The following is a 144,179-nucleotide window of genomic DNA, read 5'->3' as shown; positions in this document are numbered from 1 at the left end:
TCAAGTTCTGTGAAAGATTCTGGTGGTATTTTGATAGAGACGGCATTAAATCCATACATTGCAGGGGCATCTGGATGGCTCAGTTGTTTGAGTGTCCAACTTTGGTTCAGGTGATGACCTCGTGGTTCATGAGTTCGAACCCCACATTGGGCTCACTAGTGTCAGCATGTCAACACAAAGCCTGCTTCAGATCCTCTGTCCCCCTCTCTCTGCCCCTCCCCTGCTTTCACTCTCCCAAATAAATACATAAATAAATACCTGTACATTGCTTTGGGCAGTATGGACATTTTAACAACATTGATTCTTCCGATCCATGAGTATGGAATATCTTTGTTGTCTTCAGGTATTTTTTATCAATGTTTTATAGTTTTCAGAATACAGGTGTTTAACCTCCTTGGTTAAGCTTATTCTTAGCTATTTTTTAAATGTTTATGTGTTTGTTTTGAGAGAGAGAGCACAAGTATGGGAGGGACACAGAGAGAGATAGAGACACAGAATCCAAAATGGGCTCCAGGCTTCAAACTGTCAGCACAGAACCCAACATGAGGCTCAAACTCACAAGCCATGAGATCATGACCTGAGCCGAAGTTGGACACTTAACCGACTGAGCCACCCAGGCACCCCAGCTATTTTCTTATTTTTGGTACAAATGTAAATGTGATTATTTTCTTAATTTCTCTTTCTGATACTTCATTATTAGTGTATAGAAATTCAGTGGATTTCTTTATGTTAATTTTGTATCCTGCAAACTTAATGAATTTATTTATTAGTTCTAGTAGTTTTTGGTGGAGTCTGGTTTTTCCACATTCATGTCATCTGCAAATAGTGAAAGCTTTACTTCTTTCTTACCTACTTGGATGCCTTTTATAACTTTTTCTTGTCTGATTGCTGTGGCTAGGACTTCCAGTACTATGTTGAATAAATGTAGTGAGAGTGGACATTCTTGTCTTGTTCCTGATCTTGGGGGAGAAGCTCTGTTTTTTCACCATTAAGTATGATGCTAGCTGTGGATTTTTCATTTAAGGCCTTTATTATGTTGAGGTATGTTTCCTTCAAACCTACTTTTTCAGTGTTTTTAACATGAATGGATGTTGTATGTTGTCAAATGCTTTTTCTGCATCTTTTGAAAATATATGGCTTTTACTATTTGTCTTGCTGATGTGATGTATCATATTGGTGAGAATGAAAGAATTCTCAAAATGGAGAATTTTGAAACACCCTTGATCATAGGAATAAATTCCACTTGATCGTGGTGAATTCTTTTTTAAATGTATTGTTATATTCAGTTTGCTAGTATTTTCTTGAGAATTTTTGCATCTGTGTTCATCAGGGATATTGGACTGTAATTCCCCCTCCCCCCCTTTTTTTGTAATGTCTTTATCTAGTTTTTGTATCAGGGTAATCCTGACCTCATAGGATGAATTTGGAAGCTTTTCTTCCTCTTTTATTTTTTGAAATAGTTTGAGAATAGATATTAACTCTTCTTTAAATGTTTGGTAGAATTTTACCAGTGAAGCCATCTAGTCCTGGACTTTTGTTTGTTGGGAATTTTGTTTATGTTTATTTATTTTTGAGAGAGAGAGAGACAGAGTCTGAAGCAGGCTTCAGGCACTGAGCTGTCAGCATGGAGCCCGATGCAGGGCTCAAACTCACAAACCATGAGATCATGACCTGACCTTAACTGACTGAGCCACCCAGGCACCCTGGGAAATTTTTTGATTACTGATTGAATTTCATTGCTAGTAATCAGTCTGTACAAATTTTCTATTTATTTCTGATTCATTTTTAGATTATATGTTTCTAGGAATATATATATTTCTCCTTGTCTAATTTGTTAGCATATACTTTTTAATATTCTCTTATATTCCTTTGTATTTCTGTGGTGTCAATTGTTATTTTTCCTCTGTCATTTATGATTTTGAGTCCTCTCTCTCTCTCTCGCTTTGATGCATCCCGCTAAAGGTTTATCAAATTTGTTAATCTTTTCAAAGAACCAGCTCCTGGTTTCTTTGATCTATTCTATTTTTTTGTTTCTATTTCATTTATTTTTGCTCTGATCTTTATTACTTCCCTCCTTCCACTGGTTTTGGGTTTTGTCCTTTTTTATTGTTCTTTTTTTTTTTTTAACCTCCTTTAGATGTAAGGTTAGGCTATTTATTTTAGATTTTTCTTGCTTCTTGAGGTAAGCCTGTATCACTATAAACTTTCCCCTTAGAACAGTTTTTCCTGCATCTTGAAGATCTTGGATCATTGGGTTTTCATTTTCACTTGTCTCCATGTATTTTTTACTTCCTCTTTGATTTCTTGGTTGACCCATTCATTGTTTATTAACATGTTATTTAACTTCCATGTATTTGTTCTCTTTCCAGATATTTTCTTGTGGTTGATTTCTAGTTCCATAGTGCTGTGCTCAGAAAAGATGCATGATAGTATGACCAGTCTTTTTGAATTTGTAGAGATTTTTTTGTGGCCTATTATATGATATATTCTGGAGAATGTTCCATGAATGTGTGTATTCTGCTCTTTTTGGATGAATGTCCTGAATGTATCTATTAAATCCATCTGGTCCAATGTGTTATTCAAAGCCATTGTTTCTTTATTGATTTTTTTGTTTGGGCGATCTATCCATTGATGTAAGTTGGGTGTTAAAGTCCCCTACTATTATTGTATTACTATTAATTACTTCCTTGATGTGTGTTATTAACTGATTTATGCATTTGGGTGTTTTCTTGTTGGGTGCATAAATATTTACAATTGTTATATCTTGTTGGATTGTCCACTTTATTTTTATATAGTGTCCTTCTTTGTCTCTTGCTACAGTCTTTGTTTTAAGGTCTATTTTGTGCAATATAAGTATAGCTACAAGGGCTTTCTTTTCACTTCCATTTGCATGATAAATGCTTTCTATCCCCTCACTTTCAATCTGCTTGTGTCCTTAGGTCTAAAATGAGTGTCTTGTAGCAGCTTATAGATGGGTTTGCCCTTTTCTCTATTTGGTCATCCTATGTCTTTTTTTTTTTTTTTTTTTTGGAACATTTTTCCATTTACATTCACAATAATTATTGATAGGTATGTACTTATTGGCTTTTTTACTTGCTTTACACTTGCTTTTGTAGGGTTTTGGGTTTTTTTTTTTTTGTTTTTTTTTTTTTTGTAGTTTTGTAGTTCTCTGTTCCTTTCTTCTCTTGCTCTCTCTTCTCATGATTTGCTTGCTTTCTTTAGACTTATACTTGGATTTCTTTCTTTTTAGTTTTTACATATTTGTTACTAGTGTTTGATTTGTGGTTACCATTAGGTTTATATACATCATCTAATGCCTAGATAAGTCTGTATTAAGTTGATTGTTCCTTAAGTTTACCAATTCTTTATTCCCTCCCACTGAAGGTGGGAGGTTTTAGGTATAAGGTGTCATACTTCATTTTATTTTGTGAATCCCTTGACTGATGTTTATAGATACATTTAATTTTATTGTTTTTGTGCTTCCTACAACTTTCTATTTATGGTCTTTCATTTCCACTCAAAATATCCCCTTTAACATTACTTGTAGGGTTGGTTTAGTGCTCATTAGTTCCTTTAACTTTTGTTTATCTGAGAAACTCTTTATCTTTCCTTTTATTCTCAAAGATAACCTTGCTGGATAGAGTATTCTTGGTTGCAGTGTTTTTTCTTTCATTACTTTCAATATTGTACCACTCCCTTGTGGCCTGCAATGTTTCTGCTGAAAACATCAACCGAGAGCCTTATGGGGTTTGCCTTATAGGTGATTTCTTTTTTTCTTGCTGCTTTGCAATTCTCTCTTTATCACCATTCTTTGCCCTTTTAATTACTATGTGTCGTAGTGTGGACCTCCTTGGGTTTATTTTATTGTGGGCTCTGTGCTTTCTAGATCTGGATTTCTGTTTCCTTCCCCAGATTTGGGAAGTTTCCAGCTATTATTTCTTTAAGTACATTTTATCCCCTCTTTTCTCTGTCTTCTCCTTCTGGGATCTCTATAATGCAAATGTCATTGACTTGCTGTCACTGAGTCCCCTAAGTCTATTTTCATTTTTTTTATTATTATTTTTCCTATCTCCTGTTCATCTTGATTGCTTTACATTACCCTGTCCTACAGGTTATTTATCTTTGTTTTGCTTCCTCTAGTCTACCATATATTCTCTCTAGTGTATTTTTAATTTAATTATTGAATTCTTCATCTCTGATTGGTTCCTTTTATGTTTTCTCTCTGTTGAGGGTCTCACTGAGGTCTTCTACTCTTTTCTCAAGTCTGGTGAGTGTTTTTATTACTTTACTAAATATCATATCATAGTATCTATCATTACTTTAAATATTCTATCAGTCATAGTGCATATCTGTGTTTTAGCTCTCTTGCTGTGGTTTTGTCCTATTCTTTCCTTTGAGACATGTTCCTCTGTGTCCTCGTTTTTTGTAATCTCTGTGTCTTTTTCTATGTGTTAGGAAAGTCAGCTATGTCTCCTGCTCTTAAAAGTAGTGGTCTCATGAAGAAGAGTTCCTGCAGTGCCCTGAAGTGTAATGTTCTCTGTTCACTAGAACATGGTGTTTGAGGGATGTCTCTTCTGTGTATTGTGTTCACTCTACTGTGGTAGCTGAGCTGTGTTTACTTTTTGTCCAGTCATCTTCTATGGCTCTCTTTGCCTGTTGTGGCAGGATTTTATCCCTGTGTTGTTAATGGCCAGACTGAGGCTACCCTGGGCTTGAATTGAATCAGATCAGGCATTTGTCAGAGATACAATAGCACTGAACTACAGGGCACTTTCCCAGGTTTGTCCCCTGAGAAGATTTCATTGGTGGACAGGACCTGTAGTCAGACCAGGTGTCTGGTCCAAGCCCACTGCTGGCATCACAGTTGGACTGGTATGTGTTATTATCTTTCCCTCTCCCCAGAAGTGGTGTGGACTCCTATCAGGGCTGCTTGCACACTGCCAAATTTGTGGCTCCATTTGGATGGGCTCTGGCCAAGGACATATTAGAGAGGGAAGTCTGCAGGAGAATGTTGAAATGGAGTACGTGTGTTATTAAGGTTTTGCAGGTCTGTTGTGGGAAGAGACCTGGAGCTGCTTTAGAAAACTGCAGTGAGGCTGAAGGGGGTTGATCTGCAGAAGATGGGGGAGGAGCGCGGGGGGTGTTCACAAAGTTTACAGGAGTCGGCTGTAGGAGGACACCTGGAACTGAAGCTGGCTGGAGGAGGCATGTCCACAAGAGAATGTGAGGGCAACGTGCACTGTTAGCAAGTTAGGTGGAGAAAGTTGGCTATGTACTGCTTCCTACAAGTGTCAGTGTGTCTAGGCTGGGAGACAGGGGAGGGAAATGGAGCCTTCCAGCTCCCTTATTCTTGGAGAAGTCTCCTAAGGATTTCTGCCTATCCAGTACATGATCTGAGATTAGTAAGTAAGTCTCCTTTCCCTATACCCCAGGTGTTTTCCAAACCTATTTCTATTCTGTATCTCTGTGGGATGGGTTTGTTGTACTGTCTCTTTAAGGACAAGGACTCAGTTTCCTCTCACATTTTGGCTCTCCCTGAGCTGAGCCTGCTGATTTCTAAAGTTCCAGGTGGTAAGCCCCAGTGATTATAAGTACTCATGAAATTAGGCCCCTCTGGTTTTCACAGCCACATGTTATGGGGATTTGTCTTCCCCATGCAGGTTCCCCTTGCCTGGGGTGCTAGGTTTGAGGGTCTATTTCTCTCCCTTCTATGTGCCTGTGGCATCCCTCCCTCCTATGGACAGTCCCATGGATCTTTTTAGCTCCCATCCATGTCTCTGATCTTCCTACCCTCTTTGATATGGCCTCTTCCCTATGCTTAGCTGTGACGAATCTGTTCTGCCAGGCTTTGAGTCATTTTCTGGGTTATTCACAGTGATAAGTGTGTTATCTAGGTGTATTTACAGTATGAGGTAAGCTTAGAACCCTCATACTGTGCCATCTTCCCAGGAAGTCCCCAGTGAATGATTTTTTCAATGTATTGTTTAATTTGGTTTGCTAATACTTTGTTGAGGATTTTTGTATCTTTGTTGATCAGAAATATTGGCCTATAGTTTTCTTTTCTTTCTTTCTTTTTTTGTAATGTATTCTTGTGGTTTTGGTATTAGAATAATACTCATAGAATATATTTGGAAGTTTTCCTTTCATTATATTTTTTACAATAGTTTTAAGAGAATAGGTATTAACTCTTCTTTAAATATTTGTTAGAATGCACCTGTGAAGCTGTCTGGTCCTGGACTTTTGTTTGTTGGAAGGTTTATTATTATTATTATTATTACTGATTCAGTTACATTACTAATAATAGGTCTGTTCTAATTTTCTACTTATTCCTGATTCAGATTTGGGAGATTATGTTTCTAGGAATTTATCGACTTCTCTGTTGTCCAGTTTGTTGGCATATACTTTTTCATAATATTCTCTTATAATCCTTAATATTTCTGTGGTGTCAGTTATTATTCTTCCTTGTCATTTCTGATTTTACTTTAGCTCTTCTTGTTTTCTTGGTGAGTCTGGCTAAAGATTTATCCATTTTGTTTATCTTTTCAAACAAGCAGCTCATGGTTTCATTGACCTTTTCTATTATGTTTTAGTCTCCATTTTATTTTTTGTGCTGCAATCTTTTTTATTTATTTTCTTCTAGCTTTGTGAATTGTTTCTTTTTTCTTTGTTGTTTTGTTTTTATCACCTGTAAGTGTAAGTTTAGGTTGTCTGAGATTTTTCTGGTTTCTTGATATAGGCCTATATCTCTAGAAACTTCCCTCTTAGAACTGACTTTGCTACATCCCAAAGAATTGTACCATTGTGTCTTTATTTTCATTTGTTTCCATGTATTTTTTAAAATTTCTTAATTTTTTGATTGACCCACTGGTTTTTTAGTAGCATGTTTAATCTGCATGTGCTTGTGTTCTTTCCAGATTTTTTCTTGTAATTTATTTCTAATTTTATACCATGTGGTGAGAAAAAAAAATGTTTAACATTATTTCAATCTTCTTAAATTTATTAACACTTGTTTTGTGTCCTGACATGTGATCTATCCAGGAGAATATTCCCTGTGCACTTGAAAAGAATATGTATTCTGCTCTTTTTGGATGGACTGTTCTGTATATAGCTGTTAGGTGCATCTGGTCTAGTATATCATTCAAAGCCACTGTTTCTTTTTTGATTTTCATCTGGATGATCTATCTATTGATGTAAGTGTGGTGTTAAAGTACCCTACTATTATTGTATTATTGTCCATTTCCTCTCTATGTCTGCTAATGTTTACTTTATGTATTTAGATTGTCCTATGTTGGGGGCATAGATATTTATAAGTGTTATATTCTCTTGTTGGATTGATCTCTTTATCGTTATGTAGTGCCCTTCTTTGTTAATTGTCACAGTCTTTGCTTTAAAACCTGTTTTGTCCGATATAAATATTGCTACCTTGACATTTTTTTTTTTTTGCTTCCATTTGCATGGTATGTTTTTCCATCCCTTCACTTTCAATCTATATGTATCTTTAGGCATAAAGTGAGTCTCTTGCAGGCAGTATACAGGTCTTGCTTTTTGATCCATTCAGTCACTGTATTCTTTTGTTTGGAGCATTTAGTTCATTTTTATTTAAAGTAGTTATTTATAGGTATGTACTTATCAGCATTTTGTTCATTGTTTTCTGCTTGTTTTTTTAAAAAACTCTATTTTTTCTTCTCTTGCATTCTTCCATTATCATTTGATAGATTTTTATTTTTAAGTGTTGTGCTTGTATTCCTTCATCTTTATTTTTTGTGCATCCATCATAAGTTTTTCATTTGGGATTACCATTGGGTTCATATATAATATCTTATGGGTATAGCAGTGTATATAGCAAGTTGATGGTTCCTTACATTCAAACACATTCAGTAAATTTTTACTCCCCGTTCCACATTTTATGTAGATGTCATATTTTACACCTTTTTTATTTTGTATGTTTCTTGCCTAATTTTTATAGATATACATGATATTACTTTTGTGTTTTAACCCCCATCCATTACTGACTTTCCAAGTGATTAGTCTACTACTTTTACTATTTGTCTTCTTTTAACTGAATTTTTTTTCAAAATTTTCTTACTTCTAGCTATGACCTTTTTTTTCCCACTTAAATTCACTTTAACCTTTCCTGTAGGCTGGTTTAGTGGTGATGAACTCCTGCTTTTGTTTAGGAAACTTTGTCTCTCCTATTCTCAATGATAATCTTTCTGCGTATTCTTGGTGCTGAGGGGTTTGTTTGTTCGTTTTTTCTTTCAGCACTTGAAATATATCATGCCACTCCCTTCTGGCCTGCAAAATTTATGCTGAAAAATTAGATGATAGCCTTATGGGGTTTCCTTATTGTATGTAGCTGTTTTATTTTCTCCTGCTGCTTTTAAAATTCTGTATTGTTACTTTTTACCACTTTAATTATTATATGTCATGGTGTGAAGCTCCTTTTGATCATCTTGTTAGGGGCTCTCTGTGCTTCCTAGATTGAGATGTCAATTTCCTTTCCCAGTTTAGGGAAGTTTTTATCTATTATTTCTTCAAATAAGTTTTCTACCCTCCTCTCTCTCTCTCTCTCTCTCTCTCTCATTTTCTGGGGCCCTTATAATGTGAATGTATTACACTTGAAAATATCACAGAGTTTTCCTAACTTATTCTCAATTTTTATTCTTTTTTTTTTTTGGTATAAAAAAGTTCATAGCATTAAAAAATCATAACAGTTGTAAAGGTGGTAGAATTTCTTTTGGGAAAACAACTTTTACTATTCTATGTGTTGAGGATTCCAGGGGTGGAGAAAGTTATTCAATCTTGATGGATCAAAGCATCAAATTCCTGTCTACTGTGATTGTTTGCAAGATAAACACACAACCTCAATTTGCCCAGGCAAAGAAATTCTTTCCTCTGGCCATGGTGTTTAGCTCATGAGTTAGCATGTGAATCAAGTTGATCCTATCAGGCTAACTTCTGAGACTTGAATAATTACCAGGAAATGAAGTTCCTTGTCTGAAAAACTGGGATAAGACTATACACTTAGGATGTTAGCAGATAAAATGCAATGATACATGTTAAGTAAAGTTGGCAGTTAGAAGGTCATTAATAGCGACCATTAATCATTTAGTAAGAGAAGTTTCTGTGGAATGTTGGTGGCAGAAGTCAGATTGCAGTTGACTAAAAAAGAATAAGTCATGTGAAATAGTATAAATGACACCTGCAAGTAGTGTGAACATGAAGAGAAGATGAGATTAAATCAGTTAGAAGAAAACATATGATCAAAGAAAGTATATATGTGTGTGTATTTGTGATTATTTTATACAATTTGCATATGTGTATAGGCTGAGACAGAATCCAAAGGCACGATCTAGAGATAGAGAAGAGAGAGTAATTCATAGAGGAGTTTCTAAAAGGGAGGAAGAAGGACATTGAGAGGAATTACTCTTGAATAAGATGGACTCATTTTCTGAGACAGAAGAGAAGGCTATCTGTGATTGTTATGTTGTCAGAGAGAGGTTGAAAATTTTCACTTGACAATTTGAATTTTGATTATTAAATGTTTGGAAGGGGGAGGGGTAGCACAGGATCATTTTTTCCCTCTAATTCAATAAATATTTTATTTAAAAATATCCTTTTGGGGCGCCTGGGTGGCGCAGTCGGTTAGGCGTCCGACTTCAGCCAGGTCGCGATCTCGCGGTCCGGGAGTTCGAGCCCCGCGTCGGGCTCTGGGCTGATGGCTCAGAGCCTGGAGCCTGTTTCCGATTCTGTGTCTCCCTCTCTCTCTGCCCCTCCCCCGTTCATGCTCTGTCTCTCTCTGTCCCAAAAATAAATAAACGTTGAAAAAAAAAAAAATTAAAAAAAAAAAAAAAAATAAAAATATCCTTTTAATTTAAGTTTAAAGTGTAAGTGAAAAAATTGTATGGTATTTAAAGTGTACATTGTGGTAACTTAATATACTTATACATTGTGACAAGATTCACCCCACCTAGTTAATACTTCCATTACCTCATATTTTTCTTTTTTCTTCTTTTCTCCTCTTCTTATACTTCTCCTCCTCCTTCTGGTGAGAACATTTAAGTTCTATTCCCTTTGCAAATTTCTATCATACAATACAATATTGTCAACTAACCATGCTTTATATTAGATCCTCAGACCTTATTCATCTTATAGCTAAAATTTTGTATCATTTACCACTCTCTCTGTCTCTCACACGCGCACACACACACACACACACACACACGTATGCATAGGTGTATCACATCTGTTTTATCGATTCATATGTTGATAGACACTTAGATTGTTTTTGTATTTTGTCTATACTGAATAATGCTGAACATAGGAGTGAAGATACCTCTTCAATACCCTATATTTGTTTTCTCTGGATATATACCCAGAAATTAAATTACAGGATTATATGGGATTTCTATTTTTAATAATTTCAGGAAGCTCCATATTGCTTTCCATAGTGATTGCACCAATTTACATTTCCATCAATAATACACTACTGTGCCCTTTTCTCCACAATCTCATCAACACTTATATCTCTTGTCTTTCTCATGACATCTTAAAAAGGTGAGGTGGTGGGATGCATGGGTGGCTCAGGCAATTGAGTATCCCAATAGGGATAAGGGTTTATCGATTTTGTGTATTTTTCCAAGAACCACCATTTAATTTCATTGATCTATTCTACTGTTACTTTTTTATTTCGGTATCATTTATTTCTGCTCTAATCTTTATTATTTCCCTTCTGCTGGCTTTAGGCTTTATTTGCTGTTCCTTTTCTAGTTTCTTTAGATGTAAGGTTAGGTTGTGTATTTGGAACCTTTCTTGCTTCTTGAGATAGGCCTAAATATATACTTTCCTCTTAGAAAAGCCTTTGCTGTAGCCCAAAGGGTTTGGACCATCATGTTTTCATTTTAATTTGCTTCCATGTATTTTTTAAAATTTCTTCTTTAATTTTCTTGTTAACCCATTCATTATTTACAGGCTGTTACTTAACCTCCATGTATTTGAGGGTTTTCAAATTTTTTCTCGTGGTTGTCTTCAAGTTTCATAGCATTATGATCCAAAAATATGCACGGTATGATCTTGATCTTTTTGTACCTGTTGAGGGCTGATTTGTGACCCAGTATATAATCTATTCTAGAGAATATTCCATGTGCACTCAAGCAGAATGTGTATTCTGCTACATTAGGATGAAATGTTCTGCATGTATCTGTTAAGTCCATCTGGTCCAGTGTATCATTCAAAGCTATTGTTTCCTGGTATATTCTCTGCTTAGATGATCTGCCCATTGTTGTAAGTGGGGTATTAAAGTCCCCTACTATTAAAAACTGAGAACAAACTGAGGGTTGATGGGGGGTGGGAGGGAGGAGAGGGTGGGTGATGGGTATTGAGGAGGGCACCTTTTGGGATGAGCACTGGGTGTTGTATGGAAACCAATTTGACAATAAATTTCATATAATAAAAAAAATAAAAATAAATAAATAAATAAATAAAAAAGAAAACACAAGTCAAAAATAAATAAATAAATAACCACTTTAAAAAAAAATAAAAATAAAAAAAAATAAAGTCCCCTACTATTATGGTATTTTTATCAATGAGTTTCTTTATGTTTGTTATTAATTGATTTATATATTAGTTTCTTTCAACTTGGGGGCATAAATATTTACAATTTTTAGATATTCTTAACGGATAGACTCCTTAATTATGATATAATGCTCTTCATTTCATGTTACAGTCTTTGCTTTAAAATCTAGTTTGTCTGAATAAGTGCAGTTACTTTGGCTTCCTTTTGACATCAATTAGCATGATAGATGGTTCTCCATCCCCTCACTTTCAATCTGCAGGTTTCTTGTATCTAAAATGAGTCTTGCGGTGCCTGGGTGGCTCGGTTGAGCGTCCGAATTCAGCTCAGGGCATGATCTCGTAGTTTATGAGTTTGAGCCCCACATCAGGCTCTGTGTGGACAGCTCAGAGCCTGGAGCCTGCTTCAGATTCTGTGTCTCTGTCTCTCTCTCTACCCCTACCCCCACTCTCTCTCTTTCTCTCTCAAAAATAAAAATAAACATTTAAAAAATTAAATGAGTCTCTTGTAGGCAGCATATCGATGGATCTTGCTTTTTAGGCATTCTGATTCCCTATGTCTTTTGATTGGAGCATTTAGTCTGTTTACATTCAGAGTGATTACTGAAAGATATGAATTTAGTGACTTTGTGTTTTTTGTAAAGTTGGTGTTTCTGGTGATGTTCTCTGGTCCTTTGTAGTCTTTGCTGCTTTGGCCTTCTTTTTTTCCCTCCATTAAAGAGTACCGCTTACATTTTTGCAGGGCTGGCTTAGTGGTCACGAACTCCTTTAGTTTTTATTTCTCTGGGAAACCCTTTATCTCTCCTTCTACTCTGAATGACAGCCTTGCTGGGTAAAGAATTCTTGGCTGCATATTTTCCCATTCAGCACATTGATTGTTTCCTGCCACTCCCTTCTGGCCTACCAAGTTTCAGTGGACAGGTCTGCTGCTAACCTTATGTGTCTACCCTTGTAGGCTAAGGACTTTTGTCCCTAGGCACTTTCAGAATTCTCTCTTTATCTTTGTGTTTTGCAAGTTTCACTATGATATGTTGTAGTGTTGACCTATTTTTGTTCATTTTGAGGGGAGTTCTCTGTGTGTCTTGGACTTGAATGTCTGTTTCTTTCCCCAGATTAGGGAAGTTCTCAGCTTTAATTTGTTCAAATAAACCTTCTGCCCCTTTTTCCCACTCTTCTTCTCTGGGACTCCTATGATACAGATATTGTTTCATTTCACAGAATCACTAAATTCCCTAATAGTTCATGATCTAATAGTTTCCTTTCCCTCCTTTTTCAGCTTCATTATTTTCCATAATTTTATCTTCTATATCACCTATTCTCTCCTCTGCTTCTTCAATCCTTTCTGTGACTGTATCCAGTCAGTTTTACATCTCAATCATGGCATTTTTCATTTCTTCTTGACTGGTTTTTAGGTCTTTGATCTCTGCAGTAAGGGTTTCTGTGGTGTCTTCTATACTTTTTTCAACCCCAGCCAGTAGTCTTATGACTCTTTTTCTAAATTCCTAATCAGATATATTGCTTGTATCTGTTTTGAGCAAGAGTCTGGATGTAATACTTTCTTGACCTTTCTTTTGAGAAGAATCCCTCCATCTTGTCATTTTGGTTCTGTCCTTTGCGTATTTTGTTTCTGTCCTTTGCGTATTTTGAAAGCTTATGTTCCCTGTATCTGAGAGTCATCCTATATTAAAAAGGGGTCATACACTGTCCAGGACCTGGCACTTCAGCAAGTGTTTTTGGTGTATACTGTGTACATTCTGCTGTTGTGGTTTTGGCTGCTCTTTCCCACTGGTCAGTCCTCTGCAGATCTCTTCCTTGCTTGCAGTGGGGGAAAGGGAAGGAAAGTTGACCTTTAACTTGTTGTGTTCTGATTTGTTTGTTAAAGTAACCCTGGAAAAAAGTGGGGGAGGGAACCTGATCCCGAAAAAAGTAAAGGGAACAATAAAAACAGAGAATCAAAAAACAAAGAGCCTGATTCCAAAGGAAAAGAAAGGGAAAAAAGGAAGAAAGAAAGAAAAGTAAAAGAATAAAAAAGGCTGATCCAGAAAGAGAGATATGGAAATGAAAAACAAACAAAAAAACCCAAAACAAACAAAACAAAAAAATAAGAAACTATAAGCTTGATTCCAAAAGAAAAGAAGAAAGAAAGAAAGAAAGAAAGAAAGAAAGAAAGAAAGAAAGAAAGAAAAAGAAAGAAAGAAAGAAAAAGAAAGAAAGAACTTCAGGTGTCATTTTGAAGCACTCAATTTTCAGTGCACTTGGTACATTGGCGTGCTGGCTGTGCTGGTCTTCTGGAGGAGAGGCCTCTTGCATTGGCTCAGAGTCAGTCTTGCTCCAGTAAATAAGCAATTGCCAGGCATGGGGGGGTGGGGTTTGGTGTAAGTGGGTCCTGCCTCCACTGGGGGCCACTGTTTTGTTCTCAGAAATCACACCTTGTTTGTATTCAGGGTGAAATGGGACCACCCAATCTCTCCTCCCTGGACCAGGGATCTCACACCCCTCACTGGTCTCACAGAATAGCAAGGGCAGTCAGCTCACCCTGCACCACAACTCTTCTGAATTTTTTCTTTGGCACACAGTAGGGATTCAAAACCTGAGTCTTAAAACCCAGCACTGCATGGATCTGTTCCCCTCTTCTAGAATATAGCCCTCCATACTGTGTCCTAAAAACAGTTTTACGCCTGCATAGTGGATGGAATCTATCGTGTAGCACCACTAAAATCAGCAAATGTTATAGTCCCTCTGAGTGCAACTTTGTTCCATGCTGATGAAAGGCCTATTGGTGTCACCTGCATGATCTTTTGTCCTTGGGAGGCAATATACCTTCTTCTAAAAACACCAGGAAGGGTAATGTTCTCTCCCAGTGTGCCCCGGGTATCCCTACACCATGCTGTGCACTCTAAAGCCAGCTACTTCCTCCCAAGGAGTGCACACCACAGCTCCACTCCAGGGAAGTCACACACTGCCAAAACCTCAGAGTTTGAACTACAAAAGCAAGCAAACAAAAAACCGATGACAGTATTTCTTGCTCCCAGTCCATGGTCCAGAGAGGTTTTCCTCTTGTGTGAACTCAGTGGCACATCTTTTAACCCCTTCCTCTTTCTCTCCCTTTTGTCTCTCCATGGAAAGGGTTCCCTCCCCTTCACAGCACCACCGTTTTTCTCTCCCCAATTCACTTCCACCCACCGTCTCCCTCTAGCCATGGAGATCCTTCTTCCAGTCTTCAGATCAATTTCCTGGGTATTCCAAGTGATCTGACCTCAATATAGCTGTTTTTGAGGGAGGAGGAAAGCCCAGGGCCGTCTACTTCACCATCTTAACTCCTCTCCTAAAGATTTTATTTTTAAGTAATCTCTACACCCAGTGTAAGGCTGAGACTTACACCCCAAGATCAAGAATCACATGCTCTGCCAACTGAGCCAGCCAGGTGCCCCGTGCACTTTATTCTTTTTGAAGAAGTTGTGAATGGGATAGTTTTCTTAATATCTCTTTCTTATAGTTCATTGTTACTGTTTAGAAGCACAACTGATTTTTGTATATTCATTTTCTATCCTTTATTGAATTTATTATTTCTAACCGGGTTTTTTTTTGTTTTTGTTTTTGGTGGAGGCCTTGGGGTTTTCTCTATATAATGTCATGTCACCTGCAAATAGAAACAGTTTTACTTCTTCCTTTCCAATATGAATGCCTTCTGTTTCTTTTTCTTGCCTAATTGCTTTATCCAGGACTTCTAATATAATGTTGAATAAAACTGGTGAGAGTGGACATCTTTGCTAGTTCCTAATCTTAGAGGGAAAGCTTTCAGCTTTTCACCATTGAGTATTATGTTAACTGTGTGTTTATCATATATGGCCTTGTTATACAGAGGTATGTTCCCTTTATACCCAATTTGTTGAGAGTATATATTATGATTGGATATTAAATTTTGTCAAATGCTTTTTCTGCATATATTGAGATGATATAATTTGTATCCTTTGGTTAATGTGGTGTGTCACATTGGTTGATTTGCAAATGCTGAACCACCCTTCCATCCCTGGAATAAATCCCACTTGATCATGGTGCTTGATTCTTTTAATATATTGTTGAATATCATTTGCTAATATTTTGTTGAAGATTTTTGCATGTATATTCATCAAGGATATTGGCCTGTAATTTTCTTTTCTTGTAGTGTCCTTATCAGGTTTCATTACCAGGTAATGCTGGCCTCATAAAATGAGGTTGGAAGGGATTCTTCATCTTTTATTTTTCAAAAAAGCTTGAAATCCAAACAGAAAACTAGGAGATAGAGGAAAAAAGATACTCCATAGAGGAGTTTCTAAAAGGGCATGAAGAAGAATACGAAGAATTATCCTTAAATAGAATGGATTTCTCTGAGGCTGCAGAGAAGGGCATATGTGATGATACGTAGGCAGGGAATTGAGAATTTTCAGTAACTGATTTCTATTTTGATTACAAAGTTGGGATAGGAAATGGGAGAGGTATCGTAAGATCACTTATTGAGTGAAATAGCACATGTATTAAGGCTGTGTATGCGTATATATATATATATATACATTTATTTATTTATTAAGTGGGGGGCTTGAGTAAAATGTGTTGAGGACAAGGGGAGAAAGAGTTCATCAAGGTCAATTAAAATGACTGATAAGGAGCATTAAGGACCAAAGTGAGTACAGAAAGCTAAAAATTGTGAAGGCTGCAATCTGATAGTTGTAAGCCTGTCTTCATCTTTAAATCCTCAGCCCAGCTGTGTGAATAGAGAAATATGATTATACGACTTCATTAACAGTGTAGGAAAACATACTATTAAACAACGGGTATTTACAGTAAGTTTTGGAGAGACTTGCTATTTGGATTCTGTCTAATATACTCTTTAAAGAATCCCATGTCTCTGAAACAACTGTGTAGTAATGTTTCAAGGAGCTCTCTATCATCATTTTGTATTTAATGTATTCTAGGCCTCTGATGATATTAAGTTATAGATGTTAGATCTTAAAGTCCTATAGAAGTGATTCTTGGTTTTTGGGTTTTTTTGTTTTTTGGTTTTTTTTCCTTAGGCCAATCATGATTTTAGAGATAAAAGCATAAATTCTCAGAGTCATTAAGCTAGTTAAGTGTAGAGCCCATTTTAGGGACTCAATTCTTCCAATCTAGATCAGTATTTTTCCCATGATATTGTAATTGCTTTCTTCTATTTACTGAATCTTTTTAGCGCTTTTTTCTTCCCAGAGATCAAATCTCCAAATAATTAAAAGCATTATTTGTTTTCACAAAGTTTTTAAAACTGAGCAGCATTTCTTATTTTTCCAAGATAGAGTGATGTTTTAGCTTCTTGGCAACTGCATGAGTTAATTATAGTAATTGTATTCATAAGAAAATAGATCTCCTAAATGGTTAAATGATCTATTCAAAGTCAGACTTAAATCAGTGGCAATACTAGCTCACTCTCCAGGATTTTTAAATGTGTATGTATATTTAATATGTATAATATATTAATATAATATGTATTATACACATGTATATACACATATACACACATATAATATATGATATATACACATATATCAAGTTCCAGTTTTAAATCTAAGAATTTTTCCTGATAGAACAAACATTTTGTAGATGGAAAAAAAATACAATTGAAATAAATAAATGTAGTAAATTAGAAGCCACAAAGTCTTCAGTTTATATAAATAGACTTCAGTATAGAATTAAAAGTTTCAATAAATAAGCATTTAGTTAGGAAGTATTTATTTACTTTTAGGTTCAATTAATCATTTTTAATTATATCTTATTTAATCAGTTAAAAAAAAAGAGTTTAGTTTAATACAATTATCTATGGGAAAAAAATGCCCTGCGTTTTTACACTAAGATCCTTCCAGTTTGTCCTTTCTTCCCCATTGATTTTAGAAATTATATGTTCATTTTAAACTCTGTTATTTCAAACAAGTAGTCTTTTTAGGCCTCACAAAATTTTGCTACATCAAATATAAATGTAATGGAACTAACCAATACTTCATAAGAAAAGGTTTAGAATTTGACAAAAGAACTTGCACAGGCTTCTAGGAACAAAAACATTTAGGGGTGCCTGGGTGTCTCAGTAGGTTAAGCGTCCAACTCTTGATTTCAACTCAGGTCATGATCTCACAGTTTGTGAGATTGAGCCCCTCATTGGACTGTGTGCTGACAGCATGGAGCCTGCCTGGGATTCTCTCTCTCTCTCTCTCTCTCTCTCTCTCTCTCTCTCTCCCCCCTCTCTCCCTGTGGCCCTCCCCACTCATGCACACTCTTTCTCTCTCAAAACAAATAAGTAAATAACTTAAAACACACACACACACACACACACACACACACACACAACATTAGATAAATGCACAGAGAAATCCTGTTTTATTTTCAGTATTTTGGTGCATATTTTTGAAACAGGTCAGATTCCTCCATTTAAGAAAAGTACTTTAATAGTAATAAATAGCAGCATGTAAATTGTTTATATAATCATGCTTTTTTTTGAAAAGTTGTTTCAGTTTGAGAAATTAACAGAAATGAAGAGATTTTGTGTATACAAAAGAATTTCTTTTTTTAAACAAAACAGTATATAAGATTTTGAGCTACCAGTGAACAGTTTTAAAAGAGATATAGGGGCGCCTGGGTGGCGCAGTCGGTTAAGCGTCCGACTTCAGCCAGGTCACGATCTCGCGGTCCGTGAGTTCGAGCCCCACGTCAGGCTCTGGGCTGATGGCTCAGAGCCTGGAGCCTGTTTCCGATTCTGTGTCTCCCTCTCTCTCTGCCCCTCCCCCATTCATGCTCTGTCTCTCTCTGTCCCAAAAATAAATAAACGTTGAAAAAAAAAATTAAAAAAAATAAATAAATAAAAGAGATATGTGTTTGTTCTTATTTTAGTAAATATTTGTCCTAACATTTTCATGGATATATCAAGTATTAGACTTGGCATCAGTAAATCATGGTTGTTATGATAATGAAGTTAATTCCACACTGGAAAACATTTTTATACTGAATATAATATTATCTCTTACCTCCATCAAATGGCTGAAAATCATCCATAACCACAGATTTTTTAGTTAATATGTATTATATTCAAATCTTTTTACTACCACAGCACAACCAAAATGTGTGATATGCAGGATGTGGTAAACTTCCTGATGTATCTATAGTTAATAAATGAAGATAAACATATGATAAAAGTAGCAATACACAGAGTACTTAGCCTCAGAGAATGTTAATTGAAATTTATATTAAAAATAAATATATAGGCAATAAAACTTCTGTGATTGACTGATAGGCATTCCCCAAGAGTAATGTGAATAAATTTGAACCCCAAAGTCAGAGCAGGATTTTAGCACTGAATGATTTCCTCTGATAAAATAGGTTTCCTGAGATTTAACTTGAGAATAAATGAAATTTCCAGCAGCTTCATTATAGCAATAAGACAACTTTAAGACAGTGCTTCTTGAAATTATAATCATGTTTGTGAATTTCAAACAAAGCTCATGTTGAAAATGCCTCAAGGTCATGATTATATCTTTTCCTTTAAAGTAATTTTAAAGATTGCATGAAAACCTGAAAGTCTATATTCTGAATGTTGTTTTGATGCCATAATATATATCTTAAAATATACTATCCTCAGAAAAACAGAATGCTGAGTAGGACAACTGCAAAGTTTTCAAATATTTTATAAATCAAATCACTATTAATATCAATTACACACTGTGAGTAGTCAATAATGGTAAGAAATGCAGTTACTGGCCCTGTTTATTGGTTTGAAAAGTATGCAGTAACTAATGGTGAAATGCTTATTACAAACCTGATAGTTATACAGGTATATATTAAGAACTGGCACAAAAATGATAAACTGAAACATAGAAAAGAGATTTTGAAGCAATTACTAATCAGGAAAAGATTCTAATAAATCAATCAGCATTAAGGTTGCTCTTCATCAGCTAGATTCATGGTATTGAAAATTATTTACATTTTTAAATGGCTCACCTGGCTTAGCAATGATATTCAAATAATTTCCATAATATCTCCTGACAAGGACATCTTAGAAAATTGTTTATTTAACTCTAAGATTCTAATGGAACAAGGAGGGTGTGGGGGAAAAATAAAAGAAGGAAAAAAACAACCCCACCAAACCAGATAAGAGGAAAATATAAAGGGAAAAATACCAAATCTACAGGAATAAAATGTTAAGTATCAGCAAATATAGATTCAACCTATCTACACAGAATGTAGGTATAGATGTAGAATTGTGTAATTTATTTATGATAGAATATCTGTAAGTAATTTACATCACTACAGAGTAAACACTGGTAGTCTAAGCCCTTTTTCATACAGTTGGTGCAAACCATATAGTACATAAGCCTATTTGTATTTTTTAGCCTTTTTGATTAGGATATATTTAAGTCTCAAAGAAGAACAATAGAAGTAACAATACATCATTAATATTGCTTTCCAAAAAAACTAGTAATTTTTCTATGTTCTTGAAAAGCCTCTAAGGTATAACTGTGTCTAGCATTGTATAGTAAGTTCTACAGAGCATTCCAATTTTTCCCTGTGGTGGAATTTCATTATATTATACACCTTGCCAGAAATTACTTTCCAAATTACTCTCTGTGCTGAATTGAACAGAGAGTACATAAGCAAAGCAAGATAAGTTCTTCCAAGATAAAAGATCAAAAAGGGGGAAAACTTCTTAAGTGAATACTCATACTATTTTCTTCTGCTGGGCTCTCAGAAGCATGTGAAATTTGACTTAATCCCAACCCCCAGTGGGCACATGATTTGCTTGGACAAGAGGACCAATAGAACAAATAAAAATAAAAATCTCTTCCAACTCTCTGTACATGATCTTATCCACTCCTATTGCTTAAACTGTTATATATAGGGTATGGCCAAAAGACTTCCAGAATAGTATCTATACTCCCGTGCTTCTTATACGCTTTTACAACCTAAGTGGGCATTTCAACAGTTCTTTCAACCAATAAAACCATAATACAAGAGCTAATTCGTTTCCTACTTTTTTCTTAATACAAATAATAGCACAACACACTGGTTGTCAACTCTTCCTTTTCCTTCACATCCTTTCATTTAATTGGTTCCCTAGCCCATCTCTGAAAATATCTTCAAATTCTCTCTACGTACACTGTCAGGGGTCACAGCATAATCTTTGGCTTACAATGTTCTAAGAATTTTCCCAACTGATCTCAATTACTCCATATATATATATATATATATATATATATATATATATATATCACATCTTCCTTGTTCACTCATCTATCCCAGGATACTTATGTTGCTTCCATACCTTGGTTATTATAAATACTGCTTCAGTAAACACAGGGGCACATACACATTTTCAAAATAGTGTTTGCATTTCCTTGAGTAAACACTCAGTAGTAGAATTGCTGAATTATGTATTTCTATGTTTATTTTTTATATATTTCTATGTTTATTTTGGGGGGGAACTTCCTACTGTTTTCCACAGTGGTTGCACCAGTTTACATTCGCATTAATTCACAATAGTTCCTATCTCTCCACATCTTCACCAACACTTGTTATTTCTTGTCTTTTTGATACTATCCATTCTGACAGGTGTAAGATGATATGTCATTGTGGTTTATTTTTTTATTTAAGTTTTTATTTAAATTCTAGTTAATATATATTGTAACATTAGCTTCAGGAGTAGAATTTAGTGATTCATCACTTACATATAACACCCAATGCTCATCACAAGTGTGCACCTTAATATCCATCACCAGTTTAGCCCATCACCACCCCACTCCCCTCCAGCAACCCTCAGTTTGTTCTCTATAGTCAAGAATCTCTTATGGTTTGCCTTTCTCTCTCTCTCTCTCTCTCTTTCCCTCTCTTCTCTCCTTTTTTCCCTTTCCCCTATGATTCATCTGTTTTTTTCCTTAAATTTCACATGTAAGTAAAATCATATGGTATTTGTATTTCTCTGACTCACCTATTTTGCTTAGCATAATACACTCTAGCTCTATCCACATCATTGCAAATGGCAAGATTTCATCCTTTTTGATGGCTGAGTAATATTCCATTATATATATATATATATATATATATATATATATATATAATGTGATACTATATTATGTAATTGTATTATATAGTTATATATATGTGTATATATATATATATATATATGTATCTCACATCTTCTTTATTCATCAGTCAATGGACATTTGGGTTCTTTCCATTATTTGGCTATGACTCATTGTGGTTTTGATTTGCGTTTCCCTGAGGATTAGTGATGTCGAGCATCTTTTCATGTGTCGGCCAACTGTATGTCTTCTATAGAAAAATGTCTATTCAGATCCTCTGCCTATTTTTTAATTGGGTTATTTGGGTTTTTTTGTGTAGAGTTGTATAAATTCTTTATACATTTTCAATATTAATCCCTTATCAGATATATGATTTGCAAATATCTTCTGTATTCATCAGGTTTCCTTTTCATTTTGTTGATGGTTTCCTTTGCTGACCAAAAGCTTTTTATTTTGGTTTAGTGTCAATAGTTTATTTTTGTTTTTATTTCCCTTGCCTAAAGAGACATACTTAGAAAAAATGTTGCTAAGACTGTTGTCAAAGAGATTACTGCCTATGTTTCCCTGAGGAGTTTTATGGCTTCAGATTTCACATTTAGTCTTTAATCCACTTAAAGTGGTCCCAGATTCATTCTTTTGCATGTAGCTGTCCAGTTTTTCCCACACCATTTGTTGAGACTGTATTTTCCCTATTGTATATTCTTGCCTCATTTGTTGTAGAGTAATTGAAATATAAGCATCAGATTATTTCTGGGCTCATTATTCTGTTCAGTTCATCTACATGTCTGTCTTTGTGTCAGTACAATACTGTTTTGATTACTATAGCTTTGTAGTGTATCTTGAATTCGGAGATTATAATACTTCCCACTTTGTTCTTTTCAAGATTGCGTTGGCTGTTTGAGGTCTTTGGTGGTTCCATACAAAATTTAGGGTTATTTTTTCTGGTTTTGCAAAAAATCTTATTGGAATTGTGAAAGGGATTGCATTGAATCTGTATATTGCTTTGGGTGATGTGTTAATTTTAACAATATGAATACTTCCAACCCAAGAGCATGGTGTATCTTTCCATTTGTTAGTGCTGTCTTCAATTTCTTTCATCAGTGTTTTATAGTTTTCAGAGTACAGGTCTTTCACCTTCTTGGTTAAGTTTATTCCTAGACACTTTATTCTCAGTACAATTGTAAATGCAGTTGTTTTCTGAATTTTTCTTTCTGCTACCTTGTTATTAGTGTATAGAAACACAACAGATTTCTGAATATTAATTTTGCATCTGGCAACTGTACTGAATTTATTTATTACTTCCATCAGTTGTTGGGTAGAGTCTTTAGGATTTTCTATGTATATATCATGTCATTTACATATAGTGACAGTTTTATTTCTTTCTTGTAAAGTTCATTATGTTTATTTGTTTTACTTGTCTGACTACTGTGGCTAGGACTTCAAGTACTATGTTGAATAAAAGTGGTGAGAGTTGACATCCTTGTATATTTCCTGACCTTAGAAGAACAGCTCTTAGTTTTTTACCTTTGAAAATGATGTAAGCTGGGTGTTCATCATATATGGACTTCATTATGTTGAGGTGCATTCCCTCTAAAAATATTTGTTGAGAGTTTTTATTACAAATGGATGTTGAATTTTGTGAAATGCTTTTGCTGCATCTATTGAGATGATCATATAATTTTTATCCTTCATATGGGTTAATGTATTATGTTGATTGAATTTGCATCCTTGCATCCTCAGAACAAATTCCACTGGATTGTGGTATTATGGTAAGTGATCCTTTCAATGTATTGTTGAATGCGGTTTAGTAATATTTTGTTGATGATCCCTGCATCTTGTTTATCAGGTATATTGGCCTATGATTTTCTTTTTTTGTGGTATCATTGTCTGGGTTTGGTAGCAGAGTAATTCTGTCCTTTTAGAATATATATGGAAATTTTCCTTCCTCTTCTATATATATTTTTAATAGTTTGGTGACAATAGGTATTAACTCTTCTTCAAATGTTTGTTAGAATTCACCTGTGAATCCATCTGGTCCTGGAATTTTGTTTTTTGGGAATTATTTTTATTACTGATTCAATTTTGTTACTAGTAATTGTTCTGCTCAGATTTTCTATTTATTCCTGATTCAATTTTGGAAAATTATATTTTTCTAGGAATTTATCCATTTCTTCTAGGTTTTCCAATTAGTTGGCATATAATTTTTCATAGTAGTGTCATAATCTTTTGTATTTCTGTGGTGTTGGTTTTTACTTCTCTTTCCTTTCTAATTTAATCTATTTAGTTTCTCTCTCTTTTTTTTTTTTTTCTTGGTACGTCTGGCTAAAGTTTTACCAATTTTGTTTTTTGTTTCATTTTGTTTTGTTTTCAGAGAATGAGACCTTGGTTTCATTAATCTTTTCTACTTTTTTATTCTCTGTGTCATTTTCTGATCTGATATTCGCAATTTCATTCTCCTATTAACTTTGGGTTTTCTTTGTTTTTCTTTTTTTAGTTCCTTTAGGTGTAAGATTATATTATTTAATCAATATTTTTCTTTTTTCTTGATGTAGGCCTATAATGCTATAAATTTCCTTCTTAGAACTGATTTTGCTATGCCCCAATATTTTGGACAACTGTGTTTTTATTTTCATTTGCTTCCATGTATTTTTTTTTCTTTTATTTATTGGTTGGCCCAATGATTGTTTTGTAGCATGTTGTGTAGCTCCATGTGTTTGTATTTTTCCAGTTTTTTTTCTCTTATAATTGATTTTCTAGGTTTATACCATTGTGGTCAGAAAGATACTTGATATGGTTTCTATCTTCTCAAATTTATTGAGACTGACACTGTGGCCTAACATGTGATCTATCCTGGAGAATGTTCTATGTGCACTTGAAAATATGTCTTCTGTTGTTTTTGGATGGAATGTTCTGTATATATATCTTATGTCCATTTGTCCAGTGCATCATCCAAAGACACTGTTTCCTTATTGATTGTTTTTGCCTGGGTGATTTATCCATTCATGTAAGTGGGGTGTTAAAGTACTATCATTGTGTTATTTTCCATTTGTCCCTTTATGTCTGTTAATATTTGCTTTGTGCATTTAGGTGCTTCAATTTTGGGTACATATATATGTACAATTGTTCCATCTTATTGAAGTGATCCCTTTATCATCTTGCAATGCCATTCTTTGTCTCTTATTACAATTCTTATTTATTTGTTTATTTTTATTGTTTTAGAGAATGCATGCATGGGCGGGGGAGAGGGACAGAGAAAAAGAATCCAATGCTTAACACAGAGCCTGATGGAGGGCTAGATCCCACAACCTAGGGATCATGACCTGAGTTGAAATCAAGAGTTGGATGCTCAACCGACTGGGCCACTTAGGTGCTTCATAGCCATGTTTTAAGGTCTCTTTTGTCTGGGGAGGAGTAAAGATGGCAGAGAAGTAAGGGGATCCTGGGCTTTCTTCATCCCTCAAATATAGCTGTATTAATGTCAGATCACTTGGAACACCCAGGAAATTGATCTGAGGACTGGAGAAGGATATCCACAGTTGGAGGGAGACAGAGTGACAGGTGCAAGGTGTGGAAATGAATTGGGGGAGAGAAAAATAGTGGTGAAGCAGAGGCAAGGAAGCTTTTCCATGGAGATATGAAAGGGAGAGTAAGAGGAGTCTAGAGACTGTGGCATCAGGCTTGCACAAGAAGAAAACCTCTCTGGACCATGGACTAGGGAGTGAGAGGTATTGAGTGTCACAGGTTTTTGGCAAACAGCATGTGGAGCTCAAACTCTGAGGTTTTGGAAGTGTACCACTTTCTCCAGAGCTGAGCTATGGCTCCCACTCTTGGGGAGGAGGGCACTGGCCCTGAAGTACATAGTGTAGTGTAGGAATCTCCTGAGTCGCACTGGGAGAGAACATTCCCCTTCTGGAATACATTTGGAAGAGAGTATAATGCCTCTCCAAGGACAAAAGACCCTGCAGGCACCAGCAAAAGGCCTTTCATTGGCAGGGGCAGAGATACAGAGGGCAGAAACCTGGTTGCTCTCTTTTTCAGTACCTCACTATAGATTCCATGAACCTTTCAAGTGTGGGACTGTTTTTCTGGGACAAAGGACATAAGAAACAGCACAGAAAGTCTCTAATATTGGGAGGGGGCAGGTCTGCCAGGTCCACTAAGATTTCAAGGTTTGAATCCTACCAGAGTGCTGAAGATAAAACTTAGGGGAACTGTGGTACAGGGTGGATTGGCAACCCTACTTTTCTGTGAGGGCTTCCAGAACAGCAAGTGGTGTGAGATCCCATTTTCCTCCTCAATACTTACATCGTGGGACTTCAGAAAGCAACACAGAGGCCCCCAGTGGAGGTGGGACCTGCTTACACCAAACACACACGCTGTGCCTGGCAACTGCATATTTACTGGGGCAGGACTGACTGAGCCAGTACAATGGGTGTCTCCTCCAGAAGACCAGAAATGGCAGCACACTGCATGCACCGAGCATACTGATCATAGAATGCTTCAAAGTGTCACATGCAGTTCTGGTGTGAATAGGACTGGGCTTACTTTTATTCTTCTTTCTTCTTCCTCCTTCCTCCTTCCTCATTCCTTTCTCCTCCTCCTCCATCCACTCCTCCTCCTCTTCTTTCTCCTTCTTCTTTTACTTTGGAATAGGATTATAGTTTTTTGTTAGTTTTTACATTTCATTTTCGCTTTTTTTTCTAAAACCAGGTTTCTTTTTTCTTTTCTTTTCTTTTTCTTTTTTTTTTTTTTCCTTTTTCTTCCTTTTTTTTCTTTGGAATAAGGCTTATAGTTGCTTGATTATTTGGGTTTTTGTTGTTGTTCCTTTCCCTTTCCTCTCTCTCTCTCTCACTCTCTTTTGATCAGGTTTTCTTTTTCCTTTATTTCCAGGCATACTTTAAAAACAAATAAAAGCTAACCTAGTTAAAGGCTCAAATATTTCCCACTGCAAGCAAGGAGAAAATCTGCAGAGTACTGATCAGTGAAAAAGAGCAGCCAAAACACAACAGCAGAGTGCACACAGCATGCAGGGATTCTCCTCAAAAGAAAAGTCAAGAAGAAATCATAGCCAGAAACTTGTTCAAAACAGATATAAGCAATATATCTGAATAAAAATTTAGAGCAACAGAATTTCGAACTACTATCTGGGCTTTAAAAAAGTATATAAGAAACCAGAGAACCCCTTGTTGAGGAGATCAAAGACCTAAACCCTAGTCAGGCTGAAATAAAATATCCCATAACTGAAATGCAAAACTGGATACAGTCACAGAAAGGATTGAAGAAGCAGAGGAGAGAATAGGTGATATAGAAAATAAAATTATGGAAAATAATGAAGCTGAAAAAAGGAGGGAAAGGAAACTATTAGATCATGAAAGTAGACTTAGGGAACTCAGCCTTCCATAAAGTGAAACAATGTCCATATCATAGGAGTCCCAGAGAAGAAGAGTGGGAAAAAGGGCAGAAGGTTTATTTGAACAAATTAAAGCTGAGAACTTCCCTAATCTGGGGAAAGAAACAGACATTCAAGTCCAAGACACACAGAGAACTCCCCTCAAAATGAACAAAAATAGGTCAACACTACAACATATCATAGTGAAACTTGCAAAACACAAAGATAAAGAGAGAATTCTGAAAGTGCCTAGGGACAAAAGTCCTTAGCCTACAAGGGTAGACACATAAGGTTAGCAGCAGACCTGTCCACTGAAACTTGGTAGGCCAGAAGGGAGTGGCAGGAAACAATCAATGTGCTGAATGGGAAAATATGCAGCCAAGAATTCTTTACCCAGCAAGGCTGTCATTCAGAGTAGAAGGAGAGATAAAGGGTTTCCCAGAGAAATAAAAACTAAAGGAGTTCGTGACCACTAAGCCAGCCCTGCAAAAATGTAAGCGGTACTCTTTAACGGAGGGAAAAAAAGAAGGCCAAAGCAGCAAAGACTACAAAGGACCAGAGAACATCACCAGAAACACCAACTTTACAAAAAACACAAAGTCACTAAATTCATATCTTTCAGTAATCACTCTGAATGTAAACAGACTAAATGCTCCATCAAAAGACATAGGGAATCAGAATGCCTAAAAAGCAAGATCCATTGATATGCTGCCTACAAGAGATTCATTTTAGACATAAGACACCTGCAGACTGACAGTGAGGGATGGAGAACTATCTATCATGCTAATGGATATCAAAAGAAAGCTGGAGTAGCCACACTTATTTCAGACAAACTAGATTTTACACCAAAGACTGTAACAAGAGATGCAGAACATTATATTATAATTAAGTGGTCTAGTCATTAATAATATCTAACAATTGTAAATACTTATGCCCCCAACTTGAAAGAAACTTATACATCAGTTAATAACAAACATAGAGAAACTCATTGATAAGAATACCATAACAGAGACTTTAATACACCACTTACAACAATGGAAAGATCATCTAAGCAAAAAATCACCAAGGAAACAATGGCTTTGAATGACACAATGGACCAGATGGACTTAACAGATATATGCAGAACACATTATCCTAAGCAGCAGGATATACATTCTTCTTAAGTGCACATGGAACATTCTCCAGAATAGATCGCATACTGGGTCATAAATCAGCCCTCAACAGGTACAAAAAGATCGAGATCATACCGTGCATATTTTTGGATCATAATGCTATGAAACTTGAAGTCAACCACGAGAAAAAATTTGGAAACCCTCAAATACATGGAGGTTAAGCCAGGAAATTAAAGAAGACATTAAAAAAATACATGGAAGCAAATGAAAATAAAAACAGGACAGTCTAAACTCTTTGGAATGCAGCAAAGGCAGTCCTAAGAGGCAAGTATATTGCATCTCAGGCCTATCTGAAGCAGGAAAGGTCCCAAATACACAACCTAATCTTACACCTAAAGGAGCTAGAAAAGGAGCAGTAAAAAAAAGCCTAAAGCTAGCAAAAGGGAAATAATAAAGACTAGAGCAGAAATAAATGATAGGAAAACAAAAACCAAAACGAGTAGAACAGATTAATGAAACTAAGAGCTGGTTCTTTGAAATAATAAACAAAATTGATAAACCCCTAGTCAGACTTCTCAAAAAGAAAAGGGAGAGGACCCAAATAGATAAAATCATGTAGGAAAAAGGAGAGATCACAACCAACACCACAGAAATACAATTATAAGAGAATACTATAAAAAATTCTATGTCAACAAATTGGACAATCTGGAAGAAATGGACAAATTCCTAGAAACTCACGCACTACCAAACTGAAACAGGAATAAATAGAAAATTGGCACAGATCCATGATCACTAAAAAAAAAAAAAAAAAAAAAAAAAAAAAAAAAAAAAATCAGTAATCAAAAGTCTCCCTAGAAACAAGAGTACTGAGCCAGATGGCTTTCCAGAGGAATTCTACCAGACATATAAAGAAGAGTTAATACCTATTCTTCTCAAATTGTTGAAAAAAAAAAAAAAAAAGAAAGAAATGGAAGGAAAATCTCCAAACTCATCTATGAAAACATCATTACCTTGATTCAAAAACCAGACAAGACCCCACTAAAAATGAAAATTATAGGCTAATATCCCTGATGAACATAGATGTAAAAATTCTCAACAAGATACAAACAAATCAAAATCAACACTACATTAAAGAATTATTCACCATGATCAAGCGGGATTTATTCCTGGGCAGCAGGACTGGATTAATATTTGCAAATCAATCAACGTGATACACCACATTAACAAAAGAAAGGATAAGGACTATATGATACTCTTAATAGGTGCAGAAGAAGCATCTGACAAGCATCCATGCTTGATAAAAAACCCTCAACAAGGTAGGGGTAGATGGAACATACCTCAAAATCACAAAGGCCATATAATAAGACTCACAGCAAGTATCATCCACAATTGGGAAAAACTGAGAGCCTTTCCCATATGATCAGAAGCAAGACAAGGATGTCTACTCTCACCACGGCTATTTAACATAGTACTGGAAGTCCTAGCCACAGCAATCAGACAACCAAAAGGAATAAAAGGCATAAATTGTCAAGGAACACGTCAAATTTCCTATTTGCAGATGACATGATACTCTATGTACAAAACTCGAAGACTACACCAAAAAGTTGCTAGAATGAATATGTGAGTTCAGAAAAGTTGCATGATATAGAATTAATGTGCATAAACCTGTTGCATTTCTATACACCAATAATGAAGCAGCAGAAAAAGAAATCAAGGAATCAATTACATTTATTATTGCACCGAAAACGGATACCTAGCAATAAATCTAACCAAAGAGGCAAAAGATCTGTACTCTGAAAACTATAGAACACTTATGAAAGAAATTGAAGAGGACACAAAGAAATGGAAAAGCATTCATGGATTGGAAGAAGAAACATTGCTAAAATGTCTACACTAACCAAAGTAATCTACACATTCAACGCAATCCCTGTCAAAATAATACCAGCATTTTTTCACAAAGCTAGAATAAACAATTCTAACATTTTTATTTAACCACAAAAAAACCCCAAATAGGCAAAGCAATCCTGAAAAAGAAAAAAAAATGGAGGCATCACAATTCTGAATTTCAAGCTGTATTAAAGAGCTGTAGTCATCAAGACAGTATGGTACTGGCACAAAAACAGACACATAGATCATGGAACAGAATAGAAAACCCAGAAACGGACCCACAAGTATATGGCCAACTAATCTTCGACAATGCAGGAAGGAATATCTAATGGCAAAAAGAGTTTCTTCAACAAATGGAGTTGGGGAAATTGGACAATGACATGCAGAAGAATGAACCTGGACCACTTTCTTACACCATACACAAAAATAAATTCAAAATGGATGAAAGACCTAAAGGTGAGACAGGAAACCATCAAAATCCGAGAGGAGAACATGGGCAGCAACCTCTCTGACCTTGGCTGTAGCAAATTCTTACTAGACATGTCGCCTGAGGCAAGGGAAACAAAAGCGACAATAAACTATTGGGACTTCATCAAGATAAAAAGCTTCTGCACAGCAAAGGAAACAATAAACATAACTAAAAGGCAGCATACAGAATGGGAAAATATATTTACAAATGACATATTTGATAAAGGGTTAACATCCAAAATCTATAAAGAACTTATCATACTCAACACCCCAAAACCAAATAATTCAGATAAGAAATGAGAAGTCATGAATAGACATTTTTGCAAAGAAGACCTACAGTGGCTAACAGACACATGAAAAGATGCTCAACATCACTCATCATCAGGAAAATACAAATCAAACCATGATGAGATACCACCTTAAACCTGTCAGAATGGCTAAAATTAACAACACAGGAAACAGATGTTGGTGAGGATGTGGAGAAAGGACACTTCTTGCACTTTTGGTGGGAATGCAAACTGGTGCAGCCACTCTGGAAAACAGTAGGGAGGTTCCTCAAAAAGTTAAAAATAGAACTGCCCTATGATCCAGCAACTGCACTACTAGATATTTACCCAAAAGATACAAAATACTGATTAGAAGGGGCATGTGCACCCCAATGTGTAGAGCAGCGTTATCAACAATAATCAAACTATGGAAAGAGCCCAAATGTCCACTGACTGAGGAATGGGTAAAGAAGAAGTTGTGTGTGTGTATAATGGAATATTATTCAGCCATCAAAAAGAATGAAATTTTGTCATTTGCAAGGACGTGGATGGAGTGAGAATGTACTATACTAAATGAAATAAGTCAGAGAAAGAAAAATACCATATGATTTCATTCATGTGGATTTTAAGAAACCAAACAGATGAACACATTGGAAGAGGGGGAAAAGAGAGAAGAAAGGGAAACAAACCACAAAAGACACTAGTGATAGAGAACAAACTGAGTGTTGATGGAAAGAGGTGTTTGGGAGATAGGCTAGAGGGGTGAGGGATATTAAGGAGGGCACTTGTGATGAGTATTGGGTGTTGTGTGTAAGTGAAGAATCAATGAATCCTACTCCTGAAACTCGTATGGCACTATATGTTAACTATGCATTTTTTTTTAAGACTATTTTGTCTGATACAAGTATTGCAACTCTGGCTTTTTTCTTTCTATTTACGTGGAATATCTTTTTCTCTTCCTTCAATTTCAATCTATATGTGTCTTTAGGTCACAAGTCAGTCTCTTATGGGTAGCATATAAATGGGTCTTGGTTTTTTTAATCCAATCTGTCATCCTCTATTTTGTGATTAGGCCATTGATATTTAAAGTAATTATTGATAGGTATGTTTTTATTGCCACATCTGTCATTGTTTTCTGCTTGTTTTTGTTGTTCATCTCTATTCCTTTCTTTTGCTATTCTCTTATTCGATGGCCTTTTTTAGTGTTATATTTGTATTCCCTTCTCTTTATTGTTTGCATATCTATTATGGATTTTTGGATTTTGCTCACCATGAGGTTCATATATAACATCCTAAATATATAGCCACCTGTATTGACAGTCATTGAGTTTCAAACACATTCTAAAAGACTTGATTTTTATTTTCCCCTCCACATTTTATATATATGTTGTCATATTTTACATATTTGTATTTTGTGAGTCCCCTTAAGTAACTTTTTAGATATAATTGCTTTTACTGCTTTTTCTTTTAACCTTCATACTAGCTTTATAAGTGCTACACTACCTTTCCTGTGTGTTTGCTTTTACTTATGACATTTTTTCCTTTCCTAATTTTCTTATTTCTAATTATGGCCTTTTCTATTTTAGGAAGTTCCTTTAATATTTCTTGCAATAATGGTTTAGTGATAATAAACTCCTTTAACTTTTTTTGTCTGGGAAACTCTTCAACTCATCTTTAATTCTGAATGATAACCTTACCAGGTAGAATATTCTTGCTTTTAGTTTTTCCTACAGCACTTTGAAAATACCACAGAACTCTCTTCTGGGCTGCAGTTTCTACTGAAAAATCAGATTATTTTTTATGAGATTCCCTTGTATGTAACTAGTTGCTTCTCTCTTGCTCCTTTAAAAACTGTTTAATCTTTGACATTTTAATAATTATGTGGTATGTGGACCTTCTTGAGTTCATCTTGTTTGGAGCTTTCTGTGTTTTCTGAGCCTGGATATGTGTTTCCTTCCCCAGATTAGAGTTTTCGGTTATTATTTCTTCAAGTAAGTTTTCTGCCCCTTTCTCTTTTCTCCTTCTGGGATCTCTATAATGTGAATGTTTGCTTGATTGATGTTGTCCAAGAGATCCCTTATTTCATTCTCATTTAAAAAAAATTCTTTTTGCTGTTCAGATTGGGTGCTTCCCATTATCTTGTTTTCCATATCGTTGATCCAAGGTTCTGCATTTCCTAACATACTATAGATCCTTTCTAGTGTATTTTTAATTTTGGTTATTGTATTCTTCAACTGATAGTTTTTTTTTTTTCTCTTTGTTGAAGTTCATCCACTTTTGTCTCCAGTCTGGTGAGCATCTATATGATCATTACTTTGAACTATTTATCAGGTAGATTGCTTATCTTAGTTTTGTCTGGTTCTTTTTTTTTTTTTTTCCTGAGTTCTTATTCTTTAATTTGCATCTTATTCTTTCATAGAGCATAGTTCTCTATCTACCCATTTTGCTTGACTTTGTGTTTGTTTCTATGAATTATGTGGAACAGCCATGTCTCCTAAGCTTGAAGGAATGATCCTGTGTATGGTCGTCCCTTGAGTAGACTGTATGTGCCTGGTGACTTTGGGGAGATGTGGCTGACATGGGTTGGGTGTCCTAGGGCACTCTGTGCTGGAGTTTTCCTGGTGGAATGGCTGCAGCTGAAGTAGGCATGGGTTGTGGCACTCTCTATGCAGGGGACACACTGGCAGGACAGCTGAAGCTGAATTGGGTACGAGATGAGGGAGGGATCCTGTGGCTCTTCATACAGAGGGGGGCCTAGAAGGACAACTGAAGGTTAAGGGGACATGGACTGGGGTGCTCCTAAGGCTTTCTGTGAAGAAAGCAACCTGGCAGGACAGCTGAAGCTTAATTGGGTACAAGACAGGGCTCCCTGAGGCCACAGAGCCCCTATTTAAATATTCACAATTTCTATCTATAGGGAAGATTAAAATCTTCAGCATGAAAGCAGAAACTTACCAACTTTCCTAGACTTATCTCTCACCACTCCCCACCTCTCATACTGTTTCATCAATACTGCACTATTCACATACGTGGAAAATAGCATGTCTCTGCATTACTCTGTGCCTCTGCACAAATCTTTCATCATACCTAGGATTCCTTCTTTATTCATTTCTCCTGGCAAATGCTTACTTACCCTTTCATTCTCTAGTCAAATGTCACATCCCTTGTGACATTAACTTATCTTTCCCATGTGTTCTCACAGCACAATTATATATACATCTCTATTATAACCATGGCAATATGGTTGTTTCTTCTTCATTAGAGTGTGGGTCATTTTTGTAATCTTTGCTTAAATAGGACAAATCTGGCATGTGCAGTGATAGAGATAAACAGTTGGTTAGGAGAGACAAAATACAAGTATGGGCTGAGAAATCAGGTAAGGATTTCAGTAGTACAAGTCAGTTTTAAGAATAAATACAAGTCAGGGAGTCTGGCTGGCTCAGTCAGTAGAGCATGTGACTCTTGATTTCAGGGTCATCAGTCTGAGCCCCACATTGGGCATAGAGATTACTTTAAAAAATAAACACAAGTCCAGGCTAGGAACAAAGAAAGTTAGAATATCATGACAGGACAAATGTGTACCAAAAGTGAAGTTATGTTAAATGATCTCTCAGTATTTGCTGGAGGCAAAGTTGGAAATATGCAGAAAAAGATAATTGACCTTGATCCATAAAATGATTAAAAGATGTTGCAAAGGACTCAGATAAGTTGAGCTATTATTTAAAGGTGTATGATTTTGTTCAACTATACTTGGTGAATTGAGCAAACAATTTAGATTTTGATATGGATATGAACTGGGATTTGGGCAGGTATGGCATAAGTAGACAAGTATAAGGAAAATGAAGATTTTAGAGCAGTTCAGATGACAGTTCTTGGTTTCAGATGAGGTAGAACTGGGAAGAATCAAGGCACACAGGCTGTTTTCAAAAATCACATATACAGGGACTAAGAAATTAAAACTTGCAATTTATGGATCTAATAGATATTTATTAAGCATTTACTATGTGCCAAATACTATTTCAGGTCCTGGAGATACAGCAGATTTTTAAAAAGACAACAATCCCAAGATATTTGTTGAAGTTCAAATTTTCAGAGGTAAAGTAGTTTTGAAGATTTAAAGATCAGACACCTCATGGGAAGGGATGACTGAAATGTGGTCTGAGTCACTAGAGTTTAGGGGAGCAAGAAACTCTAAGGAAAATATATTCCATACGTTATAAACATGGATAGGAAATCAATCAGGACAAGTCAGCACTTGGGAGGTAAGAAAAAAAGCCAGGTGCCAAGTCTTCAATGAATGTGAAGGAGTTAACAGGAGGCTGCTACACTGTAGAGATGGAAACAGGCAGAAGGCACAGTGAGATGCAAAAGTTTCATTAGAGTAGTAATGTTTACTTGAAAGTAGAACATGGAGAGAAGTGGAGGTTGAGAGAAAAGAGCATGCCCTACCTTCTGGCCCTGTGGAATACATGTAAAATGAGAAGAATCAGGTTTTAATTAAGGAAGTGGAAAAAGCATTATATGAACTCTCTAAGGCTTGTTGACCATGGATTGAGGAGTGAAGTGAGGGTTCGCACTGAAAAGAGCAAGCACAGAAAACTATGAGGATGAGTGTATTGCAAATGATAAATGACATGAGGACTTTCACTTTGGGCAGTGTTCAAAGGATGGCCCTAGCAGACTCAAGTGTTTCAAAAAGCATTCGTACAATAGGTTGAGTCCAGGTGCTAGACAGAGACTTCCTAAGTTAGATTTCTAGCTTTAGCACTTGTATATAAACTCTATATGACTTTGGAAATTATATACATTATGTAGAGCTTACACAGAGCAATTCTTAATTATTAGCTATTATTAGTGTTCTGAAGCCTGAGGAAGTTGTGGGAGGTTAGACGAAGATAGTCACAGGCCTGTTTTATAACTGGTGTAGGCTGAGGCCCTAGAAAACAAAGGTCTGATCAATGTCAACAGACACTGAAATCAATCTAAGGTCCCTGGTGGAAATGGAGGCAAAGGTCTTGAGAAACTCACAGAAGACTTGAGGCCTCAGTACACTGATGTCAGTTGAAACGATTCATATTTATGAAGGCATATGATAGTTATCATCAAGGTCTGTAGGCCGATGATGGTGGATTAGCATTTAAAACAGGGGCTCAGGCTTTGCCATTTACTATGTGATTTTGGTAGTAACATCTGATCGTCACTTTCTCTAATGTGGAAACTATTTACTTCACACTGCTACCATAGGAATCAAATGTACAAATGTATAAAAATCATTTCATATGTAAATGTTACTAGAAAATCTTTTTTGAATTCTGCCGATGATTTACTACAGGACCACAAATCTAGACCTATTGGACGTTAGAATTGTGTTTTCTGTCACCACTGCTCCAACATTTCCTAAATGTGTACTATTTCCTAAAATCCCCCATTATCTGAAAAGGGAAAACAGATGTTCTCATGCTTGACCTGTGGGAAAAAGATGGAGGACAGCTGAGAGAAAGTTCAGGCTATCTAGTGCAAAAATTCAGTTAGACCCTATGATAAAAAGACTTACATCCAAAGGACATAAAAAATGTTAATGTAATTGTGTCAGGGGTAAGAGTTATACAGATAAATAACCAAGATGGATAGATTCAATAAAGATCTTTTCTTCATCTTTCTTTGAAGAGCTATCATACAGATAATTTGCTTTTTAGTTATGATTGTATAGACAAATTAAAGAAATTTGTCTTCTTTTGGTGCTGTGAATCTAGCAGTTAGATTAGGTCCATGGTTGGCTCTGACCATGTCTTTGTCACAGGTTCTTAAAGAATACATAACATTTTCTCCCTTCCCCCAAAGGAAGAAAGGGCAAGAAAAGGCTCACACTGATTTCAGATCTCCATGCAGTGAAGTGTTGATTGTTGTGTATAGATACAAAACTGGAAAAAGACACACCTAACCATGTTTGTATTCTTTCAGAAGTTCTGTTACACGTTGTATGACTGCTGCTTCTGTATCTTTATAAGCTGGATTTCCTGTCATTTGCTTGCTCAATGAATTTATAAGGAACCATATACTTCAGCTCTCCAAACCCATCAGAAGACAAGATTCTAACTCTTGAAAAAACAAAAAATTCTTGTGCTAGCATATAGTACTTGTGTATATCATGTTCAGATTTAGAATTTAATAAAAAGTGAGATGGCAAATGAAAACAAAATTTGGATTAATTTTGCCAGTTATTATGCATTTACTAGGCCACATGTTAGACCAAGATGGTCTAACTTCTCCTTAGGTGAAACACTATTAAACTATTTACAACTAAATTACATCTGTTCAGTATGAAGTCATTTAAAATATGTATCAAAAGTTTGACAGTCTTTTGGAGTTTCTAAACTGGAATTTGGCCTGGATATCAACTCTATACACCATCCCAATTAGGAATAAAATGAATAATACAATAAATAATAAAATAATAAAAACAAAGAGAAAAAGATACTTGAGGGAGAGAGCATATAGTAGTAAGGAACCTCTCTACAGAGTTCCAGGTTAAGTATGGTAACTCAGTGATCAGAAAGAAAGCAAATGCTGGGGCACTTAGGTGGCTCAGTCGGTTAAAGCCTCCAACTTTGGCTCAAGTCATCATCTTGCAGTTGTGTGTTCGAGTCCCGCATCAGGCTCTGTGCTGACAGCTCAGAGCCTGGGGCCTGCCTTAGATACTGCATTTTGCTCTCCCTCAAGGGTGAATAAATGTTAAAAAAATAAAAGCAAGCAAATGCTAACACAAGTATTTCTGGCAATTCTCTTTATCATGAAGCTCAATATTCCCATAGACGTCTTGTTTTCTTGATTTCAAATAATTTTCATTAAACTCAATTACATACAGCTTTTGTATACAAAATGATAAGCCAGAGTAGATAGCAAATTCAGAGGCACAGGTGGTAAAGAAAAGTATGTTGAATTTTCAATCATTAAACTGGCTTTGAGTATGGTTGTAAACTTAAGAATATAATGCAAGTATAATTTTACTTGAACTAGTTAAAAGATAAAGTATGGTTAACATACTTCTATTAGGAAATAATATTTAAATTTTCTGTGAGACTTCAATTCCTCTTTGATTAAAACACTTTTATTAAGGGGTATTTGTCTACACCAGTTCTTTTGACTCAACAAAATTGGCATTTCAGATTTAAAACTTCTATATTACTTAAGAGTAGGGATTCTCAGAGTTCTTCAAACCAAATAGCAGTCTAAACAGCAAAGGAGAGTGAACCGATATTCCTGGATTATCGTGATGCACAACCTAAAATGGTCCTTAAAGCATGGTGGCTAAAATACCATGGTTGCTTTGAAATTTCATTTTAAATCTTACGTTGTAATTTATAAGCTTTATATTTGCATTCTTCTAATGACAGAACATGATATGTCCATGTTTAATGGGAAAATATTTTTAATTACCATTTAAAAAGACAATCCAAAAACTTGCAGCATCCCATGGCTTTGTCTAATCCTTATTATATAGAAAAGCATGGGCATAGGGTTTAAACTGTCAGGATAATGCATTAGAGTAAGCGTCTTTTTAATTTATGATATTCAACAAAAAATACTTTTGGAAGCCTTAACTTTGTATTCTTTAATTCAGTATCATTTTGTTTGAGATTCTTAGATGGAACGGTTTAAATAAACTCAGTTTTTGTGTGACTTTTTTAGAATCAGAAAAAAAAAAACTTCATATTTAAAAGAAGTATTTTTTAATAAGCAGGGTAAATTTACCAGTTTTGTCACATCAACCCTCTCTCCTCTCTCAAATCCATTTTACCAATAATTGTGTTTAAAAATCACTGGTCTTAGATTCCAAATGCTTTATTTACCATGGCCCATAATCTGGCCTCTTACTATCATAACGCGTTTCTCTACTTCTTCTGTCTCATAATCTACAAACTAGTCATGTTAAATTTATAATTTCTCTAGGGTGCCATCACCTTGATTCAGGTGTCTTTCTTTTAAACACACTATTTTGTCTTCAACCCTTCCCTTCCTCATTCCTCCCTCCAACCCAGCTCTTAAGTATAATTACCTCCAAGAATCCTTACCTGATAAGAGTATGATATATATATATGATAGCACCCAGTAGTTTCTCCATAAAACTCATTAAACTATGTAAGTGCTTATTTACTTATCTCACACCAGATTGAAAGCCCCATGATACGAAGGAACTGTGTTTTATGTGCTGTTTCACAGCATCTAAGATGGCACATGGTTAGCATGTAGTATTTGTTGAATGAAACAAATAAATGAATTCTCAAGAGGCAAAAAGATGTTAGCAGATAAAGTAGAAAATCCTTCTAAAATTGACTTATATTTCTAGTTGGTAGAAATCATAGTTTTGGGGGCTAGTATTTCATTTGAAAGCACAATACTGGATGTTTCATACTGACAATCTTTAAAACTGGAATCTCTCTTTTCAGGTGCTCTCCTGTAGTTAAAGATAAATAAATTCAGTTATTTAAAAACACACAAGTGGTAATAACCACAGAAACTTACATACATTGTGTTATTACTCACTGTAGTGTAAAGTAAAGAGCATGGGCTTTGAGGTTAAAAAATATCTCCATTAGCTCAGAAAATTTTTTATAATCACAACACCTTAAAATTGGCCCTTTTGGTAATCTTTGTACCATAAGACATTCCCAAAGCTCTATTTCTACAGGAATTGGTATTTTATAAAGTGCTTGCATAAATTATCTTGGTTGGAACTAAAAATAACCCCCTGAAACAGAAAGAATATAGATGAGAAAATGGGCTCAGATAACTAACTGGCCTTGCTCAAGCTACCATGATCAGTAAATGGTGACGCTCAACATCAAGTCCTGTTTTCCAATGTCTATTGTCTAATATTTTGCCATATACTGTCTTGTCATAATGTGAATTAGACTAGAAGCTCCTTGAAAGTAGATAGTTCTACTATAACATAGCATAAACATTTCCAGAAACTTCCACATCATGCAAAATCACAAAATAAAAACTACAGGGCTAGGGGAAAAAATGGGTTTGGAGAACAATACTCAAAAACTTCATCAGAAACTTTGCCAGAAAAATGGCAGCAGTTTTACATATGGTAAGTGATTAAAAAATATATACTGTTATAAATAGGACTTTATTTTGAAAAAGACTTTACATTGCTTTTGTTCAAGTGGGGATGGCAAGCAGTTTGGAGCTCGTGAGTTATTATTGTACAGTGTTGGTTACCTCAAATTGGACAAAAAGTTGACACCAGATATGGGTTAAGTGTGGTACCTAATACATGTGGAGAACTGAGGTATCCAATAGATAGATATCTGAGGAGTGTACATAAACACATTTTGTGTAAATTTCTACACAGATGGTTTAGCTGGGTGCAGCTTTTTGCTTTCATCAATGTTTCCCATGATGAAATTGCACACGTGTAAATGTGAAATTCACGCAATGCTTAAATTATTCCCTAACACTTATCAAATATGTTGGAAAGTTGTTATAGAACTGACTGTATTGTGGTTCTATTTATTTTTGAATTCCCTGTAATGCACATAGCAAGTGTCCAATAAATGTCTTTTGAATAAGAAGTCCAATGTAATATTTAGGGAAAAAACTTCCATAAATGGAATGCAAAAAGTCTTTCCCAAGCAATGGAAAAGAAAAACTATCAATAGGATGGAACTGTATTCCACATACATCCCCACAGTGAACATCTGAGGTAGATATTATCCCCACTTTACAGATGGGACAGTTAAGGCTTTTAAAGGTCTCACTGCTACTGGGTAGCAGAAGATAGCTTGAATACAGTTTAACTGAACATCAATGCCTACACCTTTCCCAGAATAATAAAATATAAATACCTCACATTATAAAATTCCAAACTTATGAGAGAACTACAGTAATGTTATTATCTCCCCTGGAGCTCTTTCACTTACATCTTTAAAAAATATAAGTAATTATGCCTTTGAACATACATGTTTTACTTTCTAGGTATCATGACTAAATGAACTGGAATCACCTTTTAGAATTTTACAAGTCTCCTTAAAAGAACTCTTTTAACAACAATTGACAAATTCCCCTCCACCAGAACTGAACAGTGATAAACACACCAATGCTTCCTTCATGTTTCTGGAAGACTTCCTAGTGATTTGAATCATCTGGAATTGTTACGATCCCAAAAACTAAAAAAGCAAAATAAAATTAGTTTTAGGAGCAAAAGGAGTTTAAGCTGAACCAGACAAAAATAGGAAAACATCTAAATATTACATACAATGCACTATCATTTGTCGTTCATTAATCAGAAAAAGGAGTAATGTTAATTGGTTGGTTATGGTTATAAAAATGAAAGTCACAGGAGCAAGAAGCTTAATCACAAAGAAGAGAGGAGGGATGAAAAATGAGAGAAATGAACAGTGTAAATGACAGCTAAAGCAGCAACGAGGTTTAGAGACAGCAATAGGGGTGGTAAGCAGGAAATATTTAGCAAGACAGGACACTGGAGAAAACAGCTAGCCAAAAGAACACTAAAAACTATACTAAGGGTAACAGTCCCCGAGGGCATGCTGTGACAAAGCTAAATCTCTATTTGTACCACAGCTCTAACTATGGAGAGTACCAGCAATATCACTCAATGAGTGTTAGGTATTTCAACTATGAAACTGCTATCCAATTGGGAGTCGGGAAATGGATTGAAGAAGCATTCACTGAGTAGAAAAGCTGTCTATTTACTGAAATGACCCAAGGGCATAATTTTATTTTACCATTATTTTAATAGGGTCAACACTTAAAAGTGTTACTTTCTAATCATTTAAAATCAATTCACATGGAGTTTCTTTCCCTGTCCAGCTAAATTTGATGTTTAGTACTAAATTTAAAAAATTATATTGATTTCTACTATTAGCTTTTATTAGCTATTAACTTGTACATTACAGTTTTAATTAGCAGACCTCTATGTCTTTTAATTGTTAGGACACACTGGAGGACTGGACTGGGAACCCAAGGACCTGTATTCTAAGTACAGGTAAGTCAATATAAATATGTTGCTAAACGATTCATTTGATCTCTCTATAAGTTTGTATTTAAAACAAGGTTAGAAACGATGTACGTTTGTATCTCTACATATAGATATATGTATACTACATGTGTACTATATATGCATACAGTCCTTTTCAGTTTTACAATTATTCCTTAGTGTTACTAACAATATGTATCTTTCAGCAACTTAAAATACTAAAAATGTTCAACAATTTTCACATCAGAAAAAACCCACATATTTTAAGCTGATTTTTATGACTGAAAAAGTATATTCTAGAGTGCTTCTCAAACTTTAATGTCCAAATGGATCTCACCTGCCAATCTTGTCAAAATGTATTCAGCGGGTCAGGGACAGGGCCAGAGACAGTTTCTAATAAGCTCCCAGGTGATACTAATTGTTGCTGGTCTGGGGACTGCATTTTGAATGGCAAGGTTCTAGGATCTGAAGAAACTGTAATGCTGACTAGTGAGGCTAGCCCAGGTATCATAGACTAGCAACTATGACCAGGAATCAAACACTACAAGGAAAATATACCAGAGAGTCTCATGATGATATAGATATGGGATTTGTATTAGTATGGAAGGTGAGAAGTTGTGGAGGAACAAGAAAGGCTAAGTTGGCAAATGAAGCTCAATGATGGGGGCTAGTCTTCTTGTTTGTACATTTGAAATGTTTCACACTAAAGAGTTAAAATTCCTGGACTAAAAAATCTTATATAACAACACTAATGCCAATTAAGGGAATGAAAACAAAGATGCCAAGTACTCTTTCCATTGAAACAGGAGGGAGGCAGGAAGCTGCAAGGGTAGCTATAATGGGAAGCTAGAAAGGATGCATTTGTGTTTAAGACTCTTACACCTAATTTCGGCCTTTAAGATACTAACAATAGTTGTTTACTTTTTACATCTTTACATTAAGAGAAAGTTGAAACTCTAACAGCTTACTCAACATTTATTGAAAAAGAAGTGATTTAAAAGCCTTCCTAAAACTGGTTAAATGTCATGAGATTTTATAAGGGGAGTATCTGAATCTTAAAAAATTATAGTTTATGTGTTGGACAACAAAATATCATCCCAACATCATGAATAATGGGAGTATTTGCAGTATTTAGATAGAAAAATAAATTTAGGCTATAGAATACACAACAAATTCCCTTTGAAAAGCAACCACTGAATAAAAAAACACCACTAAATTCAAGGTAATGATTGAATTACCTTGTGTAATTGAATTATGTTGGGTAGGGACTAGATCAAGAAGAGGTAGTTCAATCTGTAATGTTTTATCTCAAATACTAAAATTATACATAAAGTATGGAAAATGTTGTCAAAAGAATCAAGTGCTAAGTGCATAGGTGTTCCAATACATTTTGTCTGTATTCTTCTTCAGATTTGAACACTTCTGTTTGTCCTTAATGTGAATAATCTGACACTTCAACATTTATGCTTTTATTTGCAAAACCTAAAATGAAAAAAAAAAAACCTGAAAAGGTGTATATTTAGGAGAATAAATAACTGTAAAATTAAGATTTCTTTGATGGGGCGCCTGGGTGGCTCAAATGGCCAACTTCAGCTCAGGTCATGATCTCCCGGTTCATGGGTTTGAGCCCTGCATCGGGCTCTGTGCTGACAGCTCAAGAGCCTGGAGCCTTTGGTTTCTGTGTCTCCCTCTCTCTGCCCCTCCCCCACTTGCATGTGCGTGCTCTCTCAAAAATAAACATTTAAGAAAAATTTTTTCTAATTAACTGATACACAGATTCCAATACTGTGGCTTAAAATCAAGATTTTCTAGAAACATTTAACTACAATAGTATACAATGTATACTCAATTTCACTAAACATTACTGAGGATTCGTGAGATCAAGACCCCGGAGTTGGGCTTTGCACTGAAAGCACAGAGCCTGCTTGGGATTTTCTCTTTCTCTCTGCCCATCCCGTTCTCTCCCTCCCTCAAAATAAATAAGCTTTAAAAAATCCAAACCAAAACACTCAATACTATACCCTCTTTTCCTGAATGAACAAACATGTTTTCAGATTTATGTTCTATTTAAAATATTAAATCAGTGAGGAAACTTTAAAGTCCTATACTACTCTTGAGAATATCCTTTCTTCCTTTCATAGCCTTTACGTGTTACAATTACCTCCACGTTTCACAGCAACGTTTAAAGTTGTACACATAAAAAAAACCTGTTTTAAGCGGAGCCTATAATTATAAATACATATCTATGTTTTTTTTAATGTTCATTTATTTTTGCAAGAGAGAGAGAGAGAGAGAGGATGTGAATAGGGAATGAGAGAGAGAAGAGAATCCCAAAGATTCCACGCTGTCAGTGCAGCACCCAATGCAGTGCTCGAACTCACAAACTGTGAGATCATGACCTGAGCTGAAATTGAGTTACACGCTTAACCAACTGAGCCACCCAGGTACCCCTACATATCTATGTTCAATTACATAGATATTATTATAGTAATAATAATATTACTGGGATATTAAATAGTTCAAACAAAATACAAGGCTAATAATAAATCCAGTCTCCTTTCATTTGGTTTTGGGATGCATGATATATTTCCATTCTCCATCCTTTTGTTTTACCAGGCTGACACTTAAAAAATAATTTTAGATCATTAAAAATACTTCCCTGTGGCAAAAAAAGGCAGTAGGGTAAGATTTATTGTGGATAAAGTTTACTACTGGCAAATCTGGCAGTCCTAAAACTCTGGTGGTGTTACATTTTCTCCTATATAAGCAGTTTACCAATTACACAGTGTTTCTGCTTTTGTTTGAGCTTCACAATAACCCTGGTGAGGTGGGCAGAGCGGAATTACAGTCTCCACACTTTATAAAGGCTACTGAGGCTTAGAAAGTAACTTGTCCCTCTAGAAACTATATGGTGATCCAAATAGAACTACAGGAACAAATTCAGTTTATTATAATTTGATTAGACTAACCTTAAATCTTAAACTGCCTCAAAAAAGCATCAGTTAATATATTCCTAACGTAACTAATAGAATGATTTGTTACCCTTCCTGGTTAAGTCAAGCTATTCTTAGTGACTTTCAAATGCTAAATTCCATTTCTATCGTTAAATATAACATTAGATATAAATACATATGAATCCATTCCTTTGAAACCCATTTCCAAATAAATATTAATGTCAAAACCAATTTTTTCTAGGTCAGTTACAGAAAAAAAATTCTCTTCCTAAATCTTCAAGGTAAGGCCTCTATATTAACAAGCAGCTAAGTTCTTAAGAACACTTCCCTGTTAGCCAGTTCGCTGTAAAAGACTGCAGCATATAGTGGTACTACTAGTGATGACGATGACTGGGGTCAATTTGATGTACCAAATTTTAAATATCCTAGAATGTCAAAATTACCATTTCACGGACTTGGTGCTTTGGAAGGAAGCATGGATCACAGTGTACTCTTAAGAGACTGAAGAATCTGCCACTCCCTGGGTGGGAAGAACCTTGGTTGCTAGTCATGCCTGATCAGAGGTATTGTGAACTCCCCCAGCTCGGCAACTGGAGCAACCCAGTTCTTACGTGCATTTCAGGACTTCTCTTTCTTCTTCCAACTCAAACTTCTCTTCTCAAACCACAGAAAACTACTTGAAACGTGGCAAGTACTTACTATCAGCTGTTTCGACCACCACCCAATATTTCTGAGAAAAAGTTCAGAGAAACTTTGTTCAATTATAATTCATTAACCATGGTGTTGGGTTTTTTATACACTTTAGGCACATCTGTTGCTCAGAGTGCTTTGGTAACACAATCCTATTTTAGGAAGAAAAGACACGAAGGAGATCATCTAGCTTCTAAATAACCTCAATGTTGCTGACTCAAATGTAACAATGATTTTTATTTACTATATTCTTATTTCTTGGAGAGGAGAGAATTGTTGTATTAATATAGCACATTTAAAGTTACCTCCTACTCCAATTGTTGTTTATTCTCCTAAAGTAGGAGTTTTGCATTAATTCTCACTTTATAACAAAACAAATCTATGCAACATGTATAACTCCAAAGTTACCTGACACCAACATACCTACTTTTTAAAAGTAGCCAAAAATATGCTGGGTAATACAAATAGCACCCTAACTGGACTCCTTTAAAAAGTGAAAATTTTAACATCACAAATTACCCTGAAGTTTTTAAATAACCGGGCAAAAGTAGACTATATGTTACTGTTTTTCCCAACAACATCTAGTACCTTTTGTTAAAATCTCACAAGGTAATCTAAAATTAGTAGGAAATCTTTAGCAGACACAAAAGATGAGAGATGAAACTGCAGCGAGAGAGCATGGCAAATCCAAAAGGTCTAGTAGTGCATAAATCTACTGGAAAAAAAACAACAACAACAAAAGAGATAGAGAGAATTAACAAGATACAATAATAAAAGTTATGTCTTTAAAGCAGATTATAACAGGGTGGGAAATGTTTAATATGTGTCCTCCTGAAAAGCAGTTACTATCTTTTAAATTAAAAAAAAAAAAAACAGCTGGTATATTTTCACAGCATCTAGATTTATTTATGGTATAAAGCCATAGAATTGTAATATTATTACTCCTTTCCCACCCTGGCAGAGAATAAACATGAATTCAGAAGCACAGTGGAGTGAAAACAAAGAAGAGGAGAGAGAAAAGGCAGCAGAGAAAGACAGAAAAGGTGAATACAGAGCTACAGAAGTGTTTATTGAGCATGCTACAGAGGTAAGCAGAGTACACACAAAAGGAAATTAAACAACCATCAAACCTCCCAACTTTGTTAGAAAATTAATTTTTAATTGTGCCGCTTTCAAACTATACTGAATTTTACATTTCTAAAGATGTAAAAACTCAACTAATAGAAAATATACATGACCATTCTGTCTACATAGATAACAGAATCTATGAATCTTGAAACTAAGTACATCAATTTCAAAAAGTATTGGTCATTTAAACAGAATCAACAATTCAGATTGACAAGAACTGTTCAAATTAATTTGACCTGTAGATTCTGAGCCATGTTTTTATTAAAGTCAGATCTATTCCTAAATACAAAATATTTTGAAGATTTATTAAAACTGAATATTACAATGCAAGGTAAATTAAGACTAAAGGCACATAAACTTTGGTCCCACCTGGTTGTCAGTTTTAGAAAACTGCCACAAAATTAATCTTCCTGCAAATTTTCGCAGTACACTTTCTTTATCTTTGAAAAATACATGCACCAGTTCCTGAACTAGCTAGACCAGTCTGCACATGCTCAGAAATCCACAACCATATTCCAAATCTTAATTACAAACTAAGGATGGCAATATATATTTAAATGCACGTAAGTCATGTCAACTTCAAAAACATCTACGAAAAATATTCAGCCACAAACAAGACATTACTTAGTGCTGACATTTATATGATACGTCCCACAAGAGTGTGTACAAAAAGGTTAAGATTCCACAATGCTTTCCACATAGGGCTCAAACTTACAGAAATCACTTTGTTGTCTTAAGAAATTAATACTCTGCATCTTGTTAATTTTAACTAATGCCTACATTCATAACTGAATCTAGACCAGAATTGTGAGATACAAAAGGCCAATGTTTTTTTAAAGCAATAAAGCCTAAGGTAGTAAAAACTAAAAAATGCTGCTTTAATTCTCTCAGTATCATGTATCTTATTTGAGTAAATAGAAAGAAATGTGACAAGCCAATAATTCAAAATAAGTTCCAAGCAGGAGAAACAAAAACTTAACCTTTTTACACACCCCTGCCTAAACATATGGTAATTCCCATATAACAATGTGCCCTAGACAACCAATTCCTTTTTCCTAGTAAATGCACAATAGCAACACTAGTTTTCCTTTTTAAGGCACGTATGTCAACTAAGTTGAAAAAGGAAAGTATAATTAAACTAAAAATTTAAACAGACAAAAAAAATGGCTTCCCTAGAGAACAGATGAAATATAGCAGTTAACACTCTGCCTTTATGTATGCCATTTCATTTTATAACCAAGGAATGATAACAGCATGAAAAAAAAAAAAGGAAACAAAAAAAAAATCAAACTCTGGTCCCCACTTTTCTGAACAGTCAATAGGTGATGACACCAAACAATGTGATACACCCTCCATCTTCACCTCCCCCTTTTTTAAATTGTTGACTTGGAGAAAGACACTCTCAGATGATGGTTTTCACCAAGGTTATAATTATGAAGATCAATCAAGGCCTGGATAGCTTCTTCCACTGTTGCCATCTGAAGAAGAGCCATTTTGTGATCTCTTCTGAAACAAAATTATAAAATTAGATACTTCATAAAAATTAGGAAGGGCTTAAATACTTGAATTTTTGCCCACTACAGAATCAAAAATTTCCATAAACAAAAAGAATAAAAACTACTTGAAGAAAACTTTTAACTTCTATCAAGTCACTAATTTAAAGATAAGAAAGCTTGCTTACTGAAAAAACTTAAATGCTTTCACAGTGCCCCCAGTGTTAGCAAACAGTGTTCGTAGATCCTCTTCTGCTACTGAAGGACTAGGAAAATTGGATGGAAAAAAGTAAAGATTAATAATAATTTTCAAATTTTATTTCTAAAATGTATACCCATTTAAAAATCTCCAGCTGTAATACTTACGGGATATTGGATAGGTGTAGGGTTGCAGAAGGAGGAAAAATGTTCTGAAAATTTTTGGATCCAGGTTTCTTAAAACGATGCAATGGGGAATTACCAAAATCCTTTGTTAGCCCTTGATCATCAAGTCCCTCTCGAGGTAGTTGTACAGTCTGATGTTTAGACAGAGTAACACGAATAATTTTGCCATACATTTTCTGTCCATTAAGATGGTTCATGGCTATAAAAAGAAAAAAAAATGCCTATTTAAAAAACAATATTAACAAAGTTCAAAATAAAAAGAATTCTTCTTTTGGAACAGCTGAAATAACTGAATTCCATGATTTTTAAATAATTCTTTTTTTTTTTTTTTTTGGTTAAGCTTATTTATGTTGAGAGAGAACATGAAAGGGTGAGGGGCTGGGACTCACGAACCGTGAGATCACAACCTGAATCAAAACCAAGACTTGGACACTTAACCTACTGAGCCACCCAGGCGCCCCATGATTTTTAAATAAATCTTGAGTTTTCAACAGTCACTGGTGACAAGATGACTTAAATTTATTTGCCCTAGACCATTTTGGCAAAAAAGCCAGCCTCTTTCACAGAATGAAAATCCTCATTATGAATCTTCTCTTCCTTGCCAATCCTGATAAATCATATACTTAGATGCCACAGAAAGAAACTTAGTACTCATCTGTAACAACTTCTCTCTCCTGCCCCATAACCTAACTGCCAAGTCCTACGTTAATCTTTTCTTCCTAATTATCTCTCAATTCTCTACTTTTCACGGTCACAATTTTTTGATCTGCTAACTCTGTCTCCCAATTTGTCTTCCTTTTGGGATTTTTCCCTACTTTTTTCAAATGCATCCTATTACACAGAGCAGCTGGATGACCTCTATAAATTGCAAATCTCATGTTATTACCTGCTTAAAATCCTTAGGGTCAGACTAGGAAAGGTATAAAGCCATGTTGAAGAAATGAATTTGGACTATATCCTGATCTCCCCAGCGTCTCTGAACATATTTATTGATGATATACAAAACCAATTACTTTGTTAGTGCTGAGAATCAGGTGGTAAGACAAGAACCATCTCACCCCTCATGCAACTTACAGTATTTTAGTACTGTACTCTTTGAACTTTACCCTCCAGCTATACAAAACCCTATCTTCCTTGAAGTGCCAGTTTTTCTTACCTTTTAGCCCTGTGTGCATGCTGTTGTAGCTACAATAATTTTTCATCTGGTCATTATCCCTCCTAGTCTTTCTCACTGTTCTTCTCTGGAAAGGTTCATATTCCCCATGCAGCACTCTTTTCTTCTTCTTAAATTCATCACAATTTATTTTAATTATCTAACTCCTCCTCCTTCCGACTGCAAAGGACACGAAGGTAGGAACCCCGGTCTCTATCCCAGCACACAGCACAGTGCCTAACACAGAACATTACATGCCTACTTTCTGCAGTAGCAGTTGGGTTATTTTTAAACTAAGCGAACTGGTCTGAGGTTACAGATAAGTTACATGTTTTATGTTTTACTCACTAGTCACAACAACTTACGACCATTTTATAAGTCATATACTTTAAACTGAAGGTCTGATTTGACTATTCCAAGTTTGTGTATTAACAGCAGAGAGATAAAGGCAAGGTGGAAGAAAAGGGAAATGAGGACAAAATCCTACTCACAACAGTACGTACGCAGTCTGACACCAGAGATATGCCCAATTTATTAAATCCAAGCATCTTTTCCTACTTACTCACATAGAATATAAACCAGTTAAACCAGTTAAATATAAAACAGTTCTGAAAAGGAAAATGCTGTAGAAGTGTTAAGGTACCATTCAGAAAAGATTCAAAAGTAAATTCTTATTTCGCTTACAGCTTCCCTAATTTGTAAAAACAAGCTTACTCTTCCCAATTCTTTTACTGTAGTGTTACGTATTTTGTAATTTTCTTTAGATTTGCAACTGAGGCCAACAGAAAAAAAAAAAAAAATCTCAGGCCTGAATTCTTTCTCACTTGTTTTACTGCATTTCACATATACTTCTAAATTTTCACTTACAAAATCAACTGCATTATTCAGAGATGGTACATAAACTCCTTTTATAAAACTTATTTGAATTATAAAATATTTTCAAAGTTCTAGAATTCTATTAAGTGAACAATACTTTGCTTATGAAAAAGTGCTACTACATCATATAAGGCATGGGTTATAAGGAATGAATCTGGGAATGAAGTGGTATAAAGAAGTAGACTAAGGTTGTTATAAGAAAGCTATCTTTGTTCATCTTCGAAAAGTCATGAAAAGACGGCATAAACAGCTGAGCTTTGAGATACTGAAGAGCAGATATAAGAAAACAATAAAAAGTCCTAGGAATAGCACCTGCACCAAGAGGAGATGGATAATAGACTAATGGGATTAAAATAAAGCAAAATAACCAAACAGCTATTTCTAGAAGTAGTCAGGTAATGAGAAGTATGTCGAGTCAGCTGACCTGACAAAAGAATATGAAGTGGATGAGGGCCGAAGTTGAGGGGTAGAATATCAGGGTTTTTAAGTATTCAAAAAAAAAAAAAAAGAAAAAGAAAAAGAAAACCTTGTCAAATACTAAGGCATACATAATGATTAAGCGAAAAGCAGAAGAGTACTTGAATTACTAATTTAAGATGAATCAAGCTTAAATATTGGGACTCTGGTATCTTGAAGCCTGTTACAAGAAATATGGCATAAATGGACAAAACAATCAATGAACGATAAAAGAGAAAAAAAGCCAATGTCGCACAGCAGAAATGGCACTTTGGGTTGAGTATAATTTTCTACTTTTCTCTTAATCTCTGAAGAAGATATTAATGAACAATGAGAAGTTAAGATGGTTAAAAAAAAAAAAAAAAAAAAAAAAATATATATATATATATATATATATATATATATATATAGCTACAGGACGAGTTTATATGTGGAAATGGAGCTATGTCAACAATTATACCCTTTATAATTCAAAACACTTAGGTGTGTTGCCTCTCTCGTTATTCCAAAAAATGAATCTTAACATCTACTTGTCTATTTTATTAATCTATTCAAAAACCCAGCTTCTAGCTTTTCTTTCTTTCTCTCAACTGTCTTCTATACCAGTGATTTCTAGTCTGGTCTTTATCTTCTTCTTTCCTTGGGTTTACACCATCATTCTTAAAGTTAACCTCCTGTCACAACACTGCTTTCACTGTACTACACATACCTAATTTTAGTATAGTAGTTTCATTATTTTAGTTTTAAGTATTCTAAATTCTTATTAAAGTAACTTCTTTGATCCACGAAATACTGGGAAATATAAGTGTATCTTTTTGTTATTAGCTCTAACTTGACTGTGCAACAGTGAATATGGTCTACATGATACTTCCCCTTTGCCTTATGGAGGGCTGCTTTAGTAAATGTTCCCTATGTACTTAAAAAGAATGTGTTACATGTATAATTCTATACATGTGTCATTTGTGTTGTACCATTTGTATCCTTGTTGATCATCATTTTGTATGCCTGAAATAATTCAGAAAGGTGTGTTGACAATTCTTCCTCCAGTTCTATTCATTTATGATTTACATATTTTGAGGATATTTCATTAGGGGCACACCCACATAAAACTGTTTTGTTTTCCTGGTGATCTAAATCAATCTATCTTTTCTATATCCCTTTACTTTCAATCTTTCCACATTCTTGTGCTTTATATGCTTCTTGTAAAGAACTTTTTAAAAATCAGATCTGACAACCTGTCTTTCAACTGATGCATTTACTACTTTACATTTGCTGTTGTTATTATTGATGTATAGGGACTTAGATTCTATCATAATTTTAAAATTTATATTTTCCCCCATTATACTCCATACCATTTGCTATTTCCCTCCATTGGATGGGGGGAATCTCTTGAAATCTCGGCAATACCTCTAAGTGTGACTTAGAGTTCTTCACTATGCATGACAGTTCCTCTGTGAAAGCCAATATAGACATACACTTAAAAATTGGTCAAATATCATTAACACTAGAGTTACAGGATTTCCACGCACTTTACAGCACACTTTGACAGATGTAATATAGTGGCTAAAGGTCTGTTATAAAGAACTAAATAAGTTTACTTTTGAGATGGCAGTTATATAAAAATACTCTGGTATTTTGTTAAAATTCTGTTAAAGTTCATTTAGGATAACACGTTACTCTTAAAACAACAATTTAAGAAAACGCTAAATTAAATAAGCCATGGTAGAAAGATTATTAAAGAAACACCTTAAAGTTTGCAAATTTTAAAACTTTGGTCTAAAATGATTTAGCATGGCCTCTGAGATTTGCAGCAATCTCGTTCACATTTAAACACTACTATCTCTTAATGTTTTTTATTTCCCCCATACTACTTCCTAAACATAAAAATATCTGCCTAGGGGTGCCTGGGTGGCTCAGTCAGTTGGGTGCCCGACTTCGGCTCAGGTCATGATCTCGCGGTCCCTGAGTTCGAGCCCCGCGTCAGGCTCTGGGCTGACAGCTCAGAGCCTGGAGCCTGTTTCGGATTCTGTGTCTCCCTCTCTCTCTGACCCTCCCCTGCTCATGCTCTGTCTGTCTGTCTCAAAAATAAATAAATGTTAAAAAAAAATTAATTTTTTTTTTTCAACGTTTATTTATTTTTGGGACAGAGAGAGACAGAGCATGAACGGGGGGGGGGGGGGGGGGCAGAGAGAGAGGGAGACACAGAATCGGAAACAGGCTCCAGGCTCTGAGCCATCAGCCCAGAGCCTGACGCGGGGCTCGAACTCACGGACCGCGAGATCGTGACCTGGCTGAAGTCGGACGTTTAACCGACTGCGCCACCCAGGCGCCCCCAAAAAAAAATTAAAAAAAAAAAGTATCTGCCTATACCATAAAACAATGAGTATTTCCAAATAGAGTCCTATGAAAACCAAAGGGAGAACAGGGCCCCAAAACAAAGCATACTAAATTTTTTAAATTCTCACTAATTTTTTTCAACACCAAACCTTAGTTTTCTGTGGGATTTGAGTATGTGGGTGTGTATTTTAAAGGCATTAATGGTGTGAATACATATTTTTCTGGTCATATACTTCAAAATCTACCCTAAAAGCAATGAGAAAAAATAAATTATTTGCTATTACATATGGTTTATTTTTTTTTTTAATTTTTTTTCAACGTTTATTTATTTTTGGGACAGAGAGAGACAGAGCATGAACAGGGGAGGGGCAGAGAGAGAGGGAGACACAGAATCGGAAACAGGCTCCAGGCTCTGAGCCATCAGCCCAGAGCCCGACGCGGGGCTCGAACTCACGGACCGCGAGATCGTGACCTGGCTGAAGTCGGACGCTTAACCGACTGCGCCACCCAGGCGCCCCTACATATGGTTTAAAAACTACAAATCATGCTATTAGACAGTCAAGGCTCTAGTAAAATATAAGTACTGTCACGCACTGAGCTGTATTCTCCCAAAATTCATATATTGAAGCTCTAAGGAGATAGTGAAGGTTAAATAAGGTCACAAGGATGAGGCCCTCATCCAGTAAGACCAGTGTCCTTAGAAGAAGAGAAAGAGGAGCTCAGAGGAAAGGCTATGTGAGGAGATGCAGAGAAGGTGGCCATTTGCAAGCCAGGAAGAAAGCCCTTATCAGAAACTCAATCTACTGGCACCTGAGGAAAAACATTTCTGTTGTTTAAGCCACTCTGTGGTATTGTTTTAGCAGCACAAACTGATGTAAGTATAGTAAAAACTAAAATGCCACTTATTTAAAATAGTCATTATATATATATATAATGTACCAGAGTACAGAAGTATACACAGCAGAGGGAGAAAAAAAGATTTACGAGGACACCCAGAACATGATTAGCACTTTTTTACAGATCTTTCATTAAAGATGGGTATGTCCATTTTAAAAGCAGAGAGCCAGAGGTCTAGTTTTATACGTTGTCTGAGCTACCATGAAAGCTGGTAAGAAATAATAAAATTCAAATTTACTTCTATCTGATACCAAATGCCAAAAGGTCCATATGTCATGTTCAAGTTTATGACCTTCACTGGGCATAAGAGCAAAAATACACTAGTCATTACGTCATAAGTGACAAATTTCGAAATTAACAATGTGAAAACAACCAACCTGAGGCACCGAATGTCAATGAACAGAATTACAAGCTAAAGATCATACTGATATTTACAGTCTTATCACACTGTGAATGTGTAGTTGTATTCCAGATTTATGTGATCTGACTTTGTGTATGAAGGCAAATGATGTATTAATTTAATTAAAATACTTACCTAAGTTAAGAATGTAAGTGTAATTTGACTACAGTACATTTTAAGATTCTAAAAGGGATTAACAATGGTGTATTGTATGTGGCACAAGGTTTTCATTTTGTAAAAACCTAGTACCCCTAAAATACATTTTCCATGTGACTCTATTATTAAGTTTAGCAAAAATCTAGGAGAATTAAGATAACACCACATTAATCAGGACTCCATGGACTATATTTAGCATAGTAGTTAACTTCTATCACAGGGAGTAAGTAGGAATGAAAAACACTAGGGATCTTTAATACAAATGTCATAATTCTTATGTGAAATTATTATTGCAATTCTGGAGCCTAAACCTTTTTCCACTGGATTGTACTTGAGGAATGGTAAGAGGACAGCAGAAAACCACAAACATATTCATCATGCATTAAAATACGAAAATTAACGTGCCATTTTGAGCCTTGGCTATCCAAAATAATAAATAAATGAATGAATGAATGAGTAAATAAAGGTTCTTACTGCCATAAAGGGGTTTGATTTTATTAACAGATTCAGATTTATAGACGTATGGGTAACTGTTTAACCTTACCAAGCTGTGATTGGTTTCCATCAGCCATCTGTATCAGAGCACTGTCTTTCTTATTGTACAAAATCTTCACACGCTGCACATCTCCATAAACACCTTTTTTGGAGCCACAGAGAGGTAATCCAAAAATGGAATTAATGTTACATGCAAGTCAGCTGAAGATTATCTTTCTGACATATTAATGAAACATTCAGACATCAACATGATCACTCATTCAAACTCATCATTCTCACAAATGAATAAAGAAGATCAAGATTTTGAACAGTGAATTTTGAAAAGAATAATTTTTGATAAACCCTCAAAGCTATGTGAATGATATTAAATTAAAGACCATGCAAAATAAATCAGCATGCATTAAAACAAATTTTGTGTCTATGGAGAGTTTTAAATAGCAAAGAAAAATAGCAAAAGATTTACTATTCAACTTTAAGCCAAAGTGCTAGCTACAAATAAGAATTAAGGTGAAACAAAAATCAAATCAATAATAAAAGTATAGTGCTAACAATAACATACCGAAGAGGGTAAACAGACTTTGGGGCGTAACCATCTTTAGAAGGAGAGAAGAGCAAGCAGCGTAAGACAAGAAGAGAGAAGAGTCGAGGAAGAGCGGAGATGAACAGATCATCCATAACGAAGGGTGGTTCCCGCAGAATGGTGAGGTGGTCATGGATCATGGTTCAAGGCGGTTAATTGGGGCAAGTTGGTCCGAGGAACATTTGTTCAAGCACAGAAGCATGAACATAGGGAATGGAGACAGGGAATGAAGACAAGGACAAGGAAAATAAAGGATAAGACAGGGAAGGGAATGGGCATTTGGGAAAAGACAAGGAAAGGGAAGGTGAACACACAGGGAAAAGGATGAAATGGGGAAGGGAAACAGCAATGCAGAAGAAAAAAATAAGGAATTGGGGAACAAAAAAAAAAATAAAATATAGGTCAGTACATAGGAAATGCAGGAATTTGGTCAGAAAATGGTTGGTTTATGTACTGTACAAGAAAAACTGAGTAAAATGTAGTCATCCAAGACAAATATGGGTAAAGTACATCTATATCAAAGAGTAAATTACAGCATTTCATCTCAACATAGGGAAGGAAAGCATGCACAGGAATTTTAAACTTTGAACTTTAACTGCATAAGCATGGCTGGTTATGAAATGCAGGCAAAATTCTTAAAAGAAAAACAAAGGCACTCTGATTCAAACATTTTAGCATGCAGAACTGTGAATGACAATAGTATCAAATGATAAAATAAGCTTAATGTTCGTATTAACAGAGGCCAATTAAAAATGAAACAAATATTCAAATTAGACATTGTAAACTGATACACTGAGCTTCCCACATTTCATACCAGCTTTCATAGCAATCAAAATAAAATATACCAGACATAAAATGTACAACTAAAGAAAATAACTCAGCAATAAATTTTATTTAACAAGGGGGAGGGGGAATAAAGTTGGAAAATATTTTTAGAAGACAATGACTAATAACTGCAAAGAAAAAATTACTAAGAAAGACTGGAAGAGTGCCTCGTCAAGATCTTTGGAAGAACCTTCAAAGAAAAATGTATTAGAGTAGTTCACATAAAATAAGATTTAAAAAAATGCAATGACACATAAGCATGAAATGAACAAGCAAATAATTAGAAAAGGCAAAGAACAAAATTGTTTTACAGTTAAATCTGCAAATTAGATCACATTTGCCTTTGAGAACAACAGAAAGAAAAAGCCATACTACAGTACTTCACCATATTTTTCTTAGGAAAAATAGGTAGTTAGGTTAAAATAATAATAATATAATAATAATAAATATATATATATATATAAAGAGATATGACTGCCTAGGGAAATATTACCTAAACAAATACATAGATTTTATTCAGAAATAGAAACGTACAGAAAATACTTTGACTAATGAATGTACATAAAAAGAAAGGCAAGTGCAAAATGAAATAAACATGAGAAACTTTCACAAATGAAATGGAGTTAAAGAATAAACATTACAAAATTATTTTACTAACCTCTTCATTTAAATTGCTAACCAACAGGACTGTATTGCCACCAGCTGAGACTCCAGGCATACCCACTCGGCCAGCAGCAGCTGCAGCAGCTGCTGCAGCAGCATTTGGAATAGCCAAAGGACTCAGAGCTCCTGGAACAGCTGCAACAGGAAGCCCTAATTTTAAAATAAAGCATATTTTACGAAACACACACAAGTCGTTTACAAAAACCAATTTAAGCACGATGGCTGCATGGCTTACGGCTGACCATTCCAAATGGTTCCTGAAAGTTAATTTTTGTAACATTTAGAAAAATGGTTTACTGATAATGCATCAGAGAAAATTAACTGGTTTCAATGAAATCATTAAATATTAGGGCTAAGGTACATACCTGTATGTTAAAAAATTAAATATACCATATTCCATCTCCTATGAAAAAGCAAACAAAGCATAAAGGATGTAATATTTCTAAATCAGAGATTTGAAAAATTCACTTCCACGGTTTATAGCAAGAAGCCACATCTAAAATAAATATCATCTTCAACAAAACAGTAACTCACACGTTTTTCTATTAAGTGCTATCATCTTCATAAACTCATACTTGAAACCGGACAGCTACAGCTTATGAAACAAACGAAAATCTTACAGAAGTTTGTTTGCCTTAATTCCATACTCAAGTAGTCATAATGAACACAACAAATTTCTCAAACACATTTCCCCAGTAGAAGGAATGAGAAAACGTCACCGTATCCACAGGCTTTCTCCTTCAGTATTTTCCCACATTTTGCCTACCAGTTTTAACATTTCCTTCCCATTTCTATTGTTCTATTTTCCAGTCTTACTGTTGTTCTATCATCTTTAAGATATGCCAGTCTTCACTCTAGAGAGAACTCTCTTTTGTCTCAGCATCTTTTATCCACGTTCCAATTAAAAGAATGAACTCTAAATCCTTTCATCCCTGAAATTCTTACATACCAGCTGATTCCTCAATACATATTAGTTCACTAATGAAGTAAATTGTATGTTACTTTTATTCTTCCCATGAAAAAGGAAACATCCAACCTACATGAAGTTAATCCGTGACATACCTGGATCAAAATGGCCCTTTGTACTGTTGTCCCAAAAGTTCATGTTTTATTTCTTCTTTTCTCTTTCCATCAGCCTTCTTGTCTATGTCATAAGGATGTGCTGTTGCCTTTGGTTTCAGATCTCTCAATATTTTAGCCAAGTTTTTTTTTTTTTTAAGTCTTTTTACGTTATAGAAACTATGATGGCCTTTCACTGACAGTCTAAAAGGTTAAGATTCACAATTCTTAATCTCTTCAGTTTCTGACTTCTAATTTTTCCCTCCAATTTCTTTGTATCTCTTCTCTCTAAGCACTCCAACAGTGGAAAGATATTTTTCTCAATCTTTCTGTGGATAAGCGTGCTTTTTGCCCATTTTTTGAGATTTCCCCCTTTTTTATTTCTCCATCTTATTTTTTAGATTCTACTTTTTGTGATGGAAAATATCCAACACATAGAAAAAAGAGAGAGTCTACAATAACAAATCCCACATACCCATCACACTGGTTTACCAATTACCAACTTATGGCCAATCTTGTTCCATCCATTCACCCATTTTACTTTTAAAATAGAAACTTTTCATGTTCTTTGATGCCTTTTTGGATCCATCGGTGTGAATCTTTTTAACCAATTATTCTAAAGTGTTACAAACTTCCCCATGTCAAATACTATAGCCCTCTGATTACACTTCATAGGTTGTTTCCATTTAACATTCAATAGATATCTTAATTTGCTGCCAAAGGCAAGTATGAGGATACATTCCCAATTCTTGGATATGCACTGACAGTAATTTTGTTTTTGAATACTGTTAGAAAGTGACCCCTCATCCTTTCTTTAAATATAGTATTCCTTAAGTATTTTCAGATAGCTGTGGCTGAATGTACATACCATTCAACTAAAGTTGACAACACAATTATTTCACACTGGCAGAAACTCCAGATGCAGGCATTACACTGTCAAATTATTTCCTCATTTCCCTGATTTTGATTGGCTACTTTTCAGGGGAAAAAGTAACTTAAAATTCTGTTAAGATTCTTGGTCTTAATGGGATCCATCCATGGCCCAAAACAAATACTATTGAAAATACATGGTATGCAAAAGAGGTCAATATCAACCCTCAAATTCCCTTTTAGGAATAAAAGACTTTTTTTTTTTTAATCCATCAAACACATCTGAGAGCAGCTCCTTTCACAAAAAATTAAATCAGCTAAATTTCTGGTTTTTCAATTCTACCAGACAAGAAACAATTTTCAGGGCCCACTAAGCCAGAAAAATTTAACTGAAGAATTAGTTACCAACATTAATATGAAAATGACCTAATCCCTAGCATCTTCCCTGTACATCTCTACTCTTCACTGCCATCTTGTTCATTAAAATACTCCTACTACTTATCTACTAGAATAGTGTTGAACTTTGTATCCCACAATGAAAATGTTCTTTTAGTCTCAAGACCCCTTTATACTCGTAAAATTTACTGAAGAATACAAACAGCTTTTAAATGAGTTGTATTTAACATATCAGAAATTAAAGCCAAGAACTGTTTTAAAAAGAACAAGTATACATGATCACATATTCTATTATCCTTTAAAGCAATGTATGCTAGTGAGAATAAGTCAAAAGACAACATTTTAGTAGTGTTATGGATATATAGTTTGGACTTTGTTAGAAACCCTAAGAGGGCCTTCAGAGATCTCTAAACATATTGTGAACCACTGCCATGTATTCTTGGTATGATGCTTTGTACATCTGTGGTTATCAATAAATAAGGAATTGGAAAAAAAAAAAAAATTCACTTCCAAAAAACAAAATGCTGTAACATATGATGGATACACACACACACACACACAAAAGAATGAGACATGCAATAGATTACACAGTACTGACACTTCCAGGATTAAGTTTGAAGTCATCTATTACTCGTCTTTCCTTGTTGACATTTCAAGCAATATTATTAATTCATGAAATATAAAATATCAATGTACCTAAATTCAATATATAAATCTAAACATGACAGTCTAAGCTTAATATTTCATTTTTTCAAAAAAGCTTCTTCTGAAATACACCTCTACAATGTCAATATACAATTCAATGATCTAATGAAAACTTCACCAATATACTTAAAGGTGATAGAAAATTTGTTCAAAGAAACTTCATTCAAGACATAATGGTTTTTGAAATACATTTCTTATTGAAATCTGGATGTTATAATGGAGTAACTTGGTGGCACATTATTTAAAACATGAAGACTTATCATGGAAAAATGATCACTGAGAATTAAAAGAGAACTGAAATTAATTTAAAATGGAAATTGAAAAAAAAAAGTCTAGTCTTTTTTTAATGTGACAGATCTGAGAGACTTTTTAAATGCCAGGGAATGCCATCTTTTAACAAACAACATTGCACTTTGGTAAAAATAAGACTGCTAGTTTTCTAGTGAGAAAATGGGCTCAAAGGAGATGCAACTACCTCCTTCTAGTACGGAGGTAACGGGAAACAAAAAGTGGAATGTAAGCTGTTGAGATCTTCACTGCTGATACTACTATCCAAATGATATACATCTCCCCACTTTTCTATTTATTATCACCAATCTGGGCCACTGTGCTATGGCAGGTGATATGTTATTCTGCCAAATCATCTTTCTTCATTTTAGGTAGCCCAGGGTATGGCCTAAGAGTACTTTAAGAGACGAGGGCAGTCTGTCTTTAATGCCACTAGCAAGTAGTTCTCTTCCACTATATCCTCCCCCAGGCTGATAGAAAAGCTTAAGCCATCTTTACATAGTTCTAAAATCACTGGAATTAGTCTTGAGTTTTTACTGGACTTTTAAAGTCTCTAACGACAGAGTCTACAACTAATTTCTCAGTACACTCTTCTCTGAAAAATTACTATCAGTCAGGAAAAAAAAATTCCGGTTTAACCTAAATGTCTTCTACATTAAAAACAACCTACATTGGGGCGCCTGGGTGGCTCAGTTGGTTGAGCGGCCGACTTCAGCTCAGGTCATGATCTCGCGGCCCGTGAGTTCGACCCCCGCATTGGGCTCTGGGCTGACAGCTCAGAGCCTGGAGCCTGTTTCAGATTCTGTGTCTCCCTCTCTCTGACCCTCCCCCGTTCATGCTGTCTCTCTCCGTCTCAAAAATAAATAAAAAAAATAAAACGTTAAAAAAAATAAAAATAAAAATAAATAAAAACCTACAAAATATTTCATGATGCACTATTTATTTACACCATAATGATAAATTCTGAAAAATAATTCTGTATATTTATATTAATGTTAACTCCTAGTTGTAAATCAACAAATTTACAATCTCCCCTTCATAAAAATTACATAAAACATGTTATATACATTGGCTCCAGCAAATTATTTCTAGTTGTAGAAATACTTTTAATTTTAATAATGTACATCTTTAGCTATGGCAGCAGGTATGCTGGAAAAAAATATTGACACATGTTCATGAAGAGACATAAAAATGCCTGTTCTACTTCTAGGATTGTTATAAGGATAAATTATGTCAAAGAGCTTCATAAACTGCCACAAGAAGGTGTAACAGGAATCCTTTTCATATAAAGTGATCTTCATCAGGTGGGTCACCCAGATATTTTGAGTTGACTCAGCAATTTTATAGATTTCTCATGTTAGTTCTGACACATTACTAACCCTTCCACCACTGAAATGGATGAACACACAGCCATGTATATGATACAGGTTCAAAGTCCAATGGGATGAAGTGATATTATTTATCTTAAGGTCACACAGACATCCTTAATCTTGCCCAGAAGAATTAAAAAACCTAATTTATTTTTTTATTTTTTATATTTAGTATGTATGTATGTATGTATGTATGTATGTTATTTATGAGAGAGACAGTGTGTGAGTGCGATAGGGGCAGAGAGAGAGGGAGACACAGCATCTGAAGCAGGCTCCAGGCTCTGAGCTGTAAGCACAGAGCCTGATGTGGGGCTTGAACTCACGAACTGTGAGATCATGACCTGAGCTGAAGTCGGATGCTTACTGACTGAACCACCCAGCTGCCCCAAAAAACTAACATTTTTGTTAACTTCCTTTAAATCATTTACAAATTTATCCATGGTTTTTAATAAGGTTTTTATTTTAGAACAGTTTTAGATTTACAGAAAAACTGAAGCTTCTACAGAGTTCCTATATAACCTGCACACTTCCTTTTCCTATTAACATTTTACGTTAGGATAATTATTGCAATTAATCAACTAATACTGATATATTATCATCAACTGAAGTCCATACTTTGTCAGATTTCCTTGGTGTGCATCTAATATTCTTTTTTGTTCCAAGATCCTCTAATACATTTAGTCATGTCTCATCCCCTTAGGCTTCTCTTGACCTGTCCTTAGGATTATTTTACCCATGAGTTTTAAGGATGCACAATTTGTTTTATCCCTTCATTTCCCATTCTAAAACTTATATCCAAAGTCCATTAAATTATTTCTCTTGGTCTTACTTTACCCTGTTTAGGACATCTGGTAGTTTTAAGTCTCACATACTACTGAACACAGTATATTGGAAGGGCCTTCTAATTCATAAAGTATTGGGTTTTCGGTGGGGAGGGAGGTTTTAGAACATTTTATTTCCTGATTTGAAACTAAAAATTTTGCTTTTGACAAAAATGAGAAACGCTATTCTATCCTCAATCCATGCCTCCTCTTCTACAAACCTACCCTTCAATTCCTTATTGTGCCTGCTGGAATCCATTCTTTTCTATCATTAACAATCAAATTTTTCTTTTTCAACGTGTTCCTTAGAGAAACTTTTTAATTAAAAGCTTGCTTTGTCCTCATGGAACTTCTCTTATAACCCTTTCAAAAAGTCATTTTTACCTCCCTAAACCCTGCCCCAAAGGAAAGAGAAAGGATGTATTATTCATCATTCTACCCCACCACCCAGTGTTTCTTTCAGACTGCTGTCCCACCACCATCAATTAAGACAGCTTCTGCATGAAATCATTTCTCATCAAAACAACCATCAGGTTACCGGGACATTTTCGCTCATTATATAGACTTTTCAAGCACCTGACTTTATTCCTCCCCCACTCTCAGCCCCTATTATCATCCTGTGATATGTCAAACACTCTGGTCTCACAATTTCTTTAAAACTTCTTTAAAACTTCTACTTTGATAATTTTTACATCAATCCATTTCAGCAACTTCTCTTGCTACATCTTTTTTTCTTTTTGTTTTGCCATCCATTTCTAACATTTAAATCTCCTTTCCCGACTTCATTCTTCCATCTTTCTCAATTCTACCCCATACAACCACTGAATCCACTCGTGGCCTTTATTTATTTTAGCCCTTTCTATTCTTCCTGGACTTGACTTCACAATGTAGCCTAAATTTCTTTGATATTCTTCAATGCCAGACTTGGATAAATCCAATCTTGTACTCTGGCTAAACTTTCATGTGGTTAAGTATTAGAGTGAACACAGAACACATAACATACCCCAAAACTGATTCACAAACATTTTGTTATTTAACATCAGCCGACTTCCTCATCTATTTACAAGAGTTCTCTACAAATCCACTAGACTTAAGTTCAGAAAGTCTAAAATTGGGATCAGAATCCCCTCAAGTTTTCCAACCAATTTCAGAAGTCCTCCCTTCATCTGTTTCCCCTTTTCCTTTTTTTCATAAAAACACAATGGTGAGGGGCGCCTGGGTGGCGCAGTCGGTTAAGCGTCCGACTTCAGCCAGGTCACGATCTCGCGGTCCGTGAGTTCGAGCCCCGCGTCAGGCTCTGGGCTGATGGCTCAGAGCCTGGAGCCTGTTTCCGATTCTGTGTCTCCCTCTCTCTCTGCCCCTCCCCCGTTCATGCTCTGTCTCTCTCTGTCCCCCAAAAAATAAATAAAAACGTTGAAAAAAAAAAAATTTTAAAAACACAATGGTGAGAGGAAAGAATATAGACTACACAAATGACGACTTCAGTTCTGGCTCTAGCTCTGCCCCTACATTGTTCCCCGCCCCCCCCCCCCATTTCTGTGTGAGCTTGACAATAATCCCTTGTAGTTCTCACAGTGATCTAAACAAGTACCTCTTTATTTTTTAGGATCCAGCATTTTCACTATAATCTTGAGCCAATACACTACAATCAATTCTGGGACTTAATTCTATCTCAGCTCTCATTACTTCTTTTCTAAAAGAAACATCTTAAAGACTGAGAAATTAATATTTTAAAAATTCAGCCCTGAGAAAATAGAGGATAGTTCAATAATCCAAAGACTCAGGATCATTTTCTAAGAATGCACACATAGGGAGATAGGCATGTTCAACCGTAGTTTCTTACTTCTTAGATGTTAAGACAGAAATGAAATGAGAAAACCAAAGATATGGGACAGTGACTTAGAACAGATATTCTTGTGTGATTTATGATTTATGTCTAATATGATAAAATACTGCTTTTCTAATTATATGGTTTTTAAAAAAATTTTGATGTCATGATATTCACCGATACACTTTAAAGATTTATGTAGTTTCATATTTCTGGGAAATATTTCTAGAATGTGTGTGTACTTGTAATTATCTTAGTCTTTGTTGGGTGATGACTTGCAAATGTGTCTGCAGTAAATGAGTTATTTGGCTTGATTTTATGACCAGAATTTTCTTTGCTCTAATTCAGTCTTATAATGGAATATTATAGACAGGCTTTGCTAAAATTAAGATTTTGGTATTTAAATTTTAATGTGTATTTTATAAAAACATAAAAATACAAATTCAGTTTGTTGTATTTTGGTTTCCATGATACATACATCTCTATTTTGGATCCACTTTTGAACGGATATATGAACAATACTTTTGTTTTTGCAATCATGTAATAACCAGGTTCAACACCTAATGGGCTGGGCAACAAAAAGCCAATGTCTTGGCAACACAAAACACCTTAGTATAGGAGGGACAAAAAGGAAATTAAAACTATAGGACTTACATATTTACTATATGTATGACATTATTCTATTTTAACCCCATGGGGGGGGGGGGGGGGAGTTTAGTCAGACTAAGAGGCCCAACTAATCTATTGCATATTTTATTCAATTGTCTGTTAGGAGTATGAACTCTGGAGCCAGACTGCCAGCATCCCTGAATACCTCAGCCACCCACTAATTATAAGAATCTGAGCAAACTGCTCATCTTTTTGTATTCCAGTTTCTAAATCGATAAAGCAGGCGGACAGTTAAGGGTTAACTTCATTTACGGACAATGTGAGGACTAACTCACAAGGGTTAGGAACAATGCCTGGCACATAACGCATATTCAATTAATGGCTAGTGATTAGTATCCATATGCATCAGACAATTTCATTCTAAGCCATAGTATTTCAAATATTTTTGCTACAAAATAAATGAAATGAAGAACTGCAGCAATATAGGTGGAATCTAAGTAACTACTTTTAAACTAATAATTTTCTAAATATTTATTCCTATCATGGGAATTACGCAAAAGATCTAGGCATTTTGACAGTGGAGCCATATTTTTCTAGGGAAAGCAAATAGTGTTAGGAGAAAAACAGCTTATCTCTTCTGTCAATACCCATCATCCAAAAAGACCCCACTTCCTAGAAAGTGGTATAAAGTATCCTAAAGACTCCTTTCCACAAGGATCTTTTTAAAAAAGTCTACTTAATGGCCTACATCATAATAATTAAATGAAATCAGACTAAGCTCTGAGGCTACTGAATGGTTCAGAAAAAAAAAACAAAAAAACACACAAGAATTTCTAAATAGCATTCAACTTTGGAGGATACTGTAACAACCTAAATTTATTAAGTAGTATCTCAAAGACAATAATGAGTATCTTATTTTAAAACCACACACGGGAAAACATGGGCATCACTTAAATATAAGAAAATAGATGAGTATTGGTCTATTGCTCATTGCGACATACTAATTAATTTCCAATTTGTCTGGATTTGTAGTTTTCCCCCTCATCACCCTACTGAAACAGCATATTGCAATGTTGCATAAAAGATGTTTGTTTTTACTGCATATCTTATAGAACCATATTAAAAATGTATAAACAGACAGACTGCACATACCCACAGATACAAGGAAAAGAACACCTAAGGGATGTTAATCCTTTGAGAAAATAACTCACACTCATATCTGCGGGTCTTTTTTCCCTCATAAGCAGCTGCAGGAGAAGTGATTTATATTCTTTTGGTATTTAGTAAGGAAACACTAATGCTTCCCAGTTCTTTATTTTAGGGTGATGTATTATTTTTGGGGAGAAACATATTTAAATTTTAATTAGCTCTGTTTAGTCCTTATCCACCACCACCCTTTTCTTTTTTTGGGCCACTGGCTACGACCAAAATAAAAAATTATTATTACATAAATAAAACTGCTCACCTCTGGGCTAAGGCCATTATCTCAAACCACTCTGGGGCTACCAGAACCAGGAAGCAACCTACAGTTTCTGAAGTTTAAAGCAGAAGTTGGGAAGAATCTAGGTTGTACCCATTCATAAACTGGTTTAAATAATTAACAAAAAACAAAAGCTGGGCATCAATTTCTTCCACCTAAAACTAGTAAATAAATGCAAGGATTTAACTGTCTAGAACAAACCAATTATAAGGTAAACAGCCTTAGTTGATGAAGGAAAATTCTACAAAGATTTTCAACTAATTAATGGAAAGGGATATGTGAATGGGGAGGAGGAAGGCAACATTTGCAACCCCCATATAGAATAAATTAAGGCAGCAATCACTGGTGGATTCTCAAACCATTAGATCAATATAATGAAGGATCATAACACCTAAAGTACAATCTATTTTAAAACATGACTAAAAGTGGGATAACCAGATGTTTTATGCTTCCAATAGACATACAATATGAAACAAGAACACCTATGAAGTATTCCTATGAATATTCTTGAGAAATAGAAATAACAGAATCTAAATTTAATCAAGCTTTTGGAGTGAACTTCTGGTTCACATGGAAACAAGATGACACTACAAAAAAGAGCCACACCAATCCAGACTGTAGGACTTTTCAAAATAATTAGGTTTCCTCATTAAGTCAATGGATCTGAGGGTGGGCATGAAGGGAGAGTACTACTACAGATTACCAGGGTCTTAAGAGAAATAACCAGATGTCATGTATGGCCCCTGAGAGGATGTTCTGAACAAAGCAACTCTTAAAATACATTTTTTGAGAAAACCGGGGAAATTTGAAGATGGATTGAGTACTCAATGACATTAAGAAGTCACTGTCAAATTTGATGGGTGTGATAATCATAATATGGTTTGGTAAGAAAATGTCATTATTTTAAAGATATTATGGTAATGTTTGAGATGGCATGACATGATGTCAAGGATTTGCTTCAAAATACAATAGAAAAAATGATGAACAGATAAAACAAGTGTGGAAACTATTGAATCAAGATGATGGGAATGTAGGATTCACTATACTGGTATATGATGACTGAAATCTTTGATAGTAAAAAGTTTTTAAAACCTACCATATGAATAACCCATTCGAAAATAACAAAAGCTTTCAGAAATTACTTAAAAATAATTTTAAAAGAATATTTTAAAGTTTACTTGTTGATTTTATGCATCACAAACAGGAAAAAAAAACTCAATTTAACAGCTAGACAACATTCTATCAGAAAAATGCCAAAATATATTTATTTGGCATGAATAAACAAAGTATTAAAATACTGTTCAATAGCTATAAAGAATTTTTTTTTGAGAATTCTGTTAACTTTGCTAAAAAGCTAAATTTAGCATCTAAAAATTACTAACTTTTCTCTGTATTTATCAACTCCACTACACAGTAAAACCATCTTGGGATCTTGAAAAACTACAAACTACTGGGACACACTCATTATTTTCAGTGTAAGGGTAGGGCTTGGTGATTTCGACATGCAGAAAAATTTGAGAGACACTGTCCTATAGAACTACAGATTTACCTTTATGAACGAATGTTTTTAGATCAGTCCTCAATTATCAATTATTTTGACATCAACAGATTTCCTATAAAAAGTTTTGTATTGCCTTTTGTTAAGGCCATATGAAGAAATGGATGACAATTACTTTATTCAACTCAAAACGCATGGAAAGCTCTAAAGTACTCTTTGTACACAGTACCTTCCCTAATTTCTTAAATGTAGACAACATGATCATGAAAAATTACTTCTAGCAATTTTTCTAAAAGTGATCCGCCCCTTAATAAATTAAACACACTTCTTAAACATGATAAAATGATCATAGTAACGACGTCTCAATTTATAATCTCAAGGATTTTTATCACCTTGTTCTTTGAAGTAGAATACGTGAATAACTAATAGTCTGCTGGATTTGTGATTATGTATTTAGATGTCAGATTTCTGATTATTTACAAAGCACTAGGTCTCCCTTCTTGAAAGAAGTACATTTTCTGAGACACTGAGACACTGTAAGCCCTAGCACTAAAAGAAAAAGAGAAGCCAAGTATAAATGCTAGTCTTAATAAACCATTATGTAAAATAAACCAATTAAAATGTATAATATTGATTCCGAATTCAGCCAAATCCTTAGATATAAAATTATACGAGGTAAAGTGAATTCCCTAAATATTTGCAGAAAATATTTAGTACTTGTGTTCTTACAGAATCTTCGAAATAAAGGGTCATCTATCAATTATTTCATTTTGAACAAGTACTGCTTGAGGAAGTCTCAGCAGGAAATGGATCAATACCATCAATACCAGTTTGTTGTATGTTGAAGTCACCTGACATTAAATATCATTTCAGGCAAATAAACATAGAAAAGATTTAGTTACCATTCCAGAGGGCATGACCTTACTAAAGTAATATTGGATGTTGCTATAAAGGGTGCCTGAAAGCTACTATAAAAGGCAAAATAGTAAGTGGCTCCTTATAAAGATGACAATATCCACCAATGTGGGGGAAAAAATTAACTTCATGTCCGATAAATAAATATCTTTGGATTGAGATAAATTTAAAAATAATTTTTCTATAAACTGGCTAGTGTAAAATACTGTGTGAATCAAGTTGAAGACTCAGCTTATATGAAATATGGATAACCTTAAAACACATTTTACATGTACATCCCAATAGAAAGACAACCAATTCAGAGACTTCTGTCTAGTAAGCGTTTAAAAATTACAAGCTAGCTCATAATAAAAAATTAAAATAACCTGACACATTCTTATCAAATTAATATCCAGTAAATCAAAAAAATAATACTCAATGCTAGTAGGGAAAAAAGTGGAATAGCCAGCCTCATATACCATTCATATTAGTTTAATATCACCTTTCTAGAAAGAAATTTGCAGTAAGAATCAGGAGTCTTTAACACTTTTTTTGATTTAGTAATTCTAGCTCTAGGCATCTAGTTTAAGGGAATAATTTGAAAGACAAAAAGTTATGTACAGGGTATCTGTCACATGCCATATATACTAATAAAAAGTATAGAAGAAGATTCAATGTCCAACAAAGGTACTTTCAAAAATATTGAAATTAGTTTTAAAAAAAATTCTTACAAAATAACAATTATAACAGAACATATCACAAAACTGCAGTGTGATTTTAATTTTGTACAAAAATACGTATTTACATAGAAAATAAGAGCAAAAATATTAACAGTGGTTACCTCTTGTAAATGATCAAAACTATCAGAGTCCATTCCATTATCTGATTTTTGAATCTTGTAACTCCCCCTAACATTCAAAAAATATCTGGGGATACTTAAACAAAACCCAGTTATAACAAAATGCAAAACCACTGAAATAGATAAACGATGAAATCATTTAGTAAAAGGTGAATTCACATATTTCCACTACAAAACATTTCCTTTTTCCTTATCAAGCAAGAGTGCAGAAACAAAGATATATTAAAATAGTCAAAACAGAGCGAAGGAGAAGACACTAGCCACATTTATTTATTAAGGAGTGAACTTTACTCATATGCTTTTAGTGCAAAAATACACAATACCTGAAAAATGGATAATGAAAGTACAGAGGAAGACAAAAGTTAATTATGCCAGTGCTTCATATTTTTTATGAGAAAAATGTTTTACTATTACTTAAAAAAAAATTTCATCAGGGCTATGAGGTTACAAGGAAAACAGTGATGAACTCCCTAGAAGAATCTTCATGACTTCTAACCTGTATTCCATCCAGAATCCAAACACACAGAGGCACATCTAACTATACCCAAATGAGCACACACACAAACTCCTTAAGAGTCCAAGGAACTGATTGTTATGGTCCAATGCTTGTCACTAGCTGGAATTTCTTGGTATTTTACCCTTAAATTGTTCAACGAGTTCCATGTGAATTTTTAAACTTCTCAAAAAAGAGACGTCATCTGCTTTGGTTATTTTAAGGATTAAATAATGTGACTGTACAGTGTGCCTAGTAGAATGCCTAGGACCTAGAAGCTATTCGATAAATGTTGATGTTTTCTCTTCTGTAAAAATCATATCATTTCTAACAGTAAAGAACTGAAGAATCTACAGTAATGATTATAATCAAAGATCATGTATCACTCATTGTCTCACTCTTGCCTTTACCTTTAAAATGGTACATTACGAAATAATCAATTTAAGAAGCCAAGTTAAGGGAGTAAAGGCTTAAAGTAGGCCCACACTGTGATAGAGATTCTGTCAGAAAAAAATATTATCAACCTTAAGACTCTGTTAAAGTCATGATAGACAGTTAGGGCTTGTGCTAGATGTGTTAGAACATTAGAATAAAGGGTCAGTTTGGTCTGAAGTCACCAGAATTAATTTCAAATGTCAACTGCTTCTCTTGTGCATTAGGGTGTCTCTGTTCACAGATGTATCACTTATACTGCACTTTCAATGGAAAACACCATTGTTACATATCCACAATAAATATAAATCTATTTATAAGAATTACTTCATTATAATATGCTTTTTCTGACTGAGGGACACAAACTAAACTGTAAGAGCTAGTTTTTAACTCCTCAATCTTGGGTTCCATATGGACACACTCTGATTTAAAGAAAATCCTACAAATATCAAATGTCAAAAATTTCTGAAACACAGCAAATAAAACTAAAATTTCATCCTAAGTTATAAATCACTCATTTTACTTACAAAGTAACATTTTCCCTTATTCTTCATTCCCTATTATCTTCATCTTTACTCCATCAACTAGTTGTTGCAAATTTTTGCGGTTTTTTTTATGGGAGGTGACTCAAATCCATTGTAGAACAAGGTGAAATATAAATGATTGAGACAAAACGTGAATACCAGAATAAATTTTCATAGCGAATTCTTCGTTTAAATTGTTTTTTAAGAGACAGATTATAATATCATTGAAAAAACCCATATGACTAACCCCATTACATGTTTCACCTGTTCACTTTTCACCGTTTCTGTGCAGTGCTAAATTAAAGCAATCAGAATTGCTAAAGACTAAAGAATATGCACAAGACTCTAGACATAGACCAAGACAGTGTGTAATCAAGTTTAACGTGTAAATAACTCAACAGTATTTATCAGAGCTCTTCTTTTATTTTGACAGAGAAACTGAGGATGATGAAAGGAATATAGCTGATAGAACTGTAATTAACACTTTAAGCTTTTCTCCCAACAGCATTCATATGCATCATAAAAAAAAAAAAAAAAGTAATAACCTAACACAATTTCTTAAATTCCAAAATGAAGGATTTATTATACTTACTGTAGTTTTAATAGGCACTTTCCCATTTGGCAAAATGGGAGAAAAGTGGTATAGACAATAAAAATCATACCTAAGAGAGAGGTCTCCTTGGCAAATGCTGCAGCAATAGCTGGGTCCAATGCAGGTTGTCCATCCCCAGATGGAAGATCAGGTCGAGTATAATCCCTACTTTTATCATTGTTGTATTTTACATTCAAATTCACAAGTTTGGAAAAATCAATCCTTAGTGTACAGCAAGCATTATAAATATTCTGACCATCTAGGGCCTGTAAAAGTGAATAAAGTATATCAGCAGTCTTAAGGAATGAAAGTTAGCAAGAAATAGGATTTCGACAATAAAACTCAATATTGAAGACCTGCACATAAAAGCCACCAGGAAAGGGACCAAGTATCATGCATCATTCTTCGTTATCCCAGCTGTACATTATTTGTTTCCACAAATACTATCTTCTTTAAATACAAAGTGCTACTTAAATCTAAAATACAACCAGTTGAACACATTTGCTAATGCTTTTAATTCAAAATATCTACAAATAATTTAAAAAAATAAACAAGGATGACAGTCCTGTCAAAGTCATACCATAATAGTCTGCATAATACTTTAATTTTATTATACACATTTTTTGCTGGATGGCAGTACTTAGAAGAATTGTTAGAATTTTGTAAGGTAACTTTTGTTTGATGACACATTTTATGAAGTGCCTCAAGCCAAGTAAGTATCACTATAAGGCATAATAGCAAGTCCCATAAAATGGGGCAAAAACTATTATTTCTGTAACTTGAGGTGTTCAACCTGAATCAAAATAACTTGAATTAGAAAATCCAACATCATCCTAGGAAAGCTCTGGAATAGAAGAGTACAGGCTCTAGAGCTGAAAGTCTACATTCAATTACGTCATACTGAGCAAGTTACTTAACCTCTCTGAGTATCAGGATCTTTCTTAATCTGGAAAACAAAGATGGTAATGGCTGCCATGATCCTCACAGGTTACTATGAGGATTAAACAAAAGATCACATATGTGTAAGTATAATGTGAGTTATAAAAGACCATGCTGCTGTTATGATTATTATGGTTTTTTTTTCCTGCTCCTATATAATCACAATTGCTACTCCAGCTGGATGTAAGCCTAGAAGAAACTAAAGAACAAGGGAATATATTAATTTTTCATTAGAAGAATAAACATTTACTGTATAAAACAATAGTTCAGAAATGAAGAATGTTTAACTAAATCACCATGAAAATTAAACAAGTTCTTCTGATAATAGATCAATAGATTAAGCCTGATGTTTACATAGACCAAGATCCATTATATGTATACATCTAGAACTATAGTACTTCAGTAGTAGACCAGCATTTTTTTTTTTTTTTTTTTTTTTTTTTTTGCAGACTTTTGAAGACTGGACTGAAATATATATGAACCTTAGGACAAATTCAAGAGATTGTTGAATTTTTCCAACACTCACTAATGCTCCACTGTTAATCTGTTTTTTATATAGCCTTCATTGTCTTAATAAGCATAAAAATGTAGCAACTGAGGGGCGCCTGGGTGACTCAGTCCATTGAGTGCCTGACTTCAGCTCAGGTCATGATCTCATAGTTCATGAGTTCAAGCCCCATGTTGGGCTCTGTGCTGACAGCTCAGAGCTTGGAGCCTGCTTCAGATTCTGTGTCTCTCCCTCTCTCCCTGCCCCTCCCCTGCTCACACTCTGTCTTCCTCAAAAATAAATAAACATTAAAAAAACTTTTTTAAAAATGTGGCAACTGAACTACAAAGTTTAGAACCAATTCATTTTGTAGTATACTGAGATATACAAGGATGACTGCAAAACAGGAAGAGATCTGTAGCACAGCAGGTGATGTTCCCCGCAAGTGCTAGGAGAGTTGTGACACAGTATGAAAGTTCTAATACCTACAATGTGCTATACACCATGCTATGTTCTAGGAATATATGTTCTAGGAACAAAGCAGAAGAGCCACCCACTCTTATATAACTTATAGAAAAACAAAATATAGACATCTCACAAGTAATTACAAATTTGATGTGTGGTAGTGAGAATAAAGGAAGGGATGTGATGTAGCTGGAAGTTTACGGAAGACTTCTCAGAGACTTCTAAACCTGAAAGAGGAAGACAGGTAGAGGTGGACATAAAAAGACAAAGAGAAAGCAGTAGAAGCAAATGAAACATCAGGTTCTAAGCCTGAGATATCAGAGAAAATACAGCATATGCAAGCTATTTTACAAAGTCCAATATAGTTGGGGTGCCTGGGTGGCTCAGTTACTTGAGTGTCCAACTCTTGATTTCAGCTTGGGTCATGATCCCAGGGTTGTGGAAATGAGTCCCGTGTTGAGCTCTGTGCTGAGCATGGAGCCTGCTTAGGATTCTCTGTCTCTTCCTCCTCCTCCTCCTCCTCTGTCCCACTCCCCCACCTACGCACTCTCTCTAAAATAAATAAAAGGAAAAACTTTTAAAAAATTCCAATTTAGTTAAAAGAAGAGAGATGAGATTGGAAAGACAAACACTGAGGATTGCTTTAGAGTTCTGTAAGCCATGTTAAGGACTGAGAAGTTTATACTAAGGACAAAAGCCGGGCACTGAGAATGGAAGTAATAGGACTTTATGTTGAATCATCCTTAGTGCTCGGGAGAAAAATAAGTGTAGGGGAAGAACTCAAAGTGGTGAGGTGAGTCAGAGGCCTTCTGGGATTCTTGGACTAGCTGTCCAAATCACTCTGCATGAAAAGGAGTGTGTCAGAATCTGTATTAACAGTGCACTAAACACACTACTAGAAGTATGCTGACTTGTATTTTGGCAAACGCTCCTGGTACCATCAGAGACCAGCACTTTGAATAACACCTGGTTTAGACGAGGGTGGTGTGCAAGAGAGCTGGGAGACAAAAGGATAGATTCAACAGAAATTTAGGATGAGAATAAGATTTGGTGGTAGGATGAAAGGAAGAGGAATAAAAGACATGTTTTCTGGCTTGTTACTGACATGGAATTCAATACCCTGAGCTTTTTACTGACACAGGTGAGGAAGGGTTTGGTTTTTTTTGGGGGGGGGGGGCGCGGGGAGAAAGGCTGAGTGGGTAGGTGACAGGAGCTGAACTGATCACACTAAGTCTGAAGGTGCCTAATGGTCCACTAAGTTCCTAGTCTGGGTCTCTCAGAAGAGATCTGAGCTAGAAAGAGCCACGTGGGCATGTCAGAGTCATGAAGGTATAATTGAGCTATGGGAACAGGTGAAGTCCCCCAGGCAGAAAGAAGGGAAAGGATATGATGAGACAAAGAGAGGTGGAACATATCTAGGCAAGAAGTGTTGAGACCAGGAGAAGAGAAGATTTTAAGAAAGAGAATGGCTCACGCTGTATCAAAGGTACCTAGAGGGTAAGGACTGAATAAGGCTGGTGAGATTTACCTACTGTAGTGATCCTGGGGACACTGGGAAGAATAATTTGAGTAAATCGGGGCTGAAACCAAATTATAGTAGGTAAGGAAATAAAAAGGGAAAAAGTATACACAGCAAACAAAGAGAGCTTCTTTAGTAGGTCTGGCTATAAATGAAAAGGGAGAAGAAAGGATGATACATATGTGGAGTTCAGGGTAAATTCACTCAAAATGAGAGAAATTTAATGATGCTTGTGACACTGGTGACAAGTAGCCAACACAGAGAAAAATGTAAGAGAAAGAGGGGATGAACGATAGTGCAAAGTCTCTTGAAGGGGAGAAGACGACAGGATCTGGTGTTTACTTGTCCTAAAGTTATCTATGCCTTTTATTAGAAGAGAACAATAGGTGTGGTATAAGTGAATTTTGTGAGAAAAGCTGATGGGAGTTTCCATCTGATACTTTCTATTTTTTCTGAGAAATAGTAGGCAAGCTCATAAGGAGGAGTGAAGAGAGTTGGTAGACTAATTTTCTGATACATTCTTTGTGAAAAATGGGACAGCATGCTGGAAAAATGTGGTGACATTTGTCAAGCAGAATAGAGGGCCTATTTGTAATTAATGCTGATAAACTTCAACTGGTATCAACTGCTAGATTACAGGATATTCCCTAGGTACACCCAACAGTCTGGATACAGGCATGAAAAAAGATTACTAGAGTCATCAAAAGTATATGTTTTAACAAGGAATCTGGATTACAAGATAATGGGGCAAGCAAGTTCAGGAAACGACCTCTTTTTTTCCTTCTCTAATAAGTGAAACAATGTTCAGTTCAGATACCAGAATAGTTAAATAATGAATATTAATGAATAACTCCCTCGGAATTACAACTGTAGATCTTTGTAGAGAAGACATGATTGAGTGTAACCCTCAAAAATACTTGATGCTTATTATCCTACACAGACGACTGGTTAAATTTAAACCTCAAATATCTGATAACATAATTAAAGTACAATCTTTTGTTCTCATTACTATAGATTACCTCAGACAAACACATAAACTACTTTCCCCATTGGATTATACCCCAAATGCAGTGTAATTTCAAATTAAATTCCATTCCATTGCCTTCTACCAAATACTCTCCCCTCTCCATCAGAAGGGATGACAAAAAATATTCCACATTAAGAAAAACATGCACTATATTTAAATATTTGGAAGCTGTGAAAAGTGCCATAAACATCTTGGCTTCTAGACCGTCTGCTACTGATCAAACCTCATACCACATGGATTTTGGTTACTCTTTAAAAATAAAATATCTCCAAAGTTAGAGGTCAGGGACATGTAAAGAGAAATCAATATTTTTGGAAAAAAGAATCCCAAGTATTAATGTATGCCTGAAAAGGAAAATATAATAAGATTAGATCATGTAACTTAAGAACAAGTGAGTAGCAACATACTGGAGAAAATCAGAATGAAAATATGTCTACCCTACATATAGTGAACATTGTAAGTAATTTACCTCTTTAAATATTAGCATCCCCTTGTAACACAAGAATAATTCCTGTTCTGTTGACTACATATTAGGAAAAAAACGAGATAACAGCACTTGGTAAACATTTCAATTATGCCAATATAAACGGTACAGCAAAAATATCTGAAGCTATTTTTGCTCCCCAAATGACATGCTGAAGTTGGAAACACAATGAAACAATCAAAAATGGTCTGGGTTCAATACAATCTATCTTGATCTAGAGGAAGCACTGAAGTATTACAGACCATAATTATTTGAAAGTATGAGTAAAAGGGAGAAAAAAGAGGTAAGACAGAAGGTAAAGGAAGATAAGACAGCTGATGTAATGGTTTAATAATGAATATTTAATCGTTTAACAACAGAATAATAATCACAATGAGAGAACATGGCACAAGACGTTAAAGAGCTAGAGCAAAGGTAGATTTAAATACGATACACAAATAGAAGATTAAGGCAGTTGGTAGCAAAGATAATGATATGCAGTTTTCAATAGTGGTCATGATATGGGAAGATATTTTACTTCTTTTAGTAGTTTCTTATCCTCCATATATAACAACAAAAAAAACGTAAATGATGTGAATAAAAAGCAGATCAGGAATCTATTCAAAAAAGCAGTCTTAAAAAAAAAAGCCTTTAAAGAGAGTATTAAATATACTGTAGTCTTAAATACACTGAGAGCTTATCATAATATCTGAACCACATGTGTGATGATTATTTCAGCCCAAGTGTCTTGATAGCTAAATTAATTACTCTGAAACTCCCACTGGAAAACACTCAAAATCTTTACTGGTATTCATGCACAATATATCCTGCCATATCCTCAGGAGCATAAAACTTTGGACCTAAATCAAAAATGGAAAGTAACAGAAATCAATATTATAGATAACTATAGATAGAACTATCCTTAGAAATAAACATTTCTATCACAAATACTAAGCTTTTCTAATTGTATCTAAATGACACCAATTTGTGCCATCTACAATGCTACATGGTATTGCCGAGTTATGTCCGTATTAGTAACATCAGCAATATATGTGTTTATGTGTACCCACCATTGAAAAAGATCACTGTCTATAAAAAAAAAAAAAAAAAAAGCAAGCTCCAGACTTACTAGTTTTGCTTGTTGAGCATTTACTGGATCACCATACTGGAGAAGAGCCTGAAACTGGTTATTTTTTGTAAATGTGATGATCTTTAATACAGCACCAAACTTTGAAAATATCTGTTAAAAAATTAAAATCAAAATATTATTTATCTACTGTTATCTTTATTTCTCCAATTTATAGGTAAACACGAAAATTAAGTTAAGCTTACTTGGTGAAGAACATCAAGTGTTACAGGGTAGTACATATTGTCAATAATTATTCTAAGCACTGGACTCTGGGCTGGAGTCACTGCACTCTCACTAACTGTGGTGCCACTAAGAGGCGTATTTGCTGTTTGGACAGCTGTCACAGCTTGAAGAACTGCTTGAGCACGCTGAAAATTAAAAGATAAGCACTTTAGAAACACACTCCATATTTTCATTTAAACTTTGCTACATGTTACACTATTAGTTCATTTTTTTCTACAACACACACAGATTAAACAAAATTTAACGATCATTCAATAAATACTTTGGAGCTCCTACCATGAGCCAGGTATTATCGGTTTATAATTCAAGTATCCTACTGGTATTTACTTCAAAACAATTATCTAAGGTTTGGGACCTAGATAATTGAACAAACGAAGAAAAGCAACGTAATTTACTTTCAATAGAACAAAATATAGTTTGGCAGATTCATATCATCAGAAAATGTTTTAAACAGAAACTTTTAGAGAATAAAACTTCAACTTAACATTATTCACTCCATAAAAAAGGTACCCAGTAAACCTCAGCAAGGGGATTACCAGATTATCCAAAAGAACTCCTGTAAAGTTTATTATTTCTAATACAATCTTAAAGGAGGAATATTCAGGACATATATTAAGTCTTTTTCATAGTAGCATAACTTCTAAAATACTACTAATTAAACCAGACAAATCAACGACACTTAATTTCTGAGATTTTAAAATGTGAAAAAATATACACACTAGAATATTACTACTATGATAGATTCACCAGTAAGGAAATAGTATTTCTACCTATCTGGGGTCAAAAAACCTATATAAAGGCAAATAACTGTTAAGTAACAATAACAAATAGTACTACATTGTTTTACAGTTTGAAAAAGCTGTACTGGCAGATGAATAGGAATATAAACTGAGCATGATAAATGAAAAGGAAGGCGAACACAAAAGATATGAGAATAAAAAAAACTGGTAACTTTGACAGCACATATACTATGGTAGAAATAATTTTGCAATCCGTGTGTCAAATCAACACAATATATACCTTAAACTTACACAATATATCAATTTTTATCTCAATAAAGCTGGAAACAAAAAAAAAAGTCATTTCATTGACATGTCCCATAACCAGGAGATCACGCAGTTTGGAATTCAGAGACCACATGCCCATCTGGTCAAACCTCATTATTTAAATGCTAATTAAACAATAATATGACCTACAGATCTATATATTGGCTCAGGTGACTTGAAGTATTTTAAGTAGTGTACTGCAAGATTACTTCCTTCACTAGTGAAGCATGTCCTCACATATATTTATGTTATTGCAAGCATGGAAATATCACAACTTAGGAAAATACTAACATCTCCTACTTCAAATAATGGAATGCTTTTTAAAATAGCAATCACATGATATACTATCCAAATGGAACAAAAGGTTAAAAGTCTCCTCTGCAACCCTGTCACCCTGTATCCTTTCTCATACCCATTCCATACCGATATTATCATGGGTACCCTTCCTATATCACCTAGGTGTGTGTGTGTGATATGTCTATTACATACCTTTCCCCCCAGTACTATTCACTTTTCTCCATCTTCTCTTTTTAGCTTAACAATTAGGTTTTCTACTATCATTAACAAATAACTTTCCATATTTTTTTTAACTGATGAAACAGAGTTGGCTTGCCAACAAAGATTTTAACTGAACTTAGTGAACTATTACATATACATATAAAAGGACACAGATCCTAAGAGTATACAGCTCAATAAAACATCACAAATTGGACATATCTGTAAAATGACTAGATAAAAATAGAGCATTGTCAAAACCCTAGAGGGCACATTCATGCTTTCTCCCAGTTATATAAAATGGCATATATGTGTTCTACTTTGGTCTGGCTTCTTTCACTAAACATTATTTTTATGATATACATCCATGTTTTGCAAGTATAAGTAGCTTGATCATTCTTTTTGTATTCTAAGAAATTCCAACAAGTGAATATGCCACAACATATTCTACTGCTGCTGAACATGTAGATGATTTCTAGTTTGGGACTATTATGTATTAGTGTTCCATGAACTTTCTCATACATATCTTCTGATGCACATATTACATATTTTCTCAGGTATGTAACTAGGATAGATTTACTAAGACAAAGATTATGTATATGCTCAGCTTTACTACATATTTCAAGTTTTTAAACGTAAGTCTACTAATTTACATTCTTAGCATGTATATATGAAAGTTCCAGCTTCCCAACCTTGTTACCAACATCTGGCATTACCTATCTTAATCATAGGCAATCTGACACAGTACACAGTAGTAGCTCAATGTGGTTTTAATTTATGTCAAAGTTTCTTTTTTTTTTTTTTTTAAGTTTATTTATTTATTGAGAGAGAGAAAGAGAGAAAGAGCATACACATTCACATGCTAGCAGGGAAGGGGCAGAGAGAGAGGGAGAGAATCTCAAGCAGGCTCTCCACTGGCAGTGCAAAGCCCAACATGGGGCTCAAACTCCTGAACTGTGAAATCGATCCTAAGCCAAAACCAAGAGTTGGACGCTTAACTGACTGAGCCACCCAGGCGCCGGTGTCAAAGTTTCTTAATGCAAACCTCACCCACACTGTGGATCAAAAGATGGCTTTCTAGAGGAAACTAAGGGGAGACCTGAAGATGTCTACCAACCGGCCATGTGAAGTGTGGGTTGGAAAAGTGACACGAGGGTAGGCAGGCCTTAATATTCCAGGCAAGAGTGACATCACAGAAACATAGTGGCCTCAAAAGACTGGAAATAAGAGAAAGCATGCCAGGTTGGAGGATTTACAATTACTTTTGGGTAGAAGCACAGGGAAACATACAGCCGTAAGACAGAAATAGTAGCCATCTCTTCTGAAGGGCTTTATCCTGAGCATGAAAAGGATATGGCTGCAGGAGAGTAACTAAAATCAGATTTGTCTGTTTTACAAAGGTATATACATACTTAGGGGCACCTGGGCGGCTCAGTTGGTTAAATACCTGACTCTTGATTTCGTCTCAGGTCATGATCTCACAGTTCATGACTTCAAGCACCACATGGAGCTCTGCACTGCCAGTGTGGAACCTGGCTGGGATATATATTCATTCATTCTCTCTCTCTCTCCCCCACCCCCCTGTCCCTCCCCTACTTGCACACACTCTCCCCCACTCTCAAAATAAGTAAACCAACTATTAAAAAAAAGATACAAATATATATATATATTTAGAGAGAGGGACGGGGTGGGGGGAAAGAGACTAATAGGGAAGGGGAGAGGGGGAAGTGTAGGGGAAGGGGAGAGGAAGTAGGGAGGGAGAAAGAATTCAAGAGGGGAAAGCAAAAAAGATCAGTAAGAGAGCTGTTATCACAGTACAGCCAAAAGGTAACTGTGTCTGAGCTACTAAAGTAGCAAGAAAGATGATGAAAACTAGGCAGATATTAACAAGAGTGAACTGGTAAGACTTGGTAATTTGAGGAAGGATCATGGAAGAATTCAAGGTTGACTCATATTTATTGGACTCTCTTCTATTTATGTATGAAAGCCCAGAAAAATGCATATAAATGAGGTGATGGGGATTAAAGAGTACCCTTATCATGATAAGCACTGAGTAACATACAGAACTGCTGAATCACTATATTGTACACCTAAAACTAATTCTGTGTTACCTACACTGGAATTAAAATTAAAAATAAAAATGCCTATAAATTAATACAACATGGAATAAACCCAAACACTGAATAGAGAGAATGTCCTCATTAGCATAGAATACTTTTACCAAAATTCCTGGAATGCAGAAAATAAATGGAAACAAATGGGAACAAAGAAAGCTTAGTCAACACAGAACAAACGGTTTGCACTGTTAACCGCCACATTATGTCAGATTAGAAACTGGCAGAGTCCTAGGATGAAAATCAAAGGGTTGATGGAAAGTCTGCGTAATAAACAAATTCCTCTTTCTCCCATTCCCTCATCATCTCTCTCCCTTAACATTAAAAAAAAAAAAAAAAAAAAAATCCTCCCTTAAAAGAAAGAAATTCTAAAGAGAGTTTTACAGGCCCAGAGTAAGGACCTCTTTGGTATTTATGGGATCCCAGCTCAGTGTCCAAACTCCTTATTTTACTCTAGAGGAAAGCATACCAGTCCAATAAAACCTAATTGTCCATTCTAAAATATATAAACACAACTGGGGGGAGAAAGACAGACAGACGGACAGAAGATAAACATAACAACTAACACTGAAAGAACGAGATAATTTAGAGTGAGGTATTTTTAAAAATACTATTAATTAGTAGTATCCTTAAAGAATTGTGAAATCACAAAACACTGACCAATTGTAACCTAAAAAGGATTATCAAAAAAGATTAAAGGGCTTCTGAAAATTAAAAATACGGCTTCAAAAACAATTGTTTTGTTTTGTTTTCCCAACACAAGCAACTGTTGCATTGATTGTTCCCTATGTCTGGAATAGTCCAGGCCAGAATAAGTGTATTTATTTCCAAATCACTTTGAAGTTTGTTACTGAAATGTCACCTGTTCATGGGGTTTTCACTAAGTATTCTATTTAAAATTATAAATCCCCTTCCCTTACATGCATTTGTCTATAGATGCCTTATCTTTTTTCATGTTCCCTGCAATGGAATCTTTTAAAATGAGAATGCATTCACAAATTACTTTACTAAAAATACTAATATATAAATAAAATTGAAATACTGAATGCCATTTTAAATTCTGAGTAAAATAAATATAGAATATCTTCTTTTGGCATATTTCCTCATGATAAATTCATAGAAGTACAATTTCTGGTTCAAAAGGAATGAAAATTATTACCAAATTAAAACAAAACCCAGCTGAAAATTCAGCCTTGTCTTTAGACAAAAAATTTTAAATATTTATTTATCAACTATCAAAATAATCTGGAAACAGGTCAGTTTTTATGAAGGTTAAAATATATGAGGAATTATTTTCCATTACATTTTCAGTAAGACAAACAGCCAGATAGTTTATATTTTACTGAAACATAAAACATATAATTAGCTAAAAACTGTATTAAAAGAGCTAAAAGACTGTTCCTTAAATGCTATGTTTTTAGGTCTAAAATCATTCCTATACTATTTAAAAAATACATACATATTAATTTTAAGTAATTGGTATCTGCTACATCACACTTAAAAAAAAATTCAATATATTCATATATTCTCAATTCTTACATTCCCAAACACCCCCACTCCCACCAGAAAACCATTCACACATCTTCAATAAAAATATTTCCATAAGACCTACAGGTCTTAAGTTTCCTATAGAAATATTTTTATTTCTAACATTTTTATTTCTAATTTTAGTTATTAATAACTAAAGGTATTAAACATACCTTAAAACTCTAAGCAACAGACCTATACAGTTTACGCTAATAGTAAGCCCAATCTCATGTACAGTTTCTATACAAAAATTTGAACTTGCAACATGAAAATGAACATTTTGACTAGAACCTTAAAGCTTTGAAAAAATATTATTTACTTCATCAAGTACCAATTTAAAACATGCACATAATAGACTTCACATACATTTTGCAAATTAACATAATATTTAATACTTAGGGACATACTGCAAGAAAATGTCTTCAAAATAACAAGAAAATGCCCATAGCTTCTGAACAGTTAAAAATTTTTACTTTCTGTTAATATGTTTCAGACTCTTAATATGCCCTAGGCCATTTTATTTGTGTACCTACACATACTCACTTGGTTTAATGTATTATCTGTTTTTAGTTCTTTGTGATTGGAGTACTGGATATAAATTGGTTGGTTACGGAGATGAGGTGTCACAGCAGAATAGTAATTAACCATAGTAATAGCGGCTTCCTCTGTTGCTAGTTCCAAAAATGCCTGAAAATTTAAATAGCAAATATTTTAATACCATGAATTATATTCAAATAAACATCAGTATCTGTGTAATATATTCAGTTAATGAGAAAAATCAGTACAAGACTATAACCTTCCCAGTTACATTTAGATGTTCAATAAGTTATCCTTACTTATCCTTATTTTCCACATACCACAAATATAGTCCCCCAACAAAAGCTAAAGAAAATAAAATCTAAACGTTTTCTAACATCAGAATTTTACCACTCTTAGAGACATAAGAAATCTCCGTCATTTTTAAAGCAGTATAACTCAAGAGAGAAAGAAAAAAATTAAGAATTAAATATCAGATTAGTGACATTCATTATATTTAAGAGCATGTTAAATTTCATAAGTTCTTCTAAATGATATCATTAGAAATTTTAAAGCAAAATTTTAATATGCCAGGGCACCTCTGCAACAGATACATTTATTAAATGAAGAGTTATCTAGGATTAATGACTATTTTCTTCTAATGCTATCAGATAAACACTTCCATGAGATAAACTTAAAGGAGAAGATGCTACTAGTATCCACACTGTTTTCTGATATCAAAGCTACAATAAAAGAAATATTTCATTTGTATTTTCCACAATCTCATTATAACAACTGTTCAATTAGAGTCCAAAAGTGAATTCAAAAGGCGAAATTTAAAACTACAGTAACTCATTCATTTTGGCTCCCTAGTAATTTCCCAAACACCATTACCAGGAAAAGTCAAGAACTTCTGTTATGCTCTTTTACAAAAGTTAGGACCTACTATATTCTACCCTTTTATTAGGAGATAGCTAATTCACACACACAGGATAGCTTGGGGCTTAACAGTTTTGTAAGTCCTGAAAGAAGCATACCTGATTTTTTCCTTTCAGCATAAGGATGTTGGTCACTTTACCAAAAGGTAAGCCTAAAGCAATAACTTCAGTTTCTGTCACTTCACCAGGTAACTTTCGAATATGAAGTACACGAGAAGGAGCACCATCCATTTTATCTTCTCCTTTAAATTTTTTACTATCATTACCATTGGCTGAAAGACATTTAAAAAAAAAATAGTTTATTAATTTTCCCCATTTGTGTAAAAAAAAGAAACCCCACAAAACAAAGTTTAAAAAAGAACTTAATTGAGCCCTGGGTCACATTGGGCTCTGTGCTCACAGCTCAGAGCCTGGAGCCTACTTCGCTTTCTGTGTCTCCCTCTTTCTCCGCCCTTCCCCCGCACATGATCTGTCTCTGTCTGTCTCAAAAATAAACATAAACATTAAAAAAAAAATTTTTAAAGGGGCGCCTGGGTGGCTCTGTCCGTTGAGCATCCGACTTCAGTTCAGGTCATGATCTCATGGTTCGTGGGTTTGAGCCCCATGTCGGGCTCTGTGCTCAGAGCTCAGAGCCTTGGAGCCTGCTTTGGATTCTGTTCTCCCTCTCTCTCTCTCTCTCCCCCTCCCCTGCTGTGTCTCTGTCTCTCAAAAATAAACATTTAAAAAAATTTTTTTTTAATTAAAAAACATAGCTGAGTATACCTGAATAATTTCTAAAAATTAAAAAACTGGGCTTTCAAAGGGAGAGAGAAAAATCATATCCACCAATTATTATCAAATAAAATTATGTCACCAATTAAGGTAACTACTGGGTAAATGTTTCTGAACAGAGTGTGTGTATGTATACACACACACACACACACGTAAAGAGTAATAAATGACAAGCAAAAATTAAAATGCAATTTCAGAAAGAAATTTTCCAATGGCTAAAGAACACAATTATCTTACAATTTAATCATCTTATTACAGACTAACAGAAATACAAAAAGTGTGAAATATTGGCTTAGCAAAAATTAGGGTGATAAGAAATTATTAATGGTTTAATTTGGAAAACATTGTACTCAAAAAGTGGAATCAAAGAAGGCAATGCTGTAGAAATAATCATGCAGTCAATCCACATGACAGCTTAACTACAATGAGTCTGTCCTAATTTACTAATATTATCACTTAATCCACCTAAGTATTTTGTCACTATCAACATCTATGTAATATAAAACACTCATGGACTTCATTAACTTACTGTTATTCTGACCTTTAAAATAAACTGATATATTTTTATCCAACAAATTAGTTACCTGCCTTTATTCCAAAGCCTCACCAAAAATAAAAGTCCTACTAAAGACACAAAATTGGTAATATTTTATGTAAAACTGTTTGAAGGACTTGCAATCTATCCAATATTCCACAAGAGTAGTTCCTAATTGTCTAAAGACTAAGGGATATTTCTGAAACTAACTAAAATGAAGGATCCTCAATCCACTGAGAAATATGTATACTCCACTTGTGTATAATTTTAGGTACTTCATGGTACTCCCCAAATCAACACTACCCATAAACATTATGTGTGTGTGTTGTGTATGTATATATATTCAACAATATCTATAAAATTCTAAGATCAACTCGATCTCTAAGTGGCTTTAAAATTCACTTACACACTGATTCTTTAAGAGTTACTGAGTATCAAAAAAAAAAAAAAAAAGAGTTACTGAGTATCAAAAAAAAAAACAGTTACTGAGTGTCAAGAACATGTTTAGCACTGTTTGAGGCTCTGGGGGATACAGCAGTGAACAAAATGATCAGTAAGATCCCCAATGCTCTCTTACAGTCTAGTAGGAGAGGTGGACTAACTTACATGAACAAAATATCTCTTATAGTGATTAACTGCTATGAATAAAGCAAAGCAAAATGTTGTTGATTAAAATGGACTTAGCAGAGAACTAGAAGGTGGTGGTGTGATAGTGACTTTATTGGATGATTAAAGAATATCTCTAGGAAATAATATGTGAACTCACCTGATAATTAACTTATTAAGTTAAATTTAAGTCATATTTTATGCTAAGAGCTTTACTGAAGTTTATATACAGGAATGGCCAGCCAATGCCTTTAGAAATCTTTGGATGGCTTTGTACAGAAGAGTAGTAGGCTCTGGCCTCTGGATATATTACCATGAAAATCTTGCTGGCTAGCTCCTAATCACTCCAGAAATAAGAAAAACTAAAGGAAGCCCTCTATACTTCATAACTAAGGACGATTTGTACATGCACAAGCATCTGAATATATCAGAAAGAAGAAAGAGGCTGAATTTTCTCTTTTGTGGCATTTTATTGAACAAAATCATGACTGGGTCTGTTAGCTGAAAATGTAAGTAAAGCAGGAATTTAAGGATACATGTATACTTTAAGATTTATAATTGGCATACAAACATATACTCATGTAAGACTACAGCCATGTCTTGGCAAAACAGAGTACAGAATCCTGATAGTTTGTGTTCTCATTTTGTTCATTTGTTGGAATAACAAGAACGAATACTTCATAATCCAATCTAGAGCCCCAGGAGTTATAGGTTATGGTATCAGTAAATTTCAGTTTTTCCTAATTTAGTCTGTCCTTTTCTTTCTGGGGAAAAAAAAAGCAAAAAAAGTACATCACAATAAAGATACTATCTATTACTGCATACATAAAGGCTTCCCTTTTTAAATTATTTTTAGAATATGATCCTCAAAAGGTTAACAGCCTGCATTTTCCCATTATAAAGAAAATAGGATAGGGGCGCCTGGGTGGCGCAGTCGGTTGAGCGTCCGACTTCAGCCAGGTCACGATCTCGCGGTCCGTGAGTTCGAGCCCCGCGTCGGGCTCTGGGCGGATGGCTCAGAGCCTGGAGCCTGTTTCCGATTCTGTGTCTCCCTCTCTCTCTGCCCCTCCCCCGTTCATGCTCTGTCTCTCACTGTCCCAAAAATAAATAAACGTTGGGAAAAAAAAAAAAGAAAAAAAGAAAATAGGATAGTTTATTGTTCTGGATTTGTGTTGGGTAATTCCTGGGCAGTGTGAATTGTGAACGTTAGTAAAACAGTTAAATAATATGGAAAGGTGGAATCATTTTGAAAAGTCAAAGAAAATAAATAACCTTATTTTTTGAAGCTACTTTTCTTCTACATCAATATTTAACATTCCTTGCAAATTAACTACATGCCAAACACTGTACAACTCTATAGTACAATCCCATTTATGGATAAGAGCTAGTTAAGTCGACCAAGGTCAGACATTAAGTAGTAAAAGACAAGAAGTAATAGAAAAAGACTGAAACTCAGGAAATAGGACTCCATGGCCTGTGGTCTTAACCCACCACACTATACAAGGATCCCAAAGACAAATAGTGCATTATACACAATTGCCAAGAGAGGATCTGTCCTTTTCTTCCAAAGACCATGTAACATCAAAACTTACACTTTTGTCACACTCTGATATTCCCTCAGTTAGTTAATAGTTTAGAAGGGGTAGCTACTAAATATTCATACTTTAGTACTAAATATTCATATTTTGGTGTGAAATATTAAAGTTTTCATTTTAGATAATGAGACTATGAGAACATGAAATTGGGAAATAAGGACTTCTTTAATCATATGACTAAAGCATACTTTCATCTATAAAAACACTCCAGCCCTAGAAAAGAAAAAGGGCACAGGAAAATATATAGCCCTTAGCTTATAAAACACACAGGCCATTTATTACCCTATCAGAGAAGTAAGGTAGATTGGGTCTCTCTGGGTTACAGATCTAGGATTCTTCAAAGGCAAAGAATAATTTGAACCTCTTTCCATGATCTTTTCCCTTCCATTCCTCAAGTAAATCCAGAAACTTCTGGTTTGTGTATGTAAAACCAGTAACAATTAAAATGATTTCTAAGAACTTAGGCAACAACAATATAGTAATACTTTTATTTATGCATACAGGTTGTATATAAATTGCAGAAACCTTTAATATTATTTTCCATATATTATTCAGCCTTCTTAAAGCCTTGTGCTTAAGATGTTCTTCTCAAATTTGAAACAAAATAATATGTAAAAATATGCAAAAACTGTTTCTATTTGAATACTTCTCTGCCAAACTCAAAAGTGGTTTTCTACCTCAATTCTAAAGTGACCATGTTCATTCACCTTTAATCAGTCTCTTTTTTCCCTTGACTAACGACCTTTGCTTTTTACTGGTGTTTATCACAGTTTTCACGTAACAGTCTCACCAAAATTCTGGGTAATTTGTTAAATCCATCCATGGCCAAAATACTGCAAGCCCTCTCATACTTACCATATCTCTGTTCTCACAGCACCCCTAACAATTCACATCTAGTTTTCTTACTTCCCTGACTCACTGTATAGTTGTTTGAACTTTCTGTTAAGCATGCATTCCCAGTAATGGTGGGAATTCCTCAAGCTGTACTGGCCCCAAAGTCCTATCTTTACTTGCTCATGTAAAACCTGGGTCTCAAATACCACCTGCTCATTTAATTTGTAAATCTATTACCTTAGTCCCACTCATTCACCAATTTTCTAATTCTATACTTTCAACTGCATCAGCCTGAAGTGCAACATTACAAAACTTTATACTTCCACTTATTTATACAGTAGAAACTATTTAACAAAAGATAAGTACATTCTCATTCTCTGAAGTCTTTCAGACCCAACCATGTATAAAAAAGCATTGGTAGCATCCTTATCAAATGTGAAACTGAGAGGAAAAGCAGTTTCAATTCCAATCAGTTTTAGTTAAGGCTTCAGGGCAAAGCATAATGTTATAAAAGCTGTTGGCTTTAGAAAAATAAAAAATAAAAATAAACGTGAGTTACGAAAAATGAATGCTCATATTCTTTACATTCCTATCTGGGAAAACAGAAAACCCAAAAAAGAATTAACCAGAAATGCAGGTATATACAGAAAGACACTTCTGTTATTCTGCTAGCTGTTTAGTCAGGTCCAACAGCCACCACACAAAAAATCTTAGGTTTAATGTAAAAACTGGCTATAATTCTGCATTTTCAAGAAGCTGCACTGCACAGCCTACTTGCCAGAAGTACCTTACGCATGAGCTAGGAAAAAATAGAAGGCTAAACTAGAAGACTCATGTGCTGGAATATTTCAAAGCATTATAGCAAAATGAAATGGCATTATATAAAAATGTCTTCACATAAAAATTAAAATCTCAAAGAATTCTGAGTAACATATACCAGAATCTATGGGATGATTTCAGTTTTTTCACATAAAGCAAAATATCACACTTTTAACAATATTTAAATCCTACTATTATAGAATAACAATCAGGATTACTGGCAGAAATATGTATACTTTAAAGGGACAGTCCATATCCAGAGCTATGAAGAAATGACTCAAAAAATTAAAGAGACCATATTTTACAATTGTCAAACCTCCTCCCCAATGAAAAACTAGTTATTCCTTTAAATAAAAGCCAAATCCAATACTAGTCAGAGCTAGGTTTTTTTATTTTTTTAATGTTTCACTTTTATTTCTGAAGGAATATATTACAAAATATTTTTTTTTAATTTTTTTTAACATTTATTTATTTTTGAGACAGAGACAGAGCATGAACGGGGGAGGGTCAGAGAGAGAGAGGGAGACACAGAATCTGAAACAGGCTCCAGGTTCTGAGCTGTCAGCACAGAGCCCGACGCGGGGCTCAAACTCAACGCACCGTGAGATCATGACCTGAGCTGAAGTCGGCCACTTAACTGACTGAGCCACCCAGGTGCCTCTATTACAAAATATTCTTAATGCACGGACTTCTTATTTACCTGAGACTAAAATTCTAATGACTTTAACTTTTCTCACTTCTAATTTTTTTTTTTTTTCTGACACAAAAAACTGGCATGTATATAGAAAGAAAGTCTGGACAGATGAGGGAAAGGCCATTGAACAGACATTTTTAGAAACAGAATTCTATAGTAAAGTGATTTTGAGGAAACATTTTGGATAAAGCTGGAATAGAAGAATGAAATCCTCTTCTGTATCTGATAATCATTTCCTTGTAATACTGTCTGTAAAAGTACCTTTTTGAGACACTTGGATGACAATGGCATTTTTTTTTAATAAACTTTTTTAATGTTTTATTTATTTTTGAGAGAGAGAGAGAGAGAGAGTGAGGGAGGGAGGGACAGCGTGAGTGGGGAGGGGCAGAAAGAGAGGGAGACACAGAATCCCAAGCAGGCTCTAGGCTCAGAGCTGTCAGCATAGAACCCAATGCAGGGCAAGAACCCACGAACCGTGAGATCATGACCTGAACTGAAGTCAGTTGCTTAACTGAGTCACCCAGGTGCCCTGACAATGGCATATTTTTCCAGGCAAGTAGAATCACAAGTTTTTAAAGGTCTTTTATGCTGTTTGCTCCTATAAGCAATCATATTCAAATTGGCGTCTGTGAGATCATATACAGACTCTCATCTTTTTTGTTAAGGAAAAAACATCTTAAAACTCAGGGTTTCCAATGTGAATGAAGGTAAAATAAATTGAAAGCATGTAAATTTCTTATGTTAAAACAAGGCTTTAAGGAATTTTATTCCATCAGAACACAAGACTGAATCATTCTTTAGTCACTGAAGTACATGGTCTTTCCTAAAGATACTTTTAAAAAAATAGCAACAAATTATTGTTTCTTTCCACCAAAACCCAATCTCCTTTTCCATGATCTTCCCTTTAATGGACTATCATCCATCAATCTAGTGATTATCTAAGCCCAAACGAATACTTCTCCCAAACCAGTCTACTTCCAAATAACTCAGAAGTTCTAATTTCTTGATACATTATTTCTTCCATATTCTAAGAACCTAAAATTCAGAACACCTTAATATCTCTGGAGATGACAGTACAGTGTTTGTCTACCCTGTGTACAGTAGTAACCCTCACTCCATACCCCACGAAACACAAATGGAAGAAAAATCTTTTCTAAAATGTAAATCTGGTAAAGTCCAAGCTCCCTAACATAACAAATCAAATCTTATATGCAAACCTCTACCTATCAGAACTCAACTTTAGTCACTCCCCTTCTCATATTTCACATTCCAGCAAGATAAAACTAGGACTAGCTCATGGTCCCCAGAGGTATTCTACAGTTTCAAACGAATTTTGGACTTGTTTGAAAACTCTGTAAATCCATATAGAACATGTCCAACACCACAGAGAATTAATTCCCTTGTACTTCCTGTTCATCCGAACACCCACAGGCAACCCTTATTCTGGCTACTATACTAAAACTTGATTATCTGTTCTTTATAAAAATGGAATCACACAGTGAGTACTCTTGTGTCTAGCTTCTTTTGGTTCATAGAAGGTCTACTAATGTTCACTCATGTTTTTGTGTTAATAATCATTCTTTTGTTATGAGTAAGTAGTAATCTACTGTTTGATTATACTACAATTCACTGACATTTTATTTACAGACATTTGGGTAATTTCAAGTTTGGGACCATCATAAATCAAGTTTTTTATACACATTTGTACAAGTCTTACAGTGAACATGTTTACACTGGGTAAAACCTAGACCAGAAAGTACGAGGTCATAAGCTGTGTTCATGTTTAACTTTATAAAATACTGCCAAAGTTGTTTTCCAAACTATTTTACACTTTCACCAGCAAGCAAGTTGTTCCAATTGCTCCACATCCTTCCTCATCAACATTTACATTGCCAATCCGTTTAATTTTAGCTTAAATTCCAGTGGGTGTGACATACCTCACAGCAGTTATAACTAGTGTTTTCCTGATGACAAATATATTATTTTCGTGCATTTATCAGCCATTCATATACCTTCTTTGGTCTATTTCAAAAAAAATTAGGCTGTCTGTGCTTACAGATGTGAAAGAATTCTTAAGCTATTTTGGATACAAGACCTTTGTCAGATATATGCACAAATATGTGAATATTAGGATCTTTTCCCAACCCGTGCCTTGCCTGTTCATTGTCTTAACAGTGACTTTTGAGAGTTTTTCATTTAGATGATATGTCTAGTTTATAAATTATTCTTTTATGGGTAGTGGTTTTTGTGTGTTCTCTAAAAAAAATCTTCATTTACCTGAAGGTTAGATATATACTCTATATTTTTTCAAAATGCTTTATGTAGTTTTTTAGGTTTAGATATACATCCATCTAACTTTTCTGTACAGTATCAGGTAGTTTGTTTCTTTTTTTCATATGTGTTTCTGTTTTCTGGCACCATTTCCCCAAATGAATGACCAAGGCACCTTTGTAAATAATCAGTTGATCATAAATATAGTAGCTTCTTTCTGCACACTATTCTAGAAATACTAATCCTGCTAATATTAAACTGTTTGATTACCACAAATTTACAGTGAATCTTGAAATCAGATAGTGTCACTTTTTTTTTCTTTTGGAAAATGGTTTTAATCTAGGTCCTTTTTTATTTCCACATAAATTTTAGAATCAACTTGTCAATTTCAATTTAAAAGCCTGTTGAGCTTGACTGACTTATAGATTCAATTCCATCCAATTTGGGGGAAAATGACATTTTAACATATTGAGCCTTCTAATTCATGAACATGGTTTCTTCCTCATTCAGGTCTTTAATATCTCTTTGTAGCATCTTATATAGTTACTGGTATACTTGTCTCCCAAATTATTTGTTAAATGTATTCCTTGATATTTGTGTTTCTGGTATTTTTGTAAATGGATTTTTTTTCATTTCATTTTCCAGTAATTTGCTAATAATATCAGGAAACAATTTTTGTATACTGAACTGGCATCATATAACCATTCTAAATTCACTGATCAGTTCTATGCAACATTTTTTAGATTCCTTTGGGTTTTTTATTTTAAAAATTATGCTTACTGAGGCAGAAGATAGTTTTACTTCTTCCTTTCTAATATTTATGCTATTTTATTTGCCCTATGTAAACAAAAAGCAGGAGAAAATGTGAAAACAGACATTACTTCATTCCTGCTTTTAAAGAGAAAACATTCAATATTTCACCATTAAAGAATGGAATTTGTTTTAGGCTCTTACTGGATGTCCCTAACTCAACCTGTGGAAGTTCCCTTACCAGTTTTCTGAGTTTTATCATGAATGAATGCTGTATCTGTCCTATTGTATCTGTCCTATTCTCCTATTGACATTTTTTCCCCTTCATTCTATTATTGTGATAAATTACACTGAGTTCACTTTGAAATGTTAAACCTTACAATCCTTGGGTCCGCCTCAATTAATAATCATGAATTATCATTTACAAACTGCTAGATATGATAATCTAACATTTTGTTAAGAATATCTGCATTTATGTTAATGAAAAATATTGGTTTGAAATCTTGATTTCTTATATCCTCTTTGTTAGGTTTTGGTATCAGTTATAGCAGCATCACAAAGTGAATTTGGAGTATTCTCTGCTTCTCTTTTTCTAAAAGCAGTATACTGAAGATGGCTATTATTTCCTACTTTGAAGTTTCATAAAATACAACAGTGAAACCACCCATATCTGAGTAAACTCACCTATGAGTGAAATCACCTATGCCTGGAGTAATCTTTGTGAGAAGATTACTAATCTAAATTTTATAATAGACATAGAGCTAATCTGTATATATTATGGAGTAACAGTTTATGTCAGTGTTTTGCTAAGTTAGGTTTGTGAAGGATCTTGTCTATATCACCTAGGTTGCTGAATTTATTGGCATTACTACTCTTTGTAGTACTGCCTTATTTTCCTGTTAGTTTCTGTAGGATCTGTAGTGGTACCTTTACTTTCATTCCTGATATTGGTAATATAGCTTTCTTTTCTTGACAGATTAAACTTTTTAAAAAAATGCTTATTTGAGAGAGACAAGGAGAGCATACATATGTACAAGCAGCGGAGGGGCAGACAGACAGGGAGAGAGAGAATCTCAAGCAAGCTCCATCCACACTGTCAACGTAGAACCTGACACAAGGCTTGAACTCCCGAACCATGAGATCCTGACCTGAGACGAAATCAAGAGTTTGATGCTTAATTGACTGAGCCACTCAGGCACCTCTAAAGCTTTTTCTAAAGTAGGTATTTTCTAATATGGGTATATACATAGACATATTTTCCCCATGTACTTTCTCAAATGAGCCAACAGATTTTAATATATTTTCACTTTCGTTCAGTCAGATGCCCTTTATATCTTCAATCCATGTATTATTCAGAATTGTATAGTTCAATTTTCAAATATTTGGTGATTCTTACTTAAATTCTACTATGATCAGATACTATATAAGCTTTCAGTCATTTGAAATCTATTATTTTATGTCCTAATATATAGTCGATCATGGTGCTATATACACTCGAGAAGTTTTTCTGCAGTTAGGGTATAGTTTTATGAATGTGAGTTAAGCCCAGCTGAATGTTCAGCACTGTTCAAATCCTCTATTTATTTTAAAGATCTGTCTTATCCATTACTGTAAGAAATGTTAAAATATCCAACAATGATTATAGACTGGTTTCTCTCTTTAGTTTTACACATACGTGTATTTTTTTATAAACTTTGAAGCTCTGTTATTACTGGTATAAAGTGTTTTTCAATATATTAACCCTTTAAGCACTACAAAATATGATATTTTTATATCTGGTAATACTGCTGTCTTGAATTTTACTCTGAGGCTAATATAATCAGATGAACTTTCTTGTGCTTGTTGTTTGCACAGAATATTATTTTCAATCCTCTTTACTTTCAGCCTATCTGTGTACTTCAACCTGACTCTAGAAGATACTGCAGTCAGACCTTGCTTTTTAATCCAGTCTGACAATCATTGCCTTTTAATTGGACTTCTTAGACCACTAACGTCCAAAAGAAATATTCTGCAAGTCATGTAATTTTAAATATTCTATTAACCACGTCAAAAAATGAGGAGTGAAATTAATTTTAAGAATAGATTTTAGATCAATATATCTGAAATATTACCATATCAACATATAGTCAATATTTTAAAAAATGAAGTATTTTACATTATTACTTTTGATACTATGTTTTTGAAACACAAAGGCATACATCTCCACACATACATCTCCATTAGGAACAGCACAGTTCATGGCCTCATACAGCTAGTGGTTACTACAGCAGATTAAAGGGTTTTTTTTGTTTTGTTTTGTTTTGTTTTTTTGCTAATTTACATTTACACATTTATGTTTAACATCTGTTTATTTTCTCATTGCCTGGTGTTTTCGTGGTGTTGTTCTCTTGCACTGCACTAACAGAATATTTGATAATATTCCATTTTGGGGCGCCTGGGTGGCGCAGTCGGTTAAGCGTCCGACTTCAGCCAGGTCACGATCTCGCGGTCCGTGAGTTCGATCCCCGCGTCGGGCTCTGGGCTGTTGGCTCAGAGCCTGGAGCCTGCTTCCGATTCTGTGTCTCTCTCTCTCTCTGCCCCTCCCCCGTTCATGCTCTGTCTCTCTCTGTCCCAAAAATAAATAAACGTTGATAATATTCCATTTTAATTCCTCCATGGGCTTTTTCCTTTTAAACAGCCCTTCTGAGGTATTATTCACATGCAATAAGCTGCATATATTTAAAGTATACAATTTGACAAGTTCTGACATATGCAAACATCCATGAAATCTTCACCCTAAGAGAGTATATGTGTCATTCACCCCTAAATTTCCTTGTACCCTTTGCAACCCATCCCCCTGGCTCCTCCCCACCCCCAAATCCAATCTGCTTCAGTTTGTATCTCCTTGGGTTTCATATAAATGAATTCATACAGAATGTACTCCCCCTCCCCCGCCCATTTCTTTTACACAGTAGCATTATTTGGGTATTTATCCCTGCTATTACATGCATCAATATCTTATTCTAGGAGTGGCGGCTCAGTACAGCATAAGACTCTTGATGTTGGGGTCATGAATTCAAGCCCCACATTGGGCAGACAGCTTTCATAAAAGAAAAATAGCTTATTCTACATGTCTGAGTAGTATTTCATTGTATGCAAAGGAATACGAGGCCAAAATTGCAATCTATTTATCCATTCATCTGTTGATGGACATGCGGATTGTTTATGGCTTTGCTTATTACAAACAAGCTATTATGAACATTCGACTGAGTTTTTTAGTTTTTTGGGTTTTTTTAAATGAACGTATGCCTTCATTTTTCATGAATAAATGCCTAAGAGATAAACAGCTGACAAACGTCATTTGGTAGTTTAACTTTTTAAGAATCTGCAAGATTATTTTGTCCAAGTAGTTCTTCAAGTTTACATTCTCACCAACATGAGAGTTACAGTTCATCCACATCCTTTCCAACACTTAGTATGGTCAATCTCTTAAATATTAGCCATTATAATAGGTGTGTAATGTTATCTCACTTCAATTTGCATCTAATGATTAATGACATAGAGCATCTTTTTCATGTGCTTATTTGCCATATGTTTTTGCTGAACTATCAAGTATTTTTGCCAATTTATTACACTAGGTTGTTTGTTGCCTTAAGTTTTAGCATTTATGCAGTCTGAATTTATATATATTCTGGATCAAAGTTCCAAATGCTCTGTAAAGATATTCTGCTACTCTATGGTTTGTGTTTTCATTCTACTATCAGTATCTGCAAAAGAACTTAGAGTCTAAAAGCTGATGAAATCCCACTTGTTCTTTTATAGTACTTTTGGGGTCCTATCAAAGAAACGTCTGCCTAATCCAAGGTCACAAAATTTTTTTACTATGTTTCTTCTACATCCACTCAGAGTTAATTCTTCAATATGGTATGGGGTACATATCCAAGTGTGTTTTGGTGTTTTGTTTTTGGTTTTTGCATACAGATACCTTAGTCAAAAACCAGTTGTCCATAATTATGTAGGTTTATTTCTGGATTCTATTCTGTTCTATTCATCTATTTATCTTTCTTTATGCCACTATGATACTGTTTTGATTACTCAGCTTTATTGTAACTTGAAAACAGGGAATGAGTCCTCCCAACCTTTTCTCTATTCACTTTTAACTGTACTTCCTTGTATGTTTTTTTTTTTTCAACGTTTATTTATTTTTGGGACAGAGAGAGACAGAGCATGAACGGGGGAGGGGCAGAGAGAGAGGGAGACACAGAATCAGAAACAGGCTCCAGGCTCTGAGCCATCAGCCCAGAGCCCGACGCGGGGATCGAACTCACGGACCGCGAGATCGTGACCTGGCTGAAGTCGGACGCTTAACCGACTGCGCCACCCAGGCGCCCCCCTTGTATGTTTTTTTAATTATTTCAGTATGCAACCTTAATAGAATCTACTTTAAGTTAGAGTTAATATTCTATCACTTCATGTAAATAATAAAAACCTTACAACTGTAAAAATCTATTTATCTTCACTTAGTGCTAACTGTTGTCATATAAACATCAACAGTCTGTGTGTTCATTCACTAATATTTTCCTTTATAGCTTTAAAAATATCTATAATCATTGTGTGTTAATTCCACTATCTAGGTCATTTTGGTGTCCGCTCCTGTTGAATGCTTCTCTATTAGATGGAATGTTTTCATGCTTCTTTCCATAATTTGTAATTTTTGATGGTACGGGGGATGTTATGAATGATAGTTCACAAAAAAAGACTGAGTCATGTCTTCCTTAGGGGGTGTGGTTTTGTTTAGGCAAGCAATTAAATTACTGGTGATCCTTATTGTCTTGTCAGGCCAAACTATCTAGCTTCTTCACTCTTCGTTTTAAGGTTGGTGCTTAGTGTAATGGGTGATCCATTCTCTTAAGGACTGGGCTTTCTGTAGTCTAAATTGAATGCCTGAGGTTCTCTCCAAGATGGCTGCATTCTGACTTCCCAGAACTCCCAAGATCTCAGAGCACTACAGAACCTTGGGAATCACCACTTTAGCTCTCAACCCCAGAACAGGTCCATTCTGACAGATCATGCAGAGTTCTCAACCTGTATACAGGCAGCCCAGCTATTATTCAAAATTCTGAATCAAGTGAATCACCATACTGAATTCTGACCCCTGCAAAATGCCCAAACCCCTGGAGAGCTTCCTTTTTCAGGACCCTTCACAAATCCCAGATGTGTGAGCAGCTTTGAATTCCAGTCTGTCTTTCCAGCTCAGTGAGACCTCCATGCTCTGCTTAGATTCTCCTTTCCTGTGCTACAAGAATAGGGTAGCCCAAGGCAGAAAGCCAAAGCGATCATGCGACTCCCCTCATGGATTTCCCTTCTCTCAGGGATCTTTATCTGGTACTGTCTGCTCATCAATTCAAGACAATATATTTTATACAGTTTTGTAGTTGTTATTTTTTTTTTGGAGGGCACATGGAAGGAGAAGGAAAGGGTGCTATCAGTTATTCTGTCATAGCCCTACATACTAATTTTTAAAACATTTCAACTATTCATCACTATATGTATTGTTTTAAAAAAATCAAAGTGGCAAAGCAGCGTTAGACATTTCAACCTATTCAATTATTTGTACACAGTATTTTGACTATCAAAATCATGGCCTAGTGATTTTGTTTTGTAATCACGGAAAAGTCAATAATAATGATGTGTGGGCGAATTCATTATCACATCATTATGACTATGTTAAGTACTTCATTATAGTTTTTACTTAACTGAACTGCCAGGCATATGTATGTGTGTGCCAACGCGCACCTATACATAAGCAATGGCTACCTGAAATAAATCAAAATGCTTCTAGTTTTTTACAATCCTTTTACTACCCAAAACAATTAATTCCTCAAGCAAGTAATTCAGGAAAGGGTTCAGAAAAAAGGAACTTCGGTTTTAGGTAAACAGTGTAAAATGCAGGGGTACAGGCAGAATAATTAATTCATTGTCATTATCATCATCATTATCCCCATATCAAATTTTGATCCATAAAACCAGAGTCTAAAAATTAGTTTATATTTGTTTAGACAGACCTTACAAACAACCAACTTTATTTCAGACATATATACAATTTAAGAAAAATACCCTATGAAGATAATATGGAGAAAACATTAAAAAACCCAATTCAAAGAATTAAAATATTGTTATAGCAAAGAAAAAAAGTTGAAAGCACACAGAAAATAAAACTATCTAGCTCAATCTTTTGACTTTTATTTAGTTAGGCTTTAGAGCTTGTGGGATAGAGAATACTTCAAATATAGTAATTCCCTTTATCTGCTGTTTCACTTTCCATGGTTTCAGGTACCAGTAGTCAACCATGATCCAGAAGCAGATGATCCTCCTAAAATACTGTCAAAAGGCCAACAGTACCCTAACACTGTATCACATGCCTATACATCATTCACCTTGCTTCATCTCATCACACAGCCATTTTATAATCTCACACCATCACAGGAAGACAAAGGGTGAGTACAATACAATATTTTGAGAGACAGAGGGAGAGAGTATGCACATTCACATAGCTTTTATTACAGTTTATTGTTATCACTCTCCTATTTTTAGTTTTTGTTAATCTCTTAATGTGCCTAATTTATAAATTAAGCTTTATAGATATGTATGTACAGGAAAAAACACTGTATATATAGGGTTTTGTACCATCTACAGTTTCAGGCATCCACTGCAAATCTTGGAACACATGCCCGGGGAGGTGGGGGGAACTATTATAAAAAATTTTTCTGTAAGACACTCAAACACAAAAACTAAAAACAAAAGGATAAAAGGGGCAAGAATGAGGGGACTTTTAACATGAAAGGAAAAGGTTATATTTTTGTGATTAAAGAAAGGGCAAAACACTTACTACTTGTCCACAAAAGTCACCAATTTTAGGTATTTTACTTGACACACATATACTCTAATAAAACTTCCTCTGTAGTGTTTCAACAGAAACATTTTTTTTTCCAACAGGAACATTTAAAACATTTAACATAAATTATAAAAGGCTATTCTGGTAAAGCAGGCTAAATATTAGTTTTAATATCCTGACCCATAAAATGGCAAATAATTAAATTAAACACTGTTAAGAGAGTAACACTTACCTGTAACCACCATGCTGCTCATATTAGAGTTTGGACTACTGAGAACACTGCCTGAGAGTAGTTCGTCAGATCCTCTCTAGAAAAAACAAACACATTAACATAAGTTATCTTTAAATTTAAAAATATTAATCCATCACTTACCTGTATTTTCCAAGTATTTGCTGAAAAACAAATGTCAGGTGTTACATACACTATTGGCAGTATTTTAAAATATTTTAAAAGTTTAACCACTAAAATAGAAAATTAACTTTCTTGTCAATCTCTCTCTTTTCCACAAAGCCAACAGGGCTTCCTTTCTTCCTTTCACCTAAGTATTGGCTCACTACCAATAATAAAAATGTTTCCAAGCTTTCTTTTTTTTCTTTTAATTTTTAAGAGCAGCTTTAGGTTTGCAAGAAAATGGAAAAGGCAGCCAACAGAGACTTCTATTTACTCCCTTCCCCCATACATACATAGCCTCCCTCATGATCAACAACTCCCACCACAGTGGTACAGTTTTTACCAAGGATCAACCCGCATGGACACATCATAATCACTGAAAGTCTGCAGTTTACCAGAGGGTATTGATGTTGTACATTCAGCAGGTTTGAACAAATGTGTTAGGATGTATTTCTATCATTATAATATCATATAGAGGATTTTCATTGACCTAAGAAATTCTCTGTGCTCTGCTTTATTCATCCTTCCCCAACCCCATCCCTGGTGACCACTTAAGTTTTTACGGTCTCTAGAGTTTTGCCTTTCCCAGGACGTCATATAGTTAGAATCATACAGTATGTAGACTTCTTAGAATGGCTTCTTTCATTTAGTAACATGGATTTAAGGCTCCCCCTTATCTTTTCTTGGCTTGATAGGTCATTTTCTTTTACTTCTGAAAATTATCCCAGTGTCTAGACATACCACAAAGACTTTTGGATGCTCCCAAGTTTTGACTATAAGGCTGCTATAAATATCTGTGTGCAGGGTTTTGTGTGTACATTAAGTTTTCAACTCCTCTGGGTAAATACCAAGATGCACAATTGCTGGATTGTGTGGTAAGAGTACATTTAGTTTTATAAAACTGCCAAACTGTTTTTCAAAGTGATTATACCATTTTGCATTCCCACCAACAACATATGAAAATTCCTGTTGCTTCACATCCTCGTCAGCATTAAAGATTGTCAGTGTTCCACATTTTGGCAATTCTGATAGGTATGTATCTTGTTTTAGTTTACATTTCCTCAATGACATATTTTGTGGAATATCTTTTCATATGCTTATTTGCCATCTGTACGTCGTCTTTGGTGAAGTGACTATTACGGTCTTTGGCCCATTTTCTAATTATTTTCCCACTGTTAAGTTCTAAGAGTTCTTGGTCTGTTTTGTCCTTTATCAGATCTATCTTTTGCAAATGCCTTCTCCAGTCTGGGGCTTAGCTTCTAATTCTCTTGATACTATCTTTTAAAGAGAAGTTTTTAATTTTAATGTGGTCCAGCATTTCAATTATATTTTCATGGACTGTGTCGTTGGTGTTATATCTAAAAAGGCATCATCATACCCAAGATCATATAGGTTTTCTCCTATATTATCTTCTAAGAATTTTACAGTTTTGCATTTTACATTTAGGTTTATGATATACTTTGAGTTAATTTTTCAGAAGAGTGTTAACTGCGTCTGGATTCATTCTTTTGCAAGTAGATGTCCAATTATTCCAGCAGCATTTGTTAAAACGCCATTATTTGCTCCACTGTCTTGCCTTTGCTCTGTCATCAAAGATAAGCTATGTTTACAGGGGGCTCTATACTAGGATCTCTATTCTGTTCCACTGACCTATTTGTCTATTCTTTCACCAAAACCACACTGTCTCAATTACGGTAGCTTCACAGTAAGTGCTGAAATTGGGCAGGATCAGTCCTCCGATTCTGTTCTTCTTCAATATTGTGTTGACTATTCTGGGGTCTTCTGCCTCTCCACAGAAACTTTAGAATCTGTTTGTTGATATCCATAAAATAACTTGTTGTAATTTGGACTAGGATTGCACTAAATCTGTACGTCAAGCTGGAAAGAACCGGTATCGTGACAATACTGAGTCTTACTATCCACAAACACGGAATATCTCTCCATTTATTTTGGTTTTTGGTTCATTAATCAGAGTTTTGCAGTTTTCCTCACATAGATCTTCTATATATTTTGTCAGATTTATACCTAGGTATTTCACTTTCTGCGGTTCTGTCAGTGATACTGTGTTTTTAATCTCAAATTGCACTTGTTCACCACTGATATATAGGAAAGCAGCCGATGTTTGTATATGAACCTTGAATCCTGCAACAGTGCAATTATTGCTCCTTAGTTCTAGATTTTTTTCAGTTCTTTCAGATTTTCTACATATACCATGTCATCTGTGAACAACAATTTTATCTCTTCTTTCTTGATCTGTGTACCTTTTCTCTTTTCTTGCCCTACCGCATTAGCAAAAGCTTCCAATAGGATGTTGAAAGGAAGCGATGAGATGGAATGTCCTTTCCTTGTACCTAATCTCAGGAAGTGTTGAGTTTCTCACCATTAAGTACGATGTTACCTGTAGGTTTTTTATTTTTTGTAGATATTTTTCATCAAGTTGAGGAAGTTCTCATCTATTTCTAGCCTTTGTCATAAGTGGATATTAGATTTGTCAAATGTGATTTTTCTTTTTTCAGTCTACTGATGTAATGGATTAACCTAGTTTTCGTTGTTTTTATGACAAGTATGCAATATTGCATTAAGAAAAGGGGCTCTGTAGTCTAGTTTCCACCTACCAGCTATGTAACTAGTAAATAACTATCCTAAGTTTTAACTTCCTCATTTGTAATATGGAGAAAGTATTTACATTAAAATCCTTGGGATTAAATGCTGTAACACACAAACAGTGGTCACCAGACAGTGTGCCTAGCCCACCGCAGCGTTCACTATAATATTCCGAAGTGTCAACCAAGCACAGTTGACTAATGAATGAATGCTGATTATTATTAACAGTTGCCCAAGTTCTCAGAAAACAGACTCCCATACTTTTTCAAAAGTATACTTGACCTGTTTTCATGTATATATATATATTATTAGTTTACTTTTTAGATGTTTGCGGGAGTCATAATCCTTCCATACCAGTGGGGGTTCATAAGTAACTCTGGAGATAAGGGGTGAGGAATCTTAGGTCTTCTGAAGTATAAAAGCCTGTAATTCTGATGTGTGGTGTGCAGAACACTCTCCTTCCTACAATATATGTTCATTAATGAATTTTTTTTTTAACATTTTATTTGTGGTCTTGTTTCTCCCTCAAATGATTTCACACATGCTGCTAGAATACAGTAGGTTTAACAGCCTTCATAACAGAGTCAGTAGAATATAAAATTATTTGCAATTCTTGATATTTTTACCAAAATTACTGAAAATATGTTTATAAACATTATTTTTTTTAAAAGTTATGGGGTGCCTGGGTGGCTCAGTCGGTTGAGCGTCCGACTTGGGCCCAGGTCATGATCTCACAGTCTGTGAGTTCAGGCTCCGCGTTGGGCTCCATGCTGACAGCTCAGAGCCTGGAGCCTGCTTCAGATTGTGTCTCCCTCTCTCTCTGCCCCTCCCCTGCTCATGCTCGCTCACGCTCTGTCAAAAATAAACATTAAAAACATTTTTTTTTTTAAAGTTATGTTGGCCTTTCCACTGAATATAAAGCTTACCACTACTATGCCGAAAATAAGTGATTCTATAGTACCAATAACGTTAATGTTTCCACATTAACTGATAGGACAATTTTATTTGCTATATCTTGACACTGATGCTTAACTTGGAAAAGATATAAAATCAAATGACTCAACAGAATCGTGATTGATGGTTGTTCCACAATACTGGCTATGGAAACAAACTAAATTAGAACTTAAATTCGGAATAACAATCTCTACTAAAAATACATATTTTTATAATTAATTCATCTAAGATGGATGTCAATTGATTTTAGATTCCGTTAAAAAAAGAAATGAAGTGTTAAGATACGCATTGACGTGCTTTTTAAAATCTGACCACAGAAACTTTTTCCTGTATAATGACCATTTCATGAGAAATTAGTATCCCACAAAAACAATCAGAAAAATGCTAACATGGAAAGATACAACTTATACGTCAAAGAAAAAATAAGCGTAAACATATAGGATAAGTATAAAAGCACATTTAAATGACATTTTACAATCATTCCAGTATTTGAAAATTTTTTAATTTTATTATTAGATATTATGTTCATCATAATAGTACAATCCAAGTACCATCCATCACTCCCAGGTGGAAGAGCTGCTGACACTACCAGGAAGGCAAGCAGTAACTGGAGGCTGAGGCTGACAAGAGTCCTGGGCTCTGCCAGGTTTCAGGACTAAGAACTGCCCAAAGACTTTCTTTTCTGGAGAAGAAGGAACCACGACAGAAAGTCATGGGGCAAGGATGCCAACATCAAGTTCCTGAGAAAAACTAGATTTTCAGAAAGGAAAGAACTCACTCACATGACTATTCCTGGTGTCCTTGACAAACCTCAGGTTGAGAATGATCAAAGGAAAAAAATGAAACAAGACAGCACAATTATACATCACCAAACCATGCAGACAACAACAAAAGCTTAGGAAATAATGAAGCCACAAGATGAAGCTGGCCTAGTGAATAACCTTTATGGAACAAACTGATACCATTTTAAGCCAGCAGGACTTTGGCTTATGAGAAATAAACTTGCCTATTTCTGCCACTATGTTCTGCATTTTATTACAGTAACTTAGCCTTCACCCTAACACATATTTACCTGTAATGTGAAGAAATGGCACTGCCATTTTTATTTAACTGGTTATCTCTACAAGGTCACAAAAATTGAAATTGGATCCCTATCTAATACAATACACAAAAAATAGTAATTTTCTGATGGGTTACAGACAAATGTAAGAGGTGTTAATTTAAAAATTTCTGTAATGTATTAAGATATCTTTATGACCCTCAGGTCATGTAAGGACTTTTTCAGTTATAACACAAGAAAATGAACCGTGTGAGAAAATACTCCTACAGAGTGGCCACAAAATTTCTCTAAAAGAAACTGTATCCCAACAACAGATGAAAACATAAAAACTATTACTAGAGATGGCTTTAAAGATTTCCAACAATCAACAGCAAAGATATCAATAAGAACAAGGCAAAGATTCAAATGGTGGAAAAAGAACACATAAATAATTTTAATTATGATGGCAATGGGAACTCATGGCCATATTAAAACTCTATACATTAAAATTAGCAGTTTTTATTCATCAAAACACAGTATTAAGTGAAAACGAAATCTACAAACTAGGAAATGATATGAGTAACATAAATAACAGAGAATCAATAGCAATACATAAAAAACTATAAAGTTGGTTAAATTCAAATTTTTATTAGGCAAAGACATAAATAGATATTTCATAAAATTTCACTAAAGAAACACTAATGACCATAAATATGTCGGGAGAAAATAAAGATGTAACGCCTCATTAATAATTAGGGAAATATAAAGAAAGACCAAAGAAATTATTACATACCAAGATGAAAAAAACCAAGGAATTTAACACTTGACCAAGTGCTGATGAGAATCTGAAACAGTAAGAACTCTTGTATACTACTGTTAACATGAACTGGAGCAAAACACCAACAAATAATCTGTACTACCTTATGAAGTTTAACACACTGTACATTCTAGCAATACTTGTCCTTAGATATGTACCCTCAAAAACTTTTGCACACATGAACCAAGTAGTACAAATATGTTCAGAGCAGCATTATTCTTAAAGTCAAAAACAGTAAATGACCCAGAGGAATTCCAACAAGAAAAGAGATAGATCAGGGTACTTTAACAGATGAATACTACATTGCAAAGAGTATTACATAACTATATACAAAAGCATGGCTAATAATTAAAAACACTGTTAAAGTAAAACACAAGTGAGAGAAACAGAAAACAGGCATACCATTTTCACAAAACTAAAAATATAAAACAATACATTTTTGTCATTTACATGACAAAATATGAAAAAGATAAAATAATTCTGGGCAGTCACTACTCATAGCAGGGTAGAGGGATATTAAAAGGAACACATAAGCATATACAACAGCACTGAAAACATTCCATATTAATTCCAAATATTAATTTAGAAACTTCAAGTCCAAAATGATGCAAACGTAAAGTTCTCCACAGTCCAAAATTTGTCCTTAAATTCAATACAATTCCTTTCCAAAAATGTATATATATCTACATTTTTAATATTCACACAAAACAGAATCACACCATACCTGCTGTTTAACACCATTCTCCTTTCATTTAATAAAACAGCTTATAGATTTTTAAAAAAAAAGATCAACACTACTAATCTAGTTCATTTTATCAACAGCTTCGTAGCATTCTAGTATATTAGTATACTACGGTTTTTTTAATTCTCCAACTGATATGTTTCAGTTATGTGCAATTCATCCTTGTATTTAAATACCTGTGAAAGTCTCAAAAGCAGATCATAATCTATGTAATGAGTAACTCAATAAATTCCATAAAGAAGAAATTGTGCAAACCATATTTGCTCAAACAGAATAAGATATTTTGAGGGGGAAAAAATTGAACAAAATTCAATTGTTTTATTTTACCTTTTTTTTTTTTTTTTTTAAAATAGAGAGAGATACAGTAGGTAAGGGGCAGAAAGAGGCTCGATCTCCCGACCCTGAGATCATGACCTGAGCTGCAATCAAAGAGTCAGACACTTAACCAGCTGAGCTACCCAGGCAGCACTCTGAAAATTCAATGTTTTAATCAGATGAAATTTTGAAATAATTCCTGTATAACTTGGATCAAAATGAGAATATAAACTTCAAGTGGTGCAGACTATTATAAAATTTTAGAAAGACTAGTTACCCCATTTAAAAAATTGGGCAAAAGATTAATATGAAAAGCTGTTTAACCCTGATCATAGAAAAAAACAAATTCAAATTAATACTACATTTAGGTGCCACCTCATCTATCAGACTGGCAAAACCCCAATCACTGAACAATATACTCTATTCAACAAGCTATCGGGAATGGAGGCACTCATATATTTTCTATACAGCAGTACAAAAAAAAAAAGACAAAAATTTCCCTGTACAGCCATGGAGTGATCTCCAGGATAAACTTATCATTAAAAAGGAAGTTGTAGCTGTTATAACCTGTATACACTGTCACTCTCTCTAGGGTGATGGGAAGGAGAATGTAGGAAGCAATTCACATTTGTTTACATTACACAAAAGAAGGATAAGCCAAAAATTGATGAAAATGACACCTATAATGGGATAGACAAAGCAAAGGAGAGTGGACAGGAAGTATTAACCAGACTTCTATAAATGTAGTTTATTTCACTTTTGATTTGGGAAAATTTAGCCAAAAATGTTAGGGGGAAAAAATCCCTAAAAATCAAAACCAAATGAAAACATGAAACCTACCAGCTTGGTAGTAGAACCACACACAGAATTCTTTCAATAAACTTTGATATTCTGTTTTTATACTATAAGGACAAAAATAACTGCAAAGAAACTTTAAACTGTATTCAGTAATTATAATGTCAGTGTAATACTGATGTTCCTTTTTAACTAGTGTATATATATGTACATATATTACAATTTTAATGTTAGCAAGCAAAATTATTCAAATTTATACAAGAGGTAGAAATATAAAATCAGAAAAGTAAAAACTGTAAAGTTAAATTGGAAATAACAAATAAGCTCACAATATTATGTCTCCAAATTATTTGCTAGCTCTGTTCACTAAAAGGGCTTTGAAGTAATGACCACCTAACAGCAATTAGCACCTTTGCACCCACATTACTGTGGTCTCTTAAGGACCACTACTCACCCAAAGAAACCAGGATATTTTTAAAGAAATGGCTAAGATCTAGAACAAGAAATGATACTTCAAGCAAGTAAGTATCATAGCTACTGGTGTTATAAGCTCTCAATAGCTCAAAATGAAAACTTAAAGACTTCTTAAAGAATGATCATTGCAATAAGACTGGGAAATAAATGTAGAAGCCTGTTTTCTTATAAGAAGGGAATTCCAGTATGACAAAATACTGACGTAAAAAGTTAACAGAAAAATCTAAAATAGGCGGGGGCGGGGGGAGGAGTGGATCACCATTTTTGCAATACCCAACGAAACTGCAATTATTAACTAATAAAATCAAGAAGGTATGAAAGGATAATGGGAGCACTATACTGGATACATCATGCTAACCAAACCTGAACCTCCTGATAAATGTTAACGTCACAAAAAGATAATGAGATATGTTCCTCCTGGTGTGATACAACAGGAAAAACACATAGTGCATCTACAAAATATTCCTGCTAAAAATTAAACCTGAATCTGATCAAGCCTCACCTCAGGAAATAGGACATGAGGAACATGTAAAACAATGACATCGAAGTATAATCACCAAAATCAACAAAGTAGAAAACCGTACAGAATAGATGACCCAGTTTCTCTAATAAACAATAAAAGAAAAAGCAATAAAGGGAATGGAAGGTAAACTGATTCATAGTTATCTTTATAGAGACTTAAAAGACGTTAACCAAATCAGCATACTGACTTTCCTTGGATCCTGATTTGAAAGAGAAAAAAAAGACATTTTTTTTTAAATGTTTATTTATTCAGAGAGACAGCACAAGCAGGAAAGGGGCAGAGAGAGAGAGGGAGACACAGAATCTGAAGCAGGTTCTAGGTTCTGAGCTGTCTGCGCAGAGCCTGACACGGGGCTCAAACCCACAAACTGTGCGATCATGACCTGAGCCAAAGTCAGACACTTAACTGACTGAGCCACCCAGGCGCCAAGACATTTCTGAGGCAAATGGAAAATTCTTACTGCTGGAAATTAGATGTTAAGAAATTATTTTAAATTTTATTAAGGTATAATAATGGTATCAATATCATCCTTAGGAGATTATTATGTTAGAGACACACAATATAGTATTTAGTGAGGACATGAAATGATCTCTGAGATTTACTTTAATATTCTCCAACAGGAAGGATTTGTGTATTACTGTACCATTACCATTCACACTACTTTTTATGTATCTTGAAAGTTTAATAATGAAGTTTTAAAAAAATTTAAAAAGGGAAAAAAATTGACACAAATAAATGGAAAGACATTCTGTGCTCCTGGTTTGGAAAAAAATCAGTATCATTAAAATGTTCATACTACCCAAAGCAATCTACAAATTCAATGCAATCCCTATCAAAATTCCAACAGCATTTTTCACAGAAATAGAACACACAATCCTACTATTTGTACGGAACCACAAAGGACCCTGAAAAGTTAAAGCAATCTTGATAAAGAAGAACAAAGCTGAAGGCATCACACTCCCTGATTTCAAACTAGTAATCAAAACACGATGTACTGGCATAAAAACTAGATACATAGATCAACAGAAAAGAAATGCAACCATACATACATATACATACACATACACACACACACACACACACACACACACACACACACACATACACACATATATGGTCAATTAATTTATGACAAAGGAGCCAAAAATATACAATGGGGAAACAGTCTCTTCAATAAATGGTGCTGGGAAAACTGAACAGCCACATATAAAAAGAATGAAACTAGACTACTATCTCAAACTATACACAAAAACTAACTCAAAATGAATTAAATACTTGAATATAAGATCTGAAAGCATAAAACTCAAAGAAAACATAGGTGCTAAGCTCCTTAACAAGAGTTTAGGCAATGATATTTTGGATTTGACACCAAAGGCAACCTGAGGACCTACAGAATGGGAGAAAATATTTTCAAGTCATATACAGTTGTCCCCTCTTACCTATAATTTCAGTTACTCATGGCCAACCATAGCCTGGAAGTAGATGATCCTTCTTCTGAGGCATTGTCAGAAGGTCAAGAGCATCCTAATCCTACATCACAATGCGCCTATGTCATTCACCTCACTTCATCTCCTCGCATTGCCATTATTTCATCACAAGGGTGAGTACAGTACTATAAGACAGTCTGAGAAAAAAATTTTTTTAATGTTTATTTAGTTTAGAGACAGAGAGAGCACGCACGCAGAGAAGGGGCAAAGAGAGGAGACACAGAATCTGAAGCAGGTTCCAGGTTCTGAGCTGTCAACACAGAGCCTGACATAGGGCTTGAACTCATGAACCGTGAGATCATGACCTGAGCCAAAATCGTACGCTCAACAGACTGAGTGCCCCCTGAATCCATTTTTAAACAAGAAAGTCAATGAGTTCAGGATCTCAAGTGGACTAAAAGACAATAAAATAAATCTCATGTGAGGCAGAAAAATAAGGATAGAAGCACAGATTAATCAATTACAGAAACAAAAAAAAAATAAGAAAAGCTGATTCTTTTTACAGACCAGTAAAATAAGGTCTCTGACAAGAGAAATAAACAGAATACAAATGATCAAAATTAGCAATAAAAAGGAATTTAAAAATGCTATAGAATTCTGAGATATCTGAAACCCAGTAAAATATAATTTTCTAAGAAAGCAGTAAATAAACTAGTAACTTTGGAAGAAATTGAACTATTTATCAAAGACGTGTCCCTCTTTCCTCACCCTTTATATATAAGCTGCTTAAAATCTTTGTAATATATAGAGGAAATGATGGGAAGTACATACAGTGCTGATTAACTTCGGTAAAATCACTGGTGATTTAATTTACTTTCCTTTTTGGCATTAAGCATAACCTCTATAATTGCAGAAAATATTATGGGGAAGAAAGAGGTAAATTTTTCAAATGTTACAGTTTCCTACCTTTGAGCTCAAGCACTGCCATCTTATTTTATTGATAATGTAAATATAATATTACAATTATCCTATAAACTTCTTTAAATGTTTGAGAGACAGAGGGAGAGCATGCACGGGAGCAGGGGAGGGGCAGAAAGAGAATCCCAAGCACGCTGTGCAGTCAGTGCAGAGCCTTGCACAGGGCTCCATCTCACGAACCATGAGATCATGACCTGAGCCGAATCAAGAGTCAGATGCTTAACTGACTGAACCAGTCAAGCTCCCCAAACTTAGTGCAATTTAATCAAAACCAAAAAGTCTTCATGGAACTCAGCCGACTGATCTTAAAATACACATGGTAAAGAAAGTGCCAAGACAATTTTGAAGAACAAAGTTGTGAAATTCACTCTACAAGGTTCCAAGACTTACTGTGATGCTACACTAAATTAAGACACTGTGGTACTGGTACAGGATAGACAAACAATGAAACAGAACAGATAGCCCAGAAACAGTTCCATCCATCTATGGAAATCTGACAGCTGACACTGCAGATCAGTGGGGAAAAAACATGAACTATTCAATTAAGTTGGTACCAAATGGGTTATTCATAAGGGGGGAAAAATCATTAAACCTTTATCATATACTAAAGTTAAATTCCAGGTAGACTGAGGCCCTAAATGTGAAAACCAAAATTTCAAAACTTTCATGATAAAAACCACTATATATAAGATCTTGAGTTAAAGAAAAATTTCTTAGAACTAAAACATAAATGTGACATTAAAATTTCCAAATTCTATTCAATAAAAAAAAAAACACACAAGCCACAGACAAGAGTTAATGTATGTAAGTAACATGGCTTTAGGACCCATAATGTATAAAACTCCTGGAAACAATTTAAAAAAGGATAAAAACTACATTAAAAAGAAAATGGATAGACTATATCCATGAACAGGTATTTAACAAGAATGGCCTATAAATAAGAAAATGTAGGGGCTGGCACAAAAACAGACACATAGACCAATGGAATAGAATAGAAACCCCAGAACTAGACCCACAAACGTATGGCCAACTCATCTTTGAAAAAGCAGGAAAGAACATCCAATGGAAAAAAGACAGCCTCTTTAACAAATGGTGCTGGGAGAACTGGACAGCAACATGCAGAAGGTTGAAACTAGACCACTTTCTCACACCATTCACAAAAATAAACTCAAAATGGATAAAGGACCTGAACCTGAGACAGGAAACCATCAAAACCTTAGAGGAGAAAGCAGGAAAAGACCTCTCTGACCTCAGCCGTAGCAATCTCTTACTCGACACATCCCCAAAGGCAAGGGAATTAAAAGCAAAAGTGAATTACTGGGACCTTATGAAGATAAAAAGCTTCTGCACAGCAAAGGAAACAACCAACAAAACTAAAAGGCAACCAACGGAATGGGAAAAGATATTTGCAAATGACATATCGGACAAAGGGCTAGTATCCAAAATCTATAAAGAGCTCACCAAACTCCACACCCGAAAAACAAATAACCCAGTGAAGAAATGGGCAGAAAACATGAATAGACACTTCTCTAAAGAAGACATCCGGATGGCCAACAGGCACATGAAAAGATGTTCAGCGTCGCTCCTTATCAGGGAAATACAAATCAAAACCACACTCAGGTATCACCTCACGCCAGTCAGGGTGGCCAAAATGAACAAATCAGGAGACTCTAGATGCTGGAGAGGATATGGAGAAACGGGAACCCTCTTGCACTGTTGATGGGAATGCAAATTGGTGCAGCCGCTCTGGAAAGCAGTGTGGAGGTTCCTCAGAAAATTAAAAATAGACCTACCCTATGATCCAGCAATAGCACTGCTAGGAATTTATCCAAGGGATACAGGAGTACTGAGGCATAGGGGCACTTGTACCCCAATGTTCATAGCAGCACTCTCAACAATAGCCAAATTATGGAAAGAGCCTAAATGTCCATCAACTGATGAATGGATAAAGAAACTGTGGTTTATATACACAATGGAATACTACGTGGCAATGAGAAAAAATGAAATATGGCCTTTTGTAGCAACGTGGATGGAACTGGAGAGTGTGATGCTAAGTGAAATAAGCCATACAGAGTAAGACAGATACCATATGGTTTCACTCTTATGTGGATCCTGAGAAACTTGACAGGAACCCATGGGGGAGGGGGAGGAAAAAAGAAAAAAAAAAAAAAGAGGTTAGAGTGGGAGAGAGCCAAAGCATAAGAGACTGTTAAAAACTGAGAACAAACTGAGGGTTGATGGGGGTGGGAGGGAGGGGAGGGTGGGTGGTGGGTATTGAGGAGGGCACCTTTTGGGATGAGCACTGGGTGTTGTATGGAAACCAATTTGACAATAAATTTCATATATTAAAAAAAAAAGAAAAAAAAAGAAAAAAAAAAAAAGAAAATGTAGGGGCGCCTGGGTGGCGCAGTCGGTTAAGCGTCCGACTTCAGCCAGGTCACGATCTCGCGGTCCGCGAGTTCGAGCCCCGCGTCGGGCTCTGGGCTCATGGCTCAGAGCCTGGAGCCTGCTTCCGATTCTGTGTCTCCCTCTCTCTCTGCCCCTCCCCCATTCATGCTCTGTCTCTCTCTGTCCCAAAAATAAATAAACGTTGAAAAAAAAAATTAAAAAAAAAAAAAAAAGAAAATGTATTCATTCTCAGGAAATTCACACTAAAACAAGAGATCTATTCACACGTTCCTCAGTCTGACAATTAAAAATTCCAACAATGCCAATTATCAGAGAAGACATACAGAAACAAGAATTCTCATACACTGCTAGTGAAGTATAAATTAGCACAACCATTTAGGAATGCAACATGTCAATATCAACTTGCAAACAGACACACGATATAATCCAGCAATTCCACTTCCAGAGAAACCTGAATAGTGGCATTTATTAATGCATGCACAAGAATACTCACAGCAGTAATTTATAACAGGAAAAAATTAGAAACAACCTCGATATTTGTCAGTAGGGTAAGGTACATTAACATAATCATATACCATATGGCAATGAAAATGAATTAGAGCCACATGTAAACCTGGGTTAAAAAAAACAAAAATGGGGACCTGGGTGGCTCAGTTGGTTAACCATCTGACTTTGGCTCAGGTCATGACCTATCTCACAGTCAGAGTTCGAGCCCTGCATCAGGTTCTGTGCTGACAGCTCAGAGCCTGGAGCCTGCTTCAGATTCTGTTTCTCCTTCTCTCTCTGCCCCTCCCGTTTGTGCTCTCTCAAAAGTAAACAAACGTTAAAAAATTAAAAAATAATAACATTGAACAAAAAGAACAAGTTAGAGAATACAAGCAGCATGTGGCACATATACATAGTTTAAACATGCAAAACAAAACCATATATTGCTTATGACACAAAACATAAATAACACACACAGGGAAAGTACAGACATTCACAGGAATGGCAAACACCAAATTCAAGATAGTGGTTACCTGGGGTGGAAGTGGAGGGAAATATAGGATGCAACGAACTGAATGTTAATGACCACCAAAATTCATACATTCAAACTGTAATTCCCAATGTGATGGTATTTGAAAATGGAGACTTTGGGAGATAATTAGGGTTAAATTAAGTCCAACTCCATACCTTCAAAATTCTACATTTAAAAGCTGAAAGGAACCCTCCAACGAACCTTTCCTAACACCATTAAAATGAGTTCACTTTGTGACCTTTTTAACTTTTTCCCCCCCTGAATTCTTTTGGATTAGATGTCTTTAATTTTAGTCACCCCAATTCTCCAATTATTTTAGAAGTTACATATTCTATCCCTATGTTTACTGTGTTGACCCTTACAATTTTAAAATACAAATTTATCTGATTCACTTTAGTCTTAAAATTTCCACCCTCCAGACTGGTACAGTCCAAAAGAAATGTAAGATGAGCATATAGGATGATCTTATAATGTAAGACGATCTTTTAAATGTTCTAATAACCATATTTTTAAAAGACAAAAAAAGAACACAATTTTATTGAACACAAAATAATACCAGCATGTAATAAATATAAAATTACATTTTTTTTTTATCATACTAAGTCTTGGAAGTTTATGTACATTTTACAACTGGAGATCAATTTAGACTAGCCATATGTCAAGTGCTCAATGACTACGTAAGACTAGTGGCTACTATAATGGACACCATAGCTCAAAACAATATTAGAAGCATCAGAACTTAAACATCAGTTACTCAACTACTCTCTTACACATTGTTATAATATTTTTAGTTCAACTTTTTAAACCCCAAATCAAACAATCACTATTATCACTTTCTCATACTGTCAATAATTATATTTACCCACAGGCCTACCAACTTCTTGATTAACCTTACTTTTCCTACCCCAAACCTCCTTTCTGGAGTCATCAGCTTTCTTCCTACAGCATAAACTCTAGAAATTCTTCACTGAGTCTGTTGATAAATTTCCTCAATTGCCTTTTTTGGGGGAGGGTGAAGGGAAAAGGGGTTTCTGAAATAACTATTTTGTTCTTCTCTTTAAGTGATAATTTAGCGGACTACAAAATAACAGGTAGACAGTTATTTTCATTCAACACCTTGAAGATACTATTTCACCATCTTCTGGACCCCCATGTTGCTGAAGAAGCATATTGTATCTTTACAGTTGTTACTCCTTCTTGGGAAATCTGGTTTTTCTATGGCTGCTTTAAAGCTCTTCCGTGTGTCTAACGGCTTGCTCTTTCACTGTGATGTGGCTAGGTTTTCTTGTGCTTCCTAAATCTAAGAATTCATGAAGCTCATCAATTATGGTAAATTAGGAGGTTTTTAAACTTTCATATTCCACTTCGCTGCAATCTTTAACTTTCGCTTTCTCGTAGTCTAGATAATTTATTAGAATTTCTCTTCCTTTCCTCTTTTAACCTCTGCTTTTTTGTTGCTCTGTGTTAAATTCTGAGTAATTTTTATGTTTTAATTTACTAATTCTCTCTGTAGGGTTATCTGCCCAGCTATTTTTAACCTGGACTCAAAGCTCTCTTAAAAACTTATGTACAGGGGTGCCTGGGTGGCTCAGTCGGTTAAGCGTCCGACTTCGGCTCAGGTCATGATCTCGCGGTCTGTGGGTTCGAGCCCCGCGTCGGGCTCTGTGCTGACAGGTCAGAGCCTGGAGCCTGTTTCAGATTATGTGTCTCCCTCTTCCTCTGACCCTCCCCTGTTCATGCTCTCTCTCTCTCTCTCTCTCTCTCAAAAATAAATAAATGTTAAAAAAAAAAAAAAACAAAAAAAAAACTTATGTACACTTGAGGGGATACCTGGCTGGCTCAGCTTGGAAAAGCATGTGACTCCTTTGATTTCGGGGTCTTGAGATTACTAAGGATTACTTGAGATTACAGAGATTACTAAAAAAAATTAGTAAGCTATTGAAAAAAATTATGTACACCTGAAACTAATACTATGTATGTCAACTATACTTCAATAAAATATTTAATTTGGGGGCACCAGTGTGGTTCAGTCAGTTAAGCATTTGACTTCAGCTCAGATAATGATCTTGTGGCTCATGAGTTTGAGCCCCACATCAGAGACTCTGCTGTCAGCGGGGAGCTGGCTTCAGATTCTCGTCCCCCTCTCTCTCTGCCCCTCCCCTACCTGGCACATGTGTGCATACACTCTCTCTCAAAAATAAATAAACTTTTTAAAAATTTTAATTTTAATTTTTAAAGAAAAAATTTTGTCTCTAACAGCCAGTTTAAAAAGTTCATATCTGGGAGTCCACTGTGGTGTTCCTCCCAAATCAGGTGTACAGAGTAAAGAGCTACAGTAACAACCATGATCCTCATTTGAGCACTTATGTGCCATTCTGCGCTAAATCTTACATGTTATTTCATTTACTCTCCAAAATAACTTTTGAGGTAAGTCCTATTAAGACCATTTAAAAATTTGTTAAACTAAAGCTCAGAGATTACCTTCAATGTTATAGAGAGGCCATACTCTAGCCTGCTAGCAAATTCTAAATCACATGTTCTTGACAAGACCTCCGCTAAAAAATTCTTGTCTACCATCAATAACTACAATTTAAGTTGAACTTTAATACTGTCTTTCCATCATATAAATTTTAAGTGAACTTTAAGATACATTTCTTTTACATATCCTTTAAGAATACTGATAACAGATGTCTACTGAACTATGCTAAGCACAAAATGATGAACACAAAAAAGGTGAAAGAAGTTATTATAAGAAATATTATTGGGAATAACATTACAGACACACACAAAAATCAAATATATGTCTTCTAATGTAAAAACATACCACCACTTATAAATTACCAAAAACAAACAAAAAGAATATGATAGTCTCTAGATCCAAAACCAATTGACAGATACATGAACATTTTAAATTTTAACATCAGAACACAATTAGTAGATGCAGACTCGGGGGGCAATTCTGTAGAATCAACAAGTTTTCTTCAAAAATAAAATGCAATGAGACGGCTGGGTGGCTTAGCTGGTTAAGCATCCGACTTCATCTCAGGTCATGATCTTACTGCCTGTGATTTCCAGCCCCGCATCAGGCTCTGTGCAGGGCTCTGTGCTGATAGCTCAGAGCCTGAAGCCTGATTCAGATTCTTTGTCCCTCCCCTGCTCCCTCTCTGTCTCTCTGTCTCTCTCTCTCTCTCTCAAAAATAAAATAAAACATGAAAAAAAATGTTTAATAAAATGCAATGTTAAAAAAAAACAAACTTCACGAGTGAAAGGATAACATGCAGATTAAAAAAAAAAAAACTAAAAAAAGGCTTATCAACCTATTGAATTTGCTCATCTTGTTTCATCCTGATCTCTCCTCACCAAAAAAAAAAAAAAAAAAAAAAAAACAACAACAACAAAAAAAAAACAACAAAAAACCCTGTAACAAATACTTTGACCTTTATGAGACAATTAAAATGTTTTTTTATTCAATTTTTTTTATGTTTTTATTTAGTTTTTCAGAGAGAGACACAGAGCACAAGAGGTGGAGGGGCAGAGAGAGGGGGATCCACAGAATCAGAAGCAGACCTCAAGCTCTGAGCTGTCAGCACAGAACCGGACACAGGACTCGAACTCACAGACCATGAGATCATGACCTAAGCTAAAGTCGGATGCTCAACTGACTGAGCCACCCAGGCGCCCCAAAAATTAAAAATTTTAACATTAATTTGGCACTTGATAACATTAAGGAATGTTTTTTTGTGTGTGTGTCCTAACAGTATTGCGGTTATATCAAAAAAAAAAAAAAAAAAATTCTTATCTTTATGAGACACACCAAAACATTACAAGTAAAATACTGTATATGCTACTCATCTCAAAATAACATAGGAGAGGGGCGCCTGGGAGGCTCAGTCAGTTAAGCATCCGACTTCAGCTCAGGTCATGATCTCGCAGTTCGGGAGTTCGAGCCCCACGTCGGGCTCTGTGCTGACAGCTCAGAGCCTGGAGCCTGTTTCAGTTTCTGTGTCCCCCTTTCTCTCCGCCCCACCCCTGCTTGTGCTCTGTCTTTCTCTCTGTCTTTCAAAAATGAATAAACATAAAAAAAATTTTTTTTTTTTTAAATAACATAGGAGAAAAGTACAGTGAATATCACAAATTCTAGCAATGGTTTATTGATGATTATTGGGACTAAGTGACAAACAGTGGTTCATAACTATCAGGTCTTTTTCTATGTTCAAATTTCACAATAGGTATAAAAAAAATCATTGCTCAAAAACACATCTTTCATGATAAGTTTCTGTGATACTTTTACCACTTCTAAAGTAAAAATATTACTTAAACACCTTAAGCCCCTAATGCAGTATGTCCAAAACTAAATATTACACTTTAGCAACACAAAGAGACCACATAAGAGTTTAAATTTTAAATTGATAGAGACTCATAATTCTAATTTATAGCACCCCACGTAATACCAAAGCCAGTCTTTTTGGAGTTAATTCTCCAAATTCTAACAAGAGGATAATAATGAGCTACTTTTTATGTATGGGAACTTACCAGTATTTACAGAATAGTGCCTACCAGATGAAGTACAGATTTCATAACCTGCACTTGAGACCTTCTACAACCTATGTGCCATCTTTCTCTCAAATTCATATACAAATCTACTGACACAAAAGCTATTCAGTGGTTCTCAATTTGTGCCAGCCCATCAACACAACTCTGGCCATGTCATTCCCTCAACATACACTACTCACCTCCTCTCCCCAACTATTTTTAACGTACAGGTCACAACTCACTACTTTCGTGAGGTCTACTCTGATCCTACCAAACCAGACTAATCTCTTTTATAACAGCCATAGGCACTTGCTTAAACCTTGTGTTATCTCTTTAACCAGATGAGGTCCTAGAAGGCACAGTTCTTTTGGATCTCCAGCAAAAAGGAAGAAATGTTATGAAATAAAATTGATGTTTATCTTTTCACTGATAAGTGGCTTGAGATGATAAGCATACTGAAGCCAGACCCATTAGGAGTTATTAAATATTTAGTGTGTATGTACTACTTAACACATACTACTGATGATGGAAGAGCAATAAAACAAATAAGGTCCCTACCTCTACCTTCAAAGAGCACATATTCTCAGTGTTTCTGAATTACCAGTTAACAGTGTTGGCATTTTGTAGGCACACTATAAATGTCTGTAACTTGCAATTCAAATATAAACACCTAAGCATGCATATGTAGCATTTTAAGAAAAATCACACTCTAAAAGCCCAAACGGAAGTTTTTAATAACATACTTACTATAAACAACCAGTTATATTCAATCGTTACAAAAAAAACAACTAGCATTATTTCATTCCAATTATCTAAAAAGCCCATGTTGGTGAATTCACATCTCAAACAGTTAAGTTCAACAATTTACAAACAGTGCTTTCTAAATACCAGTGAGATCCAACATGGAAAATGCTAATAACTTATTTTAACAAATATGTCCTCTATTGTCCAGTTTTAAAGGCTTCATTTAGTAGTTAATTTAGTATGAGAGCTAGCACCAATTTCACTGTTTAAAATATCCATCCAAAAAGTTAACATTTTACCACAAGGAGTATAATCTTGAATTACTGTGCAATCACTTCATTCATTTCTGTTTTCCTCAGTAAAAGGCCGATTATACTGCGATTTCAGTGGCAAAATGGTTAAGAGTATAGAAATGAAACCATGAAGTTAATTACAAATTACAAAGAACAAAAAAACCATTTTACAGAAATGCAACAAATCTCTTTATTAAAAATTCACAAATTTCCAAGGCATCTGGGTGGCTCAGTTGGTTAAGCACCCAACTTGTGATTTCAGCTCAGATCGTGATCTCCTGATCATGAGATTAAGCCCCTTGTCAGACTCTGTGCTGAGTGTGGAGCCTGCTAAGAATTCTCTCTCCCTCTCTTTCTGCCCCCACCCAGAATAAATAAATAAATTTTTTAAAAAATCTTTAAAAAAAACTCACAAATTTCTTTTTATACTCTCACTAAGCTAACCAAAAAGAAGTCTAAAATCAACTGAGTAGCTACATCAAATTTATAAGGGTAATGAAAAATGAAATTTCAACAAACCCTAAAGTTATAAAATTCAGATATTCTATATGTAGTGCAAATCAGTTAATATTAACTGAGGACCTGGTTTCAAAATATAAATTGTAAAACAATTTTTTAGCCTAAAATTAGGTGATACTCTAAATTGTTCAAAACCCAGAATTAATAAGGGTGTGGAGAAACAGGCATTCCCATACATAGTTGTGGAAAGAATCCTTTTGGCATTCTGGTTTTCATAAACTTTTAAACTGTAAATTTCATTTGACACAGGATTTTTACTTCCATTGTAAATATTTCCACATACTCTTTAACTGCAAACTAGAATCAAACTATGTCATCAACATAGAAACGACATTGTGGTGTAGCCATATAACAAAGAATGAGGCAGATCTAGAACTACAGACATTATGTAATTTTTTTTGAAAAAAGGAAAAAATAGGTGGACTTGTACTTCCAGGCAAGACGGTGTAATATGCACGAGTTTCCCACTGAAACTTAAAAAAAAAAAAAAAAAAAAAAAAATTACACATGACATGTGTAACAATGGTTTTCAAGAACCAGACAATGATGGACAATGATCCCTGAAATTCAGAAAACAAGTAAGGTCAGTCCATGATTGCCCCAGCTTACTATCTTGAAAGACCAGGCCATGGCACAGCCCAGGTGGAGAAACTGGCCAAACTTCAAAAACTCCCTAAGAGGACATGAGTCCAAGGAGACCAAAGCAAGTAGGGTTTCTGCAGCAAAGTACCAAAGAGAGTTGCACAGAGGCAGCTCTGGGAATCTGTGGAAAATCCCCCCGAATATTCAATGCATGCACACAACTGTGTTATGAGTAATATAGAAAATATTTTTCTTATTAAGTAGTATTTAAAAGATAATTGGCTGTTTCAACAAATAATATATGACTTGTAACATATACAAAAGTAAAATATACGATACCAATAGTACAGAGGCCAAGAGAGAAGAAATAAGTCTGGAAAGAAGACTGTAAGTTAGAGATGTATGATACAACTCCTAAAACCAGCCACCAATATAACCAGAGTTATAAGCTAATCAGTTAACAAGAGATATAATGGAATTAAAACAGTATCATCCAAAAGATAGCAGAAAAAGGGAACAAAGAACACAAAGCACAAACAGAAAAACAGCAAAGTAGTAGTTTTAAAACTAATCTTATTAGTCAAAACAAGAGAGTGTTAAGTTGGATGTAAAAATGGAATTCCAACTTTATGCTATCTACAAAAAACACATTTTAAATCTAAGGACACAAATAGGTTAAAAGTAAAAGAATGGAAAAAGATATACCATGTGAACCCTATTCAAAAGAAAGCCAGAATGGCTCTATCATAAAAGTAGATTTTAAAGCAAAGAGTATTACCAAGGATAAAATGGTCACTACATAATAAAAAAGGAGTCAATGCACAAAGAAGACATAGTAATCCTAAACATTCATGTACTAATCATAAACTTAAAATAAATAAATAAATAAATATATAAATAAATAAATAAATAAAAACTGGAACTGCAAGGAGAAACGTAGACATGCACAGGTAAAAGAGGAAATTTCAATATCCTTCTCTCAATATGATAGCACAATACACAGAAAATCAAGAAGGACAGAGATCACTTCAACAATATTATCAATAAACAAATGACATTTATAAAACACTACCCAAGAGGAGAACACACATATCTATCAAGTGCACATAAAACTTAAGATATATGATATTTGGATCATAAAACAAGTCTCAACAAATTTACAAAGATTCAAGTCTTACAATATGTTCTCTAGCCACAATGGAATTGAATTAAAATAATAGACACATTGGGGCATCTGGGCATCTGTTGGTTAAGCACCCAACTTCGGCCCAGGTCATTATCTCACAGTTCATGGATTCGAGCCCTGTATCAGGTTCTGTGCTGACAGCTTGGAGCCTGTTTCAGAGTGTGTCTCCCTCTCTCTCTGCCCCTCTCCCACGTGCGTGTGCACGAGTGCGCGAGGATCTAGCTCTCTCAAAAACAAACTAAAAAAAAAATTAAACGAGAAAAGTAACAAACATCTATGGACCACTCATAATATTTGGCAATTAAATAAATAACATACTTCTCGTTACACATGGGGCAGAAAAATGTATCACAACGCATTTTGAACTGAATAAAAAGTATGCATGTCAAAATTAGAGAGATGCAGGGGTGCTTAGGTAACTCAGCTTGGGTAGCTCAGTCGGTTAAGTATGCATCTCTTGATTTCAGCTCAGGTCATGATTTCACGTTCCCGAGTTCCAGCCCCGCATCCGGCTCCGCACTGACAGTGCAGAGCCTGCTTGGGGTTCTCTCTCTCTCTTTCTCTCGAAATGAATAAACTTAAAAAAAAAAAAAAAAAAAAAATCTGAGAGAGGCCACAAAAGCTGTACTTAGGAGGGTAATATATAGGGGCACCTCGGTGGCTTAGTCAGTGAAGCGTCCGACTTTGGCTCAGGTCATGATCTTTCAGTTCACAAGTTCAAGCCCAGCTGTGCTAACAGCTCAAAACCTGGAGCCTGCTTCAGATTCTGTGTCTCTCTCTCTCTGCCCCTCCCCTGCTCACGCTCTGTCTCTCCAAAATAAATAAAAACATTAAAAAATTTTTAATTAAAAAAATAAAAAAAGGAAAATATATAGCACTAAACCTCTATGTTAGAAAAGTATCACGTCAACAATACCAGCTTCAACATAACTAAGTTGAAAAAGAACTAAATGCAAAGCAGAAGAAAATTAAAACAGTAGTTATCAATAAAATAGGAAATAGAAAACTCAATGAAACCAAAAGCTGATTTTTGGAGACTATTAATAAAATCAATAATCTCTAGCTAGACTGACAACGAAAAAAAGAGAAAAGACACAAATGATCAATATCAGGAATGAAAAAAGTGACAGCACTACAGATTCTACAGACGTCAAAAGTATAAAAAGGTAATTATCATAAACAACTCTATGCAAATACACTCAGTAACTTGGATGAAATGGACTAATTCACATGGAAGGCACAAATCACCAAAGTTCACTTAAGAAGAAATAGATAACCTGAGTAGTCCTGGATCTATTAAATAAACTAAATGTGTCATTTAAAACCTCCACAAAGAAAACAACATCAGGCCCACACAACTTCACTGGTGAACTGCCCAAACATTTAAGAAAGAATAGCATTTAGGTGTTCACCCTAATATCATCACTTCTATTCAGCACCGTACTAAGATATCACAGGAAAAAAACGGCATCCAGATAGGAAAGGAAAAAGTAAGACAGTCTATGTAGAAAACCTGATAGCGTCTACAAAAAAAGCTATTATATCTTAAGTGAGTTTGGCAAGAGTGAATAATACAAGAACAATACACAAAATATTTGTATTTTTCTCCACTACTAACTAGAAACTGAGATTTTAAAAATACCATTTATAACAGCACCAAAAAACACTGAAATAGGAATAAATCTGACAAAATGTACAAAAACTGTACAATGAAAACTAAACACTGCTGGGGCGCCTGGGTGGCTCAGTGGGTTAAGCATCCAGTGCCTGATTTCGGCTCAGATCATGATCTCATGGTTTGTGGGTTCGAGCCCTGCATCGGGCTCCTCAGTCAGTACAGAGCCTGCTTAGGATTCTCTCTCTCCCCTTCCCTCTGCCCCTCCCTCACTCCTGCACACATGCGCACTCTCACTCTCTCTCAAAATAAATTTAAAAAAACCTAAACACTGCTAAAAGAAATTAAAGAAGATCTAAGTAAATGGATAAATTGTGTTCATGAGTGGGAAACTTCAACATTGTCATGATGTCAATTTACCTCAAATTGCTTTTTACATTCAAGTTACTTCCAATAAAATCCCAGCAAGCTTTTCTGTAGAAACTGACTCCTATGAAAATATGAAGGACATAGAAGAGCCAAAACAACTTTAAAAAAAAAATAAAGAAAACCATGATTGCTTGATGTCAAGCCTTAACATAAAGTCACAGTAATTAAGACAGTATGTTTTTGGCATCTACATGGACAAAAATGGGTCAATGGAAAAGGATACAGTACAGAAATAGAACCACTCATACAGATAGCTGATTTTTGACAAAGGTGCAAAGCAATTCAATGAACAAAAGACAGCCTTTTCAACAGTGCTGGAAAAAGTTTAACTCCATACCCCCCAAAAAAGAAATGCACCATATTAAAAAAAAGAAAGAAAAGAAAAAAAAAAAAAAAACTCAAATGCAAAACCCAAAACTATGAAACTTCTATTACAAATCAAAGGAAAAAAAATCTTTGTAACCTTGGGTTAGGCAAAGATGGCTTAGACAAGACATGAAAAGCACAAGCCATAAGAAGACAAAAATGGTAAAGGTCATCAGAATTAAAAATTGCTGTTCTTTAAAAGACACTACTGAGAGAATGAAATTACAAATGGCAAAAAAAAAAAAAAAAAAATCTATGAACCATATATCTGATAAAGGACTTATAACCAGAATGAAGGCTTCTTAAAACTCAATAGTAACCCAATTTAAAAAGTGGGCAGGCGATCTCAAGAGATACTTCACCAAAGATGATATGCAGCTGGCAAAAGAAAACACATGAAAAGATATTTAACATAACAGACATTAGTGAAATGCAAATTAAAACCACAAGATTACCACTTCACCCCCTCTAGAATGTCTAGAATCAGAAAGACAAGCATTGGAAAGGATGCAGAAGGACTGGAAATCTCATACCCTATTGGTGGCAATGTAAAATTATACAACCACTTTGGAAAATAGTCTGCAGTTTCTTAAAAAGTTAAGAACATATGTGTATCATATGATCTAACCATTCCCATCAAAGGTATTTCCCCAAGACAAACGAAAAGTTCACACAAAGACTTTTACAGGAATGTTCACAGCTTTATTTACAACAGTCAAAAACTGGAAAAAAAACAAATGTCCATCAAGAGTTGAATGATAAATTGCTGTATATCCATAAAATGTAATACTACTAAGCAATAAAAAGGAATGGACTATTGACAGACAACACGGGTAAATTTCAAAATAATCACACAGTGAAATAAGACCAAATAAAAGGGGAGTACATACGGATTCGTTTAAAATTCTATAAAATGCCAACAACCTATAGTGACAGAAAGCAGATCAGTGGTTGGAGAAAGAAAGGCAGAAGGAAGGATTACAAAAGGGCAAAATGATATGTTCATTATCTTGATTGTGATAATGGTCTCATAGATGCTGTATACTTAAAATATGTCCAGTTTATTTTATATCAAATTGAATCTCAATAAAGTTATGTTTTTAAAAGGCAAGATGTGGGCCAGTACATGTGTTATGAATCCATCTGTATAAGTAAGCAAGGATGCTAATGTTTGATAATCTACAAAATGGTAACACCTCAGAGGGAAAAAAAGCACCAGGAAAAATTTAACATAATTACCTACACCTGAGAAACAGGACTGGGATTTGGGGAGACATACCTTCCACTTTGAATTTTTTTAAGGGCACACAGAAATATATATACAATGAGAACTTAACTACTTGTACATATGCATGACTCCAAAGCAAAAATTCTTAACCACTGTCTCAGAAAAGTTCATAAAACAAAACTTCGGTTATTCAAACTTTTATATTAAACAAAGGATTAAAAAAAATGGTTGGCAATTATTTTTACATCATTTTCCATTTTTTTCTCCTCAAACCACTAATACAGAAACTGGTAGAACCAATAAACCATACCTGGACATCCAATCCCGAGTCTCCTCCTATCTCTGGGCCTACTCAAGGTGGCTCCTGTCTGAATTCCTTCTCTCCTCACCCACTAACAGTGAACAACTCAGACTTGGGTCATTTATTCTTTTACAAAATTCCATAGGATACCTAACTATACACTTTACATCTTGCACTCTTGAGCTATTCCTGATTTCAAATCCCGCAACTACCTCAACTTACAAAATAACACTGACAAATAAAAATGCCTTCCCCAGAAAAAGCTCTTTCTCCCCCAATGTACATAGTAGAAACTCAACAAATAAGCCTAAATATTAAAGCATGGTAAGTGGGGAGCCTGGATGGCTTAGCTGGTTAAGCATCCAACTTTTACTCAGGTCATAACCTCAGGTTCAGGTCATGATCTCATCGTTCATAGGTTCAAGTCCCGTGTTGGGCTCTGTGCTGACAGCTCAGAGCCTGGAGCCTGCTTTAGATTCTGTTGGGTCTGTCTGTCTCTCTCTCTCTCTGCCCCACACTCCAATGGTGCTCTGTCTCCCTCCCTCTCTCTCTCAAAAATAAATAAAACATTAAAAAAAAAAAATTTAAAGCATGGAAAAGTATCCAGTGTACTACAGGGCAGAGAACAGAAAATAAGCAAGGAAATACAAAATATTCCCTAAAGTATTCTAAAGACTATCACAAAAAATACTGTGAATAGTCACCATCACTATACTAAGGACACAGCCTCTCAAGACTGCTCACATTTGAAAGGGGGAAATGTTACTGCATCCAACAAGTATTTGTATATCAGGTTTGGAGTATGTTGTGCCAGGCTTGAAAAATTAAAAAGACAGAAGACAAGGACCATGCCCAAACACGGCAGACAGGTTTGCAAACAAAAATTTTAACATATTATGCTGTTAAAATGTGCAACGATTCAAGGAAATCAAAGGCCTAAGTATTAGAACTAAGGTCTAAAGGAGTAGTTTTCCTGGCCAAAAAGTGAGGGAAAGATTCCAAATGATCTGTACCATAACAGCTATTTTCCTTTAATAGAAAGACAAACCAGCTCTTTACTTCTGACTCTAATTTGAAGCTAATTATTGAAACAAGTTTCGCTTGTTTTAAAGATCAAGATAACTGATTTCTAATGTGGCTCACTACTGACACATTTTAGTCTTCATAATCAAAAGTTAAAAAACACTTAGATTAATAAAATTATATGATTTATGTCAAATCACTTATCTGCCCACTTAAAACCATAACTTCCCCTCAGAAAATTGGGATATCATTTTTATATTCACAAAAAGTCATGTCTGAAAGCATTTTTCATTCCCTGAACACCATTCATACCTAGTTTAGAATGTTCTCACAGACTTTCTAGAAAAACTTAGTTTTGTCTATTTAGATTGTAAATTCTATAATCCAACTTTTAAAATTAAATGAAACACTTTACACTTGGGTTTTGTTAACTCTAACTTTCAAAAGCTAACTTAAAAATTTCCATTGATGGTAACAGTAGATTCAGCCATTCTGTTTTCATTAGGTTCAAACAATTTTTTCCTACCTTGACGCCAACTGCAACCTCAGTGACAATTCTGTAAAGAAAAAAAAAATAGTTTCAACCTCTTATTCTTTTAATGATCACTGTTGGTCTCTAAAACTTTAGGGTAGTTCACCATTCATAAATCTTCCACTAACCATGCAAATGGAAAACAGATACACAGATGGTCAGTGACAATTCTTTGTACTATTTTAAACTCAGTTTTCTAAAAATTGCTTTCAAACTTAAGATGAAATCACTAAACTCATGGTATTTTTTAATAACCTATTAAATATCAAAAAGAACAAAACCCCAAGAAACTATAATGCCATTTCCACAAAGCTAGTATACTTAGATTAATAGTTTAAAACTTAAAACAATTCTTTAGTTATCCTGACAGAATCAGAAAACATGAATTCCAGTGCCAACTTTTGCCGTCAATTTTCATGTTAACCTGGGGAAATAGCAAACTTCTTTAGATCTAGATTTCATGTGGAAAATTATCTCTAGATAACCTCCCGGACAACTTAAGTTTGGTGACTTTGTTCACTTTGATATGGTCTTCCCTTAACATCTTTTAAAAACACCAAACTCCAAACACTTAATTAAAATAAACTCATATTTTACAGGACTCTTCATATACTGCCACTGATTCTAATAGATGTACTTTTTAAATGATTCGTTTTTATACCCCCAAATGGGCCCAATACAGCTCTCTTTTCGCCCTCAAGGGTGCCTCCTTTCCAACAATTAAATCATTAAGAGTCTTTTCAGATGTAGAGCATTAAGTACCAGGGAGACCCCGGTCCCGGTCTTTTCCCAAAGCCCTTGCCCTCACCTCACTCAGCATTCTATCTGCACTAGGGCTCTCAAAGATGCAGCACGGTTCTGGCTTTTTGTTTTTCCCGAAACCGGTCAAAGTGGCTTAAAAAAAATGGCCCTGTGTTGACTATCTGCTCTTGTTTCTGCCATGGCTGTTGGCCTTTGCCCATGTGACTGATGCCGACCACAAACACTTGGGTTTTTCAGATGATTTAATTTCTGGGCCCTTTTGCCAAGCCTTGAACGTTTAGGCCCCCACAAAAAGGCATTTTTTTCGGTCTCCCGCCCCCACTACCAGACTCAAGTGAAAACAAAGGAGTATGACATCTGCCTTCCCCCTTCCTCCCGCCGCCGCACGCCCTCCCCGCCCCCCCCCCCTTCCCCAGCGGCTCCCACTTAGCTTTCCCCCGAGCTCCCGCCACCGGCATCTCCCCCAGCCTGGGCCCGCCGGGCGAGGCCGGGCAGGTGGAGGACGGCTGGGGTGCACACAGACGCCTTTCTCCCATCCCCTAACAACCCCCACACAGGCCTCTCTCTTTGGCCACAACATTCGCTCCCACAGGCGCGGCTACCCAGGGTTCGGGTCCCAGGTTACGGATCGAAATGGCTCCTAGAGGGGGCAGGGACGGGCCAGACGTTCTGGGGTTCCCACCCCATCCCCCGCCGCCAAGTCCGTGCCAGCTCCCTCTCCGGGGTCGTCGCCCCCGCCATCGCCCCAATGCCTCTCCAGTCTACGAGCCCGCTTTCTTCTCATTTTCTCGACCAGAGCCCGCCGGGGGAAGCGAAGGGAGGGGTGTGTGCGATGGGGCGGGGGTTGGGTAACGGCAGCCCAGCCCTGGGAGGGGCCGCCGGAGGGTTTCTGGCCGACCCCGAACCGGGCCGAAGGAGGGTCCAAATCCCCTCTCACACACTTCCTTCCCGGCCCCATTACATACCCGTCCATTGCCGAACCGGACAAAGCTTCGCTCACAAGAACCGAGCCACGCAGCCAGCGAGACACACAAGCGGCTAGAAAATGGCGGCCAGGGCCCGACGGAAATTGCCGAAGGTGTAGGAGCGCACGGGGCAGCGCGCGGCAGCGGCGGCGGCGGAAAGAGCCGAGCGCGCCGGCGCCCGGCTGCGGGAGGCGAGCGGCGGGGCGCGGGGACGAGGGGGAGTGGGCGCCGTCGCCGCCGCCTCTTCCTCCGCGCGGCCGCGCGCCTGAGGCCCTCCGCCCTCCGCCCTGTGGGCCCAGGCCTGCTGCGGTGGAGCAGGGCGGCCTAGCTTCTTTTTGCACGCGCCTCTGAGAAGTCCCTGATGCCTTTCTTGGGCAGCGTGGATGGAACACCTCTCAACCCTTCACACCCATTGCCCTGGATCTCACGGGGGTGGTCCCAGAACTGCACGACTGCCACCAAGCAGCCTCCACTTTTAACTCCAAACCAGGCCCCAACTTGGCCACCCTCGACCTACTTGGGCAAAGGAAAAACCATTTTATAGCTGTCCTCCTACGCCATCTTTTATTTGCAGACCCTTTCCATCCTCTCAAACAAACACACACACACACACGCACGCACGCACACAAAACCTTTACCCCACTAAATGAAACCATTGCTTTGTACAAATCAGACTGAACCTAGATTTTTGCTTCCAGACCCTTGTAGTTCCCTGCCAACTGGGAGAGAATGTAATTCTCACCTCAGCTGATGATAATGAGCACTTACAGGAAACAGTCACAGTACCTTGGATGGAAAAGAACACAGGTGGAGCCTTGTAATAAAGAGTAGGTATGAAAAATGCAGCGATAGTTAGGATCTACCATTTGGGAGCTCGAAAGGGAAAGTGGGGATGAGAGTGGTGCCTCAGTCTTCATTGGTTAGGGATGGAAGGAACATTGAAATGGGCTACACAAATTGACTCCCTTTTCTGTGTATCTCACAGTCTTCATTTTAATTCTAATAGTATATTGGACCTTTCCTTTAACATGTTTTTCAGGGGCTCGACAAAATTTGAACAAGCATCCATTTTGGGGAAATGTGCTTAGTGGGGTGACTCTGGCCAGCAACTTACCGTCTTCTCCATCCATCACCCCGAACTACAACACACACACACACAGGACAAGTATTCTCTGTATTTCTCCAGTTACTCTCAGGGCCCACTCTGGGTCTATACCTCCTACATGCAACCCTCTTACTCCTTTATTGATTGGTATTTCACTGCACTAACCGGTACGTTCTATACAATTCATAAAATAATACTATTTTTAAGGTGGACAGACCTTAAAGAGCATCTTGTCCAAATATTTTGCTATAGAACTCTTAAAAGTATACAAATGTTATTTACCTCAGGGATTGGCAATCCTTAAAAAAAATCTATTTCGGGGGCGCCTGGGTGGCTCAGTTGGTGAAGTTGGGGTCATGATTCCTTTGGGGTCATGATCTCACGGTTTGTGGGTTTGAGCCCCGCATTGGGGTCTGTGCTGACAGCCCAGAGACTGGACCCTGCTTTGAATTCTGTGTCTCCCTCTCTCTCTCTGCTCTTCCCCCGCTCGTGTTCTGTCTCTCTCTCTCTCTCTCTCCTTCAAAAATAAATAAATATTAAAAAAAAATCTATTTCCAACAATGTCTTTGCCTTCACCATTGACTTACAATATAAAAGGACCCATTATCAGTCCTATCACTTTTCATATATTTGTGGTTTTGTACATGTATTTTCCCTCAACAATTAAATATGTAAGCTCCCAAAGGACAGGAACTCTAGCATAATTTTCTATATTCTCCATATTGACTCAATCAATATTGATTGATGGTCAAAGACAAACTGTCTCCATGAGGGGAAGCTTGTCCTTAAATGGCAAAAGATATTATAATATTCACAAAACCACGTTTTTCTCTATTTTTTCTCCTAATAAAGTACAAGAGTGTGAACAAATAATAGTCAATATGATTGTTTATTTAAACCCTCCACTTTCTAGAAAAGATTTAAAGTTTTTACAAGTCAAGACATATAAAATACTAGACGAAATATCAAAGTCAAATAAGAAGGAGTAAGACAAATGGACAAAAATATAACATGGAGTCAAAAAGAGGCTAATGTAACAATGTATATCACAAAAACATGTTGATTAAAAACTAGTTTCAGATGTGAGCTCTTTCATTTAGCAGCTGTGTGACATTAGGTATGTTCACTAACTCCTCCAGGAAAAAGTTTCTGTTACTGAAAATATGGGATTTATTACTGAAAATGAAAAAGGGATTTAAAATAGGGACTTCATGCTAGATGGTTGTGAGGTCTAAATGCCTTAATGTATGTATGGGGCGCCTGGGTGGCGCAGTCGGTTAAGTGTCCGACTTCAGCCAGGTCACGATCTCACGGTCCGTGAGTTCGAGCCCCACGTCGGGCTCTGGGCTGATGGCTCAGAGCCTGGAGCCTGTTTCTGATTCTGTGTCTCCCTCTCTCTCTGCCCCTCCCCCGTTCATGCTCTGTCTCTCTCTGTCCCAAAAATAAATAAATGTTGAAAAAAAAAATTTAAATGCCTTAATGTATGTAAAGTATCTCTCTAGTTCAGTGATGGGTTATGGTAAATATTCAATAAAGACTGCTATCATCATAGTTATTTTACTTATTAACTGTTATTCACTCGACAAGAAACCGGTAACAAATTTAGCTCTTGGATTGTTAACAATCAACAGTATTCATATAAATAAATCGATACAGAGATTTTCACAAAGGTTAAAGATGTCATTGAAGTAATTAGATTGGCTGGTATCTAGTGGAATAAATCTGGGAAAATGTCATAGATAAGTTTTGAAACCTCATCCAAATCTAAATTTACATGATTTTTATGAGTTAACCATGAGACAGATTATTAATCTCAACGTTAGCACATGGCCAAACTTTGTAATATATGACAAGATTATATTAGTGTTTATGGATTCCTAAAAAAAAAAAAAGGCAATAAAAAGTGAGTGCCTGTACAGTATTATTTTCATACCCATATCTTTTCTCAGTGTAACAATTTGTTCTTTCCCTTCTGAGTGGTAAAATTTTGACCTTTTACAGAGATTTACACTTATGTGAACAATGATTAAATCTAAATTTCAGTGTATGCTAAGACAAAACGAGGTCTAATATGGATGCAATAAAAGTAGGAAATAGGATCTTGTTCATAATGTTCTGATTTTATTCCTGTCTCCTCTTATCTGCATATAGTACCAAAGGCTTCCTTTAACGTTTTCATAAAGCAGTTTCTTCTTATGAGAAGAGAGAATAATAATGTGATCAGTTAGATCGTTTATTTTTTTGATAGGTATCTTTGAATAGGTGATATAAATTCAAAATAGATAAAATAAATTCCAAAGGTATAAAAGCATATACAAAATGCCCAGAAAGGGTAAATACCTACAGACAAAATGGGTAATAATTGTAAATTAACATAGGTTTCTTTTTAGGCTGATGGAAATGTTCTGAAACTAGATTGTAGTAATAGTTGTACATATACCAAATATACTAAAATTTATTGAATTATATACTCAATATTGGTGAATTTCATATCATATAAATTATATATCAATAAAGCTGTTACAAAAAGAAAAAGTACCTATTTCTTCTCCCCAGCTGCTGTGTTACAGAAGCAACCCATCTTACCAGTTTATTGCATAATGTTCTAATGCATAAATTGATTAGATACATAGTATCAGTTTTTATTTCAAAGTAATAACTACAGTACACACTTCTGCAACTTATGTTTCAACTTTAAAAATATGTCATAGAAATCTTTCCTTATTCCTTATTAGTACATTTAGAACTGTCTCTTTCTTTGTATATGGCTGCATAATATTCCACCAAATGAGTAAATCATGATGTATTTCACTGGATGTCATTGATGAACATTTAGGTTGCCTCCAATTTTAGTATTTACAAATAATTCTGCAATCAATATTTGTGTTTCTAAGTCATTTTATACTACAAACTAAATTCCTGGGTAGAATGCATTTTTAAATTTTTAAAAATACTATCAAATTGTCTTTCAGGTTAGTGAGCCCTTGTGGGGAAATATTAGCAATTCCTATTGTAAGAAAGAGGGCTGATTTCCTTAATATATAAGGAGTTACTACAAATAAAAAAGTCAACAGCCAAATAGAAAAAATAAGTAAAGCATACAAATAGAATCTGAACAAATATTACAGAAAAATAAAAACAAAAATAAATGCTCAGCCCCACTTACAATAAGAGAAATTAGAGATAAAACTGTACTCAGGTACTCTTTTTCACCTGTCAATGCCCACCTATCTCCTTCCCTAGGAAACATAGCACAAAGCTTCCTGACTACTCAGAAAAAGGATTCCTTTCAAAACTATCAATCTGTGTGAAAATAGAATAAACATGCTTCTAAATACACTAAATTTATATGTCAAAAAGTTTGTTCCCTATGCATTTCTTTGATATCTTCTGGAAGATGTATTTCCCAATGAGGGAATATATCAGTAAAGAAAATATGGTATCCTGGAAGCCAGACATCCAACGTGTAAGAGAGGAGAAATAAATTAGATATTGATCAAAGAACACTCAGGCCAACAGCTACACAGCTATATAGCAGTTCTTGGGTTCCAATATGATAGGAGGCCAGAGGGCCCCAGGAAAGATGTCTCTAAGACAAAACAAAGAACTTATATAGACCAAAAATGTCTGACTATATTGAGCAGTTTTGTAATGCTGTTGGCAAGCATAGGGTAAGAAATTAACTCAGATAGGGGCGCCTGGGTGGCGCAGTCGGTTAAGCGTCTGACTTCAGCCAGGTCACGATCTCGCGGTCCGTGAGTTCGAGCCCCGCGTCGGGCTCTGGGGCTGATGGCTCGGAGCCTGGAGCCTGTTTCCGATTCTGTGTCTCCCTCTCTCTCTGCCCCTCCCCCGTTCATGCTCTGTCTCTCTCTGTCCCAAAAATAAATAAACGTTGAAAAAAAAAAATTAAAAAAAAAAAAAAGAAATTAACTCAGATAAATAAAAAGTTGTAAGGAAATAAGTCACAGTGCACTCTATGGATCAGTTGTAAAAAATAGTTATGTCTTCACACAATGCGAGCATTGAATATTAACAAAATTAATATTATGAAACACTATCATGAGAGGATAGAAGAGAAGTATGGATGTGTGCATGTGTGTGTGTGTGTATGTGTGTGTGTGTGGTGGGAATATGAATTCTCATACTCCAAAGTAGAAAGTCAACAGATAATGTCTAGAATTGATAGGTGAGAAAATAGCAAGTGAGTATATTATTCAGAAGCATAGAGGTAAATACCAGAAAAATCAGGGAAAAGAGTTCAAAGTGGTTGTTTCTGGGGCATGGTACTTGGGGATAAGGAAAGGGTGAGACAGAAGAGTATAGTTTTGGTTTTGTTTATTTTGTGATAAATCTTCCAGAACTATTTACTTGTTAAGCTTTGTGCATGTGTTACTTTGATAAAAATACATTTTACATTAACAAACGAAAGGATTAGATGGCGGTGAGCAAAGGACTGTCTTTGCACAAACATTGCCTCTTTTGTATTCAGCAAAAGGGACTGCTTATCTACACGCTCGCTGAAAAAAGCTCAGCATAGCTGGCTGTCCTTCCTATACTGTGCATATAATAGAGATTATTCTTGGAAGAGAACACAATAGTTTGAGTGGATCAGCAGTTTTTAGAATGATCATGCATAAAGAACTAAAGTAGGGAAGAGAATGAGAAAAGTAAAGAAAAATACACAGAAAAGTAAAAGGTGAAAAAACATGCTACATACAAAGGAAACAACATCATTTTGCTTTAAAATATTGTAAACTCTGAAATGTTATAAATATATTATAAAATCCACATTATGATTCACGTAGCTTTATGTAAATAGCCACATAAATGATAACTGACAAGTGATTTGCAAATAAAAATGCAGGTTTTCAGCTCATTCCTGGAATGAGTAGCTCTTCCTGACTAAATTCTTCTTTGATAACTTCACAAAGAAAGAAACCAAATAACAGATGGAAACCATTGGCCTTTTCAAAATCTTTTAATATTTCTAAAGTTTTCTAAGTAGTTTGAATACATTTGCTCCTTAACACTGGCAATGAAAAACCGAGAAATGAGAGCTGAAAATAGTTCAGATTTGGTTAAATCTCTTAATTATTTTACAATAGATGTCTCTCTTGGAGCATTGTCACCTCCGTCCATGATCCCCGGACCCCCTACACCCACTTTCTATTAGAGAAACAAAGTGGCTTTTTAAGAAAAGAAAGAAGAATACGATTTTGTCCTTATTTAATATTCACAATGAAGTATGTTTACCAAATTTGCAAATGACAGATAACCTGTGTCAGGAAGATAGAATCCACATTCAAGGTGGTATTGAAAGGAATGTAAGGTTTCATATTTAGGTTAAAAGAAACAGCTAAAGGGGTGCCTGGGTGGCTCAGTTAGTTAAGTGCCCGACTCTCGGTTTCGGCTCAGGTCCTGATCTCACGGTTCATGAGTTCAAGCCTCACATGCGGCTCTGCACCTACAGCGCAGAGCCTGCTTGGGATTCTCTCTCTCCCTCTCTCTCTGCCCCTCCCCTGATTGCATTCTCTCTCTGTCTCTCTCAAAATAAATAAATAAACTCAAAAAAAAAAAATAAAGAAACAGCTGCAAAACACTCTACACATTAGGGGATATATGGTTTGATGACAGAACCTTTAAAGAAATCATAAAGCATCGAGCAAAAACAATTATGATCTTAGGATTTGTTAATGGAATGAAAGTATTCTACTCAAATTTTGCCCATAGATTATGTTTACTTAGAATAAGTGCTAAGAAAACAGTAATCATTAGACCGGTATATTTCTGGAGGGCATTATTGTTGGCAGCTCAATGTTCGTTCTATTCTCTACTGTGGAGTAGTTGAGCCTTTATTTCCAGCTTCATGGAGAAGCCAATCAAGGTAATCATTGGCCTTCCATAGTGATTTCGGGTAATTCTTAGTTAAGGCCAATCAGAATATGGCATTCCTTTGAGCCCAGGGATTGGTTCAGGAGTGGGTCTATCAGCATGAAATTTGCTATCATTTGATGAGGGTAATAATCATCATCTCCCTCTTGAGGGACACAAATGTGGAGGTATGCAGCTCTGATCATTGCAAACAACCACACTATAATCACAAAATGAACTTACCTAAATGTAAAACCTACAGAAAGACAGAAAGAAACTTTTACCTCCCAACAATCTATTTTGAGTAGGAGATAGGAAGACTCTTTTTAAATGTAGGTAAGGTCGTGTCACTCTTGTGCTCAGACCCCTGAAATGGAACCTGATTTCATTCTGAGTAAAAGGCAGGATCCTTATAAAAACTTATAATCCTAGATGATCTGGTCCCCTGTCCTCTGTCTTCAATCCTGATGACTTTCCCCTTCGCTTGTTCTTTGCCATGTGCTAGCCTTTTTTGCTGTTCCTGGAACATGCCAAGCACTGTCTTTCCTTAGGGCCTTCATTTAAACTGTTTCTCTGCTCTTCCTGCAAATACTTTTGCCTACTTCCCATGCCTCTCCCAATTCTCTCTTCTTTAAGCCTTTATTCAAATCTCAGGGAGATGCACCCTGATCACACTACTAAATACGGCCACCTGCCACCCTGCTCCAATCATCTCAGTCCCCTTTTCCTTGCTCTACTCTTTTTATTAAAGGCACTTACCACATTCTAATGTACCATGTAGTTTATTTTTTTATATGTATTGCTTACCATCTGTCCCCCTCTCATTGGAATATAAGCTCTAGAATGGCAGTTTGTTTTGGCCTTGATGTATTTCAAGCACCTATTACAAATGTCTGGCACAGAGTAGATGCTTCTCAAGCATTTGCTGAAGAATGAATGAGGAAGGGATCTGCTGGATCACCTAGTTTCTGAAGAAGACTGACTCTAGTAGACTTGCCAGTTATGTGAGCCAGGGTGATTCCTTTATTGCTTTATACATTTAGAGTAGGAACGTCTTTTTTAGACAATCAAAAGCAAACTAGCTATTAAAATAGCAAAGGATGAGGGATCCATATCAGAAAAAGAATGTTTGAAGGAGTTGGAGATGTTGACCCTGGGGAAAACCAGTGAAGAACATGTTACTCGTCCTCAAATAAGTGAAGGGCTGTCATGTAAAAAGAGGACTTAAGCATATTATTTATTGTTCCACAAAGTAGAAGGGATTAAAGTTATAGAGAGGCACATTTCAGCTCAGTGCAAGAATGAACCTTCTAACAATAAAACTGCCTCACATTGGAATGAGCGGCCTCATGCTTTAGTCAGCTCTCTGTTATATGCTCAAGCAGAGGCTGAATGTATCCATCAGAGAGGGGATGGAAGAGATCACTGCACAGGGCAGTGGATTGAACTAGGTGATTTTTTGAGTCTCTTTCTACTATTGAATTTGGTATGAAGTATTTTGATGGGGGCACTTATAGAATATTTGCTTAGCCCCAAAATACATGTTCTTTCTCTGTGAACTCTCTCTCTCTCTCAATTCCTTGACTCTCTTCACATGATGGGCTTTCAGCAGCCATATTTGTAATGCGAGAGCCCAGTTTCTATGGCCATAGCTAATTAGGCCAAGAGTGGGCAGCCTAGCAAAGTATGCCAATCAAATTCTTCCACCTAGAAACGTAGATACAGGAGGAAAAACTCTCAGTGAGTGTTCTTAAGTGATTAGAAAGGCAACACCCTAACTCAGAAGTACTGGACAACTCTATTCTACCGTGTGAGTTAGGAGTGGAGATAACTGGTCTGCATGAAGGAATAAAAGATTGAAGCTGATACAAAGAGAGAGCAACACTAACTAACAAAGGCTATATTGCCTGTCTATCAGGCTTTCCAGTTTCTAGGTCCAGTTCTTCCTAAGGTGTAATGATGTTCTCACCCATGAGTCTAACTAACTCTTTTCACTTTCTTTCTCTTTCTTTTCTGTAAGCCACTCAAGTTGTTTCTATTACTGGCAACCAAAGGGTTATAATCAGTAAACACTTTATTTTGTTTTTAATTATTGTATCTCTGTACAGGATCCCCATTTATAAACTAAATCTTCTATCATTTATATAAAATGGGTAAAAATAAGATTCTCTCTTATTACATATTACATATATTACATATATACATATACATATTACTTATTAATTGAAACTGCATACACTGTCAATTAATTGAAAAAAACAAGTTGTAAGACATTTCTTTTAATGTATCAGTTGCCTAACTATCATTTCTTTCATGTTAATACTTGACATAAAGCTTTAAAAACTGTGATAACAGTTCTATTATGTTGAGTATTTTGGGACTTAACAAATGCACTGTATATTTCTATTTGGGTACCTTAACGTTATTATTGCTATTATTATGCCCTACTCACTTGGTAGTATTTTCTGTTCTTGTCCTTTACTTAGCTTTTTTATTCTTTCAGGTTTAGCTGTTGGTGGTACTGTGAACATGATAAAACAGGTGGTATCTAAACATTTTAAAAAACTGGGAGTGACACATAAGTGCAAGAGTAGGGAGGAAAGGCTTTTTCATTGATGCCATTTACCAATTACTGGGAGCAGTGACTACTAAGGTTACTCCCCCACCTCAAGTGTTGGGGTCCAGGAAGGGATACATAAAGAACCAGAACCTTTTGGCTAGGTCTCCACCAAGAGAACTGATCTCACAGAAGTCAGATTTGGCCCCTAAGTAAATGGTTTCACTTCTACCAGTCTCCCCTCCCTCAGTGCATGGGAACAGAGTCTCTTTGGGAGAAAAACTCTGATTTGTTATGTTTGTTGATTTTCATGACATAAATACTTCCACAAGGTCGATTTCAAGCTACAAATGTGACTAAACATGGAAAAAGTGAGCATAGTTGGCTCTTGAGGGCATGTTCAAGCTGGCTCTAGCACACCACTGAGATAGGCTGCCTTGTATCTAGAACCCACTGCCAAAGACAGTCAGCCTCAAGCAGTGCCTTCTGTCTTGAATGTTCTTCTTCACATTTTTTAACTTAATGTTTATTTACTTTTGAGACAGAAAGTGTAAGTTGGGGAGGGGCAGAGAGAGAGAGACAGAGACAGAGACAGAGACAGAGACAGACAGAATCTAAAGCAGGCTCCAGGCTCTGAGCTGTCAGCACAGAGCCCAATGCAGGGCTCAAACTCACAAACCGTGAGATCATGACCTGAGCCACCCAAGCGCCCCTCTTCTTTACATCTTTACAGGGTTTTCTCCTTTATTTCATTCAAGTCTTACTCAGAAGACTTCATTCAAGTCTTGCTCAGGTAGGCCTTCTTGGAGAGTTCTATTTAAAATACCAACTCTAAATAAATAAATAAATAAATAGGGGGCTGAATCCCATCACTCCATTTCCTTCCTCATTTTCTCTTCTTAGGAATTAACAGCCTAACATATTGTGTATCTATATGTTTAGTTGATTATTATTTGTCTCATCTCCCAAAATACAACTGACAAGAGAGCAGTGAATTTGCATTTTTTGTTCTTTGCTGCCCTCCCAACACCTAGAACAATGCCTGACACAAAGTACATAGTCAACAAATAATTATGGAATGAATTAATGGATAGACTTTGTTAAATCAAGTGGCAATCGTCTCTACATCCTAAGTGCTTAGCACAGTCCCTGGACCAGAATTGGCACTCAATAAAAATGTTTGAATATATGAATAAGTAATTACATAGATATATAAGACAAATGAGCAAGAGTGGGAAGTTAGAAGAAAGTTCATTTAGGAACACTATATTTCTAGTGATATGCCTGCATACCAGATGGCAAATCTGTTCCTCCTTATCCTGTTTCATAGCATGGAAGACTGACATACAGAAAAACAAGTTGACTTTACCTACATACACAAGATGTGCTGTGTTTCTGTAAGGCTAGTAGGTCAACTCAGAAATGAAAGTTTGGATTTGAACCAGTCTGATGTAATGGAAAGAGCGATGGACTGATAATTTAGGAGAGTTTGCTCCTCCTCTAGCTGCCTAAACTGAGTAGGATGAATCATTTAACTTTTTTTCTTACATTAGGTAAAATATCCCATTCAAACAAAGTAATTTTCTATTCCAAAGGTTTTCATTCATGTTGTTGTTAGTGAGCTAAAGTTATTTAACTAATCCTAGTTTAAATATATATAAAATAGCTGACTATATGAAATATAAGATATTCATTCATTCATTGAACAAATATGTATTATTCAATAAACATTTATTTATTCATAAATATTTATTTGACCACCCTATTTAATAGCGTAAACTGTCCCCTTCACACACCTGATCCTTTTTACTTTACATTCATTTTCTCGTAACATCTTCCAAGCTAGGAAATATTTTCCTCATTTATTATGTTGATTTTTTATTTTTTTTTCTTCCCCCACAACTTCCTCCCACTGGCAACTCACAAGGGAAAAAGCTTACTTTGTTCACCAATGTATCCTAAGCACTTAGAAGAGTACCTGGCACTCAATAAATATTTATTAAATGAATGAAATTTATACTCTCTATGTTTCAGACATGATTTTGGGGACTAGAGATACAGTAGAGAACAAAACAAAGACTCTGCTCTCAAGGAACTTACATTCCAGGGGGAGAGACAGAAAAAAAAATTATATATATATATATGTGTATTTCAGAAAATGATAACTGCTATGTAGAAAACTAGCAAGGCAGGGTAGAACGAGGGTAATAGATGAGAACTGAGTGATATGTTTCAATAGGGAGATTAGGAAAGGCCATTCTGATAAGATGACATTTAAGCAGAGACTTAAAAGAAGATAAAGATAGCAGAATGAGCCTGTAGGTTTGGTAATCCAGACCCATAAAGATGCAGAAATACATTCACTGTGGCTGTTCAAAATTTTTGAAAATTAAGTTATCTAATGTGTGTTTATTAAAAAACTACCATGTTTCAATCTCTGTGCAAGCTACTGAAAACAAACAAGCGAACAAAAAAACCCAACTGTCCTCAGCCTCAAGTAATTAGACTTCTGGTAGAGAGAAGATATGAGGAAATCAGTCATTAAAATTCGGTGCAAAAAACCCCAAAAATTCAGTGCAGTACCAGCACAACTAGGTAAAGCACAAAGGAGGTCTCCACCACAATTTTTCCTTTTTAATGTAAGCTGGAGAGGGTTGAAGATACACGATCAGGATTTCTGGGTGGTTGAAGCTTTAACTGTTAGGTTGCCAATAGATGAGGCTGGAAAGGCATCACTGATATAGAAACAGCATTTGCAAATCAGGGAGTCAGAAGAGAGAATAAAGTGCTCAGAACCGGTACACAGAGAGATGATAATAGTGTTGAAGATTTGGGTGTAAGAAATGGAGAGTGAAGAGGAAACCTGATCCTCAAATGTCTGTGTAAGACATGCTGATGAGTTTGAACCTTAAGGGAAATGCAGCAGGGAGTTGTTGGAAGGTTTTAAGCAGAGAAGGACATGAGGTCTTTATAAGATACTTGGGTAGAGATTTAGGGTACACATTGAAATTTTAACTTTTTGAAGTCATAAGACTTTCCTAAAATTGTTATCTATTTGCCACATTTGATATCTCAAAAGGGAAAAAAGCAAATACAAAGAATTTATAGTTTCTCTTTAACATTGAAATACATAAAGGATACTTAAGCTTCAAGATATTTATGTTAAAATTACACTTTCAGGACACTTAGTATAGCCTGGAAACTGTCTTTGATATGAAGCTTCTTTAATAGGCCAATAAGATATTTTCCCACCTATAGTATTCCTGATAATATGATAATATTGCCTTGATTTTACCTTGGTTAATGGGCTAATGGACTTGCTTTTGATATTAATTAGAAAAAGTTTATTTATATCTCATAAAAAGTTATCTTGTTCTCACATTTTCAAATGCAGAGAGTTTTGTTAAGTTTGGGGAGGAATAAACAAAATCTTGTCCTTTGAAGGGTAGAAGACTTTGCCACCCAAAACATGCCACTTTGGCATAAGGATGATTTTGAGCTGAAGGCAATCGAAAAAAAGCAAATATGAAGAAAAGCTCTCCTCCTATTTATCTAAAAGCAAGACATAAATTTACAAAGATGTCCTTCCTCCCCCTCCCCCAGGAAGAACACAGAAAGAACAACTTTAGCCCCTTATCAGCCTGGAGACAGCACCTGAGGAATCTACATAACAAACTTTACTAACCAGTCTTTATCTACCATTAGTTTCCCAGATAGTTGTCTTCCCATGATTTGAGCCCTAGAATCTCGAGGTATTTTCCCTTTGTCTTGCAGCTGCTCTAAAAAAATTATTATTCCATTGTTATAATGCTATGTAAGCCCAAGGTCTAGCCACCCCTTTGAGTTACTAATCCCTGAGTTTCTCTCAGATACATGTGAAATATACATGTTAGTAAACTTCTGTTTGTTTTTCTCTTGTTAATCTGTCTTTTGTCTGTCTAATTTACTGGGTTCCAGTTGGAGAACTTATGGTAGGCAGGGGAAGTGGTTTTCTTTCTCTTTTTCTTTTCTTTTTCTTCTTTCTTTCTTTCTTTCTTTCTTTTTTTAATCTTTCCCTGTATCCCATTGGGCACAAGGATGTAGTTAAAAAGAAGATACCAATCTGGTCATTCAGATGTTATATGTGCTATGGAATGCTTTGTGACCAAATAGGGTATATTTTAAGATAGGTTTTAATAGTTTATACAATATATCTTTGGACTTTCTTGTACTCATGTCAAGTATGGCCACATCTTCTGGAACTCCTTCCCAATATCACTAAAAAGACAAAAAAAAAAAAAAAAAAGGAAAAAAAGTGAATTTAAAAACTACAATAAAACCTTTCAAAATACTCCTCACAATATCCCGATTTTGTGTGATTTAGAACTTCTGAGATTGAGTTAAATTGGAATAGAGTTCATCTTTGTCAAAAATAATTCCTGGCTTATGAACAGTACAATTTAATTGTAT

At 35.3% G+C, this 144,179-nt stretch overlaps 1 protein-coding gene across 6 annotated transcripts; it reads right to left on the bottom strand.

Annotated features, from left to right (window-relative positions):
* Positions 1 to 46,463: 46,463 nt before the first annotated feature.
* PTBP2 (polypyrimidine tract binding protein 2) lies at positions 46,464 to 130,642 on the bottom strand. Of its 6 annotated transcripts, none has more exons than XM_045478375.1 (14): positions 130,198 to 130,642; positions 128,465 to 128,495; positions 100,866 to 100,941; positions 84,984 to 85,156; positions 83,974 to 84,117; positions 78,209 to 78,373; positions 78,006 to 78,116; positions 72,047 to 72,242; positions 57,254 to 57,408; positions 55,750 to 55,783; positions 55,240 to 55,332; positions 48,403 to 48,619; positions 48,225 to 48,302; positions 46,464 to 48,049 (listed from the first exon to the last, which is right to left on the bottom strand). In XM_045478375.1, exons 1-14 carry the CDS (start codon positions 130,203 to 130,205, stop codon positions 47,917 to 47,919), a joined length of 1,614 nt encoding a protein of 537 aa, XP_045334331.1. In that variant the 5' UTR covers positions 130,206 to 130,642; the 3' UTR covers positions 46,464 to 47,916. The 6 variants fall into 6 exon arrangements, with proteins under 6 accessions (XP_045334331.1, XP_045334332.1, XP_045334333.1 ...); XM_045478376.1 differs by having other exon boundaries at positions 46,464 to 48,046; XM_045478377.1 differs by having other exon boundaries at positions 57,254 to 57,393.
* Between the last annotated feature and the right edge of the window lie 13,537 nt (positions 130,643 to 144,179).

The sequence above is a fragment of the Leopardus geoffroyi genome, chromosome C1 (genome assembly GCF_018350155.1).
Source record: "Leopardus geoffroyi isolate Oge1 chromosome C1, O.geoffroyi_Oge1_pat1.0, whole genome shotgun sequence".
NCBI classification, from domain to species: Eukaryota; Metazoa; Chordata; class Mammalia; order Carnivora; family Felidae; genus Leopardus; species Leopardus geoffroyi.
This window is presented reverse-complemented; position numbering and strand designations above follow the sequence as displayed.

What these genes read in the sequence shown, in the direction of transcription:
- PTBP2 (XM_045478375.1), bottom strand. An exon ending in TGCTGAAAGGAAAAAATCAG is followed by an intron (nt 84,118 to 84,983) that starts GTATGCTTCTTT and finishes TTAAATTTTCAG; the next exon opens with GCATTTTTGGAACTAGCAAC. An exon ending in AAGTCTGTTTACCCTCTTCG is followed by an intron (nt 55,333 to 55,749) that starts GTATGTTATTGT and finishes GCTCCAAAAAAG; the next exon opens with GTGTTTATGGAGATGTGCAG.